We start from the raw sequence: 143,946 nt of genomic DNA on the forward strand, positions 1-143,946 counted from the left end.
GACTGCTAGCTATGAACAGCTGAGACTCAATCATGCTGGCATGACACTCTGTAGGAACCGTGCTCATTGATGTTGGAGAAAGTTGGGATGCTGAGAGCAAAGCGGAATGGAGGTGACTGTCAGAAATCTCCCAGAAGATTGGTAGTCTTGAGTCTACTGGCATCTGGGCCAAGGAGGGCCATCCTACCAGGAGCTTGGGAACCCTGGGAGCCTTGGACTCTGGTTTGGTGTGTGGGGCAGGACATGGAATGAATGAGGGAACGTCTCCAATGACAATCTCACCTCTTAACTTAGAAACATTTGAACCGTTATCGTAGTTTCTTATTTTTCTTCTTTTTTTTTTTTTTTTTTTTTTTGAGACAGAGTCTCACTCTGTTGCCCAAGCTGGAGTGCAGTGGCACAATCTTGGCTCACTGCAACCTCCGCCTCCGTGGTTCAAGCCATTCTCCCGCCTTACCCTCCCGAGTAGCTGGGATTACAGGAGCCCACCACCACACCTGGCTAATTTTTGTATTTTTTGTAGAGACGGGGTTTCACCATGTTGGCCAGGCTGGTCTCGACCTCCTGACCTCAGGTGATCCGCCTGCCTTGGCCTCCCAAAGTGCTGGGATTACAGGTGTGAGCCACCACACCCGGCCCCGTTTCCTCTTAATTTTAGAGTTTCTGGATTTAAAAAAATTCTCCCAAAGGTCACTTGGGAAACGTCCTCTCCACTCATGAATGCATTTGGCACCAGTCAGGGTTTAGAATAACTTGTACTTTCCCTTGTGTGTAATTACAGTTGGCATTCTTTCTTTGACAAAAAAAGAGGAATAAAGGAGTCACGACCAAAACATAGTCGTTTACAAATTACTGTGAGTCCTTCTCTAGTTAAAAGCCAGTTAACACACACCAAGCATTTTATCCACTGAAGATTTGTTGGGGGTCACACATATCTCTGAGTCTCTTTCAAAACCTCTCTCTGCTGCTCGCACGGAAGTCATTGCTCTCCCCACACCCTACCGCTTCCTTTCACAGTCCAGCAGGTTTGTTTTCTGCTTCCAAAACCATTGCCATTCCTTGTCCAGCCTTCTAGGGGACAAGCTGGCTTCCTGTGTCCGAATGGGGAAGACAGTTTCTGTTCCTACTGTTCATCAGGAACCAGTCAGGTCGCAGACACAGACAGTCTCAGGACAGGAGAGGCAAACAATGTCACCAAAATGCCAAGACAGCCCTTGAAATACAGCCAGAGGAACCAAGCTGCACTTAAAAGAATTCCAGCTCTGACTGGAGGGTGTGCCTGAGGCAGATGAGGGGGACCCCTCAGCTGTGCAAGGTGCCAGTTCCAGGAGCTCTTGCTGGCTGCCAGCTGCTTTCTAAGGAAGGTGGACCCTGTGCCTTCCTCCTCCACCATCCACCCTGTTTTCTAAATTTCTTTCTCTCTCTCTCTGTCTTTCCCCCCACCTCTCTCTCTCCCCCTACCTCTCTCTCTCCCTTTCTCAGACAGGGTCTTGCTCTGTTGCCCAGGCTGGAGTTCAGTGGTGAGATCACGGCTCACTGCAGCCTCGACCTCCTAGGCCCGAGGGATCCTCCCACCTCAGCCTCCCAAGTAGCTGGTACCACAGGCACAGGCCACTATGTCCAGCTAAATTTTTTTGTTGTTTGTTTCTTAGAGAGACGGGGGTCTCCCTATGTTGCCTGGCTGGTCTTGAACTCCTGGGCTCAAGCAATCTTCCTGCCTTAGCCTCCTGAGTAGCTGAGACTAGAGGCATGCACCAACACACCCAGCTAATTTTTTACTTTTTGTAGAGACAGGGTCTCCCTTTGTTGCCCAGACTGGTCTCAAACTCCTGGGCTCAAGCACTCCTCCCACCTCAGCCTCCCAAAGTGCTGGGATTATGAGTGTAAGCCACTGCACGTGACTTGTTTTTTCAAAGCACTGGGATAACAGAGGAAAGCTGTCAGCAACCTGAGGAGTCATCTTGTCTACTCAGTTGTTGAGTGCAATGACATGAGAAGCAAAAGATCCTCGAGCTTTTTTTTTTTTTTTTTTTGAGACAGAGTTTTGCTCTTGTTGCCCAGGCTGAAGTGCAATGGTGCGATCTTGGCTCACTGCAACCTCCGCCTCCCAGGTTCAAGTGATTCTCCTGCCTCAGCCTCCCTAGTGGGTGGGACTACAGGCACCCGCCACTACGCCCAGCTAATTTTTTGTATTTTTAGTAAAGACGGGGTTTCACTATGTTGGCCAGGCTGGTCTCAAACTCCTGACCTCAGGCAATCCACCTACCTCAGCCTCCCCAAGTGCTGGGATTACAGGTGTGACCCCCCCGCACCTGGCTCGACCCTTGAGCTTTGTATCCACTCCATAGGCCCTCCATACACAACTTCCCAGACCTCTTCAGCTCCCACCTTCCAACATTGTTCTTTCCACATCCGTGAGAAGCTGAGAAGCAGAGAGAAGCAGACCTCAGATGTGGGAAGCACAGTGTGTGCTGAAAGCGTCTGCAGCTGCAGGTCGCTCAGCGGTGGTCCCCCAGGAGGACGTCTGCTATATAAGGTGGTCCCACTTTCCCAATAAGAATCTCCAAAGAGCTCTCGGTGTAGTTTTTGTTTGCATTTCTTTTACTAGTGAGGCTGACTATCTTTCATGTACTAAAAGTCATATGCATTTCATTTTCTGTGAACTGTTAATCATGTTTGTTCACTTTTCCTGTCATATTAGTTTATTGATCCTTATGGATTTCTATGAGATATTATGTCTTCAGGAAATGAATCTCTTGCTGGAAAATGAAGTGCAAGTATTTTCGCACTTTGACATTTGCTTTTTGACTTTGATCACAGCAGGTTTGTCAAGCATACTGTTTTCATTTTATGGTGAAACGTATCCATCTTTTCCTTTATGGCTTCTGGAACTTGAGTGATAATTAGGTAACTTTTGTCTTTTTAAATGTATGTTTCCAACAAAGAAAGAAAGAAAGAATATCTTAGAAAATAAGACAACTGATTAGGGCTGAACACGGTGCCCTGGGTAGGCTAATAAGAGAAAAGTTGCAAATTAATATTCTTCAAATATTTATTTAAATTTATTTAAATTTATTTAGGCTGGGTGCAGTGGCCTCAAACCCCTGACCTCAAGTGATCTGCCCGCCTCGGCCTCCCAAAGTGCTGGGATTATAGGCGTGAGCCACTGCTCCTCGCCTTGAACTGCATTTCTTAACTTTTTTTTTTTTTTTGAGAAGGAGTCTCACTCTGTCTTGGCCTGCCAAAGTGCTGGGATTACAGGCGTGAGCCACCGCGCCTGGCCTCTCAACTTTTAAAAAAGAATTTTTTTTTTTTTTTAAATTTTTATTTTTTTTAGTATTTATTGATCATTCTTGGGTGTTTCTCGGAGAGGGGGATTTGGCAGGGTCATAGGACAATAGTGGAGGGAAGGTCAGCAGATAAACATGTGAACAAGGGTCTCTGGTTTTCCTAGACAGAGGACCCTGCGGCCTTCGGCAGTGTTTGTGTCCCTGGGTACTTGAGATTAGGGAGTGGTGATGACTCTTAACGAGCATGCTGCCTTCAAGCATCTGTTTAACAAAGCACATCTTGCACCGCCCTTAATCCATTTAACCCTGAGTGGACACAGCACATGTTTCAGAGAGCACCGGGTTGGGGGTAAGGTTATAGATTAACAGCATCCCTAGGCAGAAGAATTTTTCTTAGTACAGAACAAAATGGAGTCTCCCATGTCTACTTCTTTCTACACAGACACAGTAACAATCTGATCTCTCTTTCTTTTCCCCACATTTCCCCCTTTTCTATTCGACAAAACTGTCATCGTCATCATGGCCCGTTCTCAATGAGCTGTTGGGTACACCTCCCAGACGGGGTGGCGGCCGGGCAGAGGGGCTCCTCACTTCCCAGACGGGGCGGCCTGGCAGAGGCGCCCCCCACCTCCCTCCCGGACAGGGCGGCTGGTGGGCGGAGGGGCTCCTCACTTCCCAGACGGGGCGGCCGGGCAGAGACGCTCCTCACCTCCCAGATGGGGTGGCGGTGGGGCAGAGACACTCCTCAGTTCCCAGACGGGGTCGCGGCCGGGCAGAGGCGCTCCTCACATCCCAGAGGGGGCGGCAGGGCAGAGGCGCTTCCCACATCTCAGACGATGGGCGGCCAGGCAGAGACGCTCCTCACTTCCCAGACGGGGTGGCGGCCGGGCAGAGGCTGCAGTCTCGGCACTTTGGGAGGCCAAGGCAGGCGGCTGGGAAGTGGAGGTTGTAGCGAGCCGAGATCACGCCACTGCACTGCAGCAGGGGCAACATTGAGCACCGAGTGAGCGAGACTCCGTCTGCAATCCTGGCACCTCGGGAGGCCGAGGCAGGCAGATCACTCGCGGTCAGGAGCTGGAGACCAGCCCGGCCAACACGGCGAAACCCCGTCTCCACCAAAAAATGCAAAAACCAGTCAGGTGTGGCGGCGCGCGCCTGCAATCCCAGGCACTCTGCAGGCTGAGGCAGGAGAATCAGGCAGGGAGGTTGCAGTGAGCCGAGATGGCGGCAGTACAGTCCAGCCTCCGCTTTCACAACTTTGGTGGCATCAGAGGAAGACCGGGGACAGGGAGAGGGAGACGAGGGAGAGGGAGAGGGAGAGGGAGATGGGAGAGGGAGAGGGAGACGGGGGAGGGAGAGGGAGACGGGGGAGGGAGAGGGAGACGGGGGAGGGAGAGGGAGACGGGGGAGGGAGAGGGAGACGGGGGAGGGAGAGGGAGAGGGAGACGAGGCAGAGGGAGACGAGGGAGATCCTAAAAAAGAATTCTTCTAAGGAGCCCTTTTAGACATTTTCCCCTCCTAATTGTCCTTCTCCTCCCCACTATGTATAAAACTTTAATACCACAAATATACTGTCTATCTGTTTATGTTTATACATAAAGCTGTTTATAGGACCTCTTGGAGGATGACAAACCATTGTAATATCTAGGACTTTTTCACACCCTACCGGGAGCCCATTCTCTCCTCCTTGGAGTCACATCGCTCCCATTGACCACTCACGGTATAGGATGACTGTGCTAGTTTCCTAGGCTTATTGTAACCAATTACACCACAAACTTGGTGGCTTAAAACAACAGAAACTTATTCTCTCATAGTTCTGGAGTCCAGAAGGTCAAAATTAAGGTGTCTGCAGGGCTGTGCTACCTCCGGAGGCCCTAAAAGGGAACCCTTCCTGACCTCTTCCGGCTCCTAGTGGCTCCTGGCATGGCTTGTGGCAGCTGAACTCTGATCTCTGCCTCCATCTTCACAAAGCATTTTCCTCTGCTCTGTGTCTTCTCCTTTTCTGTGTGTCAAATCTCCCTCCACCTTTCCCATATAAGGACACCTGTTGGCCGGGCATGGTGGCTCACACCTGTAATCCCAGCATTTTGGGAGGCCGAGGCGGGTGGATCACGAGGTCAGGAGTTCAAGACCAGCCTGGCCAAGATGGTGAAACCCTGTCTCTACAAAAAATACAAAAATTAGACTGGCGTGGTGGCAGGTGCTTGTAATCCCAGCTACTCCAGAGGCTGAGGCAGAGAATTGCTTGAACCCAGGAGGTGGAGGTTGCAGTGAGCCGAGATCGCACCACCGCACTCCAGCCTGGGCGACAGAGTGAGACTCCCTCTCAAAATAAATAAATAAATAAATAAATAAATAAATAAATAATAAAATTTAAAAAATAAGGACACCTGTCACTGGATTTTGGGCCCACACTGATAATCTAGAATATCTCAGCTGGTGATCTTTAACTTTTTCCAAATAAGGCTACACACACAGGTGCCAGTGCCTAAGACATCTCTTTATGGAAGCCATCATTTAGTCACGATGATGACGAAAATATTTCTAGAGGCAGGGGGTGCATCACTTGCCTACAGAGGAACGTCACATTCATTCTTCAGCGACATCAGCCAGAAAGCTGTGTACACGTCACAACTCACACTGCTGGCCTAGTGTACTTTTTAACATTTTGTGATGTTTCTAGTAGTTACAGTGATTTTATTCCAGGAAATCTGGGGAGCACCTGTCCCTCAGATTTTGCCTACCCCAGAAAAGACGTCTGAAAAACTTCGAAAAACCCAGAAAGTTTTATCGCCTAAACTTTGCCTCAGATGTAGCCCTTTTGTGCCCTCTAGTGGAAATTACGGTAACTGCAGTCATACTTTTCCGAGGAACCGGTAGTCGCAGATTTAAAAAGATTAGTGAGACATAAGTTGCGTTTCAACCCAAAAAAGGAGCTTGGACCGTCTATACTATGATCCAATCCAATGTACTGTGCATCTTTGAGAGAAGCAATGCTAAACAGAGCAAAAGGAAACTGCCTGAGTTGTGAATTCGGTTCTTCTCTGCCCTGCACTTCCTTTTTACAGAAACAAAAGAAGTGGAGGCTGCTTGGGGGAGGAAGACAGAATGATGACAGCTGTGTATCTCCTCCAGCCATAAAATCCTAAGAAGGGGGTGCAGCGCTTTCCTTAAAGAGATATTAAAACGTCTTGGTTTTCAGTTTTTAATCGTACTTTGGCCAGAGTATCACTACTTGGTAACACTTTCATTTATTTATTATTATTTTTTTTTTGAGACAGAGTCTCGCTCTCTCACCCAGGCTGGAGTGCAGTGGCGCGATCTTGTTTCACCACAACCTCCGCCTCCTGCAAGCAGTTCTCTGCCTCAGCCTCCCGAGTAGCTGGGATTACAGGTGCACGCCATTACACCCGGCTATTTATTTTTATTTTTATTTTTATTTTTATTTTTAGTAGAGATGGGGTTTCACCATGTTGGCCAGGCTGGTCTTGAACTCTTGACCTCATGATTCACCCGCCTTGGCCTCCCAAAGTGTTGGGATTACAGGCATGAGCCACCTTGCCCAGCCGGTAACACTTTTAAGAAAATCTAAGCAAATCCTCCAACTATATTTCTTGCAATTTCTCATCATTATGATCTCATGACAGTGTCAACCTACTGGAGGAAGAAAGACATGCGTGGAAAGGCCATGCCCCGTGTAAGAATATTCACGCCCAACAGCATCTCCAGGTAGCATTCGTGGAAGAGTTAGCCCCCAGCTCCGTCACAGTGCCCCTCCTTCCTGGCACAAGGCCTTCGCCTTAATAAGCATTCAGGCGGTGTTGAGTGGAATTGCCACACTGTATCAAGGAGGGCGGGGGCTGCCTTGGTTTCTTTTCAGCGGTGGCTTAAGTACTCAGTGTTTCCTGCTTTTTGGTTGGCAAAGGGCTTTGTCACTTCAGTGGATTGCCTTCAATGTAGAGCCCTCCTGACCCAATTTCTGGAGCACCGCCACCCCACTGCGGGGTAGAAGTTGTCATCCCTGGGTCCCCCATGGGCCATGAAAGCACCTGCCAGACATACTCACTTTCTTTTCCCTCCTTGAAGCTGTTTTTCTAGGAGGGATTTCTCCTGCTTTCTTGGGAACAGGGAGAATTGATTGGGTAACTAGTTCAGAGAAATCTTACATGAAGTAGCTAGTTAAGTACACAGTGCCACATAAGTCGTTCAAGTACATTTGTATTTAGGCAGGTTTTCACAAGAGATGACTCTGGGTCTTCACTATCTTTCAGAATGTTATTTCTACTGGAAAGTCCATCTGCTCATTCAAATTCAAATATATATATATATATATATATATATATATAGCCAGCCGTGGTGGCTCATGCCTGTAATCCCAGCACTTTGGGAGGCCAAGGTGGGCGGATCACCTGAGGTCAGGAGTTTGAGACCAGCCTGGCCAACATGGAGAAACCCCGTCTCTACTAAAAATACAAAAATTAGCTGGGCATGGTGGTGGGTGCCTGTAATCCCAGTCACTCAAGAGGCTGAGGTAGGAGAATCGCTTGAACCTGGGAGGTGGAGGTTGCAGTGAGCTGAGATCCCACTGCTGCACTCCAGCCTGGGTGACAGAGTGAGACTCCATTTTATATAAATATAAATAAATAAATAAACAAACAAATATATATATAGATGGAGTCTCCCTCCGTGGCCGTCGCCCAGGCTGGAGTGCAGCGGCATCATCTTGGCTCACTGCAACCTCCGCATCCCGGCTTCAAGCGATTCTCATGCCTCAGTCTCCCTAGTGGCTGGGATTACAGGTATGCACCATCATGTCTGGCTAATTTGTAATTCAACTATTAATCAGTCCTAAGTGTTGGACATTGTGCCAAGCTCTGGGCACACACCACACTGGTGGGTGAGATGGACTGGTGCCTGTCCTTTTGAGATTTAACAATAGGGATATGAAGATTAATTAAATACCATAATCAATAAGTGCTATAAAGGGAAAACACGGGGGATGTATAACAGATGGTCTTGATTTAATGGGGGGGCAGTCAGGCAAGTCTGAGCAGAGACTTGGAGGAGAGTGAGCTTGGGCAGAGGGCAGAGGGAGGGAAAAAAGGCACAGCATAGTGTTGAGGCCCCAGCAGTGAGGAGAATTGAAATAGGTATGATGAATACTGCTCACGCACACACTCCCCCGTTAGTTCCATTAATCTCCATTAGCTCAGCTATTTCAGGTAAATGGATGTGGGAGGTCTCATTCTAAATTTGTAGACAAACTGAGTTGGTAGCAGTTAAATGAGAAGCTCTTACAAATTCCAACCAGGGAAGTAGCGTTAGTCTTGCCAAGCGCCTGAAGGCCACTGTTTAGGGAGTCCTTGAAGGTAGTGCTGATACCCGATTCACTGTGTCACCCTGTATTACACTTGATAGCAATTGATAGCATAAGTTATACACAGAGATGTGATCTAGAAGCAAGTCAAACGCTGATGTTTTCCGTAACTATTTACTAACTATAAAGTTTGCTGATACCATGGAGAAGAATGAATTTGTGATTGTGGCAGCCTCATCTGAAGAGGGCCACCATCCACTCCTTCCCTCCTTGGATGCCCAAGTCACTCCTCCACTGGGAGGTGGATCCTGTTTCTCCAACCAGCAACCCTTGAATCTGGGCTGGCCCAAGTGACCTGTGGACCAATAGGATGCAGTGGAATGATGGTTGAGTGTTTTTGTTGTTGTTGTTGTTGTTGTTGTTGTTGTTGTTTTTTGAGATAGAGTCTTGCTCTGTTGCCCAGGCTGGAGTGCAGTGGTGCAAGCTGGGCTCACTGCAAGCTCTGCCTCCTGGGTTCATGCCATTCTCCTGCCTCATCCTCCCGAGTAGCTGGGACTACAGGTGTCCACCACCACGCCTGGCTAATTTTTTGTATTTTTAGTTGAGGTGGGGTTTCACCATGTTAGCCTGGATGGTCTCGATCTCCTGACCTCATGATCTGCCTGCCTCGGCCTCCCAAAGTGCTGGGATTACAGGCATGACCCACCACACCTGGCCAATGGTTGAGATTTCTAAGTCTAGTCCTAAGAAGCCCCTGAGCACCATCTTGGCTCTTGGAGTGCTCACTCTGAGGCAGTTTTGTCTGCCCCGAGATCCCCACACGTGGAGAGGGTGATGCTGGCCAGCCCAGCCTGGGCACCAGGCATGTGTGTGAAGGAGCCATGTTGGATGTTCAGCTCCAGGTGTATGTCAAACGAAAAAAGGCTGCGGTCCCAGCCACATGGCTCCTCAAACCAGTCAAGCCATCTCACCTCACACTAGACATGGTGGAGCAGAGACAAGCCAATCCCGATGTGCTCTAGCTGTTTTTTTATGTCTTTACAACTGTAAAGCAGCAGATGTCTGCAAACACTGCTTTAGCAGCACATGCTAAGCATAGAACAGCACTTGTGAGCATGGACTAGGATGACGCACACTTGGGAGAAACGTTGCTCATTTTGTTGTTACTCTTTCCTGTTCCTTCATGGGCACTGCGTTTATAACTCCACTGTAAACCTTACCAAGCTGTATTAAGGGGACAGCATAACATAACAGTTTACAACTTGGGTGCTTTTAGCCAAGACAATTTTTTTTAAATTTTGAGACAGAGTCTCACTCTGTCCCCCAGGCTGGGGTGCAGTGGCATAATCTCGGCTCACTGAAACCTCCGTCTTCCAGGTTCAAGCAATTCTCCTGCCTCAGCCTCCCGAGTATCTGGGATTACAGGCATGCACCACCACACCCAACTAATTTTTGTATTATTAATAGAGACGGGGTTTCACCATGTTGGCCAGGCTGGTCTCAAACTCCTGACCTCAGGTGATCCACCTGCCTTGGCCTCCCAAAGTGCTGGGATTACAGGTGTGAGTCGCCATGCCCTGCCCAGTTCTTTATTTGAATTCGAGTTTTATGACTAACACTAGCTGAGTGACCTTGAGCAAGTTGCTTAGCTTGTCCAAGCCTGTTGCCTCATCTGTTAAATGAGAATGACATGACTAGTACTGACATCCTGGAGTACTGAAGATTAAATTCAATAATGGATGTAAAACACTTAGCATCTGTCACATATTGTGTTCAGTCAATGGTGAAGATGACCCGCAGAGGAAAACAGCCTCTTTCATTTCAGTCTTTCATTCATACTCATCTTTAAATTCATTTTACACTTCAGGGTCTGGAAGATAGTAGGTGATTAATAAAGGCTGTTGAATGAATGCCCACATGAAACCTTATGTTATAAACTTTATTTTAAATTTTGAGACAGGGTCTCACTCTGTCACCCAGTTTGGAATGCAGTAGTATGATCTTGGCTCACTGCAATTTCCACCTCCCAGGCCCAAGTGATCTTCCCACCCCAGCCTCCCAACCTTCCAGGTAGCTGAGACCACAGGCGTACGCCACCATGCCCAGCTAATTTTTTTTTTTTTTTTTTTTTTTTTTTTTGTAGAGACGGGGTTTCACCATGTTGCCTAGGCTGGTCTCAAACTCCTGACCTCAAGCGATCTGCCTGCCTCGGCCTCCCAATGTGTTGGGATTACAGGCATGAGCCACTGCGCCCGACCCCTTATGTATAAACTTTAATATTGACCTCTTTAACATAAACTTTACTTATAAATTGTTTGGAGTCAACCATTTTAGGACAGTGGAATGTTGTCATTTCCACCAGGAAGCCTTGTAAAGGGTCTGGTGTCAGTGGAATAAAAAGTCAATTTGGTTTCTTTTGGCACTTAAGACCTCCCACAGCTGGACAGGACCTTAAGGACCATCCCCAGTACCCAGTCTCTTGATGCCTATGAGAACCCTGTACAGCGAATGACTTGTCTGGGGTCACCCAACCACTGTGAAGACTCGACTGCAGTCCAGAACTTTCTCGCTATGGCGTCCTTCCCGTTTTCCTTCGCATAGGGCCATTCAGTGGGGCTAGGACTGACTATCACTAATCTGTTTGGGAGGGGATTGGGCAACTCAGAAGAACTCATGCGAGGATCAAACGGTTGGTTGTGTCTGGATCTTTTTTTTTTTTTTTTGAGACGGAGTCTTGCTGTGTTACCCAGGCTGGAGTGCAGTGGCACGATCTCAGCTCACTGCAACCTCCACCTCCTGGGTTCAAGCCATTCTCCTGCCTCAGCCTCCGAAGTAGCTCAGATTACAGGCGCGCACCACCATGCCCAGCTAATTTTTGTATTTTTAGTAGAGAAGGGGTTTCACCATGTTGGCGAGGCTAGTCTCGAACTCCTGACCTCGTGATCCGCCCGCCTCGGCCTCCCAAACTGCTGGGATTACAGGCGTGAGCCACTGCACCCAGCCATGGACCTTTCCCTTATGCATCTGTCTGATTTGTCATAATGGCCTGCCCTGAAATGGTGACTCACAATTACAAAGCCCCTTTAAGTAGTGGCAATAGGTCAGATGACATGGAGTTTCATTTCTCTGTAAATTGGGGTTTCATCTCTGTTCATGGGTTTCTCCTCTATTTAACTGCTCGAAGGCACAAATGTGCTCTCTTAACTTAATGTACTGTGTTGAGACTCAATAGATTCTTTGGTTTAGCTAATGTGAGAACACAAAACATCAGTCTAGTTATGAGGCTTTAATTACTTTTAAGTCTCAAATGAGTGATGAAATACAGATACCAATTACACAAACTTAAGGCTTCAATTACTTTTTCCTCCTTTTGAAATAAAGGCAGTTCTTTACAGGCCCAGTGTGGGTGCTTTCACCTACAGCACATACTTCAGCTACGGTCCAAAGAAGGCTAAAGGGAAAATACCGTGCTCTTCTCAGCTCTCGCGGTCCTGGAAGTAAATTTCCATGCACTGAAAGAAGTAAGATGGGCTGGGTACAGTGGCTCACACCTGTAATCCCAGCACTTTGGGAGGTTGAGGTGGGAGGATCGCTTGAGACCAGGAGTTTGAGACCAGCCTGGGAAACATAGGGAGACCCTGTTTCTACAAAAAATAAAAAAATAGCTGTCCGTGGTGGCACACACTAGTACTCCCAGCTATGCAGGAGGCTGGGGTGGGAGAATTTCTTGAGCCCAGGAGTTTTGAGGCTGCAGTGGGCTCTAACTAAGCCACTGCACTCAGCCTGGACAACAGAGTGAGACCCTGTCTCAAAAAAAAAAAAAAAAAATTTAAGATGTTAACCACAGAACATTGTCCAAATGATAGGTCAAAGAAAATACATGTACAGGTTAGAACAATTCAAGTAAATTCTTCATTAGTACTTAAGGGAAACAAAATCAGCTGGAAGGCTCCCCAACCCCTCACTACCATGCACTCACACACGCACGCACAGCCAGCGTTAGTCTCTACTCATTTCAGATTGCATTTAGAACAAAAAAAGTTCAATTAATCAAATTTTCCTAAGAAAAGCATCTACGAGCATGGCCACAGATGAAGGGTGAGGAAATGCAGGTGTGCAAACTCTGAAACCCACAGCTGGGCTTTCACATCCTGAAATAAATCTGTTTCCAAGAACAGAGATTTCTGTTGCCCACGTTTGAATCTTGAATCGTGTAAAACTCAATGACATATTCATTTTCGAAGTTAGAATCCTTACTTGGGATACCTGAATCTCTTATCTCCCAAGACTTATGAGACATTCTTTCCAAGTCCGAGAGGTGAATTAACGAGGTTATACTGGGCGGTAGAGAGGAGGCAGTGGGAAACCGGATTGAGCAGCAACAAATTATTTATATGAACATTCCAAATTCAGTTAACTAACCACATTCCACTCAACTTACATGAGAAAAAATTGTGTGGTTTTTAGAAATGGGATTTAATATACAATTCAGCATTAACATTGTTATGTTTAAAAGAAATTAACCCAGATAAAAAGAATTTGGCCTCTAGGGAAAATCAGAGTTCTACTCAAAATATAATACTACCAATAAACTACTAGCATAGTGAATTTTCAGGATCTAATTAAAAGCTTGTTCAATTTGATGGCGAAGTAGTGACGTAAGTGACATGAGAAGGAACGTACAAAGCCCATTACACAGCAGTACCTCCTTTTGAACTGATTAACGCTCACTTTTTCTTATTCGTAAAAAAATACCCAAAAAGTAAAAACTTTCCTTTTTATTTTTCGTAGTTTCTACTACAGAAATTCTGATTTTTTTTACTTGCATCTAATTTGTGTATCTGCTGTAACTTAATCTAAGCATACTTCCAAGCTGGTATAACCAACCTAAACTAGCATCATAAAGGAAGTTAGGAAAGAGGCTGTAGCTCATCAAGTTGCAGCCAATGAAGATGGAGGACATTCTAATGACTTGCCAGAAAGAGGCTAAGTGGTGAACAGGCAGGCATTGCCCCAGGTTGGATGGTCACCTGCTGGTGTTAAGGCTCTGACATCCGACTTCCCCCACAACTTTTAGGTCAGTCAAGGTCATCTGGGGTCACTGACTGTGCTCCCACAAGTACAATTTGAGATCTTGAGATCTGACATCTCAGTTGCCACAGTTTGCATCATGTAGGCTTTTTATCCAAGATCCAATGCTTCTGAGCTGGAACATTTTACCTCAGTTACCTCTTTGAGTTGCCTGCTGGGAAGCTGGGGGCCAAATTTGTAGCCCACTTCCAATTGCACTTTGTGTACATGTTCACTCTTGATTTAATATTTTTTCATTTCTCCTTTACTCAGAGCATATTTAGTCTAAATGTTACTGTGTGGTACGTGTCTCTGCAAGTCCTCTTAAAAAATTCCTGGGACAAGGCAATGCATAAACAAACTTTAGATAAATAATATTATAATCAGGCTAAAGTGAATCACGCTTACTACATATCAAGGCTGCTTCAAGACAAAGATATCAGAGATTTAAAAGATAACATTTCTTAGCAAATTCATGTTCTCCCTAGGGCAATATTGGACTTGTAAAAATCTGAATTTCAGGAGTTTAAAATGAAAGATAAATTCAAATTGCCACAAGTGAATGTTTTCAGAAGCTTCTGAATTTCCAAAAAACATTAAAAAATTGAATCATTCAGCTTAAAAAAAGTCTGTCTGGAAAGGTGCTTGGTTGTGGTATATTACAGCATACAGGATAACCAGAGGTGGAATCTTTATTTCACAAGTTTCAAGATACAGTACAAAACGATTCTGTACATCTCTCTATTAACAGGATTTGTTTACACAATTATATTACACTTCACCAACCTTTATACTGCATTTCATTAAATACAAAATACATTTACAAAAAGAGTCTACCATGGTGTTCCTTCACAATGCCAGCTTAAGGTCTTTTAAAACTTCCTCTTCTACATATTTATAGTGGTTACATCTTGATTATATCAACATTATGAGTTTTATGAGTTTATTTTCTAATCAAAGAGAATAGTGTCAGCCTGTTTCTCAAACCAAATAGGAAAAACAGCATGTGAGATGATTCCCTGCACATAACCAAGGAATCCTTTTCATGCACACAACATTGGACTTTTACTTGTGCAGTCACTTTAACATACAAATCATCTTTCCTTGGGATCGTTTTAAATTTTCTTGAAATACCAAGTGGGTGGAGAGCTTCTTTTCAATGAATACCACACATTTAAAATCCAGATCGTGCCTCAGGCATTCAGGAGTGTTATATTTTAATTTATATTTGAGAGTGATGACTGATGAAAAATATTTGCATGAAAATAGAAATTTTCTTTTGTTCTGATCATTTCTTACATACTTCTAGTCATAATAATGTGTAATACATATATATATTATGAGATTCACTTTCAAAACAAATATCAGCTGTCACTGAAATATAGCCCTGCTTGTCTTGGCAGGTAAAGGGGCTGTTTTCATGACACATCTTGTTTTGAAATGTGCATGTGAAATGTTAGTCCGAACCTCTGTAAAGGAAGTTTTTGCGTATGTAGTTAGACATTAATACACATGCTATACACATAAAGAATTGTGTTTTTCATTTATAGGCCTGCATGCATACTTCCAAAACACTGGTTTGAAGAATGAACATGAGGATAAAAGAAGGGAGAGAAAGACAAAGCAAAATAAAAAAAAATTCCTATATATATATTAATAAAATACTTAAGTTTCCTGGAGGCATCAACGGCTCTTTAAATAAATCATCAGATCATCACCAGATCACTGGCAGGGGTTTCCAAAACTTCCCAACAGTACAGAGACAGAATGGCTTAGTGGTAAGACTCTCACATGTAAGGTAAAAATTAACCTAATATGCAAAAAAGTAACAAATCCTTAGTATCAAGATTAATAATTTATAAATTCATCTGAGTTAAGTGCTAAACAATACATTTTGAAAAGAAGTCATCTTTGATTTACTTTTTCTTTGCCATTGACTGCTAATCAAAAATAAGCCTTACCTAGAAAACAGAAACTGAAACTTCAAACACAGAGACAGAAAAAAAAAAAAAAACCCACCAATGCTACCTCTGTAAAATAAAACTAGAAGCAAAATGAATAGTTTCAAGACAGTCGGCTAACCAACAAACCAAATGCACAAGAGAATACTAAACAGGGTTTTACTGTCATCAAGTTCGAAGGCAGGAAGACAGACTAGAAAAGGTCTTAGGAGAGATGGGCTACCATGGACAAATGAAGCCACACTCTATCTGTTAAATCTAAATTCTAACATTAAAACTCCTGAATCCTGGAGTTAGTTTAATGTCACTGACATTAACTAGCTTTAGTTATTGTCATTTTATTCAAATGGATGCCATTTGATTAGGTAAGTATTGAGCATTATTTTAGGAGAAAAACCAAACCCAACTCCTATTTGCTTAGGTACCATGTCCCATGAACAAAAAAGAAGAAGAGAGCAAAGTATTTTTGAGACAGTCTTTAAGTGAAGCCATAAGAACTAAGTTATTTGAAAGACACCATTCACAAACTGCTGGCAGCAAGTGACCCAGGGTAAAATGAAGTAGAAACAAGCCAAGAAAAGGAAATTCAGAACATTAACAATAGAAAAAGGCAAGTGGTAAACTAATAAGAAGTGTGTTTTTATATGAACAACAAGACTGCACTTTCCCATCCAGCCTTAGGTGGCACACACTGTTTTAAGAAATGTTTTCTCAAAGCACGTACTCAATGGAGGGAAGGAAAGTTAGATATAAAAATCTTGCTAAAGGAAAAATGAGGGTGGATGGCAGAAGAAAAAAGTGAAAGTTGGTAGTCATCTTGGGTGGTTTTTCAACTTTTAAATAAATTATAACAGTTCCTTCTAAAGGAAGTGTGGCTGCTACCGTGGATTACACTTATTTTGAAGCGGGGAGAAGGGACAGTGGTGGAGACACCAAAGTACTGTACCAACTGCACTCAAATCTCTACATGTAAGAGACCAAACAAGTCTCACTATTTACAAGAGTTGCCTAAAGCAACATTACACTTAGGGGGGGTAAGTTTCCTACCTTTCACAGATACGCTTTCATACATATGGCTCTCTTGGTGACTAACTCTTCGAATTTGGAAGCAATTATCTGGGAGGAAAGTTTTGCTTACCAGGTTTCCCATAATTCTCTAAACACAAAAAGGTATACAACTTCATATATAAAAGCCTTCATGTTCATTATAGACTAGTTAAATCTAGTTCTAACTACTACCCCAACTTCAAAAATCAAAGCAGTACAACTCTACAAGCAATAAACTTTTCAAGTTTTCTGGCAGATGAGGGATTCTGGGAAAAAAGCATGAAGGTTAGTATAAACATACTGACATCAGTAGGCATAGAAAACCTGCTCAGATACGAATGCAGTCTCAGACAAGATACAGGCTGGTGAACACCACCATCTGACAATAAAATGAAATACAAATTCAGTTTAAGCTTTAATTATTTCACGTGTGTAATTATGTGAAACTCTTCAGTTTTTTTCCCATACTATTTAACCAGACAATCCTGAAGCATAGTAGCCTTGATTTTCCTAATGTTAACAGTGAGAAAATGGTGACTATGATAGCTAAGCAGTGGCTGGCTTTCTATTATAATATAAAACTATCAGAAATAAAAAGATACCTGAATAGTATAGAACAGTACAAACAGGTTTTGGCTTTCATCAACCACTGAGTTTAATCCATCTTTGATTCTCTGAGTTTTAGTATTATAATAGTAGTCACTGTAAGCCATACCCTGGCAATGATATTTCATATTTAAAGAATTCAGGAAGGTGATGTGTTCTTTGTGCAAAAAGAAATGCAAAGTAAAATAAATCCTGGGAACAAATGCTTCAACTTTAGGAAAAGTATGTCTGTGTCTGTGATCGTAGTACCCCAACCAGAGTTCGTTTTGTTTTCTAATTTCTCCCACTTAGTCCATCCTCTGGCTTCTGGATCAAGGCTCTGTATATTCAAAACAAACAAGCAAATTACAGAGTAGGTGGGGCAAACTCGCGTTAGTGCAAGGAGTCAGTTCACAAGGTTTTGCATAAGTATATTCCATTCCAAAGAAGTAAAGCTCACAAAAAACTCCTTAACAAGGCCTTTCATTCTTTGAAGGAGAGGAGTATGGTATACCGTGTGACAATCACCAATAAGAAACCTCCCAACCCTCCCTTTTAAAATAACAAATATGCTGAATATGTCTAATTGCATGTGGACTGGTAAGAGTTTCTCAGTTATCGCAGTTCCAAAACATTTTCAAGATAGCTTTTTTTTTTTTTAACTTAAAAGGCAAGTTCTATTTTCAGACTTTCGAACACGTTTAAACTTGCAACTGGGTTTTCCTTTTTACACTGATCAGTTTTTAGTGTCGATGCACAATACCTTAAAGATGGTTGACATTAAGAACTTATGCACACTGAAATAATGACCAAAAGGATCCAAGAAAGATAGCTGGATACAGTAGACATTACTCTGAGTGTCTCACATATGTTTCCAGAAAAGAAAAAAAAAAGCCACTGAAAGTTGTTATTCCATATGGCACTGAAACAAACATTCAGCTCAGTTTAGGTAAGAGTTACTTATCCCTGAAAATAAAGGCATCAGATTCTAAGCAGCTTTAGGAATTCAATGCTTCCTTGTGCCGTGCCTCTTCTGGGAGGTGACCACTGATCCAAGGTCCTAAATCAAATGCAAGTGTTCCCAGCAGATAACTTCCTTCGCTGTCACTGATCAAGGCTGGACCCAGTGCCTATTACTGTGGTGGCTGCTGCTCTGGTGGCCCCTCCTGCTGGGGTGGAGCTGGCCGTGGCCCTGGAGGCCTGGGTGCAGGCATGTCTTGGTGCTGCCTTTGCCTGTAAGCTATGACTGTTCCCAACAGCAGCGCAATGATGGTCATGAGGTAAAGGTCCCACTCAGGTCCCAAAAGCTGGTCCATATCAAGTTGGGTGAACATATCTCGAATCTTAATGAAAATAATATAGAAACCATTATTATCACTAAAATGTCAGGCAAGGAACTGGGAAAGTTACATCACCAGAAGTAAGTACAGAAATTAAAATAATTTGTTTTAAAAACGTTTTGCAATGTGTGTGTGTGTGTGTGTGTGTGTGTGTGTGTTTAAAGCGGTTTTAAAAGCCTTCAACTGAAGCTCAAAATAATGTGTCTGAGGAATTAAGCTACTAATTTATAATAGCTGACACTTAATATAAAATGTCTGACAGTGTTCTTTCCACCAGTAATCCAATACGCTAATTTTAATCATTTTTCACAGAAAATATTTGGAAAACAAAACAAAACAAAACAACACTGGGGCCAGGCGCGGGGGCTCAGGCCTTGTAATCCCAGCACTTTGGGAGGCCGAGGTGAGTGTATCACTTGAGGCCAGGAGTTCAAGACCAGCCTGGCCAACACGGTGAAATCCCATCTCTACTAAAAATACAAAAATTAACCAGGCATGGTGGCGGGTGCATGTAATCCCAGCTATTCTGGAGGCTGAGGCACAAGAATTGCCTGAACCCAGGAGGTGGAGGTTGCGGTGAGCCGAGACTGTGCCACTGCACTCCAGCCTGGGCGACAGAGCAAGACTCTGTCTCAGGAAAGAAAAAAGAAAAAAACAGTGGTGAGCCAAGGGGAGAAATTAGTATCTTGGCACAGCGAACCTACTGGCAGTGACAGCACACCAGCTGGAAAGCTCTGTTCCATGACAGTGGGGCCATTTCACAATTCCCATGTAATTGAAAATAGCAGGAATTCAAACATTTAATAGCTGAATGAATAATGCTTCTCAATTAGGATTTAACTAAAACACAAAATATTTAACATCTGAATTGAAACCTGAAAGTTATGTTCTTAGCCTATAATATTTTAATTGTTTTAGTATCACTGATACTTTCTGACTTTTATTATACTTACCCATTAAGAAAGTAAACATGGGGTATAATTTTATATAAAATTACATTTGAAAGATCTCTATAACACGTTTGTAGGTACAGGTGCTAAATTTTTCTGGAAAAAAAATGACAAGAAACCACTAATTGTGTTCTCTGGGGAAGAATCTGGGATGGGAGATTTGTGTTCTTCTGTACTGTTTGACTTTCTTATGATCGATACTTATTAGTCTTATACTCTCTTTTTCTTTTTAGTTGGAATAACTAGGTGGTAGGATTATGGGGCGTTTTTACTGTCTTCTTTATACTTCTGTATTAAAAAAAACAGCAAAGATACAATATACCCAGTACAGCATATTATAAGATGAAGTCCTAGACTATAACCAACAGTTAGTAATAAAAATTGTGAGAGATAAAGGTCTGAAATGGTACTGAAAGAGAAAGAGGAGGCTGCCACACGATCAGCTTTTAATTAAAGGAACAAAGATTGTTTCAATTGGCAGCGGTTACAGCACACCTGACTCATGCTACCATGCAATTATAGCAACTGACATTACACATGTGGAAGCGACTGGGAGGCCAGAGTCCCACAAGACCAGTGCTCTGGAACCCTATCTGTGGAGGACTTCAGCTGCATGGACTAGACAAGTCCATTTCTTTTCACTGATGCTGGAGCAGCATGGACTACATTTATACCTGTGACACACATGAGGGAAAGCCCATTCTTGAATCTAAAACTGAAAGACATTAACAAAAGGGTGAAACATCATCCTTTTCTGGTCCTGAAGAAACTTTCCTTGTCCTGAATAAGCCTATGTTAGAAACAAGGGCTCTGAACATCTTAGGGCTTTCAGAGTGAAATGCTCTACCAGTTAATCCATTCTAGGAACTATAGTACTGGAAACAAAATATAAAGCTGGCAGAACCCAAGAGTACCTACATACCAGTATTGCCAACTAAAGTTGGTAATTTTGAAGAAAATGGGTAACCCACTTCCTATATAGGTTCTTCCATTAGCCTATTTAAATAATTCACGCTATTTTTAGAGAAGAAAATTTGGGTGGTGTTTTCAACTTAATGCTTCACTATCGGAAGAATCTGAAGTACAACAACCTGGGGAGGTTCTCAGATTCTTCTTTTTTTTTTCCTTTTCTTTTTAAGGGACTGGTTTGAGTCATCTGATTTAATGTTTACTGAATTAAATACTGTTTCAAACTGCCATGAGTTAGTCTCAGTTTTCCCTAAACCAGAAAACATCTGCCTCCATGAAAAATGCTTTAGCGTCAGGAAGTGTCAAACGCTACCTAAAAACTGCAGTAGCTGCTTTATGCCTGCATTTATCCCTCCCCTGATAAGGTCCTCGGGTACCTGAGCTGAGGAGAAGGGAACACACCCGATACCTGCAGGACCACTCTTCCCTGTGCTTCTCAACTTTTGAAAAACAAACCTCCAGGACAGACCTTCCATCATTTATATTTTAATGAAAAGAGGTACGGACCACTTACGTTTGTTTCCCGTATGTACTGCAAGAAATAGACGACGCCCAATTTGCAGAGGGCTAGGAAGACTGGAACTTGTGCATCTGGGCTGGCTTCAGCTGCCATGTCATAAAAACGTTTCGCAAGGTGAATATCCTATAATACAGGTAAGAAACAAAAATGCATTTCTTGTCAAAATAAGTAAAAATATTTAGTGAACATATTAGACGAATTTATTTTACCTTTGAGGTTTTCATTTTAAAATGAGTTTCCCTCACCTAAACAAAAATGCCAAGCTTTACTTGGGTAAAATTCGTTTAATTATCTAACTGCTTAATATTGAAAAACTTAATTAAAAAACTCATTTTCCCCCAACATAACATCTAATTTGCTGTGTAGATATGCTGCATACAGCCATATATCTATGCATTAACACTGTTAACCTAGAGATTTCCAAGGGCGACTTCTGAAACTCACACTAATTTTTTGCTACTTAAAACTTCAATCAGTATTAGCAACGTCTGGTTTCAGTTCTGGACAGTGATCTTCAAAGTGGGGTAGAAACACTCAAGATTTTACAACAGATGACAGGCACGGTGGCTCATTCTTTTTTATTTTTTTTTTGAGACAGAGTCTTGCTGTCACCCAGGCTGGAGTGCAGTGGCGCGATCTCGGCTCACTGCAGGCTCCGCCCCCCAGGGTTCACGCCATTCTCCTGCCTCAGCTTCCCGAGTAGCTGGGACTACAGGTGCCTGCCACCTCGCCCGGCTAATTTTTTGTATTTTTAGTAGAGACGGGGTTTCACCGTGTTCGCCAGGATGGTCTCGATCTCCTGACCTCGTAATCCGCCCGCCTCAGCCTCCCAAAGTGGGCTCATTCTTATAATCCCAACACTTTGGGAGAGCGAGGCAGGAGGATCACTTGAGGCCAGGAGTTCAAGACCAACCTGGGCAACATAAACTGTCTCTACAAAAAATAAGCCAAATTAGCTGGGTGTGGTGGCGCCTGCCTGTAGTCCCAGCTACTTGGGAGGCTGAGTGGGAGGACTGCTTGAACCCAGGAGGCAGAGGTTGCAGTGAGCTGAGATGGTGCCACTGAACTCTAGCCTGGGTGACAGAGTGAGACCCTGTTTCCAAAAAAAGAAACAGATTTTACAAGAGGTACTTGCATGGACATGTTAAGGGACTCGATTCTGCAGTTCTGCAGCTTCCATATGTGCTTTTTCCTGAAAGGGATCTGCTGAGAATAGGCCTGTATGCACAGCAACGTTTCTCTGCTTCGCTTTGCTAAAGGAAGGCACAGCCCTTATCTACCCCACTCTTTCCTCCAGTGCATTGTCTTGGGGTGTAAAAACCTCAGGGGCTACCACCGGAAGAGATCTACCCCACTCTTTCCTCAAGTGCATTGCCCTGGGGTGTAGAAACCTCAGGGGCTACCACCGGAAGAGATACCTTGAAATACTGGTTCTGGAGAAGGCTCCTTTATTGACTAATTATAAACCCTTATTAGGGCATCTTGTGTTTCCCTGTGTTAGATATATTTCTGTAAAGGGTGAAACCAGGCATTCTTAATTTTGGCCCAGGCTGGAGTGTTCTGAATTCAGATATGTAATAGAATGGGATGGTGGGAATTTTCACTTAAAAATCTCACTTCTACTCCCTATTATCAAAGAATACCAAACTCTTAAGAAAGAATTCCATGAGATATGAGGAAGAAAGGTTAAAGACCAAAAATGACTCCCCCTCCAAACATATTTAAATACAAGCAGTTATTTTCAGCTATTCCTTATTCTTGTCCTTAGGGTGTGTCATTATTTAAAAAGAAGAGCATCTTCAAATAATGCTAACAGTATGGTTAGTGTCTGAGTTTTTAGAAAAATATAACTCAAATGGTTTTTTCGACTGCTATATTTTTCAAGATCATGGATCAAACTTCATGTGATTCATACATTGGATGATTCACTAGGGTAATTAAATAGATTCACTAGTATGTAATTAAAACTTATCAAATAATATGATGATTTTTTCCAATTATAGTCAATCCTCATATTTAATATTTTCCTAACTATATTAAATGGGGGATTGTTTTTAGTAGCATGAATATTTTAAACCTCAAAAGAAAAAAAGTAGAAAAGGTGATCACGATGTCTTATAAAAAAAGTAATGGGACCGCGTGCAGTGGCTCACGCCTGTAATCCCAGCACTTTGGGAGACCGAGGCAGGTGGCTCATGAGGTCAGGAGTTCAAGACCAGCCTGGCCAAGATGGTGAAACCCCGTCTCTACTAAAAATACAAAAATTAGCCGGGCGTGGTGGCAGGCGCCTGTAATCCCAGCTACTCGGGAGGCTGAGGCAGGAGAATCGCTTGAACCCAGAGGGCGGAGGTTGCAGAGAGCCAAGATTGTGCCACTGCACTCCAGCCTGGGCAACAGAGTGAGACTCCATCTCACCGAAAAAAAAAAAAAGTAATGGAGTTACTGATTTTCATACATGATTATTTATTTTCATAAATGATTATTTATTCTCAAAAGCTAAACAAAAGTTCCCTCCCCCTACTCTTATCAAAGGAGTACTATGCCTTTTATCATATTCTTTATTCACAAGAATTTCTATTATTAGCTATACAGTGTATTACAAATTAAATTAGAACACATTTTCTTGTTTTATAAGCTATTATAAAAACAGATTAGTTATATCATTTTAATTTTGACTACAGTCAGTAAATTATTACTAGATGTACTCCATGAAAGCCATAACTTACATGTGATCTTTATATTAGTCATGTTAAACTTCACTTGAATTAAAAATAAAGTCAGCTGGGTGCAGGGGCTCATACCTGCAATCCCAGCACTTTTGGAGGCCAAGGCGCTTAAGTCCCCAGGGGTTTGAGACAAGCCTAAGCAACATAGTGGTACCCCATCTCCATTTAAAAAAAACGACAAAAATCCGTCAGCCTTTCTGATAGAAGCTAAGTCTAATTTGGGACACTGGATGACTGGTTTGACAATAAAGAGAAGCTTCAGTTACTACATTAAGTGGCAGAGATCTTCCAGAAGTTGAATGTACTGAGTTTGCTGCTCCTGAGCCTTGACTGAACTATATTTAAGTATCTAATATTAGTAATATTCTAAGTATTAAGGTAAGTTTAAAATATAAATATTTACATACTGAAATTAAAAGAAAATGTCCAAATGTGAACAAAGCAGCAGCATTTTGTCAAGAAAATACCGCATTAGCAAAAATGAACAACTTTCCCTCAATCCTTAGGTCAACAAAGGGCCTCTAAGTGACACAGGAAGGAGTATAATTAACAGCCTATTTCATAAGTCTTGGTAAAGCCTTTTGTACTCTTCCTAGAAAATAAGAAAAGTGAAAGGTCCCAGTGTCAGGGAATGCATGCTTTCACAAGTCTCTGGTTTCCAATTCTTTGCTTTCAACACAACTGAAGAGGGACCTATCAAGTAGTCAGGAGATTGATCATTAAAAATAATTTCTAATGACAAGTCACTCTGATTTTTGGCATCTAACTCTTAAGGTAGTTTGAAGAATTAAGTGACCATGCTATAGTGAAATTCTTCCCATTTTCACATACATGACATTCTAGTCATACATTTAAAAAAATGAAAAACAGAATTAATGTGAAATCTCAATTTTTAACAAATACTCCATTTATCTCATTAAAAGATGCATTTTCAATTAATAATACAAAAAGCAAAGTTTTATCAAAATGTATTTTGTAGATTTGATCAACAATGCATTAACTGACCAACTGTGACTAGTAATATCTCATGAATTTTTCTTAACACTTAGATCACTGGTAATAAAATTCAAAATGAATTTATACACTTGTTTGTTTCAGGTAAGTATGATACAGTAATCAATAAAAGACCTAAGCATTAAAAACAATACATTAGTATTACATTCTACAGAAGTCGTGGTAGAAAACATAAATTTAGGGAAACAGGAAAAGACCTAGCTTTCAATTAAAAAACTTGCTTGTATATTTCTAAAAAATTAATAATGGTAAGTGGGTATTAAATTATTGTTATTTAGATTCTATTGGATATTTTAAGGGTAATTAATTTTATTTAAAAATGTTAATGCTTAAAATAGCTGGAACTTAGACCCTTTGAAACTTAAGAAAAAATTTAAATGCCAACTTAAAAATGTACAAGGGGGTCTGTAGTTTTTCCAAATTCTTTTGAGGGCACACAGGAAAAACCTTAAGTCATGAGTCCAGAGAATGACAGACTTCATTAGGCAAGTGTAAGAATCAGAAATAAATTTATCAGTAGAATACATTTAATTCATTTCAAAATAATTTGAAAAAAATAGAATTTGGCTGACGATGGACAGATAGTTTCTCAAACAAGTAGTTATCAGCAGAGGAAGCACTGCACTTCCATTTTCATGAGTCTGTCTTCAGCTTAATCCCTAAATAAAACAGCGTGGATAGCAGTATCTGTGCGTGCTGGAAGATGAGAGATGGAAGGGCAGTCTTCTGAAATATTACAAATCAGTCCCATAATTTAGTGGCCTGAAATCCAACTGAATGTCAAGGAAAGTCTATTTTCTATACAAATGCAAGTATTTTCCCCAATCACAATTATGTGATTCAAACGTGTTTGGAAGCCACACTCACCTGTTTAATGCCCAGTCCTTTCTCATGCATATATCCCAGATTAAACATAGCTTGTGCACTGTGTTGCTGCTCAGAAGCCAGACGGTAATGAATAAATGCAGTTTCATAATCTACATCGGTGCCAAACCCATAGAAATGGTAGTCTCCGAGCTTAATTCTAGCCACAGTATAGCCTTAAACAAAAGTTAAATGCAGAACTGCCAATAAATAAAGTATGTTTAAAACAGATCAAACTTTTTTCTCCTCCCATTGACATGCTTACATAAAACAAAGAATTTTAATTCATAGTACACAAACTTTGTAACAAATCCTTTCAGCCAAGTTATAAAGTCCAGTAAAAATTTAAACTAGAAGTGTAGCTCTTCTGCAGAAGGCTTTGGAATACAGAGAGGTAAAACCAAGTTGGTGTGTGTGTAGGGGGACAGGTTTAATATCCCTAATTCAAAAAGCTGAAATCTGAAATGCTCCAAAACCTGAAATGACATTCAAAGGTCATGCTCAAAGGAAACGCTCACAGGAGCATTTCAGATTTCAGATTAAGGATGCTCAAACAATACGTATGTGCAAATATGCCAAACACAAACAAAAAAAACAAAAACATCTGAAATCTGAAACACTCTGGTCCTAAGCATTTCAGATAAGGGATACTCAACCTGTACTCCCTTCTTTCACAAACACTCCTATGTAAATGATCAGGCTCTACTTTATAATGTCATTTACATTTTAAAATAGTCCAGCTTGACCATTTAGGTTTGGAGAAGGGAACAGGCAGAGAATGTTGAAAGGAACATGTATAAAAAATAAATATTCAAAAGAAAAAGAAAAGTCTCTTAGGTTTCAGACTAATGTTCTATCATACATTCTATTTAATTCCCATTTCACACAGTATACTGGCCTCAAACTGGAAAACAAAGAGTGAATCATAGCTTGATGGAAATGTGTAGTACAAAGACTTTACAACCCAATTTAGAAACTCTGGCTCTAGAAACTTCTGTTAAGAATAAATACCAATAATATGCAAACAAATTAAGTCACAGTATCTCTGCTTAATTAATTATTTTATTGTTTTGAGAAGGAGTCTCGCTCTGTCGCCCAGGCTGGAGTGCAGTGGCATAATCTTGGCTCACTGTAACCTCTGCCTCCCAGGTTCAAGCGATTCTCCTGCCTCAGCCTCCTGAGTAGCTGGGATTACAGGAGCCTGCCACCATGCCCAGCTAATTTTTTTTGTTTTTTTTTTTTTTAGTAGAGACAGGGTTTTACTATGCTGGCCAGGCTGGTTTCGGTTTCGAACTCCTGACCTCAAGTGATCCTCCTGCCTTGGCTTCCGAAAGTGCTAGGGTTACAGGCGTGAGCCACAGTACTCGGCTTCATGATTTAATGTTCATGGGAGATAAACAACATAGGGAGGTCCCTGGGTGAAACTCTTATCTTAGAATTAATCACTTACCTTGAGAGGCGGCCCTGTTCCAATGTAGCAAAGCTCTGGGATAAGTTTCATTCTCACCTACAATGCTTGCTTCTCCTACAGGAAAAGAAATGAAATACAAATCAGGCATTTAAGAAAAGGCACTAGACTTAATTTTCATTTGCAAAGTAGGAAGGATAGGTGAAGCATAAGTTAAACAAGAATTAGGATATAAAAATTAAAACAAATACTGAAATTAATTACTGAACTAAAATAGTGAGTTCAAAGCAATCACTGGATGCAAGAGGGCACTACTTTGTGAAACATGTTGTATCTATAGAACCAGTCATGAGACTACTGAGTCACTCTTCTACAGTGTTGGGAAAATGGCATTTTTGTATCCACTGTATTTTGAAAAATACATTTATGCAAAGTGCTTAATTTTAAAATGAATGTCAAATCCATTTCTACAGTCAACTCGTTATAAAACTAACTTTGATGGCTAAAGTAAAATATTAATAACTTAAGCCTGTGTGTTCAGTTCCAGTTACAATAATAAAGAATGTTTCCTAGTAGCTTTTCTTTTTGAATACATTAAACAGTTTACTGGTGTGAACTCGTACATTCTAAACCTAAGGCAGGACTAAAATGAACCTTACTCTGATCAAGAATAAAGGCTGCATTGCTTTGTGCCACTTCATAGCCCTGTTCAGCCAGGAGGAGGTACTGGATCACTGCAGCATTGTAATCGCCATCTTTATAGCTGTTATAGGCAGTCATAAGCCTTTCAGACCAACGGCCTCGTTCACATACATTCTTAAACAACTGTGTGAGGTGGGGAAAAAAAATATCAGTAGAAGAAAATAAGAAAGATATACCAGAAAATCACTTATGCACTTTGGTTACACATGACTATTAAGCTTGCTCCTTCAATTTCTGGCAGCTTTCTTGAACAGACATAAAAGTTTGAGATACTTATTTAAAGTTTTCACTTACTCTTTAGAAGTCAACAGGTTTATAAAAAAAAAAAACAGTACACAATTATTGTACTACAAAAATGACCATTTACTCTGCCCGGGCACTGTTGTAATGATTTATGTATATTACCATTCTTAATCTTCCCATGAGATTCATGAGGAACCACCCTAGGAGGTAAGTCCTGTTAAAAGCCCCATTTGACAAGTGAGTAAACTAAAGCACAGAGATTTAGAAACTTTGCTAAGCATTTATCAATGTCACTCTAAAGTGCCAAGTCTAAGAGAGAGCTAAGAGACAATTTCCAATTAGGAGATATTAGCATTCCTTTTTGGAACATTCATTCAACTTCTTTTTCTTTCTTTCTTTTTTTTTTTTTTTTAAGAGATAGGTTCTTTCTATGTTGTCCAGGTTGGTCTCAAACTCCTGGGCTCAAGCCTTCATCCACCTCAACCTCCTAAGTAGCTGGGACTATAGGCACGTGCCATTGTGCTCAGCTTATATATTTTTTTGATGCTGATTATTATCAGATACTGTCTTAGGTGCTAGAGATACTGCAGACACCAGTATCTCCCCTTATACAGTTGATTGTAATAGGGAGACACTGAATAAATAAGTATGGTAATTACACACAGACCCCTCGGTCTTCCCTCAGTATATCAAAGCTAGGTAGGCTGAGTCTAGAACTACAGAAGAAAACATACAAAAAAACCAGAATTGAAAGCGCAGACTTTCCTGCTGGGCAAATCAACTCCCTACACACAAGCTGGTAGGAAAGACCTTACCTCCACTGCAGTGTGACATGATCGCATCACGCCGGTGCCACTGGCATGCATCTGAGCTAGGTTATAGAAAGCCAAGATATGGCCTCCCTGAGAAGCTAAATTAAAATACTTCAAGGCCTGTTTATAATCTCTCTTGACTCCAATGCCATCTGTAAGAAAAAAAAAAATCACACGAGATAATAGACTTAAGATTTAGCTAAGTATCAGAGAAGGCTTATATATGAAGAATAAAACTCTAATGAAAGAATTCTTACTGAGTAAATATGTGAATCTAATACAAGCTAACACACTGATACAGATTAATATAATTTACAATGAAAAACAAGATGTACAAATCATTGAACTGGGAGAACATTTAACCAGCCAGAATTTGATAGCACCCATTTCCACATCATAATGCCATCTAGTAGAAAACAGCTTAATTTAGATCTTGGTGTATCCATCATTAATTCCAGTGTTACTTACTATAGTACATGGAACCAAGCTGTAGCTGCCCATCCACCCAGCCTTGTTCAGCAGCTTTCTGGAAATACTTAAGGGCTAGATCATAATTCTGTAGAAAAAGATGTCATATGATGAGAAAGCTCAAAAGGCAGACATACTCAAAAGTTAAGAGATTTATTTAAAAAAATGAACAAAGCATATAAAAAAATATTCCCAAAGAGCCATTAAAAAGACCACTTTCTAATTCTTATAATAGATAATAATATACATTAAGTCATAGGGGGATTAATATTTAAGGTGGTGAAGAAAAGTAAATAGAGTTTTTGTGAAACAATTTGTATGCTGCTCTCAGAAAGCATAAAAACTAGTAGAACATCAGACCAGGAATTAAGAAACAGTCAATCTTCTCTGCTAACCAATCAACCCTTTTTAAACCTCAATTTTCCTAAAATTAAAGAAAGAAAATTATCTCCTTATTCATTTATTCCGTGTACCTTACCAAACACTATGACTATTATACTTCAAAGGTCATATGTATCCAAGAAGAAAAGTTAAAATAAAGGTTACTACTGAATTTTAGTGTCCTAGAATGACTAGAAGGCCGCAAAATGAGAACACATTACTGTCTTTTGTGTTAGAGAATACCTATAGATATTAAAAACCTAGCTCTTAAACCTAGCTCTTAGTTTCAGCCTCAAATTAAAAGCACATATTACTTGGAAAGATCAAATAGAGAAGGAAACTGCAACGTGAATCCAGGGACATCCAACATGAGGAGGCTGCACAGAAGGATGAGATGCAATGGCCAAGGAAACCCAGACACAGACAGAACACCAGGGAAGCGAGAGGTCAAGTGAGGTAGAACCAAAAAATGTCAATTGGACCGACATTTAGGAGGTTACTGGTGATCTGTACAGAGAGTATAGTTCCATGAAGCAGAAGTTCGATTGCTAAGAACTCAAGAGTGAATGACAGCAGCTTAGTTTGACTCTGAGTGAAGGGCTGGGAGAAGACAGGTGGTAGCTAGAAGGGGTAAAGGGCAGAACAGAAAGCTTTCCTCCTCCTCAATGGAAGGCAGTTATGCATTTTGTCAGGATTGAGTAAAAAAGCAGGCAAGGAGATGTTTAAGTCCTGAGAGATGGTTAGAGGACGTGGGGTAGAGAGCAGAGATGGAAGAACAAGAAACAACTCCATACCTCTGGGAGAAAGTGCCAGACACAGAGCTGTTCTAAGACAGTTGAGATGGTGTCTGTCGGGTATGGGGTGGTAGTGAGACAAACTCAGACAACAGAAAGAGGTTCAGCTTTGCTTACAATGGAACAGCCCCACCTGGGCTGACTGGAAGCTAATTAAGGAACATGTCCCTACCTCTCCAGCTGACTGCTCATTAAAGAGAGAATGTCAGACTGAACACTTACAACTTGAACTCCTCTCCCATAGAGGTAGGCCATTCCAAGCCCACTCTGTCCAACTGGGTTGCCCTGCAAAGCAGAGAAATCAGACAAAAGAGTGAAAAGAATTCATTCAAAAATAGGCAAGAATAAATAACTGCAAAATAAATCATTTATAAGCATATTCAAAAACATGTCTTAGTACTTTTCAATTCAAAACAAAACTTTCTTCTTCTCATCAGACTAAACATAATATTGACTTTTAGACATCTGGGGGCTTTGGGTAATTTGCTGAAAAAGAGTAAATAGTAAATTCATTTAGAATTACATTTTGTTGACTTACTTTATGACCATCTGTACCATGAATTTATGACATAAAGCATGACTAATGTATTTCATCAAAATGAAAGGCAGGTCACATTTTTGCAGTTTTTCACTGGTAACATCCCACTCCAATAAAGAGGGAGGATATCATGGAACACCTTGTAATAATAGCATAATCATGTAATAATAGCAATGCTGCTATCAGGTGACAAAGATATACTTAGGATTATTGGAGTGTCATGGAACAAAGAAAATCACTGTTTTGGGACTAGAAAGAAAAAAATCTAGAATTTGCCTAAACTCAGAGGGACAGAAGACATCTTTAAAAAGATTGTCATAGCATTCCTTTGGGAAGCATTCAAGTGACATCTGGAACTACAGTAACATGTATAATAGTTGACAGAGAGGTAAGTGTACATACTGAAGACATACAAGATTTCAGGTACTCATATGCAGTTTTCTGAGCCAAAGAAAGCCTAAATTATGTACTATGATTATCAAAAGTACCCTATTATGTAAGCTTTTAAATTTCATGTTGTGATACAAATAGGGTAGATTATATAAGTTCAAGTTCCATTACTAAAAATCAGTATTTCCCCGATTAGGAAACTTCTCAGTGAAACTTCACAATTAAAAATCAACAACTTGGTCCCTAAAAAAATTGCCTTTTATCGGGAGGGCTTTGTTTAATTAATACATTCACATGAATCATACTTAATATGCAGTTTCAATAATGTATAGCATGAGTTGGTTATGATTAACCCTTTAATATAACAAATTCATTTATTAAAATATTAGTAATATGGTACACATTTCAGTACACTGAGACAAAGCCTTACCATGTCAGCAGCTTTCTTAAAGTAGTGGAGAGCTGTCTCATTACTCTGAGGTACAATGTCACTTCCTTCCGAATACATCTGGAAAACAGATCCCAATTTCAGTAAGAGCTGTAACCCTCTCTCCAATTACATTTTTCTCCTTTCTCATCTCCTTTGAGTTTTGTCAGATCTCATTAAATCTTTCCAAAAAATTTAGAATTCCCCACAGGATATTTTAGAATTAAAAGCAAAGGCCGGGTACAGTGGCTCATGCCTGTAATCCCAGCACTTTGGGAGGCCAAGGTGGGTGGATCACCCGATGTCAGGAGTTCAAGACCAGCCTGGCCAATATGGCAAAACCCTGTCTCTACTAAAAATACAAAAATTAGCCAGGCGTGGTGGCGTGTGCCTGTAATCCCAGCTACTCAGGAGGCTGAGGCAGCAGAATTGCTTGGGCCCAGGAGGCTGCAGCTGCAGTGAACTGACAGCTTGCTACTTCACTCCAGACTGGGCCACAAAGCAAGACCTCATATCAAAACAAAACAAACAAACAAAAAAAACAAAAGAATTAAAAGCAAACTCTTAAAAGCAAACATTTTAGTAATTATATACTCTGTTGCCATCTCAAATTTATGACTTATTTATAAACATGAATACATAAAATCAGCTCATATATTAGTCTCAGAAGAAATCTTTAAGCCCAACATGAATCATTTTTCTCACTCTATTCCAGGGAAGTCAAATGGTTAGTAAGTTGCTTAGGATCAGATCAGTGATTCAACAAGGAAAGGGGAAGCTGCTTGCGGCATTCATTCTTCTTTCTCCTCTACCACTACTTTCCCCAGGATAAGATCACAAGTGGGTCTTAAGTTCAGGAAACGAAGTAACTAAAAGGTTTACTTGAAGAGGGTTTAAACACTAAACAATTAGAGCATCAGGTATGGAGAATGATAAAGGGCCAAGAGAAAGAAAAACAGAATGGTCAAGACTGTCTTTATTCACATATATGTTAAAGAAACAATAAATGTAAAAAATAGTTTTTAAAGACAATGACAGTAATTCAGAGCAAGAACCAAAAGAGGAGGAATGAAACGTTCTTAAATGCTTAACAAAAACAGAGGGAAATACCAAGTTCTATGCTATGGAACAGCTGGAATATTTAAATGTAGTTACCACACCCCAATTACTAGTATGATCATGAGGCAAATCATGATGAAATTTCCCTATTGTAAAAACCTTTGTGATATATTCCATCTAAACTTCCTTACTTTAGGATTTAGTTATAAGTGAAAATACCCATTGATTTATACTATGTTTCAAAATAATGAAAAAGTTTTGAGATTCTTCCATGACATATGGAATTTATTTATAAAGTTTCTAGACTTAAATGTTCTGTTCCCTTGATTGAGAACACAGCTACAATGAGAAGAGGTGGGTCATGGCTATCACATTTAAGACAATTAAAAACTCTGCAGATAAATTTCAACAAACTCTAATTGCCTCTATTCAGCATGGAAGGAAACAGACAACTGTGAGAGTCTTAGCAAAAAACCGCACAGCATCAAGAATACATTCCTCATTATTGCATACAATACACAAAAAGTAAGAGCTCAGTGAGAGCTAATTTCAATGAAGAATTAACATACTGATGAGCAAACACTATTTTTTTTTTTTTAGATGGAGTCTTGCTCTGTCGCCCAGGCTGGAGTGCAGTGGCGTGGTCTCGACTTACTGTAAGCCTCAGCCTCCCACGTAGCTGGGACTACAGGCGCCCACCACCACACCCGGCTAATTTTTTGTATTTTTAGTACAGATGGGGTTTCACCGTGTTAGCCAGGATGGTCTCCATCTCCTGACCTCCTGATCCACCTGCCTCAGCCTCCCAAAGTGCTGGGATTACAGGCGTGAGCCACCGCGCCTGGCTGCAAACACTATGTTATATTTAAGTTGCCTAAGAAAATGCCTCAGAACAGCACTTTAAGATATAATAGTCTTGCACTAGAAATCTTATTTCCAATTTATTTTTGGTAAATTGTAGATCCTGAACACAATACATGCTAATTATGCAAACACCTCTTGCTATTACATAAAACATTCACAGGATGTACAGTACCTTTCCCAAAAAGGCCATGGCATGTGAATTGCCAGCATTTGCTGCTAAATTGAAGTAGTCAAATGCTCTCTATGAGAAAAGAATTTATTAAAATAATTAGTTTTTAACAGAATCTGCTTTTGACTTTCAGCCAAAATAATTATTTCAGGAACATTTAAAAAATCTTGTTATATTACAGTGCTTTAAAAACAAGAATACCCAGTTGCCAATATTTTGAAAGAGAAATCAGTACATCTAGAAGTTTTATTTTACCAAATAACAGTACCATTTATCATTAAGTCATCTGCATAATTATAGATGCAAAGAAATTTCTTGTGCTGCCTAAACGTAAGGTACAACAAGCCTCCTGTTACTTACAGGCAAAGCGAACATCAGCCTGCTTAAAAGACATTTAAGAGCAGCTTGACTTCTTTGGTCTATTTCTCTAATGATAACCTGGGAGAAAGGAAAAACTAGAAGTCTTTCCAAGACATGGAGCATATTTTCATTGTTGTCTAAAGGAATACATTCCTCTTGTACTGTTTAGAGAAAAATTCTTGACCCTACTTAAAAATCACTTAAGTAAACACACTAGCATCAGCAGAAATTCATCATCACCACTCTCAACTGTATTGCAGCCCATTTTTGTTAAGGACCTTGTACCATTGGTTATTCCTCTTATTTTCCTTGCTGACTTAACTTCTCCCTCTTTTGGAACCAGTTCCCCCTCAATCACATTCTATAATCTCATCATCAAAAAATAAAACTCAGCAGGGCACGGTGGCTCTCACCTGTAATCCCTGCACTTTGGGAGGCCAAGACGGGCGAATCACTTGAGGTCAGGAGTTCGAGACCAGCCTGGCCAATATAGTGAAACTCCGTCTCTACTAAAAATACAAAAATTAGCCTGACATGGTGGCATGCACCTGTATTCCCAGCTACTCAGGAGGCTGACGCAGGACAATTGCTTGAACCCAGGAGGTGGAGGTTGCAGTGAGCCGAGACTGCGCCACTGCACTCCAGCTTGGGTAACAGAGTGAACCCTGTCTCAAAATAAATAAATAAATAAATAAAATAAATAAAAAATAAAACTCAAACCAAAACACACAAGATATGTATCTCCTTTAGACCCCCAATTTCTCTCCAATGATGACTGTTCTGTTAGCTACTTTCCTTCACAGCCAAGCTTCTCGAATAAATTGGTGACATGCACTTCAATTCACTCTGCAATCTAGTCTTAATTGGCTTCCATACACTACATCAAAAAGACAGCTCATCAAGGCCAGTGATGATCTTCATACTGCCAATCTAAATTTCAGCTCACCTCACTCCACCTTTCTCTGCAACATTTGGCAGAGTCCATCATGGCTTCCTTCTCGACAGACTCTTAGCTTGGCTAACAAGATGTCACACTCTCCTGGTTTCCATCCTAAGTCTACCTGTACCACCTAAGTCTCCTTTGCTGGTTATTTTTCTATCAGTTGACTTCTGAACATTAAAGTTCTTCAGGGCTCAGTTTTGGACTCCATTCTCACTTTGCATTCTCTAAGCAATCTCATCTATTCCCATAGATTCACACACCATCGAGATGATGGCAACTCCTAAATTTATATTTTCAGCTTCAATCCAGTCTATTCGACTACCTCTGAACACACTATCCAATGCCTGAACATATCCCTAAAATCTTCTCTTCTTGACCTCAACTTGCTTCTCCTCCAGCAACTCAATTTAAGCAAATGGCAATACCATCTTACTGGTTGCTTAAGATATCAGCTCCCCTTCACTTATATCCCATCCATCCCTAAGGCCTGTTACATTTACCACCAAATACATCTTGAATCCACTACTATCTTCCTTTACCGTAGTTCTAGTCCAAGCCACATTCTCTCTCACCTGAACTTCTCGAATATTCCCCTCCCTGATCTGCCTGATTTTATTCTTGGGGTCTTCTAATTCACTTTCTATACTGCAGCCAAAGCCATTGTTTTCAAATCTGAACATGCTGATCTTTGTAGCTCCTTGAAGTGCTGCAGGGATATGCTGATGTGATCAGGCACTGCTTAATCTCAGTTCTGTTTCATGTACTATGGGCAGACCAGTCATATTCCTGTAGTATGGGCAGACTAGCCATATTCCTTCCTGTCTCTGGGCCTATGCACATACCGTTCTTTTTGGCCTGGAAGGACCTTATCTCCAGGGTCAACTTAAATGTTTTCTACTTCTCTTTACAGAAGTCTTCCCTGGCAAGCGGTACCTCCTACCCATTAACCAATTATTGTATCTTTTAAATCTCCTTTGTAAGAATAACCACAATTTATATTTGGTGTGATCATTTAAAAAATATCTAATACTCCTATTAAAGTTAAAGCTCCAAAAGGTCAAAGACCAAAACTATTTTGTCCAATATTGCATGGTGAATGCCTAGCAGTGAATGGCACATAGTAGGTACTAATATTTGTATTCTTCAGCTTTCTTAGGGGTTGGTTACATCTTGAAAGCTCATTTGTGATGGGTGTTTAAATGACAGAAGTTTGATACTGGTATTGACTTAGCAAGAAATACATTGGGAACATCATTTCCTGCTAAAACTGAGATGCAAAGCCCTAGGAACAGGGTAGTTACCTGATGATTCTGTTCTACTCCACGCCCTCCGTGCAGGTGCAGTTGTCCAAGACCAACCTGAAAATGATCACAAACAAGGCAAAAGTAAGTGGTACCATCTGGCACACAATTAAAATCAGACCAACAAGAAATGATTTGGTCGTAAAATGGCTTCTGTTCATGACTCAAAAAACAAAAAGATTTAGTCTTAACTCCTGAAAATGCTATTCTACTTTAATTAACCTAAAAATTTTGAAAAGTAAAAACGTGTACTTGTAATTGCAAAGTACCATTTGCGGCCAGGTGCGGTGGCTCACGCCTGTAACCTCAACACTTTGGGAGGTCATGGGTGAATCACTTGAGCCCAGGAGTTGAAGAACAACTTGGGCAACATCGCAAAATCCTGTCTCCACAAAAAAATAGAAAAATTAGCCGGGCGTGGTAGCATACGCCTGTAGTCCCTGCTACTTGAGAGGCTGAGGTGGGAGGATCACCTGAGCCTGGAGAGGTCGAGGCTGCAGTGAGCTGTGATTGTGCTGCTGCACTCCAGCCTGGGCGACAGAGAGAGATGTTTTCTCAAAAAAACAAAAAACGGGCTAGGCACGATGGGCTCATGCCTGTAATCCCAGCACTTTTGGAAGCTGAGGTGGGTGGATCATCTAAGGTCAGGAGTTCAAGACCAGCCTGGCTAACATGGTGAAATCCCATCTCTACTAAAAATACAAAAATTAGCTGGGTGTGGTGATGGACATCTGTAATCCCAAATACTTGGTAGGTGAGGCAGGAGAATTGCTTGAACCTGGGAGGCAGAGGTTAAGGTGTGCCGAGATCGTGCCACTGCACTCCATCCTGGGTGACAGAGCAAGACTTTGTCTTAAAAAACAAACAAATGAATAAACAAAACAAAAAACAAAAACACAAAGTATCCTGCTAAAGTGGAAGTGAAATAAAGGCATTTTCACATAAATTAAAACTGAATTTGGGCCGGGCGCGGTGCCTCACGCCTGTAATCCCAGCACTTTGGGAGGCCGAGGCGGGCAGATCACGAGGTCAGGAGATTGAGACCATCCTGGATAACATGGTGAAACCCTGTCTCTACTAAAAATACAAAAAAATTAGCCGGGCATGGTAGCGGGTGCCTGTAGTCCCAGCTACTCGGGAGGCTGAGGCAGGAGAATGGCATGAACCTGGGAGGCGGGGCTTGCAGTGAGCCGAGATTGCACCACTGCACTCCAGCCTGGGCGAGAGCGAGACTCCGTCTCAAAAAACAAAAACAAAAACAAAAAAAAAACTGAATTTGTCCCCAGTGAACCTGCTCTAAAGGAAACACAAATGGGTGCTCTTCAGAAAAAAGGAAACTTACTAGAAGCTGGGAGATACAGTAAGAAATAAAGAGCTGGCTAGGTGTGGTGGCTAATGCCTGTAATCCCAGCCTTTGGGAGGCTGAGGTGGGTGGGATCACTTAGACCAGGAGTTCAAGATCAGCCTGGCCAACATGGTGAAACTCCATCTCCACTAAAAATACAAAAATTAGCTGGGTGTGGTGGTGCATGCCTGCATTCCCAGCTACTTGGGGAGGTTAAGGCACAAGAATCGCTTGAACCCGGGAAGCGGAGGTTGCAGCGAGCTGAGATAGTGGCACTGGGCAACAGAGCAAGGATCTGTCTCAAAAAATAAAAAATAAAAAAATAAATAAAAAGCAATGAAAAGGTAAATTTGAAAATAAATGTAAATTAATATGGACTGTACAAAACAACAGTATCTCATGGTACCAAAATATATAAAATCAAACACACACAGAATACTCTGAGATCTCTGTGCTGTCCTGGAAATGGTAAAAGTGCTCATCGTACCAGACTTTGGTAAGTCAAGGATGCATGTTGTGATCGCTAGATAACCACTACAAGAGTAGCATCATGCTGGCAGAGGGGAAGAGATGCAACAGGAAAAAGCACTCAACCAAAAAAGGGCAAGAAAGGAGAGAAGAGTAAACACAACAAGCAAGATACACAGAAAGCAAGTAAAACAGAAAATTTTAAGTAAACTAAATTTTACAATAATGTAAAAATAAGATGTTTAATTGAACAAGTTTATTATAATTTCTATCAGCTAACATTTAGATCTACGTTTCACTACGTTTTTTTTTCCTTAAGACTCCACTGCTAGTCTTAAAACCAACTGTTCTTAATAAGTATCTAATGCTCATCTGTACATGTCCTAAATTAGAAATAATTGCAAACTTAGTGGAAAAAAATATAAATGTTAAAGTTCTTTTTATTTTAATATCAAAAGAAGCCACGAAACCTGTGTGTGCACACATGGTACTTTGACGGACATTATACAACTTCCATTAAACGAGCTTACTTCTGTTCTTGACCTTGAAGAAATTATGATTTTAGATGAGCCAAAGAAACACGAATGGTAAATAGCTCTGAAGAGCATCTGATATTGCAAATATTCCAGGGACTTCTTGTTTAGAGAAAGTGACAGTTTTCATCATTGGTGACTCCAGTAACAGCCTTCATCATCGGTGTTAATGCTGCTCTGTTCAAGCAGTGATTTTTTTAGGGGCAGTACACGGGAGAGTCACCTGGACAGTTTTAGGAACCCTCAATGCCTAGGCCCCATCCCACACTAACCCAAATGGAATCTCCTGAGAGTGTGAGACTCTTGGTTTTTTTTTTTAAGGGGCTCAGGTGATTCTAATATGTAGTTCATAATTGCTCAGGGCAATGAAAATGTAACTTACAGATATAAGTGCTTGCTCCCGTCCCCCACAGATTAAAATATACAATGCAGTAAAGATATTTGGTGAGATGTTCAAACACGTACCTGTGCTTGTACATCACCTTTTTCAGCTAGGAACTGGTAATATTGAATCAAATCTTCTTCTAGCATTCCACTGTTCATTCCTGGATTTTCCACTTCATCAGGCAGCCGTATTCTCTGTACTACTGAGCCTCCTGTTAGCGAGATATCACTAGCAACTGAAATAGAGGGATAAAACAATAAGGTGGAGGAAAATCAGAAGAATTGTTCCAGAGAGAGAGAAGTACAATTCCAGCTGCCAAACGTTGACGAACACATTGTTAAAGGAAGCTGTTTTTACAGTAGTCTATATAGATCGCAAATCAGTAATCTATTAATAAATTGAACTTTTTTCACAACGTAAATAGAACCTAAAGCAAAATTATATAAAGAAAAAAGTACTTCTGAACCTCAACTAGTTTAAAGATGAGTCCACATAAAAGAGCCATTTATAATACTTCAAATAGAACAATAAAAATAGAAATGTTTAAAGTTAATTCCATTTATTTTTTTTTCCTAAAAGGTAAAAGGGGAAACATAGATACCATGATTGGCAACAAGACGATAGTGAGTCAGGGCAGATTCACAACTCTGGAGGACGCCGATGCCAGCCCAGTATCTGTAACCCTGTAAAACAACTTCACGTGAGGAGGCAGCAGTTTCATGTACTTCAGTGTCATTCTTCGTGGAACAAATAAAGCTAAGCATACCCAGAATTTTGCTGTCATTTGATCCAAGTACACTAACACCTTATTTATGCTAAGTGTTAGGTTTTGAGGTAATGGATTCAGCAACTTCAACAAGAAGGCCATAGCTAAGAGCAAGGAAATAAATAATATAGTTCCTAGAGCAATCAAAATAGATGTCATAAACTTTATTTTTGAAGTGTGTGCATTTTACTCATAAGAGAAAAATTATAAGGGCTTTTGCTTAGAACCAGTTTTAATCTTAGACATAATTTTATTAAAAATGAGTTAATCTTCCAAATTAGCAAAGAAAAAGTAACAAATTAGCAAAATAGGGAAAATGAGACTACTGGAAGCAGGCACAGTGTCACTAGCAATAAATGACCAGAATAAATGGGAAGACAGCCAATCATGAAAAGTAAAAAACAGAAAGTAGAGCTCTCTGGAGTCATTCTGCACAAATAACTCCATGAATTTTAACAATTCTTAGGGCATTGTTGCAAAATATTGTATAATATTTCATGTTGTTTTTCTATAGCCACCATTTACAAAATTTTGAAAAACTAAAGAAAAATTTTTAAAATTATGATAATCTAATGTAAAAAATGATTCTGACAATTCCAACTCAGAGAAAATTTAAAAAGAGCCATTTATCAGATCTCTCTTTTTAGGGGCAATCAGCCAAACTAATCATTTTAAAGAAAAATTGTGGACTCCACCAACTTTCATTTACATGTAGATTCCATGTGTTATATCCATTAACAAGAATTTGAAGGAAGTTCAACTGAATATTTGGTCTTAATACAAGCAAATCTGGATCATGAAAGCTGAAAAAGTTGTGGCCGCTATAAACCACAAATTCTTCTGATGTTAATATTATTAGCCTTCCACTAAAGTCTACTTACCAAAACCATGTGGGCTATTAGATTGCCCCCAAGAGCTCCAAATGTATAATATACAAGAGCCTGTGAAAGAACAAAACATGTTTAACTGAACATAGGCACGCATTTATTCAATTCAAATTGTAATATGCAATAAAGTTTTAATAGTATTACCTTTGCCTGACTTGAATTAACACCAAGTCCAGAGGCATACAGAAAGCCAAGAGCCTGAAATAGATGATAAAAGTAAGAAATCTTGCTTTGGTGAAGGTTTATCCAAGACAGACACAGACAGACACAGTTTTATATACTATGAAAAAATGCAAGAGTCTTTAAATGCTAAAAGATTTGAATTCAAGTATGTACAAACATGGATTAAAGAGCCTTGGAAAAGCATTCAGAGTTTTACACATTACACAATTAAATTAAATGTAGCATTATTTTAAAAAAAATTTTATTTATTTGTGGCTTTTTTTTTTTTTTTTTTTTGAGACAGGGTATCACTCTGTCATCCAGGCTGGAGTGCAATGGCACGATCCTGGCTCACTGCAACCTTCGCCCACTGGGTTCAAGTGGTTCTCCCACCTCAGCCTCCCAAGTAGCTGGGACTATGTAGAGGCGTATGCCACCACGCCCAGCTAGTTTTTGTACTTTTTGGTAGAGACAGGGTTTCACCATGTCAGCCAGGCTGGTCTTGAACTATTGACCTCAAGTGATCCACCCGCCTCAGCCTCCCAAACTGCTGAGATTACAGGGGTAAGCCACTGTACCCGGCCACAATTAAATGTAACTTTATTTTTATTAATTTATTTTTTCCGAGACAGAGTCTTGCTCTGTCGCCTAGGCTGGAGACCAGTGGTACAATCTCGGCTCACTGCAGCCTCTGCCTCCCAGATTCAAGCAATTCTCCTGCCTCAGCCTCCCGAGTAGTTGGGATTACAGGTGCCGCCACCATGCCCAGCTAATTTCCTTTTTGTATTTTTAGTAGAGACGGGGTTTCACCATGTTGGCCAGGCTGGTTGTGAACTCTTGACCTTGTGATCTGCCTGCCTTGGCCTCCCAAAGTACTGGGATTACAGGCATGAGCCACCACGCCCAGCCAAATGTAACTTTAAACAAGACAAAAAGTTTAGCTTGAGGACAATTTAATACTAACTAGAAAGACAAAGCTGAATACATGTAAACATGACTTTATCTTTATGAACAGCCATTATGAAGACAACTCCCGCTATAGGTACATCAGCATATTTCTCTATATATGCAGAAAGGAATACACTATGAAAACAGACAAGATATGAATTACCAAGATAAACTATCTCAGATATAAAAAGGAGGAGCAAGGGGTCAAGCTGAAGAGGTCAAGGGAAAAAGGCTGCTCTACAATGTTAGAGCACACATGATTTTCTAAAAATAAAAACACAAAAATGGAAGAAATAATGCATTGGTGAAGTTCAACCTTTTCAACCCTTTGCCTTCTATGGATCATCCTTGATGATAGGAAAGTATAAGCTAACATGACAAAGGCAGGTGTGGCAGAGACTGGAGTGCTCACTGAAATCATGAGCTCCTCTACGTTTTCCAGCCTCTCCGTAGAATCACATGCCTGGGGTATGGCTGTCAGGGATGTAAGCCTGAAAACACCCTAATGAATCCTGAGGCTCTCTTTTCTCACTTCATCATGGCATGGAAGCCCCGTGTAGCAATCAGTGTAGCTACATAATAGAAACAGCCCATGACCAGGAGTCACTACTCAGAAAAGAGTGATGCCAACAGGAGAGCTACATCAAATCTAGCATGAGCAAGAAATAACTCTCTGTAGTGTTAAGCCACTGTGATTTGCGGGTTTTGTCTGTTGCATCAACTAGAACTAATTTTCATGGAGAGGGTGCTTTGCAACATATAAAGTGCTGTGGCTTTGTAAGGTTCTAATATTAGAGGGAACTGATGCCTTATAAAGTAAAACCGTTCTTCAGAGCAGAATACCTCTGAAAATAAGAATATATATGTTTTTATATAAACTGATTCACGCAAAGAAGAGAAAAACCTTTGAAAACAAAGGGGAACAATTAAGATATAATCTGCTTATAATAAAATACCGAGGAAAGAGCTGCAGAATTGTTAGGTATTCAGTTCTAAGAAAACAACTGTTATGACTCCTGTTATTGTTTATATAGTTTGAAAACAGACTTCCCTTGTGATTAGATATTTCACTTATCTTTAAGCAAGTCTCGCAGCTTGAATAAGCTTGAATTATTGAAGGAATTTTAAATAAATATGATGGCCCCCTAAATCCAGGTGTCAATCTTAGCATTATTAATGGGGAAACAACCAGATATGTTAGCAACTGATGTGATACAATGTAGAATACAGAACATCCCTTGTAATGTAGTCTAGCCAAAAATATTTTACTTGTATTCATCAGCCTTTAGCTGTGACATCCTATTGACAGGAAATACAGGTGATGAAGAAACAAACTAAAAGCCACCATGAAAACAAACTGAGGTAGGATATTCTGCAGAAAAACTGGCCCTATCTCTAATATAGACAAAAAAGGCATTGGGGTATACTAGATAACAACCAAATGTAAGGTAGAGTCCTGGATTGAATACTGGTTTGGACAAAACAGGTATAAAGAAAATTTTTGGGTTCAACATCATATGAACATAGTGTGGGTATTATATGACTTAAAATGTGCTGGGATGAAAAGGTGAAGTTCCAGAACAATAGACAGTGATATCTCATTTTAATAAAAATATCGTGTATATATACACAAAGAGAAAGATCTATTACAGAAAGATATGCATGCACACTAATATATTATTACTCATATTTGGGTGGTACATATGTGATGTGTACTTCTTAGTTTTGTTAGTTTGTATTTCTAGTTTCCTATAATGGACATGTACTGCTTCTGTAATAAAATACTTTTTTAAAAAAACACCAAGATTAACATGAGCTGCAACATCTGAACTTTGGAAAAATGCAATGGTGAGTAATTTCAGATAAAAAGTAATTATCTTCATATTTCATTCTCTACAGATCTAATTTGGAAGAGTACAAATGTAATTGTAGCAAGGCACAACTGCAAAAATGTCTTCCATGACCATAAATGTTCCCAGACTAAGGAAAAAGACTATCCAAGAAGACTGATAAAATGGTCAGCCACAAAATTGGTATTTATCTTCCAGTCTGACTTTTTAAAAGAAGTCAGGACATAGAGAGTAAACTGCTTTTAAAACTAACAAGTGTTACATGCAGAGAGATTCTTCACTGAGAATGTACTTACAGTCTGTCCCTTGGGAGAGCCTTCCTCAGTCAGCTTCTCAAACATCTCTCTCGCTGCCTGGATATTCTGTGGCAAGTAATCACCAAATAAAAGAGCATATGACACTCTCTCCAGGGCTTTGGTATGGTTCATGCTTGCTGCCTTTTGGAGATACCGATATGCTCTTCAAATGTAAACAATTAAAAACCAAATTAGTAATGTTTTGAAACTGCCATTAAGTTTTTTTGATCTACTAAAACGCAACATAAATAATTTCCTTATGTTACAAAACCCCTTTGATAATCTTTTTGAGATGGAGTTTCACTCTTGTTGTCCCGGCTGGAGTGCAATGGCATAATCTCGGTTCATTGCAACCTCCACCTCCCAGGTTCAAGCAATTCTCCTCCCTCAGCCTCCCAAGTAGCTGAGATTACAGGCGTGCGCCACCGTGCCTGGCTAATTTTGTATTTTTAGTAGAGACGGGGTTTCACCATGTTGGTCAGGCTGATCTCGAACTCCTGGTCACCTCAGCCTCCCAAAGTGTTGGGATTACAGGCGTGAGCCACCACGCCTAGCCACCCCCTCTGATAATCTTATTTCTATTCAGTCATATTACTTATACATGTAAAAAACATCCCTTTTTTTAATTTTTTTTTGAGACAAGGTCTTCCTCTGTTGCCCAGGCTGGAGTGCAGTGGTGTGATCACAGCTCACTGCAGCCTCTCTACCTTCCAAGTTCAAGTGATCCTCCTACCTCAGCCTCCCAAGTAGCAGGGACCACAGTGTGCACCATCATGCCTGGCTAATTTTTAAATTTTTTTTAGAGACAGGGTTGCACTATGCTGCCCAGATTGGCTAGCTATTTTGTTTTTCATATAAGGTACCAGTTCTCCCTGTTATCCTAATATCTTGAAATAGTCTAATTATACTAACAGTAATTTTAAAAACTTCTATTAAAAAAAGTTAACCGATTTGCAATAAGAGAATATGATGGTGTCCAGTATACGATCTAATAATAACTGTTGCAATTTTCTTTTTAAATCTTTGCAGACTATAAAAATGTCAGCTGAAATTAAAAGGACATAAGATGTTACGAGATAATCACTTGTTCTGTTTTTTCCAAGCACAAATTCCTAAATTCCAGTCAAAAATTACAAAGCAAAAACAAAAAACGTACTTGACAACAATTCTTTTTGTTTTATGTCATTTTGAATTCTAAATAGTATATGCATGCTTGGTTCTTAGAAACTACTACAACTTGAGTCAATCATTGCCATTTTACTCATTGTTTGTTACTGTAATCAGTATAACAATTTTACCTTAACTAAAGTGTGGTAAAAGCAATGCTACTAATGCCCGTAAGTTATATTACATTTTTTTGTAATGGAACTTAAAAAAATCTTCTGCGTCTCTGGCAGTGCACTTTTTAAAGAATGTAGTTGCTATTTGTCTCAGTAATGGCCTGTCATGGGGGAAAAGTGGACTTAGCAGTGCTACCTACTCTCTTTTTTGGCTTTTCTTATTGCTTCCATTAAGGATTTTCATTCCAGTTTGATACATCATTTCTGCTTCCTGCATCTGCCGTCTCTTAGCAGCCTCTTCTTCAGCTAAAAACAAAACGTCAGATGCATTTAAATGGATTTTAATTCTATCAATTATCAACCATTAGTATTCTTTCTTTTGGGCAGTCATACAAACAAAATGAATGATCTTTCACTATTCCCAAACATGATTCTAAAAACACTTAAGTGTGGCCTTTACATGACACAAGATAAAACTTAAAAAAAATATATATATATATACACACATATATAAAATTCACTGAAATCACTTTTTTATAGAAATACCAATACCAAGCCACTCTTAGAGGGTACTTTTCTGTTGGTAATGCTAACTTTTTAAATATAATTCAACTAAAATTTCAGATTATATGTGATATGGTTTGGATCAGTGTCCCCACCAAATCTCACACTGAATTGTAATCCCTGGTGATTACAATCTCTCTCACCTGTAAGGCCTGGTGAGAGGCGACTAGATCATAGGGGTGGTTTTTCATGAATGGCTTAGCACCATCCCCTTGGTGCTGTTCTTGTGATAGTAAGTTCTCACGAGATCTGGTCATTTGAAAGTATGTGGCACCTTGCTCCTCATCATCTCTCTCGTTCCTGCTCCCACCATATGAGACGGCTGCATCTCATATGGTAAGTTTCCTGAGGCCTCCCAAGAAGCCAAGCAGATGCCAGCATCATGCTTCCTGTACAGCTTGCAGAACTGTGAGCCAATTAAGCCTCCTTTATTAATAAATTTCCCAGTCTCAGGTATTTCCTTACAGCAGTGTGAGAATGGACTAACACAATATGCCAAGGTCAGCTAAAATAAGGTCAAGACATACGAACACAGTAGTCAGAAAAATACTGTTGGGATCAAAGGACACTTTAGCTCTATTGGAAATACTGTATATCTTTACAAGGTGAAAATATTTGATTAACTATATAATACAAGTTAGTAAAAAATTTTTATTAAATATAGAAACTGATTTAATGTTCAAGTTCACCAATTTTTCAAACTGATATAACACTGAAAATCATAGAACTGTTATAGATTTTTCAAAAGTTATTTTGCTACTGTAAGAACTCATCAAAACAAACATTTCATTAGAACCAGTATTTATAGAAACAGAAGCAAATTCTTCTTATAATATAAAAAAATTCTGGTGCATTAACTGGAGTACCCAGTCACGCTGGCCTACATCTAAAGATGGACTATATTTGATGTGCTCTTTTAGGATTGCCCAAATATTCTATAACAGCCATTATTTTTTTAAAAATTGGTATTTAAGGGATTATGTTCAAGATTTTCTGTTGTTTTTTCATAGTTAGGAAGTTTTTCCTGAAAATAGCTTTCCTTAGAGTCAGCATCTCTATAATGACATTTATACTAAAGATGGTTAAATACACTGTATTTGTCAAATGTTACCTTGGTATAGCATATTTCACCTTAAGTATTTTTAAAAAGTTATTTATTTTTCTTCTAATCACTATTAACCTTCTCCATAATGGCCCAGTTTCCTTTACTGCCCCCAAAATGTTTTATGTTTAATAATTTATCAGGCTGCCTGAAGGGTTTAACAAAACAACCTGTGTATACCAATGGAAAACCATCTCTAAATAAAACGTGAGTGTGACTTGAGTGACAGCCTGAAAATAAATACACCAAGTTTCCCACTCTTAAGTCCACTCTTTAAGGCTGTAATGACATCAGCAATGCTGGCCATTTCTGACCAATGTGGAAAAAGGATGGCTAGAAAAAGGCCTTAAAAACATTGCCCTAGACATAAAGCAATGCAGATCTGCCTCCTACTGAGCAATACTTACTTTCACAAAAGCCCCACTTTTCATCTGCTTTGTAGTCATAGGTTGTAGCACACCACAGTCTGCCATCTTCCCTCCCATCTGATGTACATTCATCATACTCCTTATCTAGGAAAAGAAAAGGGAAGTGGCAGGGCTCCCCATGTGCTGTGCCTTCAATGGCGGTCAAAGCTGGAATGACAAGAAATAAAAATCTAAACATGAAACAACACCTCTGGTATTCATGGATTCAATGCCATCAATTTTGGCTGTTGGAATTTGAAGCAAAGATTCATGATGCCTGATTTGTAACTGGGAACATAAAAGGGCTAGCAATGATTTTGATTAGGGAGGACTTGGTTTAGTCAATTTAGTGAGCATGGCTAGCTGACTACATAGCATCTGTGTCTAGGTTAGACTTTCTGAAGTTCCTGATATATAACCTTAGAATATTAAAGGTCTACTGTAAAACTCCTGCCCAAAAAGTAAGCAAAAAATAAGGCAAAATGCAAGTGAATCAATTCTACTGCTCAGCACAGCTCTCCTTGTTTCTGAATGCTGTAAGTCAATTTCTTCAGTAATACAGAGTTACAAAGGGCAAATGCTCCCCCCAAGGCAAAGCTAACCACTCACACACTCCTCTGCAATCCTGTGGCATTTTATTAGAGTACTTATCACATGTATGGAAGTTACTTCTTTACCATACTCTAGTTCCCATTGGACTTTGAGCTTGTTAAGGGTAGAGACTGCATCTGTAATTTATTCTATAAATTATTTATGAGTATCTCTTAGGTGTTGAAAATTATGGTAGGTGCTAGAAATGAGGTGCATCAGAGATCTTTGCTACACACAACTTACTGCCTAGCCAGGAAGAGAGATACTAAGCAAATGTGTGATGGATGCTATGGAAAGGAAAGCCTCCCCTCTCAGGAACTGAGGTTTCAATTGAACCTGAAGGGCGTGCAGGAGTAGCAGTGAATGAAAGGCTCATGGGTGGGGTGGGTAGGAGTACTCAAACAGATTGGTGCTAAGGTGACAAGAATCAAATGAATGGCAAAGTGGACAACAGAAGAGGCTAAAGCAGCATGAGGAAGACAGACTGGGGAAGACCTTACATGTCTTAAGGAGTTTGAACTTTTATCCTGAGAACAATGGAAACTCACTGAAAAGTTTTGCATAGGAGTGACATGCTCACATTTTATTAAAAGAGTGGAAAGTATGTAAAAAGTAAGGCTGGATGCAAGGTGACCAGTTTAAAGGTTGTTAACAGTCATCTGAGAAGCAATGGTAGCCCAGAGAGGGGAATGGAATGGAAGATGTGGATGTACTCAAGTGATTCTAAGGAGGTAGATATGGTACCACTTTCTAGATGTGTGGATAAGAGGAAAGTTGAGTCAAGGAAGATACCCAGGTGCGTTAGGGGTACATAGATGGCTGCCCTTACTAAGATACAGAATTCTAAAGGAGGAGTAGGTTACTGGGTAGGTACTGCTACATTCAAGGTGGCTATTAAAAAAACAAACAAACAAAAAACAAAGAAAAAACCCACACAAAAAAAACAGCAAAAACAAAAAATAAGTGAAAATGTCTTAAACATGTTTCAGTTACAGCTAAAAAAAAAAAAAAAAATTCTCCAGTACACAGATAACACTTGAATTCAAGGGTATGCCTAAGAATGCTGCATGAGAGGTATATGAGAAGACCAGAGGTCCAGGACTAAGCCTAAAACTGTACACAGTAGGTATGAGCCCATGTCAACTTCCACTGGTTGCTTTTACATGGAGAATTTAATTGGGTAGCAGAGCTCGGTCATGAAGGGTATAGATTCCGGGGTCAGAACATTTGATGCAAATCCTACCACTTATTAGCTGTGCACTTTGAGCAAATTATTTAATCTCTTAAGATTACTTAGAGATAACATCCTTATCTCCAAATAGGAATAACAGTCCTTATTGTTTGCAAAGACTGACTGAGATAATACATGTAAAGGACTCATTATGGTGCCTATCACTTTAGGTAATAAGAGTTCAAGAGATGACAGCTGCTATTATTATGGGCATCCCTGCTCTGAAGGCTAGAAAGTATCCCTTCTATCTTTCCAGTGTGAAAAAAGACATATCCTACAATACTAAATTAAAACATACTTTCAATAAGCTATGAAAGACAAAATGAATTTCAAATGGTTTACACCAGGTAAATGTCACTCATCATCCTGGTAATAAGAGGCAAATAACTTTTTTTACCTTTGCTTTGTCTATGTTTTAAAGAAAGGATCTCTAATGCAATGTATAGGCAAGGAATCCTTTAGCAACAACTTCAGAGGAGTCATTCTGACTACAGAATTTGGAAAGGACATCCCTATACACTGCTACTAGATCCAAATCTGCCGCTGCTTTAGAAAGACAGTGTCTGAGAGCCAGGCACGGTGGCTCACGCCTGTAATTCCCAGCACTTTGGGAGGCTGAGGTGGGCAGATCACTTGAACCCAGGAGTTTGAGACCAGCCTGGGCAACATGGTGAAACTCTGTCTCTACTAAAAATTCAAAAAATTAGCTGGGTGTGGCAGTGGATGCCTGTAGTCTCAGCTACTGGGGAGGCTAAGGCAGGAGGATCACTTGAACCTGGGAGGCGGAGGTTGCAGTGAGCCGAGAAAGCGTCTGTAGAACTGCAGTTTGTAAACCTGAATTTCAAATTAAATAGCAAATGATGGTTTAAAAGAATTAACACTTCTATGATAATAGAAATCTTTGTCTTAAAAACAAATAACTTATCATAGGAATTCCAGTTTGCCAAAACTTGTATTTTCTAAATGTTTCAAATATATGAAATAATTCCCTTTCATGTGATGAACTATACCACAGAAAAGAAACTGGAGAGAGTAAAAAAAATTTGACAACAAAAGGTTTTCATCTACTGCTGATTCAGCACTGACATAAGGAGGAAGAATCCTCAGGAGGCACTTGCTTCATCAATTTAGTCAAAACTGCAACCTGTCAAAATAATTCATTAGTGAAGAAAATTTGTTTCTCTCAGCTACCTTCTCCAAGGGAAATCACAATATGGAAAGTGTTACTACCTTTTAAACTTGTTCTAAAATCTTCCAAAAGTTACTGATTGGAACTCTCTAGTTTCAAATCGATTATCTCAAACAGAAACTCCTCACAATAGTCTTAATTTCAGTTAATTTTCTTTCTATGGAGAAATCCTGCAATAATTTCAAAGCCATCCTTTTAAAAACCTCCACCAGAAGAGTATCAATTTTAAAAACAAGGTAATCACTGCTCTGGTATAATGAAGCTGACAGGTTATGCAATTTAAATTAGCGATAACCAGTATCAAATCTGACACCGTGAAAGGGAAAAATGGGTTCTCAGTTCTGCAGCTTCATGTAAAAATTCACATTTTCTAGGTAATGAATCATATTTTGGCTCTACAATTAATGACACAGTATCCCAATCTATTTAGACCTCAAGAGGAAGATATTTATAGTACAGAACTTATTGTAATAATGAACAGAATGCTTTACACTTCAACTAGTAGAAATCTGCTCTTGCAAAGTCAATTAAAATCAGTCAAGAAAGTAAGAAAAAGTAAAAAGCAAAATAAAACGGAAAATATGCAGCGTCGGCCAGAAGATGGGTAAATAGGCCCTTTCATACTCTTAGCAAGTGTATGGATTAATACAATCTCTTCAAGAGGGGGCATTTGGTAATATCTGTTAAAATGTAAAGGTCCATATCTTCAGATCCAGCTTTTCCACTTCCAGGATGTTTACTTAAAAAAATGCTCCCATAAACACACAAAGAGATTATGTACAAGAGAATACTTGTACAGTATCCTAATTTTAAAAACATAAAACCAAATGAACTCAAAGATCTACTGATAGGAAACTGGGTAAATACACTATGGGGCAGCCATTAAACGAAAACCGGGGCATCGTCAACACGGAAGGAATTAAAGGTCCCTAGAGAGTAGTGAAGCCAGGGAAGAGGATCAAAGGCTGAGTCCTGAGGCAAGCTCATGTTTCAAGATCAGACAAATTCTAAGGAACCAGCAGCCAACTGAAGAAAGTATCTTCAGGGAAAAGAACACTAGTGAGGGGTTAAGATGAGGATCAGGAACCGACCAGGTATTCAGCAATTAGAATGTGACTAGTGGAGAAGAGTAGATTTAGCAGTCTGGAGGAGGCTCAAGCCTTGCTGGAGCTGGATTACAGAACAGGAAGAGAGAAAGGGAAATCAGTGATTATAGAGAACGATTTCAAAGAATTATGCTATAAAGGGGAGTAGAGGAGTGGGATGGTAGCTGGAGGGGGACTAAGGGATACAAGATTTTTGTTTTTAACAGATAAGATATTACAGTATGCTTGAACATTGAAGGAAAGAATCCAAGACAAAAAAGGTAAACATAGCTAGAATGCTGATCTCTCTCTCTCTCTCTCTCTCTCTCTCTCTCTCTCTCTCTCTATATATATATATATAGACAATTAAAGGCTAGGGGAATATAAGCACATCTTTTTCTCACTTTAAATTGTAAAATCAAAACAGAAAACTAAAAGTTAATTTCTTGATCTATACAGATAAACATAATTTAGCTTTGCAAATTTCTCATTTTAAGAACTTTTACAGTTTACATAGGTGATATTTAAATAAGAAAATTATCTATTAGGCTGTCTCTCTGAAACAATCTGGTACTTCCAAACATAGAGTACTAAGTAGCATATGAATCAAATATACCTGTAGTCAAAGATAGCTGAGAAACAATTATTTAATGTTAAAAAGCTACCAACCTCAAGACAACTGTCATAGTGTTCATCAATTTTAGTAAACACCAACATAAAAGCTCAACCAAGCAAACGATTGTCACCAAAAAAAATCTCCCAAGGACTATGAACAAAGCACCAGTACATATGGTTTAAAGGAAACAAAGTACCTGACTTAAAGTAAGTGATATAGGCCAAATGATACAGGCAATATTTTACTGTTGTCTGGGAATATGCTATAGTAATATTTTGGGGAAAATACCAATGGTATGTAATTTGCTACAGACTGCTTTCACCAAAAGTTGAAAACTGCTAAATAAGGTCTAGAAACTATCTTTGTAAATAAACACACGCTATACGAAGAAAGCCACCACTTTACAGATTAAAATGTATTTTTCAGAAGATGTATTCATATGCAGAATGAACAAAACGTTAAGATCAGGGTTCATACAAAGCTCAGCTCTTTCTGTGAGAAGCAACTAATCATTTTAAAATACAAAGAGAAAGCAGCACAATCACTGGCCCATGTGACCAGAATAAAGTGGCAAACTTCATATTAATCAGGTGACAGGCACTGTCAAAAACCATCCAGAGTAAAACTTGCTCAGGAAAGCTGCTGTTTAAGAACAGTGGGTTTCTCTAAACAACGGCTTTAAAGACACGTGAGTTTTCAAAGCTGTGGTGTGGCTGGGATCTACAAGGATGGTCTCCTAAAGGAGTTTCCTTGCACAAATAATTTGCTTGTAAAACCAAATCAAACCAAAGAAACAATAACAAAAAAAGCCTTTTCATGAAAGTCAGGACCTGTTGCAGGCAACTGCCTATTCTTCTATCTTCTGTTTAATATGATTGCTAGGTTAAAGGTCGTTCCTTCCCTGCCATCCCCATTTAAGCAACAATGAAGTAGAAATGCCATTCTGTTGCTCAACAAACTTGCTTCAGAACCCAATTTTAAGCAAGATGTAGTCAGTTTAAACTCAGTTCCTTTTGTGCCATTTGAAATAGATCAAGATGCCAATTACTCTATTTTTCTTTTTTAAGGCTATAAGGATGTGTTTACTGCAGAGACAAACAGTAAGAAAGTATACAAAATTAAAGAAAAATGACAGTTATCTTTACCTATCACTTCAAGTTATTTCTGTCAAGAGGTAATGACAGTTACTGAAAAAAGAAGTTCTGGACCTTTTTCATTTGCAAACTTATTTTTACAAATGGCTTCTTTTCACATAAAGGATTTGTGATGGTTTAATTTTGTGTGTCAACCTGGCTGGGCCATAGTGCCCAGATATTGAGTATATCATTGTTCTGGAAGTTTCTATGAAGGTGATTTTTGGATGAAATTATTTAAATTGGTGGACTTTGAGTAAAGCAGATTATCCTCCATGATGTGGACAGACCTCACCCAATCAGTTGAAGGACTGAGCAGAATGAAGACTGAACCCTATGAGGAAGAAATTCTCCAAGCAAATGGCCTTTGGTTCTGTTTCTCTGGAGAACTGTGACTAATACAGGATCATACTAACTGAACTACTTTTCAATAGGACATTTTTTTGCTTAACATATCATTGACATTCTTGTAGGTGGCAGACAGGGCAGACTGCCTCATTACTGATTCTGAACCACTTCCCCAGGAGAAATAGTTTCAGAATTCTCCTAGTGTCTTCTGAAAATGCTTCTGCTCTTCTGATGCAGGCAACACTTCTTCCTGAGGACCCAGGCCCTGAAGGTGCAGCCACTATCAGATTTGACCACATGGAACAAACATGAGGATGAAGCCAGTCTACTGAGGAGCTGAACAGGAAGAAAGGGAGAGCTGGAGTCTCTGATGGCACAAGTCCTGAACTGCCTATCTGTGAGTTCTAGTTACATGAGCCAAATAAACTTCTGGTTCTGCCATTGTCTGATGGATTTTTTTATTTACAACAAAACCTGTTCCTTTTAAAATGGCTATGGGTATTCTATAATAGGGAATACCACAATGTAATCATTCTCCTTATGATGGCGTTTTAATTATTCATTCATGATCAACAAATGTTTATTGAGATGATATGCAGAAAACAGTTAACACAGCAAGCCTGACTAGTTATCTTTTGAAAGACCGCTTATCATGTGGCCCTCGGCTGCTATCTACAAACTTAGATTTTGGAAGGGTTCCCACTGAGAGGTGAAGCCAGCTGGGCTTCTGGGTCAGGTGGGGACTTGGAGAACTTTTCTGTCTAGCTAAAGGATTGTAAACACACCAATCAGCACTCTGTGTCTAGCTGAAAGTTTGTACATGCACCAATCAGCACTCTGTAAGAACGCACCAATCAGTGCTCTGTGTCTAGCTAAAGGTTTGTAAACGCACCAATCAGCTCTCTGTAAAATGGACCAATCAGCGCTCCGTAAAATGGACCAATTAGCAGGACATGGGCAGGGCCAAATAAGGGAATAAAAGCTGGCCACCTGAGCCAGCAGTGGCAACCCCCTCGGGTCCCCTTCCACACTGTGAAAGCTTTGTTCTTTCGCTCTTCACAATAAATCTTGTTGCTGCTCACTCTTTGGGTCCGCACTACCTTTATGAGCTCTAACACTCACTGCGAAGGTCTGCGGCTTCACTCCTGAAGTCAGTGAGACCACGAACCCACAGGAGGAACAAACAACTCCAGACGCGCCACCTTAAGAACTGTAACACTCACCGCGAGAGTCCGTGGCTTCATTCTTGAAGTCAGCGAGACCAAGAACCCACCAGAAGGAATAAATTCTGGACACATTTTGGCACCCACGAAGGGACAATCAGCAAGCAGTGAGTACCATCAGACCCCTTTCGTTTGCTATTCTGTCCTACTTTTCCTTAGAATTCGGGGGCTAAATACTGGCACCTGTCAGCCAGTTAAAAGCGACTAGCGCGGCCGCCGGACTAAAGACACGGATGTCAGGCTTTCTGGGAAAGAGCTCTCTAACCACCCCCAACTCTTCGGAATTGGGAGCGTTGGTTTGCCTGGAACCAGCTTCCGCTTTCCCTGTACTTCTCGGCTGAGCCAAGGGTGGACAGAGAGGAAAGCCATTCAGCTCCGGGGTCCCGACAAGTTTGTTGACCCTGTGGCCATGAGCGGAACTCTCGAAGTCACGTCGCCCAAGTGAGACTCGCCCATCTATCCTATCTATCCTGACCCTTGCTTCCTGGGTCCTAATGCTTGTCAGACAAACTTCCTCTCGCCTCTCTTCTCTGAGGCTAGTCCTGCTTCTAAAACAACTCCCTGTCTCTGGTGCTTTTCTAGTTTCTCCTATGAGAATGATTTCTAGTATATACTCCAGGACTCTATTCCCTTCTTTAGGCACCTGGGCTCACTAACCAGAAAGACACAATTTTTGCCCAAAGCCCCATCGGGGCGGGGGACTAACTTATCTGTAATTTTAGGATCCCTCCTCAGGGTAGCAGGCCTAACAAAAGCTATTCCTGAAGCTAGGATATGGGGAGCCTCAGAAATGATATCCTTCCTATTCAAGTGAGGACAAAAGGCATCACTCTTCCAACTCTGGAGATCCCTCCCCTCCCTTAGGGTATGGCCCTCCACTTCATTTTCAGGGCATAACATCTTTATAGGACATGGGTAAAATCCCACTACTAACAGGAGAATGCTTAGGACTCTAACAGCTTTTCAAGAATGCGTTGTTAAGGGTCACTAAATCCGATTTTTCTCAGTCCTCTTTGGGGTCTAGGAGGACAGACAAGAGTGCAGGATTTTGAGAATGCGTTGGTAAGGGCCACTAAATCCAATCTTCCTTGGTCCTCTTTGTGGTCTAGGAGGAAAACTAGTGTTTCTGCTGCTTTGTCAGTGAGCGCAACTATTCTGATCCGGAGGGTCCAGGGACCCTTGTGGGTTCTTGGGCAGGGAGAGAAACAAACCAAAACCGCGGGCGGTTCTGTCTTTCAGATGGGAAACAGGCATCAATAGGCTCACCCTTGAAATGCATCCTAAGCCATTGGGACCAATTTGACCCATAAACCCTGAAAAAGAGGCAGCTCATTTTTTTCTGCACTATGGCCTGGCCCCAATATTCTCTCTGATGGGGAAAAATGGTCACCTGAGGGAAGTATCAATTACAATACTATCTTGCAGCTTGACCTTTTCTGTAAGAGGGAAGGCAAATGGAGTGAAATACCTTATGTCCAAGCTTTCTTTTCATTGAAGGAGAATCCACAACTATGCAAAGCTTACAATTTACATCCCACAGGAGGACCTCTTAGCTTACCTCCATATCCTAGCCTCCCTATAGCTCCCCTTCCTATTAATGATAAGCCTCCTCTAATCTCCCCTGCCCAGAAGGAAACAAGCAAAGAAATCTCCAAAGGACCACAAACCCCCACAGGCTATTGGTTATGTCCCCTTCAAGCTGTAGGGGAGGGGAATTTGGCCCAACCTGGGTACATGTCCCCTCCTCCCTCTCTGATTTAAAGCAGATCAAGGCAGACCTGGGGAAGCTTTCAGATGATCCTGATAGGTATACAGATGTCCTACAGGGTCTAGGGCAAACCTTCGATCTCACTTGGAGAGATGTTATGTTATTGTTAGATCAAACCCTGGCCTTTAATGAAAAGAATGCAGCTTTAGCTGCAGCCTGAGAGTTTGGAGACACCTGGTATCTTAGTCAAGTAAATGACAGACTGACAGCTGAAGAAAGGGACAAATTCCCTACCAGTCAGCAAGCCGTCCCCAGTATGGATCCCCACTGGGATCTAGACTCAGATCATGGGGACTGGAGTCATAAACATCTGCTGACCTGTGTTCTAGAAGGACTAAGGAAAATTAGGAAAAAGCCCATGAATTATTCAATGATGTCCACCATAACTCAGGGAAAGGAAGAAAATCCTTCTGCCTTCCTCAAGAGGCCTTAAGAGAACATATTCCCCTGTCACCTGACTCACTTGAGGGTCAATTGATTCTAAAGGGTAAGTTTATTACCCAATCAGCCGCAGATATCAGAAGAAAGCTCCAAAAGTGAGCCCTGGGCCCCGAACAAAATCTGGAGGCATTAATAAACCTGGCAACCTTGGTGTTCTATAATAGGGACCAAGAGGAACAGGCCAAAAAGGAAAAGTGAGATCAGAGAAAGGCTGCAGCCTTAGTCATGGCCCTCCAGACAAACAAACCTTGGTGGTTCAAAGAGGACAGAAAATAGAGGAGGCCAATCACCTGGTGGGGCTTGTTATCAGTGTGGTTTGCAAGGACACTTTAAAAAATTGTCCAGTGAGAAACAAGCTGCCCCCTCGCCCATGTCCACTATGCCGAGGCAATCACTGGAAGGTGCACTGCCCCAGAGGACAAAGGTTCTCTGGACCAGAAGCCCCCAACCAGATGATCCAACAACAGGACTGAGGGTGCCCAGGCCAAGCGCCAGCTCACGTCATCACCCTCACCGAGCCCCGGGTACGTTTAACCATTGAGGGCCAGGAAATTGACTTCCTCCTGGACACTGTGGCCTTCTCAGTGTTAACCTCCTGTCCCAGACAACTGTCCTCAAGGACCGTTACCAACCGAGGAATCCTGGGACAGCCTGTAACCAGGTATTTCTCCCACCTCCTCAGTTGTAATTGGGAGACTTTGCTCTTTTCACATGCCTTTGTTATGCCTGGAAGTCCCAGGACCCTTATTAGGGAGCGATATATTAGCCAAAGCTGGAGCTATTATCTACATGAATATGGGGAACAAGTTACCCATTTGTTGTCCCCTGCTTAAGGAGGGAATCAACCCTGAAGTCTGGGCATTAGAAGGAACAAATTCCGGACACGCCACCATTCTAACTTATAAAAGTGTACGGAGCCCAAACCGTACAAACATGTGGTTTACACGCAATACTACCCATTTTTCTTCTGGGATTCTACAGTTTTGGTACATGCTAGCAGAGGGTGATTACAAACTAGTTTTCAATAAAAACTCCAGGCACTGGGTCTCTAACAAGCCTCCCTGGTAGACAACATTTCACATGCGTTGTTACAATTTGCCGCTGGGGTAATTAAGTGATCCTGCATCAGTTCTGAGGGAGAGGACCCTTGGAAGCTTCTACCTTGTTTCCTCCAGACTTCCCCCCCATGTACCTTGCACCTGTGCTGATTTTGCTTTGTCCCCTTTTGCTGTAATAAATCATAGCTGTGAAGGCAACTATATGTCAAATCCCCCTACCAAATCATTAAACCTGGGGATGGTTTAGGGGTTCCCTGACACAGATGCATTAGAAGTGGGATTTGCTAGAATGACCCTGACTCACTGATATATGGTGAAAGCGTTAAGAAGAGGAAGGCTAAAGGGCAGAATATGATGAATCTCTGGGGCCTGAGTGGTCATGGAGTCATCCACAGTATGAAGCAGTAGCTGAGCTGCTGTTTGTTGAGAGCCATAGAATCTGAAAGTAAAAGATCCAGCTCCAGGAAAGCTGGCTTGCTGGATGCCCCTGACTGCTTTTAGTCCTGCTGGCTAAAATGAGGGAAAAGGCAGTGTATTGCAGGTGAGGCCTGTAGTTTTTGTTCTCTCTTCTAGATGGGAAGAGAAAGGACCCCCAAATTCCCAAGGATGGGCCAAACCAAAAACGTTACAAGTTTGAACTGCTCTCTTTAAAAAGTTAAATCTGGTCTGGAACAAAATTTTAGATAAACCAGAAAACAAACAAAAAAACTGGGGGAGGTAACAATCCAGCAGTTTTTTTTCAGCCTGGCTGCTGCTCTTGCTACAATATCCTCCCCCACCTCCCTTCCTCCACTGCATTCCAGGATCTTCCCTGGCAGCTGTAATGTTAACAGTGCAAACACTGAATTTACTGCTAGGAGGCTGAGTAAACTGCAGTAGGGAGAAAAAAGAAAAAGAAGAATATTTTTAAAATAGCTTTATATTTTGTGGCTATTGCATCTAGATGTATTGTAAAAATTAAAATAAAATGTTAAACACCTGTAATTTTGTAAATACCAGAGGAATAATCCTGATCAGGGGAAGCTGCAAAAAAATGTTTAGTGGGACACAACTTCCTTGCTTTTTGCTGCCAGTGAGAGGACTGGAATTTGAACTCTTTTGAGTTTTGGAAACAGAGTATCTGTAATTGATGGTTTGCTTCCAGGGTTACCATGTGTACCCTCTGGGACTGAACTTCTTCTTCTTTTTTTTTGAGACAGTCTCACTCTGTCACCTAGGCTGGAGTGCTGTGGCATGATCTTGGCTCACTGCAGCCTCTGTCTCCCAGGCTCAAGCGATTCTCATGCCACCATACCTAGCTAATTTTTTATATTCTTACCAGAGATGGGGTTTTGCAATATTGGCCAGGCTGGTCTTGAACTCCTGGCCTCAAGTGATCCACCTGCCTTGGCCTCCCAAAATGCTGGGATTACAGGCATGAGCCACTGCGCCCGGCTTGGGACGGAACTTCTTGTACTCTGACTCTCATGAGACTGACTCAGCCCTGGAAAGCTTTTAGGTCAGCTTCCACTTACTAGGCCACAGTTGTGCTGCAGCTGATTAAAAAAAAAAAAAGTTAATACAGAAACTTAAGACCACGTACAAAAACAAATAATAGGTAAAATGTGTTTTAAAAAAGGTAGGCCGGGTGCGGTGGCTCACTCCTGTAATCCCAGCACTTTGGGAGGCCGAGGTGGGTGGATCACCTGAGGTCAGGAGTTCGAGACCAGCCTGGCCAACCTGGTGAAACCCCATCTCTACTAAAAATATAAAAATTAGCTGGGTGTGGTGGCAGGTGCCTGTAATCCCAGCTGCTTGGGAGACTGAGGCAGGAGAATCGCTTGAACCCAGGAGGCGAAGGTTGCAGTGAGCAGAGATCATGCCACTGCACTCCAACCTGGGGGACAAGAGCGAGACTTCGTCTAAAAAAAAAAAAAAAAAAAAAGGTAAAAAGATTAGAAAGGTTAAAACTTAGGGAGGAAGCCTATTGTTTTTCTAAGATAGACCATTATGATAAATGGGAATTGTTTTAACTGGCTAAGTCCAGGCCTCCTAAAAGGCATACCTAAAATCAATATTGCAGGCTGGTCTCACTACTATCTGGGTCTTATTGGTAACTCTGCTATAAAGATGCCTTGGCCAATGACCTAGGGAGTAGACTGTGCAGAGAAGAGTTAAAAAAACAGACATAAACTTCTCTCTTTGAGAAGGCTGGCTTCCAAGGTTGGCCCTTGGTTAGCATCTGGAAATTTAGATTTCTGGAGAGTTCTCACCATCCTACAGATAAGAGTGGCTCACCCAAACTGTACAATGTTGAACACCTGCTTTCCTTCTGCAAGTTTGGTACATGCCAGGAAGAGACTGCCAACTTAACCAGCCCCCAATAAAAACTCTAGTTCTCTAATAAGCTACCTGGGTGGAAAACATTTCACATGTGTTATCTTAACTTGTTGCTGCTGGATTTAAGCACTCCGTGTGACTCCTCCGGGAGAGGACCCTTGAAAGCTTACATCTGGTTTCCCCTACACTTCATTCCATACTTTTCCTTTGCTGATTTTGCCTTCTAGTCTTCCACTATGACAAATTATAGCTGTGAACACAACTCTACACTGAGTCCTTTGAGTCAGCATAGATTTACTAGGAACACTTCCTACCAAATTACTGCACCTGAGGGTGTGGTCTTGGGGTTCCCCAACACAACTGGGAATAAGTGTGAAATATTCAAGAAATAGCAAGAGGGCAAGTTTGGTGGGAGTCACCTAAAGGGGAGTGGCAGAAGAGTTAGTTAAAGAGACAGGAAGGGCCTGATGTCAGGCCTTGTAAATAGAAGAAGTTTGGATTTTACTTTGAGTAGGACCGGAAGCCAAAGGAGGTTTCTGAGCAGGAAGTAGTCTCAGTCTGGCTGCTGTTAGGGAACTGATAGTGGGGGAAAGAGCAAAAGGAAGAAGGCCAGATAGGAAGCTCTTACATATAGTAAACACTTTGGTTCAGGAACCACTTCAGAAAGGAGAAAACCTACATTTATTTTTAAGAATGAACAGAAATTTGTGACAGTGGATTTGGGCAAAGGAATGAGGAAGGCATCCTAAACAGTGAGGAGAATCTGTACAAAGGCCCAGGGGCATAAACTGTTATGTTGTGTTTGGAGAACAGAAAAGGGTTTTGTATTGCTGAAAAAGGCTGCTTAGGGAAGGGGTACACTGAAGGCTCTGTGAATCATGCTAAGGACTGCATACTTCATCTCTCAGGCAAACAGGGAAGTAATGGAGGCCTGTAAACAGGGGAGTTATGGGGTCAAATTTGAGTTTGAGAAAGATTAATATGGTAGCAACATGATTGAGAGGCTGACAAAGGGCAAAAGTTTCAAAGTAACTGTCACATAACCCAGTTCTAGTGTAGCTGGAACTGTACACAGAGCCATATATATGCAATTTATGTCATATATATGCATAAGTACTTAAGCATTTTCATATATTAAGAATAAATTAAAAACAAATCTAAATCATTATTGAAAAGTGAAAACTGGTACAAATTAATCTAAATGTTTATAAAGTTGTTGATATAACCAGAGAATTATTAGTGATTTTAAAACACTGTATTATTACAAGTCCCTAGCAAAATATATACCAAGAATAAGAAGGACCATAAAGGAATCTTGGGCTGCATTCTGTGGTCCCACAGTTAGTGGTAAGGGCCACTGTTATTTTGAAACTATATATGCATATTTATTATGATAAAACAAAATAACATTAATGTCATTAGGTACTAAGATTTTCAGCACCAGTGAAAGGAGATAACACAAAAGAAGCAAAAACTCTGATAAGGTGGAAAGGGCTCGCAGCAGACCTGTAGTCTGTTCTTTCTTCTCACTGGCCCAAAACAGAGTGAGCAGATACCTCTCTCCAAGCATCATCAAATCACCTTAGAAATATGGTAAAGAGAGACCTCTGGCAAACACACTGAAGGTATTTACTATTGGAAGAGTCCTTGCTTATGAAATGCTTCAGCAGGATGAACTTGATCTGTCTACATTGCTCATTATACAAAAACCTGGGATGTATGTAGGCATGACTCTCTAGAAAATATCACATACACTATGTAATTATCAAAGAAGAAACCAGTGATGTCTCATGTCGGAAACAGCTTTCTTTCGTGGAATTGACACTCTACAGGCATTACTTAGAGGCCTTGAGTGTTGAACTCTGGGCTGGAGCACAGTCTAATTGAGGAAAGAAACGACCCGAGAGCAGCTCTGGCAGTCACAGACTTCTCTACACCCCGCTCACGTCTTATGATAATTTTATCTTTGAAAATATTTGCCAAGCTTGATACTAGGTTAGGATCTCTGATTCTTGTAAGTTCAATTTGTCAATCTGATTTTTGTTATCTTGCCTGTAATATTTAATTTGAACTAGAAGTTATCGGTATGAAAGATACATTTCCTAACCCAATGCACCAAAAAGGCCTATAAGTAATGAAAATTTAGCAATGCAGATCACTGGTGCTTATATTATCTAACCCACCAAAAGCAATCTGGGTTCCTTGGAGAAATAGCTGACTTTCATTTCTGGGTCAAGAAATGTACAAAATAAGTTTAGGACATCCTTGTTCTGCCTGGAAAAAAAAAGTTACGAAAGATCACCAGGATCTAGTCAAAAAGACAAAGGAATGATTACCAATGGCCAAAAAAGGAAAATTCTGAGCAATCAACAAAAAAGAATGATTGCAATGAACAAAAATATGATCATGTGACACATCATAACTTCTTGGCCAATGACAGACTGTGTATACCATGGTGGTCCCATAAGATTATATCGCTGACAAATTCCTATCACCTAGTGATGTCCTAGTCATTACAACACTGTAGCACAATCCATTACTCATGTTTTTGTAGTGAAACTAGTGTGAATAAACCTACTGCACTTCCAGTTGTATAAAAGTATAGTAATACAATTACGTACGGTACATAACACTTGATAGTGATAACAAACAACTATGTTACTGGTCTACATATTTACTATACTTTTCATCCTTACTTTAGCATGTACTCCTACTTATTAAAAAAAAAAGTTAACTGTAAAACAGCATTAGGTGTGTCCTTCAGGAAGTACAGGCATCGTTATCATAGGAGATGACAGTTCCATGCCTGTTAATGGCCCTGAAGACCTTCCAATGGGACAAGATGTGGAGGTGGAAGACAGTGATATTGATGATCCTGACCCTGTGTAGGCGTAGGCTAATGTGTATGTTTGTCTTAGTTTTTAACAAAAACGTTTAAAAAGTTAAAAAAAAATTTAAAAATAGAAAACAGCTTATAGAATAAGGATAATATATAAAGAAAATATTTTTGTATAGCTCTACAATGTGTTTGTATTTTAAGCTAAGTGTTACTACAAAATAGTTGAAAAGCTAAAACATAAAAGTTTATAAACTAAAAAAGTTACCATAAACGAAGGTTAATTTACTATTGAAAAAAAATTTTGAAAATAAATTTAGTGCAGCCTAAGTGTACTTGTTTATAAAAGTTTACAGTGGTGTACAGCAATGTCCCAGGCCTTCACATTCACTCAGCACTAACCACTCACTCACAGACTCACCCACAGCAACTTCCAGTCCTGCAAGTTCCATTCATGGGAAGTGCCCTAGACAAGCGTACCATTTAAAAATCTTTTATACCATATTTTTATGTGCTTTTTCTATGTTTAGATAGGTTTAGATATACACATAATTACCACTGTGTTACAGCTGAGTACGGTATTCAATACAATAACAAGCTGTAGAAGTTTGTAGCCTAGTAGCAATAGGCTATAACATATAGCCGAGGTATAGGCTACACTAGCTAGGTTCGTGTAAGTACACTCTATATTTGCACAACGATAAAATTAACTAGTGATGCATTTCTCAGAATGCATCCCCATTGTTAAGTGACACATGACTGTCCCTCAGTATCACTGGAGGACTGGGTCCAGGACCTGGCCTGGTGGTACCAAAATCCATGAGTGCTCAAGTTGTTTAGATAAAATGACGTAGTACTTGCATATAACCTACGCAATCCTCCTGTTTTACATCATCCCTAGACTACTTCTAATACCTAATATAATGGAAATGCTATGTAAATAGTTACGCTACATTGTTCAGGGAATAATGACAAGAACAAAAAGTGTGGACATGTTCAGTACAGTTGCAACCACCCATTTTTTCCAAATATTTTCAAATATTTGGTTGAATCCATGGATACAGAGGGCTGACATGTATGTAAGAATCCATGAATTCATAATGATGCTTGTGATATTGTGAAAAAAATATTTGATCTTCATCCGTTTCCAGAAACATAGCTCTTAAAATCCCTGAAATCTCTTGAGTGATAAGAATGTCTTCTGTATGATAATGAGAAAATTGGTGGCTGGAGGTTCCTAGAGAGCCTTGGGATAGGACTTGGTTGCCAGGGAAACCAACCATTAGATTAGATTAGAGGGTTAGAATTTACAGTCCCATCCCCCAACCTCAGAAGGGCAGAGGAGCTAAAAGTTGAGCCAATAAATCAACGCGCAATGATTTAATCAATTATGCCTGCATAACAAAGCTTCCATAAAAACCCAAAATAGCTGAGTTCTGGGAGTTTCTGGAAAGCTGAGCACATGGAGATTCCTGGAAGGTGGGTGGCGTGATCAGATCAGAGTGGGCATGGAAGCTCTGCAGTCCTTCTCCCATACCTTGCCCTACACCTCTCTTCCATCTGGCTTTTCGTCTCTATCCTTTGTAATATCCTTTATAATAAATGTAAATTTATATTTACATTTACCCATTTATCATGCTTCCCAGAGTCCTAAGTGCTAGCAAATTAATTGAACCCAAGAAGGGGGTTGTGGGAACCCTGATTTATAGCCAGTCTGTCAGAAGCACAGACAACCCGGGGCTTATGATTGGCATCTCAAGTAGCGGGGACTGGTCTTGTGAGACTGAGCCCTAAACTTGTGAGATCTAATGCTATCTCCAGGTAGTGTCAGAATTGAATTAAATCAGCAGACATCCTGCTGGTCTCTGATGGAGAATCCTCTGCAGAACTGATTGCTTACTTGGTATGTGGGGAAATACCCACAACATATCTGGTGTCAGAAGTGTTAACTCAGTGAGAAAGAGAAAGAAAAACACACCTTGGTTTGGTTTTTACTATATCCTTACAATGCTCAAATACAAAGCAAAACAAAACAAATACAAACAAACAAAAACATACTCATTAGTCTCTTTCAGAGATTGCTTGGGCACCAAATTTTCATTTCACAACAGTGCAAAGGAAATAAGAATTTATCTAGCTTTCTCTGGATGAGACTATATTTCAGGGTAATCAAAGACTTGATGAGAGAAAATTCTTTATAAAAGAATCCCAGGTAACAAATGCAGGAGGAATGGTAGAATTAGAAAGTCACCATTTTGCAACCCCTAATAATTAAAAGATCCAGGCAACAAACATAAATGGTTGCCAAAACCCCTAGGCAAAAGATTAATGAGGAACTTTAGAATGGTGAGATCAGGGTGATACCACCTGACCTCGCTAATTAATCTTAACATCAGTAAAAGTGGAAAAATCAGACACTACATGTCTCTCAATGTAAAGCAACAGAAAGTACACACCACCACCTACCTATGAAATACTCTCAATAAAAAGACAGAACCAAATCTACCCATGTCTCTAGAACTAACTCCCAGTTTATAGAATAAACAGCAGATAATGGAACAAGCTCAATGACATTACAAGTTCATGACCAGCAAGATCCAAAACGTGGGAAACTGTATAGCACAAAGGATACTGCATATTTCTTTAGCAAATAAAATGACACTTAAAAACAAAGGAGGGGCTGGGTGCGGTGGCTCACGCCTGTAATCCCAGCACTGTGGGAGGCCAAGGTGGGCAGATCACTTAAGGTCAGGAGTTCGAGACCAGCCTGGCCAACATGGTGAAACCCCAACTCTACTAAAAATAGAAGAAAATTAGCCAGGCATGGTGGTACGCGCCTGGTATCCCAGCTACTCAGGAGGCTGGGGCAGGAGAATCTCTTGAACCCGGGAGGTGGAGGCTGCAGTAAGCCAAGGTCATGCCATTGCACTCCAGACTGGGCAACAGTGCAAGACTCTGTCTCAAAAAAAAAGAACAACAACAAAAGAGGGAGAACAGCAACAGATTAAGAGAAACCTAGGTCTTAGCTTAGAAATGAATTCAAACAAATAAATTGTAAACAGACACTTGAAGCAACTAGAAAAATTAAACAGTCTGGGTATTAGGTAATAAAGGAGTAATGGCTAATTCTGTGATTTTGCTGAAAAGAACATTCTTACTAGAGAGAGACACAGAGATGTAAAAGCACATGCGGAATTTGCCTTAAAATATTCTAGGAAAGAAAAAAAGGGCAAATGTGTGTAGGGTAGTAAAGATGAAAAGACCAGCAGAATGTTGATGTTTATTGAAGCTGAGTGAGGGTTGGTAAGGGGTGTCATTTTACCCTCTACTTTTATGCATGTTTAAAAATTTCCCAGGCTTGATGTAGTGTCTCATGCCTGTAATCCCAGCACTTTGGGAGGCCAAAGAGGGAGATCACCTGAGTTCAAGGCTGCAGTGAACTATGATCGTGCCACTGCACTCCAGCCTGAGTGACAGAGTGAGACCATGTCTCTAAAAATATAAAAACTAAAAAAAAAAAAAAAAAATCCCTAATTAAAAAATGAAGAATGAATTAAATTATATTTAGTAAAAATTTTAAAATGGTAATACACACTTGGGTGAGGTACAGGGAAAGAGGTATTTTCAGAGGAAGTAAACAGAATCACTTTTCTGAAGAACAATTTAACAATGTGTATCTACTGTCTTTTAAACTTTTACATCCAATTCAGCAAATTTACTTTAAGAATTCTAAGGAAATTTTCACAGATAGGCACAAAGATACATCTAAAATGATCTCCCAGCAAAACATAAACGTTTTGGTTTATGGTACCATATATTTACAAATAAAATTTTTTATAGCCATTAACTATCAAATTGAAAATAAGCTAAATGACATGGAAAAACATTCATGGTAAACTGTTAAGTGCAAAATGCAGGCTGCAACATAGAATACACATTTTGACCCAATTTACTTTTCTTAAAACTACTGATACACCTAAAAAAATCCTGAGAGAATATTCTCCATGATGTGAGCAGCTGTTATTTCTAGTTGATGGGATTCAGGTACTTTTAATTTTTTAAAAATAGTTTTCTATTCATGAGAATGGTATATTTGTAGTAAAAAAAAATTCTATTTTTTTAAAAAGTTCAAATTTGGATCAGTTCCTGAGAGTGGTTAGTAATGGAATAATAAACAGATAAGGCAGTGATCATTGAAATAATAAATGACAGAAGGGCAACAAGACATGGTAGAATGCATACATTAATAATTTTTAAAAGGATTAATATTTAGAAGACTATTGTGAAAAAGGTCAAGTTTTAAATTGAAAAGTAGAGGTTTCAAGATTGTGAAAGTTAGAATAGGATGGAAGTACACACAAGCGTCAGCTGAGGGATAAACACCTAAATCAAATTACCTAGGATGATCGACAAGGTTATTGTAGTAATAATCCTACCACAATCCTGAAAATAACCATAGTGGCATGTTAGACAGTTCTTCCTGAGTTTCTGTTTTGTATGCTACCCTGACATATTATTTTTTTAAATTTCTCAGTGAGAAATGTATTTACATACTTGATTCCAAAAAGAAACGTCAGGATATTAATAAAAAGATAAATGCAATCTCATCTATTGAATTCAGCTTATGTAACTTGGGTCAAATCTGTTAAGTGAATAACTTTGGTATATTAAAATCTAGAAATTCTCTCCAAACTACACTCCATATATTATTTGTGGGTAATAATCAGTGAAGCCAGTCTTCTTCAGCCTCTTTATTCATTAGCTTAAAATTTTCAGTTGTCCCCTAAATAAATCAAAAAGCAAGGAAAATGTCCAGACTACCTGGTTTCCGTACTTTCTTTGGCTCTTCATAGTCCTTGTTTTCTGGATTTGGAGACTCTAGAAAGCTGATATCTTCTGTGACACTTTCCCCCTCTTGGCTCTTGAGGCTGTCTTCCTCTTCTTGAATAGAGGATTCTAATTCAGATTCTTCTGAATCAAGAAATATTTGACCAGCAACTACTCTGCCTGCAGTAGTATGGTCCTTTACTGACTCATCTGATGTCAAAGTAGTCTGAGAATATAAAGTATTTTTAGTTATCAACAATGCCAAGACTTTCCCCAACCCTATTTGACCGTTATTTTTACTAATCCAGATATCACATCTCCTTCAGCTCCTTGAAGTGCCACACTCACTCATCTCTATAGGCTTTGGCATGTGTCCATCACGTGCCTTCCTTCATCACCTAACTTGTAGCCTTTTTGAATTTCAACTTAGATGTTACTTCCCCCAGAAGCCTTCCTTAATTCCCAAAGTCTGGGTTCGGTTTTCCTCCACATGCCCCCAACATACCTTATACTTCTACTTCCTGCTTTTATCTACATTCCCTCAAATCTAAAGATCAGAGCTCATAACTGACTGCAGGGTTGGGCTTGGTTAGTACTTGGAAGGGAGAGCTCAATCAACCAATAAGTGCATTAGCTCACTGGATTTATTTTTGAGAACTGGAAAGTGGAAACAAATGACACAGGTTAAATCTTCAAACTTACACACACACACACACACACACACACACACACACAGAGCACATTCAAGTTGAAATGAAATATTTACTATTCCCTCTTGTAGGTCAGTAATTTTTTCTTCCTCCAGAAAAACTAGAACTAATACTAATACCATCTGTCTTTTTCTGTCCTTTTTAATTCAACTGTTACTCAAAAGTTGCAGACCTCATATCCTTTCTAAGATACATAATTCATCCTTTTAAATCAGGCAGCAAATACTGGCCAATACACATTTTAGTACATACCTTGGAATCTAAGGATTCATCCTGGCTGCCTTCTTCATCTGCAAAGAAATTTTAAGACAATTTAGTAATCTTTCTTGTTGGGAAATTAGTTATTATTAAAAGAAAACATGTGAAAAGTATAGCAAATAATAATCAAACATTGGATAAATAAACATAGAATTATTTTAAAGTTAGCTATATTCAGCAATTGTTCAGAAAAGATCAAGTGAAAGGAAAAAAAAAATGGGTTGGGGGTTTAGTTTCTCTCTTTCTCCAGAAAAGACATTAGCTCCATCTGTTACAAAGGTAGGAAGACCAACAGCCTCCACCAACAAAAACAGGTATTTCTTCACATTCCATCCAATTCTTGTGGGTCTATTTAGTCTATTTCTGAGAATGAGTTACTAAGTTCATAAAAATAAATCTCTAATTTCATACTCCGGGCTTCCACCTATTCTGTTTGTCTGCTCAGGATCTTGAGTTAGAGTAGCCCATTTTAGTGCTCATTAGTATTTGTATTGTTTACTACTATAGTAAGGATGGAAACTAAGAATTATTATTTGATAGCAGAGTTGCAAAACAATTATATTTAGGATTTGTGTTCTACTCTACTCAGAGATAACCAGATGCAGGTAAAAAGCAGCATGGTCCTATCATATATTCACTCAATTGAGAGCTATGTAGTAAGAAATCAATAACTTACATTAAACAATGAAAAACAGCCACCGGTTACACCTTGCTTACACATTCACACAGCCTGCTTTGGTGTTGTCTGATTACATTAATTTTCCTTCTGTTACTTTTTCCATGTTTTCTGACTATTACTTTTCTGGCTGCTTGTTACTCTTCTTCCTGCTCTTACATAAACACATGCAACAACTCAATGTTCAGATGGAAATGCTTGATTTTTGTATTCCTTGCCAGTTTAAAACAGCGAATCTGTCAGATCATCTTTAAGTTTCCCTCTTGCTCTTAAAATTACCTGATTTTATTCAGGAGTGAGTTTCAGTTTTACCTGCTCCATAAGCTGTATGAGAAATTAACCAGTAGACAAAACCCTGTAAGACCATGTCATTTTTTACTAGAAAATTTGCTACTATAGTTGTCATTTATACTTTACTTCATATGGCTATATCCTAAATATCATTTGTAATTTGCAACTCTAAAATATAACAAAAAACCTGTGTTAGAGTTTGTTATCAAAGTACTGAGTTAAGACTAAGAAGTATAACCAACTCAATTATGCACAAAATACAAGACACTACCTCACAATATTTCTTTCGAATATTTGAGGAAACTAGTCCATTAGTGAGGTTTTGCCATATATGAAAGTGCTGTCAAGTCAAAGAAAATTTAAATTACAGCTACTATTCATATTCACCTACTTTTAGATTACCTTCAAAGTATGTTTTACTTCTGGCAGGTGGAGAGAAGGGTATGCCACATATTAGTCCCACAGCGCCCATAACATTAGGCAATGATGTCAGTTAATTAACAATTGTCCTTCATGCTAACTTCTTCACAAGTATTACCCAAAGCCCAATTTCTAACATGTGGTTCAAATTCCATTCTCAGCAAATCTTTAGATAAATTTAAAAAACCCATCTCTATAATATATCAAAGTTGTACTGTAAGTATATGTAATTAATCACAAACTTCAACTAGTTAATATATCAAAACAGATATTAAATGTTTAAACATATATGAAATACCCCCAAATACTGAATGAAACTTTAGATTAGCTGGAACTCTAAATCACTATCACTACATTGCTACATTTAGTACCTCACCACAACAGGTTACATAGGTAGCTAACAGGTGAATCATATGGACACATCTGTAAATACACTTAAAGACATGTACATTTCACACAGCACAAGCTGTTAGGCATTAGAGTAGCAAAACGTGTTTTCAAACTCCAAGAAACATGATTTGTAACATCAGAGTTATTTCATGTGAATTGCATCATGCTTCTCTTTCTCTCCCTCTCTCTTCGCAACCTGGACTATATGCTAATATTACTGGTGAATAAGATAATTCTCAGTTACTAAACTGGGAAAGCCTACTCCAGATGGTAGTCTCAAAGCATAAGCTATTTTCTTTTTCAAACTGATATAAACATTCACACAACACTTTTTAAAGAGTTGTTTATAACCTAGGAACTTCTGATAAGTAGTATTCAGGTAAGGATTAAAGAGACTGAAGTTATGCATAAATAAAAAGCAAACAGTAATGTTTTCATCAGAACACAGATATCAAGCAACAAGAAAAAAATGCAAAAGGATTAAGTTATGCGCTTCTCGCTCATCAGCATCACATCCAAATGGTTCATATTATTTTATTAACTGTACACCTTCCTTTGAAAAGGACCAGTTTTTATTTTTATTGTATTAGCTAACAAAACTGCAAAGTACCAGAGATATGCTTTCAGGGAAAAGTGATCACTACAAAATCATTTTTCCATTCATCACGTAAATTAAACAGACTGATAACCTTTAAACACAGAAAGTCTAAATAGTTTGGTGAAAACAGACCAGATATCCTGTTCTCTGCTTTAGCTCTAAATTGGTACAGATCCTAAGATACTCTCGATTCTAAATTTCTTCAATTCTGAGACCTGGAGAGCTAGGTCTGGAACCTGGCTTCATCACATGTTAATTCTGACACATGGTTCAGTAACAAAAGCTTGCTCAGCCTCTGTTTCTCAATCTGTCAAAAGGGGTAACACCTCTGTCCCGCTGACTCACAATATTTTAAGGAACGACCAAAACAGTGAAATTAAACATCCTCTGCTGTCTGAAAACTACTCTCTGAATTTATAATTATTACCTGAAATACCTGGCAGTGGACCTAACTAAAATGACTAACACTGCTTGGCACAAAGAAAAAAAAAGGTTAAGCCATTTGCCTCTTCTGCCAAAAATAAGAAAGCATGCATTTGTGAGAAAAATTATAACCTTTTCACTATTATCCTGAGAAAATGAAGAAATATCTTTTTAGTGTCCTCCTTTAAATTTATTAATAGAAAAGAGAAAATGTTTCTAATATTAGCCATGTGTCAATGACGAGGATATGTTCTGAAAAGTGTATCACTGGGCGATTTCCTTTTTGTATACTTAAACCTAAATGGGATAGCCTTCTACATACCTGGGCTACATAGTGTAGCCTGTTGTTCCTAAGCTACAAATCTGTACAGCATGTGACTATACAGACTACTGTAGGCAACTGTAACATAACAGTAAGTATTTGTGTACATAAACATAGCTAAACATAGAAAAGCTACAGTGAAAATATGGTGTAAAAGATTACAAAACATATACCTGTCTAGGGCACTTACCATAAATGGAACTTGCAGGATTAAGAGTTGCTGTGGGTGAGTGAGTGAGTGAATGTGAAGCCTAGGATGTTACTATACACTATTGTAAACACTGTACACTTAAACTACACTAAATTTATTTTTTAAAAAGTGTGCTACCATGTTCCAATGGCTACAATGTCACTAGGTGACAGGAATTTTTCAGCTCCATTATATTCTTACAGGGCCACCATCTTACATGGGGTTCATTGTTGACCAAAATGTCATTATGTAGCATGTGACTATATCATATTTTTACATGCTTCTAAAACATGATACTAGCTAACAGCTATCAACAGCAATAGAATCAAGATTCTCTTTGTTGGCTGACCATACTCCACCTGGAGAGATGCGACCTGCCCTGGGTAACCACTAATGTTCAAACACAAAATTATAACCAAAAACTTGATTTTAATACTGGAGTAAAACTTTAAACTTTGAGGCCGAAACCCTGTGAATGAAAATCACAATTGAAAATCCATAGCTTAATTTACACAACTTTATTTAACACAGGGTTGTTTTTTTTTCTTTTTTTTTGAGACAGGGTCTCGCTCTATTGTCCAGGCTGGAGTGCAGTGGCATAATCACAGCTCAGTGCAGCCTCAACCTCCTGGGGCTCACTCCATCCTGCCACCTCAGCCTCCCGAGTAGCTGGAACTACACGTGTGCACCATCACACCTGGAGTTACGTAGAGATGGGGTTTCGCCATGTTGCCCAGGTTGGTCTTGAACTCCTGGGCTCAAGTGATCCTTCCACTTCAGCCTCCCAAAGTGCTGGGATTACAGGTATGAGCTGGGCCCGCACAGGTGTTTTATGATATATGAACTTCATGTGAGCACAGCACTGCCTTTATTACCTTTTAGCATGCACATCTACATTGTTTTAGTTCTGGCTAAGGCTTCTGCCTTTACCATTGAAATGTTGTGGCACAGCTTTAACTATGATGGAAATCAGAGCAGACATTTCTTGAATACAGTCCTCTACCTACATCAATACAACCCAAGGATTTAATATATCAGTGTTAAGTCTTTTATTACAACATCCTGAAAGCCCCAACTGTTGATCTTCAAATATCTTTTCCACTGGCATGGAGCTCTAAGTATATAAAATGCAGTCAAAGACAGACAGCACAATTCCTATGCTTTAATTTTCTTTAAACTCTGCCAATTAAATTCAGAGGGATACACACCGTGCTCTTTCATTACTGTAGTTCTCTTTAGTGTGAAGAATCCCTCATGGAGATTGTTAATCTATGTATACCTGAGCTGTTCCAGACCTAAAACCCAATGTTTAACAAACCCATAAGAGGAATTCTGATGCAGGAGGTCCATGGTCCAGCAGGTACTCTACTCATTAAGCTCAACAGCTTCATTTCATGCTTTTTGATCAAATATTAAATAACTGCTAAAAGTGCTTCGAGAGTTAAGTATAGTCTAAAGATCTGGTCATTAACTCAAACCATCACTACTACTGGAGGGAGGGGAGTGGACCTGAAAGAATGATGTTGGCAGTAAAGTAATTAGCATAGGGTTGGTGCTTTTGAAATGGTATCTCAAACCACATCATGGATAGAATTTAGGTTTAAGCCTCTTATTTTAGAAGCAGAATGACGTTATGGCATTGATTTACAACTAGGACAGGTAATTTGGGGATTCAGATAACCATCTGGGAAATTTTCTGTTAAAAAAAAGCTGACATTTATTAAAAAAAGAAAAAGCTGACATTTATACTCCGTGTTGTCCCCCCAAAACGTCAAGCCACAGAACACCTGTCCTGTTAACTGAAACTGATTAAAATTCCAAAGTTTTACTGTACTAATTTTTATTTATCAACACTTAGAAACACGAAGTTTTCATGAACACTCTCAAAATGGAAATTTTCAAATGTAGGCAGATTAAAACATTAAAAAAGGGGGAAAAAAGCAGAACCAGAATAAACATTAGCTAACTGGAAAATCAATTCAAAAGCACACAAATTTCTGTATCTATATAAAACGCATCTTATAAGAACCAAGATTTTCCCAAACATCATAAAATGACTGTCAACAAACATGGGGCAACTCAGAAACACTGTGACAGGTCACCGCTTTCTCAGGAAGGTTTCAAAAAAGTAAAAAGTGGCTACGATGAGATCAAAAGTCTTCGTTTTTAAACAGACAGACCAGGGACCATCTCAGGTGTTAAGCAAACTACTGTCAACATCCTGGTCTGGATGGATCCTCCTCTGCCCCAAAGTGACAGCTCCAGGTTTGTCAATTATTTAACTTACAATTCCCAAGCCCAGAGTTCTAGACCAGACCCTTCCTCTACCCCAGGGTCGAGGAAGCTCCACTCGGGCTCCTGTATCAGGATTCATTCCTTTGGAGTCAATTCCGCGTTCGTGAGAAGAGTCGCGCAAAGTTTGTTACGTGGGAGAGAGGTGTGGGCAGGGTGACCGCCCCTTCTTTTTCCACCCCACTCCACCTTCCTAAATAGCCCCTTTGGCGCAGGCCAAGCAAAGCCAAAGAGCGAGTGACAGCCCAGTGCGAGATGTGCCCAGGGAGAACGGGGTCCCGAGCCTGGAGTCCCCACGGCCCCGCCGGCTGTAGAGGCTGGGGGGCGGAGGCTCTGGGCCTTCAGCCCGAGGGGGCGGATACTGACCCGAGGACGCCGAGGCCAAGCTCAGCAGCACCGCACACAGCAGCAGCGTCAGCCCTATCCGGACCCGCATCCTCCTCTCGGGGCCGGTGCCAACCCCTAGAGCTGTCGCCTTCGCCTCTGCCACCACGGACTCAGCCACCACCGCCGCCTCGCCGCTGCTCTTCCTGCTCTAGTCTCCTTCCTCCGCCCCTTCCCAGGCTTCCCTGACCCAGCGCGCAGCCAATCCCCGCCCGCCGTCGCGGGCTTCTGGTCCAATCACCATGGTCTCCCCGCCCACCCCCATTGCTCCGCCCCGGGGGTCATTCATTGGCCAATCATTGTACGAAGCTCCCACACCAGCTTTCTCGGTTGGACCACGACTCACGGACATGGCCCCAGCTAATTGGTAGCCCCTGGGTTCAACCGGAATCAGCGCGTGAGTCCAAGACTGGGAGAAAGAGGCTCATCCGAGACTACAATTCCCAGAATGCGCTTCATGTGATTAACTCGGGGGGTGCTCTTGGGAAACGTAGTCCATCGTAGGGCAAGATTTACAAGTGCGGGTGACTGTTGAAGTTAGAATTTAACTAACACCTGGGCTAAATATTAACTCAAGGCTATGGATTCACAAGCCTTTTTAAATTGACCCAAAATAAATATTAAGGAATAATTTTAAGAACTTGTAATGTGTTTAGCATCTTTTCCTGTTTTATTTAAAAAATTTAAATTGGGCATAGTGATAAGAGCACTGAGAAAAATGCCACAGCTAGTTGAATTTGAGGTGTTTTTTAAAACTTAGATAAAACAGTACCGTGAAGTACGGAAACCAGGGTGCAACTCAGTACCTGTCCTCCTTTCTCCGACAAAACAAAAGGAAATAAATCCGCTCGGCACAGATTATCTCAATACAGTATTTATTTTCACTAGGTTCACCAGACAATAATCATAAAGAAAATGTGCCAACAGCTTTGAAAAATTATTTTAAACACTTGTCCTCATCCTTCTCCTCTTGTGAGTTGCATTGTTCTCTTCTTTCCTAACTAAAGTCAGGAGACCAGGTTCACGTGTGTGGAGGTAGAGGTGATAGTGATTGCATCGCAGGCACGGAAATACTCTATGTAATAAGCACGAAATCCAGGCATGTTCCAACTGAGTAGCAGAGCAGTGACTTGGTGTGCCTGCCCTTTCTTTTCTCAAACCGTGTCATTCTGCTTTCCCTGTCATCCACCCACAGTCAGCTCTAAGGCCTAGAACCTAGTCCAGCCAAGTGAAGGACTTTGGAAAAGTCTCTGCTGGCCATGTGTCTTAACACTTCTGGGCATTTGTCTTCCTTCCTTTTTTTTTTTGTTTTTTGTTTTTTGTTTTTTGAGATACAGCCTTTTATTTTCAGGAAGATGGTAAAAAACCAACCACTGTTTCTCATTCACATCGGAGGAGATGAAGGAAAGAATTATCTCCTCCAAAAACTTGTCTTTTCAGCTACATCACCATTTCTGTCACTAACAATGTTCCCTCTGAGTTCCTCTGATTATAAATCATAGAGTAAAATCTGGTATATTTTCCTTTCTTTTTCATCTTATTGATAATCAAGTTCTATCAGTTTAAACTATGTAACTTTTAAATTGTTTTATTTTATTATGTACCTCTGTTCTCTTCCTCACTGAAAACTCCCCTAATGGCTTTCATTTTCTCTCACCTGGATGATGCACCTGAGTTCCAGCCATACTCACTGACATCATTCTCCCTTTAACCTGAATCACATATCATGGCCATATTAATTTTCCTTAAACACTGCTTTCATATGCCTATTGAAAATTTTCAATGGCTACACTTTTCACAGAATAAAAAAAATTAGAACTTATTCTACTCACAAAATAGGAACTGTGCTGACAGTTCTACTCTGTTGGGGAAGTACCAGGGAAGAAACTTCTGCCTTCTACAGAAGAGCCAGTGATTATCTGTTTGATTAAAACTGGGGAAAGTTTGCTGCTTAGTTAAGCCCCAACTTCTTTTTTCAGTTTTGTCTTTACTGAGTACGTCTTATATTTAAGGGTTGTTCTGGGTGCTGCTGCATGGACCAAATAGCCACTTCCGTTTTACTTTCCAGATTTCACATTAACACAATCATGTCTTCCTAAGGGTTCCTCTACCCTTTCTCCAACTGCCCTTGCTTCTTTCACTTAGCCATAACTCTGGCATCCTTCCCAATTTCATTCACATTTCGTCTTGGATCACACTTCTCCAACCAGATCTGTCCTCATTAATCTTCATTTCTCTAAGAATCTATTGAACACTCACAATCTTGCCTTATAAACAGATTGTAAACATGCTGAGGCTGGAGATGATCATGTGATTCTGTGTATAGGTATATAGTGCTGGACTTGCCACCACTAGCACTAGTTAATTATTTATTGGTTGATAGATATGTCTTGCCTGTCTGTTGTGAGATTCAAAATGGAGACACAGGATAAAAGCACTTTCTACATTGTAGGATGTTTTACATATAGTATTGTTTCTTATTGATTGCTTGGTTGAGGCGAAGGAGGGAAATTAGTTTTATACCCTTAATGCGAAAAGGGCTTAGAGCTGCTAGAGCTTTTGCCTTTAGCCAGCAATGAGTAGCTGACGTGCTCTGAGAATTCTCATAGGACCTGACTTCCTGGGGAAGTTCCAAGTCTCCAAAGTGGTTCAGAATATGCTGTGGGAAAGTCAGATTTATTTTATCAGCCTGCTATATTACATGAGATTAATTAGAAAAAAGGTTGTGAATTCTCCATGGCCTATCCAGTCTGTGCATACACTCCTCAAGGTTACCTGCCAGCATTCCCAGTTAAGGTTATGTACTTGTACAAAATGTTAATATTATTTATTAATTCTTAGACTGCTTCAATATTTGCTCAGCTGTCTTTATTCCATCTGTCCATATCAGCATTCTGGGTCATTGTCAGAGATTTCCAAGTTGCAGAAAACCTGTTTGCTCTGCATTGCAGCACAGCATAGCACTCAACAGAGGTAGGTAATAAACACCTTTTAATGCAGATGACACTGATGTAACCTCATGCCATTGAAATGAATCAAGCAATTAACAAATGCTGAGAACCTGAACGTGTTGAGGACATAAATCCAACTTGCTTTTCACTTAAGGATGGTGAGACAACCTCCAGAGACTTTTCCTGAGAATGGGGCAATTGTCACCAACTCTAGTGGGATATATCCTTTCCTGTGCTTTTCTTTGCGTTCCATTTGAATTGGTAATAGGCAAGACTGTCAGCATTTGTATTAAGGTATTTGCCAGGGCAGGATTAGGGAGAAGCAAGAAGCAGAATATTTTTCCCTTCAGGGCTTAGAAAAGAATGTACTTTCTTTCCTATAGATGAGGTAAATTAAAGTTTTCATGCATAAATGAAAATATAAACTCTTGCATTATATAGTGAGATAGAACCTGGCATCTTCTTATTTATATTCTGAGCTCTTGGAGTAAATGAACAATGGACTTATACCTCATCTTATCCCTCCTAACTTCAGGACAGCATATGGCAGGTGATCAAAGTGATCAAATTAATAAGTTTTGGGTGTTCATGCCAGTTTCCATGATTATAATTAAGAGCATTAAGTTTGGATTGCAGATCATAGATTGTGGAGGAGTATGTTTGATCTACCTAATGTTTGAAGCTGATAGAAGATGAAAGGGGGGAGGGAGCCTCAGGCTGTTTACCAAGTTTCATCGTGAGGTGACATTTGCTCTGGACATGTGTGTTCTCTGAGCAGTGTTGACTCATACCAGATAAAGGAAAGGCCAGGATATGTTTTTACCCTAAATAACTGGACAGGCATCCTTGGGTCCAATATTTTCATAAATTTGTTAACTGCTAGTTCCAGGGAGAGACTGGATTATAACTAAATTTAAATAAGAACTCGATGAAGTGAACTTTATAAGGTAGAGATAAACAGCTTAGAGCTCCCATTAAATTCAGTTAACCCTTGAGTAGATAGCAATGTATTTAATTAGTGAATGTTGCATTAGGAACATTATTTTCACAGGTCCTTCCTTCCTTCCACAAATATACAGGAACATTCCTGTAGTTGAGCACATTGGCTTTATTACTCATTGCAGTGTGGAAAAAAAATACACCATAAGGTATCTCCGTAGGAGGGTATTAGAAAGAACCTATCTTAGAATTTGGGCTTTGATTGGGTGATTTGTCAGAGACTAAGGAAGTTGGGTTTGCTCTAGATTGGATGCTGTTAGAAGTGCCCCTGCCTTCTATCGGGGGAACCAGCCCCCAATATTTCAACATAGGTTCTTTTTTATTTTCCCTAAGTGTTGGCTGGTCTGAAAAAGAGAAAGAGTACAAAGAGAGGAATTTTACAGCTGGGCCTCTTGGGGGTGACATCACATATTGGTAGGACCATGATGATGACCCCGAGCTGCAAAACCAGCAAGTTTTTATTAGGGATTTTAAAAGGGGAGGGGGTGTATGAACAGGGAGTAAGTCACAAGGATCACATGCTTCAAAGGGCAATAAAGATCACAAGGCGAAGGCAAAATTAGAATTACTGATGAGGGTCTATGTCCCACTGTGCACGTATTGTCTTGATAAACATCTTAACAGGAAACAGGGTTCGAGAGCAGAAAACCAGTCTGACTAGAATTTACCATGCTGGAATTTCCCACTCCTAGTAAGCCTGAGGGTACTGCAGGAGACCAGGGTGTATTTCAGTCCTTATCTCAACCACATAAGATAGACACTCCCAGAGCAGCCGTTTATAGACCTCCTCCCAGGAATGCATTCTTTCCCAGGGTATCAATTATTAATATTCCTTGCTGGGAAAAGAATTCAGCGATATCTCTCCTACTCACATGTCCGTTTATAGGCTCTCTGCAAGAAGAAAAATATGGCTCTATTCTGCCCAACCCCGCAGGCAGTCAGACCTTATGGTTATCTTCCCTTGTTCCCTGAAAATCACTGTTATTCTGTTCTTTTTCAGGGTGCACTGATTTCATATTGTTCAAACACATGTTTTACAATCAATTTGTACAATAATGGTCCTGAGGTTACAGACATTCTCAGCTTACGAAGATAACGTGATTAAGAGATTAAAGTAAAGACAGACATAAGAAATTGTAAGAGTATTATTAGGGAAGTGATAAATGTCCATGAAATCTTCACAATTTATATTCAGAGATGGCAGTAAAGACAGGCATAAGAAATTATAAAAGTATTAATTTTGGGAACTGATAAATGTCCATGAAATCTTCACAATTTATGTTCTTCTGCCTCGGCTCCAGCTTGTCCCTCTGTTCAGGGTCCCTGGCTTCCTGCAACACCATGATTTGATAGAAATAAATCAATAATTAGCAAGGCATGGTGGTGCACGCCTGTAGTCCCAGCTACTCAGGAGGCTGAGGCATGAGAATCGCTTGAACCCGGGAAGCAGAGGTTGCTGTGAGCCAAGATGGCACCACTACAGTCCAGGCTGGGTGACAGAGTGAGACTCTGTCACAAAACAACAAAAACAACAAAACAGAAAAACAGAAATAAATCTTAAGGAGAGTAGACAAGAATGAGGATAAAGCTGTAAGTAGAAAAGAAGTAGCATTCACTCATTTTGGCCAAGACAGGAGGTGTTTGGTGTTTTGTGGGTGGCACAGGGACCTTGTTTGGGTCTGTGCTTAAAGTTATAAAATGACTTTGACTTGTCTCATTGTATCCTGGTCTCAAGTAACCTGTCTAGAGTTGGTTTTCTGTGGGATTGCTTATGTCTAATCAGAAAATAATATGCCCTAGTTCTGAGTGCCAGGTCAACTCTGCTTGTTAGAGACTGCCCTTTATTTTCTTTCTGAGCACGTGCTGTGTGACACACCTGGTTCTTGATGAGGGCTCGAGCAATGAATAAAAAACAAAAAACCATGGAGTTTACCTTCTAAATAGAGTGAAAAACAGACAAAAATAAATAAGTAAATTATAAAATTAGGAAGTGATAAATGCTATGGAAAAAAAGATAATGCAGGGAAGAAGAATAAGAATCTTGGAGCAAGGGCATTAAAATTTAAAATGAGGAGGTCGGGGCAGGATTTCCTGTAAAGTTTACATTTGAGCAAAGACTTAAGAAGATGACAGAACCAGCCATGAAGATATGGGAGAGAAGAGCTGTCCAGGAATAGGGAGCATGCTGTGTAAAATTTCCAAGGCAAGAGCATGTCTGTTGTTTTCTAAAAACACGAAGGGGTTCTATGGTTGCAGAAGAAGGTGGGAGGGGTGGAGGAGGTAGGAAGCTGTGAGGTCTGAGCAGTGATTGAAGCCAGATGGTCTGAGGATTTTAGGCTGATATAAAGGGGAAGGTGAAATGCTACTTTTGATGACTTTGAAACAGGCTATCTCCAGGTGTGACCTGTGTAATGGCCTGGAGATCCTCTCCTGCATGGGAATGACCAAATTAATTACACAAACTTTTAAATTCATTGTTTGGATATAATGCTGAAATAACCAATGAAAACCATTGTACTCAAAGGTTTATTCAGAGGAAATTCATATGCCGGTTAGAAATGGAGATAGATGGGTGTGGCTGGCAAGATGGCTGAATAGGAACAGCTCTGGTCTGCAGCTCCCAGCGAGATCAATGCAGAAGATGGGTGATTTCTGCATTTCCAATTGAGGTACCTGGCTCATCTCACTGGGACTGGTTAGAGAGTGGGTGCAGCCTAGAGAGGGTAAGCCAAAGCAGACTGGGGTGTCACCTCACCTGGGAAGCGCAAGGGTTGGGGAACTCCTTCCCCTAACCAAGGGAAGCCACGAGGGACTGTGCTGTGAGGAACGGTGCACTCTGGCCCAGATACTATGCTTTTCCCACAGTCTTTGCAACCTGCAGAACAGGAGATTCCCTTGGGTGCCTACACCACCAGGGCCCTGGAGTTCAAGCACTAAACTGGGTGGCCGTTTGGGCAGATACTGAGCTAGCTGCTTACTCTCCTTAAGATTTATTTCTGTTTTTCTGGGTTTTTTTTTGTTGTTGTTTCGTGACAGAGTCTCACTCTGTCACCCAGGCTGGAGTGCAGTGGTGCCATCTCAGCTCACGGAAACCTCTGCTTCCCGGGTTCAAGCAATTCTCATGCCTCAGCCTGCAGGAGTTTTTTTTCATACCCCAGTGGCTCCTGGAACACCAACAAGACAGAACCATTCACATCCCTGGAGAGGGGGCTGAAGCCAAGGAACCAAGTGGTCTAGCTCAGTGGATCCCACCCCCACAGCGCCCAGCAAGCAAAGATCCACTGGCTTTAAATTCTTGCTGCCAGCACAGCAGTCTGAAGTTGACCTGGGATGCTTGAGCTTGGTAGGGGGAGGGGCATCCGCCATTACTGACCCTTGAGTAGGCAGTTTTCCCCTCACAGTGTAAACAAAGCCACAGGGAAATTTGAACTGGATGGAGCCCACTGCAACTCGGCAAAGCCACTGTGGCCAGACTGCCTCTCTAGATTCCTACTCTCCAGGCAGGGCATCTCTGAAGGGAAGGCAGCAGCCCCAGTCACTGGCTTATAGATAAAATTCTCATCTCCCTGGGACAGAGCACCTGGGGGAAGGGGCGGCTGTGGGCGCAGCTTCAGCAGACTTAAGTGTTCCTGCCTGCTGGCTCTGTATAGAGCAGCAGATCTCCCAGCACAGTGCTCGAGCTCTGCTAAGGGACAGACTGACTCCTCAAGTGGGTCCCTGACTCCCTTGCCTCCTGACTAGGAGACACCTCATACAGGAGAGGTCTGGCTGGCATCTGGCCAGTGCCCCTCGGGGACAAAGCTTCCAGAGGAAGGAACAGGCAGCAATCTTTGCTGTTCTGCAGCATCTACTGGTGATACCCAGGAAAACAAGGTCCGGAGTGGACCTCCAGCCAACTCCAGCAGAACTGCAGTAGAGGGGTCTGACTGTTAGAAGGAAAACTAACAAACAGAAAGGAATAGCATCAACATCAACAAAAAGGACGTCCACTCAGAGACCCCATCTGAAGGTCACCAACATCAAAGACCAAAGGTAGATAAATCCATGAAGATGAAGAAAAACCAGCACAAAAAGGCTGAAAATTCCAAAAGCCAGAATGCCTCTTCTCCGCCAAAGGATCACAACTCCTCACCAGCAAGGGAACAAAACTGGATGGAGAATGAGTTTGACGAATTGACAGGTAGGCTTCAGAAGGTGGGTAATAACAAAATCCTCTGAGCTAAAGGAGCATGTTCTAACCCAATGCAAGGAAGCTAAGAACCTTGAAAAAAGGTTAGGGGAATTGCTAACTAGAATGACCAGTTTAGAGAAAAACATAAATGACCTGATGGAACTGAAAAACACAGCATGAGAATTTCGTTAAGCATGCGCAAGTGTCAATAGCCAAATCGATCAAGTGGAAGAAAGGATATCAGAGATTGAAGATCAACTTAATGAAATAAAGTGTGAAGACAAGATTAGAGAAAAAAGAATGAAAAGGAATTAATGAAGCCACCAAGAAATATGGGACTATGTGATGGGAAGAATGGAACCAAGTTGGAAAACACTCTTCATGATATTATCCAGGAGAACTTCCCCAACCTAGCAAGAAAGGCCAACATTCAAATTCAGGAAATACAGAGAAGACCACAAAGTACTCCTTGAGAAGAGCAACCCCAAGACATATAATTGTCAGTTTCACCAAGGTTGAAATGAAGGAAAAAAATGTTAAGGGCAGCCAGAGAAAAAGGTCGGGTTACCCACATAGGGAGGCCCATCAGACTAACAGTGGATCTCTCTGCAGAAACCCTGCAAGCCATAAGAGAGCAGGGGCCAATATTCAACATACTTAATGAAAAAAATTTTCAACTCAGAATTTCATATCCAGCCAAATTGAGTTTCATAAGTGAAGGAGAAATAAAATCCTTTACAGACAAGCAAATGCTGAGAGATTTTGTCACCACCAGGCCTGCCTTACAAGAGCTCCTGAAAGAAGCCTAAATGTGGAAAGGAAAAACCGGTACCAGCCACTGCAAAAGCACAGCAAATTGTAAAGGCCATTGACACTATGAAGAAACTGCATCAACTAACAGGCAAAATAACCACCTAGCATCATAATGACAGGATCAAATTCAAACATAACAATATTAGCATTAAATGTAAATGGGCTAAATGCCTCAATTAAAAGACACAGATTGGCAAATTGGATAAAGGGTCAAGAACCATCCATGTGCTGTATTCAGGAGACCCATCTCACATTCAAAGACACACATAGGCTCAAAATAAAAGGATGGAGGAAGATCTACCAAGCAAGTGGAAAAAAAACCAAATGGGTGCAATCCTAGTCTCTGATAAAACAGACTTTAAACCAACAAAGATCAAAACAGACAAAGAAGGCCATCACATAATGGTAAAGGGATCAATTCAACAAGAAGAGCTAACTATCCTAAATACGTATGCACCCAATACAGGAGGACCCAGATTCATAAAGCAAGTCCTTAGAGACCTACAAAGAGACTTAGACTCCCACACAATAATAATGGGAGATTTTAACACCCCACTGTCAACATTAGACAGATCAACAAGACAGAAAGTTAACAAGGATATCCAGGAATTGAACTCAGCTCTGCACCAAGCAGACCTAATAGACATCTACAGAACTCTCCAACCCGAATCAACAGAATATACATTCTTCTCAGCACCACATCACACTTATTCCAAAATTAACCACATAGTTGGAAGTAAAGCACTCCTCAGTAAATGTAAAAGAACAGAAATTATAACAAACTGTCTCTCAGACCACAGTGCAATCAAACTAGAACTCAGGATTAAGACACTGACTCAAAACTGCTCAACTACATGGAAATTGAACAATCTGTTCCTGGATGACTACTGGGTACATAACGAAATGAAGGCAGAAATAAAGATGTTCGTTGAAACCAATGAGAACAAAGACACAACATACCGGAATCTCTGGGACACATTTAAAGCAGCGTGTAGAGGGAAATTTATAGCACTAAATGCCCACAAGAGAAAGCAGGAAAGATCTAAAATTGACACCCTAACATCACAATTAAAAGAACTAGAAAAGCAAGAGCAAACACATTTAAAAACTAGCAGAAGGCAAGAAATAACTAAGATCAGAGCAGAACTGAAGGAGATAGAGACACAAAAAAGCCTTCAAAAAATCAATGAATCCAGAAGCTGGTTTTTTGAAAAGATCAACAAAATTGATAGCCCTCTAGCAAGACTAATAAAGAAGAAAAGAGAGAAGAATCAAATAGATGCAATAAAAAATGATAAAGGGGATATCACTGCCAATCCCACAGAAATACAAACTACCATCAGAGAATACTATACACACCTCTATGCAAATAAACTATAAAATCTAGAAGAAATGGATAAATTCCTGGACACATACACCCTCCCAAGACTAAAACAGGAAGAAATTGAATCCCTGAATAGACCAATAACAGGTTCTGAAATTGAGGCAATAATTAATAGCTTACCAACCAAAAAAAGTCCAGGACCAGACGGATTCATAACCGAATTCTATCAGAGGTACAAAGAGGAGCTGGTACCATTCCTTCTGAAACTATTCCAATCAATAGAAAAAGAGAGAATCCTCCCTAATTCATTTTATGAGGCCAACATCATCCTGATACCAAAGCCTGGCAGAGACACAACAAAAAAAGAGAATTTTAGGCCAATATCCCTGATGAACATCCATGAGAAAATCCTCGATAAAATACTGGCAAACCAAATCCAGCAGCACATCAAAAAGCTTATCCACCACGATCAAGTGGGCTTCATCCCTCGATGCAAGGCTGGTTCAACATATGCAAATCAATAAACGTAATCCATCATACAAACAGAACCAAAGAAAAAAACCACACGATTATCTCAATAGATGCAGAAAAGGCCTTCGACAAAATTCAACAGCCCTTCATGCTAAAAACTCTCAATAAACTAGGTATTGATGGGACATATCTCAAAATAATAGGAGCTATTTATGACAAACCCACAGACAATATCATACTGAATGGGCAAAAACTGGAAGCATTCCTTTTGAAAACTGGCACAAGACAAGGATGCCCTCTCTCACCACTCCTATTCAACATAGTGTTGGAAGTTCTGTCCAGGGCAATCAGGCAGGAGAAAGAAATAAAGGGTATTCAATTAGGAAAAGAGGAAGTCAAATTGTCCCTGTTTGCAGACGACATGATTGTATATTTAGAAAACCCCATCATCTCAGCCCCAAATCTCCTTAAGCTGATAAGCAACTTCAGCAAAGTTTCAGGATACAAAATCAATGTGCAAAAATCACAAGCATTCCTATACACCAATAACAGACAAACAGAGAGCCAAATCATGAGTGAACTCCCATTCACAATTGCTTCAAAGAGAATAAATACCTAAGAATCCAACTTACAAGGGATGTGAAGGACCTCTTCAAGGAGAACTACAAACCACTGCTCAACGAAATAAAAGAGGACACAAACAAATGGAAGAACATTCCATGCTCATGGGTAGGAAGAATCAATATCATGAAAATGGCCATACTGCCCAAGGTAATTTATAGATTCAATGCCATCTCCATCAAGCTACCAACGACTTTCTTCACAGAATTGGAAAACCTACTTTAAAGTTCATATGGAATCAAAAAAGAGCCTGCATTGCCAAGACAATCCTAAGCCAAAAGAACAAAGCTGGAGGCATCACGCTACCTGACTTGGAACTATACTATGAGCCTACAGTAACCAAAACAGCATTGTACTGGTACAAAGCAGAGATATAAACCAATGGAACAGAATAGAGCCCTCAGAAATAATACCACACATCTACAACCATCTGATCTTTGACAAACCTGACATAAACAAGAAATGGGGAAAGGATTCCCTATTTAATAGATGGTTCTGGGAAAACTGGCTAGCCATGTGTAGAAAGCTGAAACTGGATCCCTTCCTTACACTTTATACAAAAATTAATTCAAGATGGATTAAAGACTTAAATGTTAGACCTAAAACCATTAAAACCCTAGAAGAAAACCTAGGCAATACCATTCAGGACATAGGCATGGGCAAGGATTTCATGACTAAAACACCAAAAGCAATGGCAACAAAAGCCAAAATTGACAAATGGGATCTAATTAAACTAAAGAGCTTCTGCACAGCAAAAGAAACTACCATCAGAGTGAAGAGGCAACCTACAGAATGGGAGAAAATTTTTACAATCTATCCATCTGACAAAGGGCTAATATCCGGAATCTACAAAGAACTCAAACAAATTTACAAGAAAAAAATCAAACAACCCCATCAAAAAGTGGGCAAAGGATATGAACAGATACTTCTCAAAAGAAGACATTTATACAGCCAACAGACACATGATAAAATGCTCATCATCACTGGCTGTCAGAGAAATGCAAATCAAAACCACAATGAGATACCATCTCACACCAGTTAGAATGGCAATCATTAAAAAGTCAGGAAACAACAGGTGCTGGAGAGGATGTGGAGAAATAGGAAGACTTTTACACTGTTGGTGGGACTGTAAACTAGTTCAACCATTGTGGAAGACAGTGTGGTGATTCCTCGGGGATCTAGAACTAGAAATACCATTTGACCCAGCCATCCCATTACTGGGTATATACCCAAAGGAATATAAATCATGCTGCTATAAAGACACATGCACACATATGTTTATTGTGGCACTATTCACAATAGCAAAGACTTGGAACCAACCCAAATGTCCATCAATGAGAGACCGGATTAAGAAAATGTGGCACATATACATCATGGAATACTATGCAGCCATAAAAAAGGATGAGTTCATGTCCTTTGTAGGGACATGGATGAAGCTGGAAACCATCATTCTGAGCAAACTATTGCAAGGACAGAAAACCAAACACCGCATGTTCTCACTCATAGGTGGGAATTGAACAGTGAGAACACTTGGACACAGGGTGGGGAACATCACACACGGGGGCCTGTCGTGGGGTAGGGGGAGGGGGGAGGGGGGAGGGATAGCATTAGGAGATATACTTAATGTAAATGACAAGTTAATGAGTGCAGCACACCAACATGGCACATGTATACATATGTAACAAACCTGCACATTGTGCACATGCACCCTAGAACTTAAAGTATAATTTAAAAAAAAAAGAAATTGAGGCAATAATTTATAGCCCACCAACCAAAAAAAGCCCAGGACCAGACGGATTCACAGCCGAATTCTACCAGAGGTACAAAGAGGAGCTGGCACCATTCCTTCTGAAACTATTCCAAACAATAGAAAAAGACGGACTCCTTCCTAACTCATTTTATGAGGACAGTGTCATCCTGATACCAAAACCTGGCAAAGACACAACAACAACAAAAAGAAAATTTCAGTCCAATATCCCTGATGAACATCCATGCGAAAATCCTCAATAAAATACTGGCAAACCAAATCCAGCAGCACATCAAAAAGCTTATCCACCACGATCAAGTCAGCTTCATCCCTGGGATGCAAGGCTGGTTCAATATATGCAAATCAATAAACATAATCCATCACATAAACAGAACCAATGACAAAATCCACATGATTATCTCAATAGATGCAGAAAAGGCCTTCGATAAAATTCAACACTTCTTCATGCTGAAAACTCTAAATAAACTAGGTATTGATGGAATATAATAAGAGGTATTTATGATAAACCCACAGCCAATATCATACTGAATGGGCAAAAGCTGGAAGCATTCCCTTTGAAACTGGCACAAGACAAGAATGCCCTCTCTTACCACTCCTATTCAACACAGTATTGAAAGTTCTGGCCAGGGCAATCAGGCAAGAGAAAGAAATAAAGGGTATTCAAATAGCAAGAGAGGAAGTCAAATTGTCTCTGTTTACAGATGACATGATTGTATATTTAGAAAACTCCACCGTCTCAGCCCCAAAGATCCTTAAGCTGATAAGCAACTTCAATAGAGTCTCAGGATACAAAATCAATGTGCAAAAATCAGCCGGGTGTGGTGGCTCACGCCTGTAATCCCAGCACTTTGGGAGGCCAAGGTCAGTGGATCTCGAGGTCAGGAGATCAAGACCACCCTGGCTAACACCGTGAAACCCCATCTCTACTAAAAATACAAAAAATTAGCCAGGCCTGATGGTGGGCACCTGTAGTCCCAGCTACTCGGGGAGGCTGAGGCAGGAGAATGGCGTGAACCCAGGAGGCGGAGCTTGCAGTGAGCCGAGATCACAGCACTGCACTCCAACCTGGGCGACAGAGTGAGACTCTGTCTCAAAAAAAAAAAAAAAAAAAAAAAATCAATGTGCAAAAATCACAAGCATTCCTATACACAAATAATAGACAAACAGACAGCAATCACAATTGCTATAAAGAGAATAAGATACCCAGGAATACAACTTACAAGGGATATAAAGGACCTCTTCAAGGAGAACTACAAACCATTGCTCAAGGAAATAAGAGAGGACACAACAAATGGAAAAACATTACATGCTTATGGATAGGAAGTATCAATATTGTGAAAATGGCCATACTGCCCAAAGTAATTTATAACTTATACCTACCATTGACTTTCTTCACAGAATTAGAAAAAACTACTTTAAATTTCATATGGAATCAAAAAAGAGCCTGAATGGCCAAGACAATCCTAAGCAAAAGGAACAAAGCTGGAGGCATCACACTACCTGACTTCAAACTATACTACAAGGCTGCAGTAACCAAAAAGCATGGTGCTGGTACCAAAACAGATATATAGACCAATGGAACAGAACAGAGGCCTCAGAAATAATGCCACACATCTACAACCACCTGATCTTTGACAAACCTGACAAAAACAAACAATGGGGAACGGATTCCCTATTTAATAAATGGTGTTGGGAAAACTGGCTAGCCATATGCAGAAAACTGAAACTGGACCCCTTCCTTACACCTTATACAAAAAGTAAATCAAGATGGATTAAAGACTTAAACATATGACCTAAAACCATAAAAACCCTAGAAGAAAACCCAGGCAATACCATTCAGGACATAGGCATGGGCAAAGACTTCCTGACTAAAACACCGAAAGCAATGGCAACAAAAGCCAAAATTGACAAATGGGATCTAATTAAACTAAAGAGCTTCTGCACAGCAAAAGAAACTACCATCAGAGTGAACAGGCAACCTACAGAATGGGAGAAAATTTTTACAATCTATCCATCTGGCAAAGGGCTAATATCCAGAATCTACAAGGAACTTAAACAAATTTACAAGAAAAAAACAAACAACCCCATCAAAAAGTGGGTGAAGGATATGAACAGACACTTCTTAAAAGAAGACATTTATACAGCCAACAGACACATGAAAAAATGCTCATCATCACTGGCCGTCAGAGAAATGCAAATCAAAACCACAATGAGATACCATCTCACACCAGTTAGAATGACGATCATTAAAAAGTCAGGAAACAACAGATGCTGGAGAGGATGTGGAGAATTAGGAACGCTTTTACACTGTTGGTGGGAGTGTAAATCAGTTCAACCATTGTGGAAGACAGTGTGGTGATTCCTCAAGGATCTAGAACCAGAAATACCATTTGACCCAACCATCCCATTACTGGGTATATACCCAAAGGATTATAAATCATTCTACTATAAACACACATGCACACGTATGTTTATTGTAGCACCATTCACAATAGCAAAGACTTGGAACCAACCCAAATGCCCATCAATGATAGACTGGATAAAGAAAATGTGGCATATATACATCATGGAATACTATGCAACCATAAAAAGCATGAGTTCATGTCCTTTGCAGGGACATGGATGAAGCTGGAAACCATCATTCTCAGCAAACTAATACAGGAACAGAAAACCAAACACCGCATGTTCTCACTCATAAGTGGGAGTTGAACAATAAGAACACTTGGACACAAGGAGGGGAACATCACACACTGGGGTCTGTTGTAGGGTGCAGGGCTAGGGGAGGGATAGCATTAGGAGAAATATCTAATATAGATGACAAGTTGATGGGTGCAGCAAACCACAATGGCACGTGTATAGCTATGTAACAAACCTGCACGTTCTGCACATGTATCCCAGAACTTAAAGTATAATTACATACATATATATATATGTGTATATATGTATACACATATATATATATGTATGTATGTAGTGGAGTTTCTTAAAAAATTAAAAAAGAAATGGAGATAGATAAGTGCAAAATAGCTGTTAAGAAAAAGATCTTCAAACAAGGGAAATAATATTACCGTAAATGCAAATTAATTGAGAGTAAGTTTAGAAAACATTCATGATGCAAAACAAGGCTTTTGGACCATTTCCTATTCTCCCAGCTATGCCATGTTGACATAACATAAATGTTAACCAAAGGGCTGCAGTTGGCAAAATATATGTGATATATAAAGATATATTTTATGTAAATACATGAAAAATATTTTCACAGGCACACACATATGTGATTAAAATAAACAGCCTAACAGTTGAGAGTAGGTTGCAGACATGATGCTTTTCCCCCCAATTATGTTAGTGTACATTTCCTGAAAACAAGCAATTCTCGTACACAACTGCAGGACTGTTGTCAAAGTCAGGCACTTAATGCTGATCCAATACTGTTGTCTAATCTACAGACTTTATTCAGATTGCACCAACTTGCCATAATGATGTCCTTCCTAATAAAAGAAAATCCAAGATCATGAAGTGTGTCCAGTTTGTCACATCTCATTAGTTTTCTTTCACCTGGAACAGTTCTTGAGGGGAGTATGTGTGTGAGAAAGAGAGTGTGTGTCTGTGTATGTTTTCCTGAGTCTCATGACACGGCATTTTGAAAGTGCATAAGCCAGTAATTTTGTAAAATGTGCCAATTTCAGTTTGTGTCATGATTAGATTCAGGTTATGCACTTTTGGTAAGAACACCACAAAAACGATTCTGAATTCTCAGTGCACCGTATCAGGAGGCAAATGCTGTTGGTTAGTCCTTATTCTGGCAATGATTATTTTGATCAATTAGGTATAGAGGTGTTTTCACTGTATTTTACCTTTTGTAATTAATAGGTATCTTGTAGGGGATACTTTAAGACTATGTAACTATCTCATGAGTTATCAAACATTTACCCACCAATTTACCATATATAGTCATGATTCTTGCCTGAATGAAAAATTATTATGATGGCTGCCAAATGGTGATTTTTCTATCATTCCTCTTATGTTTATCATTGGCTTTCTCCTGTAGGCAGAGCTTTCTCTTCTTATTTATTTTTTCATTTAATTAACTAATTTACATTGGTGTGGACTGTTAGATTCTTAATTTATTCAATAGGTTATAATTCTTTACTATCATCAGATTATTTCAGATTTGACCAGTGGGTACCCCTTCAAAGGGACACCTATATCTTTGTGACATATTCCCATCATTCTTTGAGCACATCCTTACATTTTTGTACTATTTACATTTTTTCTACTTTTCCTGACCCAGCCCTGACATCAACCACTTCTCCAAGGAGCCGTGCTCTCCCTTCAGTGGAAAATGGTATCTATATCCGCGGAGTGCTTACTGCTACTGAGGTGTTATTGCCTCTAAAATCTCTTAGCAGATATAACTGAGAAATATATATGTATGCGCTTCTCTTGTGTGTGTGTGGGGGGGTATAGATGTGTGTGAGTGTGTACATATGCATACATACACACACATATACACAGTCACACACATCTGTAGTCATTCCTATATCTATCTCTCTATATTCAAATCTCTGTGTAAATGAATAAATGAGCCACAGAGAAAATAGGAAAAAATACTTGTAGTACATGTATTTTAAAGAGAACATGTTTCTAAGATATATGAAAAACTCAATAAATTATAATGAATATATTATAAATACTACGTAGAATAAAACATGCAAATTGAATATGTATTAAATAATATAAGCAATATAAATATGATATAACCCATATTATAAATATAAGAACTCAATAATAAAAACACACACAAAAAAACAGGAATGATTGAACGGGCACCTCGCCAAGAAAATATGCAGGTAGAAACATGAAAAGATTTTCAGCTTCATTAGTCATTAAGGAAAAGCCAGTTAAGATCATAATGAAATATCACTTACTTCAGCTAGAATGGCTAAAATTTAAAAGCTTCACAATGTGAAATGTTGATGAGGATATGGAGCAATTGAAACTCTTAGATAAAACTGATAGAGCTGTAAAAGTGTACAACTGTGAAAAATTGTTTGGCAGTATATCTTATAAATTTTAACGTATTCCTATCCTATAGCCCAGCATTTTTTATTATTATTTGTTCAAGAGAGATGAAATCATTTACCCACAAAACATCTCATGCAAAAATGTTGACAGAAGCTATATTTGCAATATCAGTTTATAATAATGAAGATCTTGGAACAACTCAATGTCTACCTTCTGGTGAAGAGATAAACTGTGGTACATTCATACAATGAAATACTACTTGGCAATAAAAAGGAAAGAACTAATGACATGTGCAACATCATGGATGAATCTTATGCTGAATGAAACATGAAATATTATGCCAAGTGAAAGAAACCAGACAGAAAAGAGCACATACTTTATGATTCCGCTCATACGGAGCTCAAGAATAGGTGAAGCTGGCTGGGCGCGGTGGCTCACACCTGTAATCCCAGCACATTGGGAGGCCGAGACGGGTGGATCACCTGAGGTCAGGAGTTCAAGACCAGCCTGGCCAACATGGTGAAACCCCGTCTTTACTAAAAGTACAAAAATTAGCCAGACGTGGTGGCGGGCACCTATAATCCCAGCTATTCAGGAGGCTGAGGCAGGAGAATTGCTTGAACCTGGGAGGCAGAGGTTGCAATGAGCTGAGATCGCGCCACTGCACTCCAGCCTGGGAGACAAAAGCGAGACTCTGTCTCAAAAAAAAAAAAAAAAAATACGGAAGTTAATCTGCAGCAATAGAGATTAGAATAGCAGTTGCTTGGGGTAAGAGTGGGCAGGGGAATAATTGACTGGAAAGGGGCAGGAGGGAATTTTTGGGTGATGAAAATCTTCTATAATCTCATTCATGTGTGGGTAACACGAGTATACATATTTGTCAAAACTCATAGAATTGCATCTTCAAGATCCAAGCATTTTATTGTATATGAATTATGCTTTGTGCTAGGCAGAATAATGCCTCCTCCTCAAAGAGGTTCATGTTCTAATCTCAAACTAGTGAATATGTTTCTTTACGTGGCCAAAGGGACTTTGCTGATATGATTGCATTAAGCTTCTTGAGATGGGGAGATTCTCCTGTATTCTCCAGACGGGTTCTAAATGTAATCACAAGTGTTCTTATAAGAGGGAAGCAGGAGGGTCAAAGTCAAAAGGAGAAGATGTGATGATGCAAGCGGAGGTTGGAGTGGTGCCGTTGCTGGAAGGCCGTGAACCAAGGAATGCAGGCAGTTTCTAGAATATGGAAAAGGTAAGGAATGGTTATCCTCTAGAGCCTTCAGAAGGAGCACAGCCCTGACAACTTCCTGATTTTACCTTTGTAAGATTCACTTTTGGACGTCACAAAAATTTTTTTAAATATTTTTTAAGAGGTGAGGTCTTGCTCTGTTGCCCAGGCTGGAGTGCAATGGTGCACACATGGCTCAATGCATCCTTGATCTCTTGGGCTCAAGCCATCCTCCTGCCTCCACCTCCTGAGGAGCTGGACTTTAGGTGCATGCCACCATAGCTGGCTAACTTTTTTCACTTTTTAAAAGAGATGAGCCCTCACTATGTTGTCCAGGCTGGTCTTGAACTTCTGGGCTCAAGTGATCTTCCTACCTCAGCCTCCAAGTAGTTGACACTACAGGTATGAGCCACTGCACCTGACCATTTTTGGACTTCTGATATCCAGAACTATAACGTAGTACATTTGTGTTGTTTTAAGCCACTAAGTTTGTGGTAATTTCTCTTTCTTTCTTTCTTTCCTTTTCCTTTACCTTTTCCTTTTCCTTTCCCTTTCCCTTTTTCTTTTCCTTTTCCTCTTCCTTTCCTTCCTTCTTTCTTTCTTTTTGACAGAGGCTCACTCTGTTGCCCAGGCTGGAGTCCACATCCCAGGTTCAAGCAATTCTTATGCCTCGCCTCTTGGGTATCTAGTATTACAGGTGTGCACCACCAGGGAAGAACCGCTTGTCATGGTCGGCTTCAGGTAGAGGCAGCTCCTGGGGAAAAATGGCCTGAGGCTCCCAGGACTGTGGCTGTTGGTGACAAACACATGGCCACTTCCTACAAAGCATGCTCATGGTGTCAAGAAGGCTGAGCCAGGAATGTTCCAGAATCATTACCCTGCTGTGCCCAAACCAGGCCTCTCTTAGGACTGGCTGAGTTTGCAATGATTGTTCTGTCCCCCAAGACCAGCCTCTACCCTCTCTGGTGAGTCTTAGGGAACCCTGTTCTCCTCTCCGGCTAGGAGGCCTCATCTGAGGCCATTTTGCCCTTCTGTCATGTTTCATTATGTTGAAAAAACAAAACAAGGCCGGGCACGGTGGCTCACGCCTGTAATCCCAGTACTTTGGGAGGCTGAGGCAGGCCGATCACTTTAGGTCAGGGGTTTGAGACCAGCCTGGCCAACATGGTGATACCCCCTTCTCTACTAAAAATACAAAAATTAGCTGGGCATGGTGGTGCATGACTGTAATCTCGGCTACTCTGGAGGCTGAGGCAGGAGAATCGCTTGAACCCAGGAGGCAGAGGTTGCAGTGAGCTGAGATCACGCCACTGGACTCCAGCCTGGGCAATAGAGCGAGACTCTGTCTAAAAAAAAAAGGGGGGGGAAAAAACCAAAACCAAAATACCTTTTAAAATGTTAGAATTGTTTTAGGTTTACAGAAAAGGTGCAAAGCAGTGTGGGGTTTCTGTATATTCCACATTCAGCTTCCTCTTATTGCTAGCATCTTATATTAGTGTGGTGCATTTGTTACAATGAATGAACCAAATGGATCCATTATGATTAACTAAAATCCTCACTTCCCCTTGTTTTTACCTAAAGTGCCTTTTCTGTTACAGAACCCCATCGGGGATACCACATTACCTTTCATCATGTCTCCTTAGGCAACTCTTGGCTGTGACGGTTTCTCAGATGGTCCTTGTTTTTTATGACATTGACAGTCCTGAGAGGTACTGGCAGGGCATTTTGCAGAATGTCCCCTCAATTGGGATTTTTTTTTTTTTTTGAGATGGAGTTTCTCTCTGTTGCCCAGGTTGGAGTGCAGTGGTGCGATCTTGGCTCACTGCAACCTGCACCTCCTGGGTTCAAGTGATCCTCCTGCGTCAGCCTCCCAAGTAGCTGGGACTACAGGTGCCTGCCACCACGCCTGGCTAATTTTTGTATTTTTAGTAGAGACAGGGTTTCACTATGTTGGCCAGGCTGGTCTTGAACTCCTGACCTCAGGTGATCCACCTGCCTCGGCCTCCCACAGTGCTGGGATTACAGGCATGAGCCACTGCACCTGGCCCCTCAATTGGGATTTGTCTGCTGTTTTTCTCATGATTAGACTGGAGTTATAGTTTTTGTGTGGAACACCACAGAGGTGAAGTGCCATTCCTACCACATCGTATCAAGGAAACATACTGCCAACACGGCTTGTCACTGTGGATGTTGACCTTGAGCACCTGGCTGAGGTAGTGTCTGGCAGGCTTCTCCACTGTCAAGTACCTTTTTTCCACCTTTCTGAAATCTAGAAGGAAGTCACTTTATGGAAGCCTGTTCTATCACGTTTGAATCTCAGTGTGGAGTCTGTGTCTCCAGCTGTTGTTGTGTTTTACAGTCATTCCATAATTGATTTATTAATTGTGGTAACAGTCACATGAAAAAATAATGTTTGGACCCATTAACATGTACAAATATTCTTCGAAGCCTATTGCTTTGCAAAGAGACTACACACTTGCATCAAGCTAAATACAAAATAGCAAAAAAGGAACAAAAAAGAAGCTTTCATTAGTGATGCTGAGCATTGTGTCCTCCACCAAGAGACACACCTGGCACACACCTGGCAGGGCCCAGGGCATGAGTACAAATGGAGGCCTATATACCATGGCTCTTACAAATTGAAAGTTATAAATTAAGCAAACAAACTGTTAAATTATGTCCTATCTACCTGCCAAAACAATACACCTTCACAAAAAAATGTACAAAGTTATATAGTCTTATATTACTGAAAATCGGCAAATATCAAAGACAACTGACTGTAATTATTGTTGCACATGCCTGGGTGTTCCCTTGATGTGTTGGGCATGTTTGGGTGAGTCATAAATTAAAGACATATGTAATTTGCAAATTGTACATTTATTCTAAAATTTTTATTTTTCTTGCCTAACGTCAGCAGTATCTCCAATTATGCTGTTTAATCAAGATTTCCACAAAATTTCTGTTCTCTTGATGGTAATGCCAAATTACATAATCTTTCTTGAGTCATTGAAATTATTATATGGTTTTAAAATTCCAACCTGGGAAACCTCTCTGCCGAGGCTGTAATGATTAAAACTGCCAATAAAGTTCTTCAGACATTACTTAAATTAAAAAATGAACCACAAATATTACTAACATGTTCAAACATTGTCATGGGATTTTGTGTGATAAACTATTTTTATCATAGAAAATACTACTACATATTTTAACTCATCTAAATTACTATTTTTATATCACAACTGTAATTGTCTCTTAATGTCTAGATCCATTCAATATTTTTTCTTTTTTTGTTTTTTTGAATAGTCCTGTTGCAATAAGTATTTTCTTCTTTTAAATTATTCAACACTATGGTATTATGAAGATAACTTGAAAATAGCAGTTTGATACTCAATTTGTTAAAATCTCTCTTCAATTAATAATATACTTCGATTTGTGATTTGCCTTTCTGAAATTTCAGAATTATTTATACATGAATCTTTTTTCATTGTCATAAAAACTTTATAATTCCCTTTTTAAAAGTTCTCTCCCCACTGAAGGAGGAAAAGTAAAATGCGTAGCTGCCTTAAATTGTGTAAGCCAATGACTGAGCCTTTGATCTTAGATTGTCTGCTGGATGGAGTTCACCTTGAACCACATGCTATGCTTACCACTCACTAATGTATGTAAGGAATTTTTTAAAGGACTTTGAAAATGAATATATTCTATCAGCTTTAAAACAAAAGTTCTCTCCCCAACACCCCCCTCCACCTTTTTTTTTTTTTTTTTTTGTGGAGACAAGGTCTTACCGTATTGCCCAGTCTGGTCTCAAACTCTTGTTCTCAAGAGTTCTTATGGCTTGGTATCCCAAAGCACTGGAATTACAGGTATGAGCAACCATGCTTGGCCTTCTTTTAAACAACTCTTTATACTTTATCTAAGCATAACCTTTGTTGCATATTTTATGCCAATTTTTTCAATTAAGAAAACAATTTCTAAAAGTAAACTATATATGTGTATATATAGTTTAATGCCTTTAACAAAGTATCAAACTAGATCTGTTTTGTTTTGTTAGTTTTTAAAAGTTAAAATTAAGCAATAGATTATACTAAATAAATGTGGATGGCACAAACTCAAAATTAATTTCATTTTTGGTGATTATTCACTCATTTGGGAATGTTATTTTGCCACACTCTCCTAGTGGATCCTAATTGTTCTAACATGTGGTCCAAATTCCCATTATGTGTCAAATGATGGTGTAGGGTCCAATTTCATATGTGTTTCATCATGCTAGTTCATTTTTGGGCTGACCCAGGAGATACTGAATTTTATCTCTGAATTGTTCCAAAGAATAGTGTTGCCATGGGTGCAGATGAGCTCATTTCTCCCAGTAATAAATTCCAACTCTGTGCATATGTAGCACAAAGAAATGCTTCTGGATTTTTGGTAAACATTCTGGCTTAATCACCTTATTCTTTGCCGACCATGTTAGTGAGATTAGGTAAGCCATGAAGTTTGCCCTCATCAATCTCTTAAATCAATGCCTAAAATTGAAAATTATTTTCTCAGCTTTTCAGTAAAGTCTAAACCTATTTTCACAACTGATGTCAACCAGTGGAATACTGTTGCGTTTTGACTTGTTTCCTTTTCTGGTAGTTCAACAACACATATAGTGAATATTACTTCATCAACATTTTGACCCTGTTACAACCTAGTTGAACTGAATAATAGTATCTTTAATTTTATTTATTTATTTATTTATTTATTTAGACAGGGACTCCCTTTGTCCGCCAGGCTGGAGCGCAGTGTTGTGATCACAGCTCACTGCAGCCTGGACCTCCCTGGCTCAGATGATTCTCCCATCTCAGCCTCCTGAGTAGCTGGGACCACAGGCATGCACCACCACACCTGGCTAATTTTGGTATTTTTTGTAGAGAGAAGGTTTCACCATATTGCCCAGGCTGGTCTCAAACTCCTGGGCTCAAGAGATCACCTGCCTCAGCCTCCCAAAGTTCTGTTATTACAGGCATGCGCCATTGTGCCCAGCCAATAGTATCTTTTTAAAAATTACATATGTTTTTTTCCTCACCTTATTACTCATTAAATTAAGAGCTTCATTTTGAATTTTCTAACCTTGAGAGTGATCATTTGCTTCATTATATTTTTGTTCATTTTAGCATCAAAATGTGAAACAATTTCTACTAAACCTAGATATTGTGCTTTTACTGACACAGAAAGCATCATTATGCATAGCAAATTTTGGGTACGTAGTGTCATCCTTTTCAGAACATCAGAGTAAGGTTCTGAGGTGGCATTTCCTTATCTTTATTGAATATGATCAATTATTCTTTATTCATCCTTTTGTTTCAGAAATTGCATTGTACTTTTTCTATGTGCAAATAACATTTTGTGACATGTAATTACATCTTCATTTGGTGAAGAATATGAGGTTGTAGGCATTTCATATGACCTGTGCAGACTGTGAATTGATAAGAATAATTTGCTAATTTTAATTTTTTAATCGCAATTAAGTCTTCATTAAATAGAGAATACGTAATATCTTGGTCAGGACTTTTCTGTGGGGCATACTTGCCAGACATTTGCTCATTTCCCTTGTTTCCAGTTTTAAAATACGTATGCAATCTGCCTCTTTGAGGAACTTCTACTTATTTTCTGGTTAGCTCATTTTCTTTCTGAGTTCCACTTTTGTATATTTTATTTCTAACATGATCTCAATGATCCAAAGCATTAAACAATAAAACTCAAAGTGTATGTAATTTAGACACACTTTTATTTAAAATGTAAGTGGAAGTAAATTTGAAAATAAAAAATTGTAATAAAATATATATATTTTAGAAAATTATATTTCTTTGGAAATATCAAAAATTATATGCTAAAATTAAAGGAGGGTATACCTTTTAATTAATAAAAACATTTTAAATAAAAAAGATTAAAATGAAGTTAAAATATTTCTACTTAATTTTTTGAAAATTTAATTAAATCACATTAAATATTTTTATAAAACTACAGTGATTTACAATTCCAAGATTCATTGTCTCTCCAGTTACCAATGTAAAGAGTCAATGTCAAGCTTTATACTTGTTGTGTCTAGACCTATTTCTATTAAGAGTAATATGAATTGTTTAATATTGCAAAATATTTTATTGCCATTATGCAACTGCTGTGAACATCATGGAAGTTGTGAGAATCTCTAGAACTGTAACTTGGAGTATTAAGTGAATAAAAAAATGGATGTTTGGCACTACTGGGAAATGATAGTATATTTTGAGAAAATCCATTACATTTCTGTTCTCTAAGAGAAATAAATCAATTTGTGTTGTCTCTTACTGAAGCAGTGTCTACCTCTGACATTGGCATCAGAGCAATTCTATTAGTCCATTCTCACACTGCTATAAATATGTGAGGCTGGGTAATTTATAGAGGAAAGAGATTTAATTGGCTTACAGTTCCACAGTCTGTACAGGAAGCATGATGCTGGCCTCTCCTCAGCTTCTGGGGGGCCTCAGGAAACTTACAATCATGGCAGAAGGCCAAGAGGAAGCATGCACATCTTACATGGCTGGAGGAGGAAGAGAGTGAGGGGAAGTGCTACACACTTTTAAGCAGCTGGATCCCGAGAGAACTCTATCATGAGAACAGCACTAGGGGGATGGTGCTAAACATGAGAAACCGCTGCCAGGATCCGGTAACCTCCCACCAGGCCCCACCTCCAGCACTGGGAATTACATTTCAACATGAGATTTGGGTAGAGACACAGATCCAAACCATATCAGCAATACAAAGCCTTTCAAGACTTCTAGACACAATTGCCTTCTGTTTCAAGGTCTTTGGAAAGAAATGTAGAATCCTTTCCCAACCCTGGCTGGTGTTGGTTATGAGTTAGGTTTAGGTTGCAGGTCACACCGAGCCAGAGTGCATTTGTGGCACTTGCAGAAGTGCATGTCCCCTAAAATATAGAGTCTAGGGTGGATCCCCTTTTGCTGAGGTCAGGGCAATCAGTACTGACACCTTGCATCACAGCAGTGTGGATCAAAGAAGATATTGAGGGTTATAAAAGTTATTTCTTTTTTGTGTTAAAAAAAGACTTGTTAAATACAAACATGGGCTGAAACTCTTATAAATTAATAGCCAACACCCAACAAACCAAACCAGATACCAAAAAAACTAGCAGAAAACCCTAACCCCCAAAACACTGTGTAAAGTTTTCTCAAGTGAAGGATAAGCGTATTCTTTTGCCAGATCAGTTGTTTTTTACAGCTCAACATCCACATGTAGCCCAAAAAAGTGTATCCAAAAATGAAAAAGAGCTTGTGCATACTATCAACAAGTGTGGTCTCCCTGTTGTACTTCATGGCGCTTATCCCAACTTGTAGTTAATTTTAAATTTATGTATCATATGTTTAGTGTTTGTTTTTCTTGTTGGAATGTGAGGAAGATAATGAAGCCTACCTTTTTCTTCCTTCTTTGAGTTCAGAATCCATTAAGAAATAAGACAGTTTGGGAGGCTGAGGCGGGCAGATTGTTTGAGGCCAGGAGTTCCAGACCAGCCTGGGCAACGTGATGAAACCCTGTGTCTACTAAAAATACAAAAATTAGCCAGGCATGGTGGTGCATGCCTGTAATCCCAGCTACTGGGGAGGCTGAGGCATGAGAATCACTTGAACCCAGGAGGCAGAGGTTGCAATGAGCCGAGATCACACCCCTGCATTCCAGCCTGGGCGACAGAGCAAGACTGTCTCAAAAAAAAAAAAAAAAGAAAAGAAAAAAGAAAATAAGACAGACATCAGACACATAAAAGTATCAGCCTAATTACTGATAACTTCACTTGCTGCTGGTTTTTATAACTCATTCAAAGGGGGATGGAGTTTTTGCAAATTTAATTATAACCTTGCTGGATACACAAAACACAATCACCCATTCCCGAGTTCTTTTAGGAGATATCTTAAACATTTCCAGAGATTAAAAAAAAAACTATTTAAAATTTCTTTTAATTAAAAAAAATTATCATATGGCTCGCTGGGAGTAGAATTGCAAAAGAATGAAGCCACGCTACACAAAAACAGGACCGTGCTGGGTGATGCATAGAGTGTGTACACAGGGCCCGAACATGTTTGAACACAGAAAGTAGTGACTCTTCTCTGCATGCATGCCGGGTCATTCTTTCTCAGCATGTTCAGCCAAGGGTGATGGAGATGGATATGTAAGGAGGACACCTAAGATTCCAGAGTTCCTGACTCTGCAGGCATCGTAGAGTCTTCAGCATAAAACAAGAGACCTCAATTTTCATTCCTTTTGAAAGGATGGCTTGAGAGAGTTCAGTTAGGTCGTGTGAAGTTGCCAGGGGCCTCATACTGGGAGAGAGATAAGAAACGAGTGAATAAATAAATGGAAGTAGCTCAGAAAGAACGTTCAGACAGAGTAGAAACATATATTCATCAAAAGTAAGTAAACAAAACCAGATTAATGCTTAGAATGAGATTGTGGATTGGGGAGGATTAGTCCCTCCCAGGAGGCCATGAGCCAGAGGTGAGCCTGCCTGCAGTGGTCGTGCAGGGGAAGCTACAGATAGGAGGTGTAGGAAGATGTGATAGGGCTTACAGATAAGAGTCAAAAAATAAAATAAAATAAATAAAATAAAATAAAATAAAAATGCTCTGTCTTCTAAATAAATTGATTCAGAAGTCTGGATATCCTGCAGCACGCCTGATGGGTTGCTGCTAGTGGAACAGACTAAGAACTTGTTGCCTTCAAACGTGAGCTGAGTAAAAAGCCATCGCTAAGAGGAATGTACACAGAAACTTACCAGGTACACCTGAAGGTGAGGCTGCCTTGCAGAAGACCATTTCACCTGTTTGAACTTTGAGAAACATTGGTTCAGATCTAACACTATGTAGAGTTTTGAGTGAATGGTTAGCAGCGTTTTCTTTAAAAGGGGACGTTTCTACCCACAAACTAAATGACCCAAATAAGGCAGATACTATGGGGCTCAGCCAAGTAAACCATTCTGTCCGCACTGGTATCCCAGCCATGTCTTATTTATTTACCTAGCTTTACTTTAGATTTTTATCTTACTACAATTATAGTAGGAGATCTAATAAATCCAGCAATAGGAACAGAGAGACCTTAAATATGTAGATAGCAGCCGAGTAATTTTTTTTTTTTTTTTTGAGACGGAGTTTCGCTCTTGTCACCCAGGCTGCAATGTAATGGCATGATCTTGACTCACTGCAACCTCTGTCTCCCAGGTTCAAGGGACGATCTCCTGAGTAGCTGGGATTACAGTCGCCCACCACCATACCCAGCTAATTTTTGTATTTTTAGTAGAGGCAGGCTTTTGCTGTGTTGGCCAGGCTGGTCTCGAATTCCTGACCTCAGGTGATCTACCCACCTCGGCCTCCCAAAGTGCTAGGATTACAGGTGTGAGCCACCGTGCCCAGCCAGCCAAGCAAATCTTATATGTCCTGTGCAATTTTATGGGGGCAAAGTAGGCTGGAAGGTGGAAATGTCCTTGCAAATCTGCACCTTCTGAAGAATTTGATTTTTGAAGACTAAGGGGTAACAAGGCTGGCTGTTTACTTTCACTCTTCAAAGTGAAAATTTAGCCTTGGATCCATCCTTTGAGATCATCTAATCTCACCTTCTCCTTTCAGAAAGGGTAACAGACCCATCAAGGGCCAATGCTTTGTTAAAGATTCTAACACCCCACTAGCAGTCAACCAGGATTCCCTGTATTCCCAAAATCGTAACTCAAAGGCATCCTCTGATTAGACTGGAATATTGAGGACCAAAAGAATCAGTATCTTCTGGTATGTGTGACATCTGGGCAGTAGGGGCTCCTGAGGCTGCCCTCAAGTCCTTCAACAAGTTTGTCCTCATGCATAGACCTTGTGGGACTCTCCCATTCCCCTGCCACCCACAGGGAAGACTTTGGAGGAGTGATGAGCCCTGCTGGAATGTGCTTCCAGCCACCACCACCCACATGCTGGGGTCCTGGCTTCCTGATGTGGCCCGTTGTCTTGGAGAACACAGAGGGTTTTGTGCTATTTTCTTTCCTTAGTGATTCAGGAAGAGAATTTACACACAGCTCAGTGACACTGGGGGAAAGTGAGGATTCACCTTTAGAGATCTGAACGTCAGATTTGAAATGTTCTGCAATTGATCAGCTGGGTCCGCGAGATTGATCTTCCTGCCAGTCCCCTTCTCACGCCTCTTTTCAGGCAGGAATGTCCTCTTTATGGTTTAACTCACCCCCAGAGACCTCCTCGTTCCCTCTCTACTATACTTTGGAGGATTTTCAGCCTCAGGAAAGCTCTCTTGCCTCCTGTGACCCCCCTCAGATAAGAGAGAAAGAGACTTCCAGGAACTCATCAAAGGGCTGCGAACAGCCAGCAACTTCAGACTACCCAGGAAGAATATAAAGCAAGATGTCAGCTTTCCTTCCGTGTAAAATCCAACCCCAAAGCTATCTTAAGGTAGGGCACACGGCACGATTCAACAGATCTTTGTTGACTGAATGAATGAATTTGCAGTCACAAAGACTGAGATTTCAGAACATGGCGAGGTCTGTTTAACATTGATTGTCTGATTTCAGAGAAAAGGAAACAGAGAGGCAAATTTCCTCTAATTTCAATTAGAATATTTTGGAGATGACAGCATTCTTAGTGATTATTCTGTTTCCTTGTTGTTTTCTACAAATAGGAATTTAATGACCTGAATTTCTCATTCTCCGAACTTTGGTTTAATAATGTATATTCAAGTATTTTTATTTTTGACTTGAATAGAATACCTATTGGAAAGATACCCAAACTGCTCTTTCCTCAAATTTCCCATTCCTCGCTCATGCTTCCTAAATACTTGCCTGTGGAGTAGCTCATTAAGCTGGGAACCAGGTGGTGACTTTGGGGTCTTTATGCTTTAATCCTAGGTCTTGCTGTGGGCTCATGATGTCCAAAGTGGGGCCCCTTGACAGTTACAAAACTGCCTGAGGTTCAGATTTACAAATAACGGACAATCCTGCCAAAGCTGCTTTGATGAGTACAATTAAAAAACAACACAGACATTTAAAAAAAGCTATTTTATGCCACTATTAAGTAATTTAGATAATCTAGGATGTTAATAATTAAGATCCATGCCCCAAAACACCATACAGCAAATTCTTACAGATTTGTGGTTCAGTTCCAGCTCTTAGAGAAGCAAAGGAAAAACCAGTACAGTGGGTATGAGGCTTTAGACACATCATTCAAACTATTCAAGCCTCACCACAGCTTAAATAGTGTTCAGCACACAGTAGGTCTTTCATGCATTCTTATTGGATGATGAGTGCACGTATCTGTAAATAGAGAGTGTACTTAAATTCTTTTAAAAAATAAGGCTGGGTGCAGTGGCTCATGCCTGTAATCCCAGTGCTTTGGAGTCTGAGGGTTGGAAATTGCTTGAGGCCAGGAGTTTGAGACCAGCCTGGGCCACACAGTGAGAACCCTGTCGCTACCAAAATTTATATGTGTGTGTGTGTGTGTGTGTGTGTGTGTGTGTGTGTAATATACATACATATATGTATATATAAAAACAGATATATATATATACACACATGTTTGTATATAAATTAAAAATAAAGAATGAGCTAAAGAATACAGCAGAACAAGGCCAGGCGTGGTGGCTTACACCTGTAATCCCAGCACTTTGGGAAGCCGAGGAGGGCGGATCACGAGGTCAGGAGATCGAGACCATCCTGGCTAACACGATGAAACCCTGTCTCTGCTAAAAATACAAAAAAATTAGCCAGGCGTGGTGGCGGGCGCCTGTAGTCCCAGCTACTTGGGAGGCTGAGGCAGGAGAATGGCGTGAACCTGGGAGGCGGGGCTTGCAGTGAGCAGAGATTGCACCACTGCACTCTGGCCTGGGCAACAGAATGAGACTCTGTCTCAAAAAAAAAAAAAAAAAAAAGAATATAGCAGAACAAGTGTTTTTTTTTGTTGTTTTGTTTTTAACTTTTAAGTTCAGGGGTACAAGTGCAGATTTGTTACACAGGGAAACTTGTGACATGGGGGTTTATTGTGCAGATTATTTCATCACCTAGGTATTAAGCCTATTATCCATTAGTTGTTTTTCTTGATCCCCTCCTTCCTCCCACCCTCTACCCGCCACAAGACCCCAGTATGTGTCATTTGCCTCTATGTGTCTATGTGTTCTCATCATTAGCTCCCACTTATAAGTGAGAACAAATGGTATTTGGTTTTCTGTTCCTGTGTTAGTTTGCTAAGGATAAGGGCCTCTAGCTCCATCCATGTCCCTGCAAAGGAAGTGATCTTGTTATTTTTTCATGGCTCTGTAGTATTCCATGGTGTATATCTACCGTATTTTCTTTATCCAGTCTATCACTGGTGGGAATTTAGGTTGATTCCACGTCTTTGCTATTGCGAATGGTGCTGCAATGAACATATGCTTGCATGTGTCTTCATAACAGAATGATTTATATTCCTTTGGTTATATACCCAGTAATGGGATTGCTGGGTAGAAGAACAAGTCTAAACTTCTCCCTGGTTAAGCATAATGAAATTATACATGTACATGGCAGGCACCCAACACATGATAGGTACTGATATAGACTTGCTGCATTTTTAACTGCTGCTGTAAAACCATAAATGCTGGTATTGTCATTCATCCATTCAGTAAATATTTAGTGAGTATCCAGTATCCACCATGCGCAAGGCACTGCAGATATAGCTATCAACAAATTATTTATACAATATAGTGAAAAGCATATGGGCTTTGGCATCAGACACACCAGCTCTCTTACTTAACTAGCTCTAGTGTGAACTTGCTGTGCTAACTTCTCTGAGCTTCAGTTTTCATATCTGTAACATGGGGATAATAGCATCATCTTTGAAAGTAGGGTTGTTATGAGGATTACACGAAATTAGTAATGTCTGAGAAGTTTACAGAATCATAGAATATGGTCTAATTTATCATTAGTGGTAGTAGTCTACTTCCAGAAGTTTTTCTGTTGAAATGTTGCAGCTGCTATAGCATTTCACCACGAGAGGGTGGCATGACCACACTATTTGAAACTTGTCTGTCGTATGCAGATGGCTCTCAGCATTGAACACAGCATTAGCCTCATTTTCTGAGTTTAGCACAACATTTAGAGGTCTGAACAGCTTAGTCTAATATTTTTAAAGTGTCAGGTTTTAACCTCTAGGCTTCTATTCAACTGGGTATCTATGGAACGATTAATTAAGTATTCTACATTCCAGATGTTGAAAATATTTTTCAAATTAGGACTCAGCAGGATCTGAAATTTTGAGTGTTAAAAATTAGGCCAAGTTATCTGAAAGCATTAGGTTGTCTTTGGGTATATCCAGAATTTCATGCAGAGCTGGCCAAGCTGTTAAACTCAGGCCTCCCAGCAGTAATTTGAAGTTCGTTTAAATTCAATTTACTCTGTACAAGCCGTTATAGTAGCTAGAGGATACAAAGCTGGAGTCTTTGATTCAACAGATATTTACAGAGAACCCACGATGTACCATAGTTTCAGCAAGGGGTTAAAAAAAAGAGACCAAAGTTAAGATGTGGTCACTGTCATTAAGAAATCTGTGAGATTTATCAAGCTCCTAAGTGGAAAGTAACAAGCAAGAAGAGAGCAGCTCAATGGGCTGAGACGATAGAGCAGGGTCTGCTGGGTCTTGCACCAGGGGCTGGCTTGCAGCTATCTGTAGGCCTCTTTGTTGAAGAGGCGCAACTCCCTGCCTCACCCATGACTGATGGACTGGACTCTGCCTATATGATGTCCCAGTGGGGAATATTTGTATCAGTGCTTCTAAACATTCATGCCACGACACACAGGTATATTGCTAAGAACCATAATGAGGATGTCAGAGGCAATTTTCTTTTTTCTTTTCTTTGAGACAGAGTACCCCTCTGTCACCCAGGCTAGAGTGCAGGGGCACAATCTCAGCTCACTGCAACCTCCGCCTCCCCGGTTTAAGCGATTCTCCTGCCTCAGCCTCCTGAGTAGCTGGGGTGGCACATGCCACCACACCCAGCTAATTTTTGTATTTTTAGTAGAGATGGGGTTCTGCCATGTCAGCCAGGCTGGTCTCGAACTCCTAACCTCAAGTGATCTGCCCGCCTTGGCCTCCCAGAGTGCTGGGATTACAGGCTTGAGCCACCGTGCCCGGCTGTAATTCTCTTTTACTGTGAATCTCAGCCAAGAAACCAGGGAGCAAAACCTGTAGCTTGCTTTATCCTCCAATGAGTCCTTCTAATTTTATTTTGTCCCCTCAATCTGTTAGGAGGCCAGAGACGTCATCTTAGTCAATTCATTTCTCTTGTTCTGGAACAGGTCATGTGGCAGGGGCAGGGGGTGATGTAAAGGCATCGGTGAGTGTGTGGAGCTGTTAAGCCCTTGACATCACCGGGCCACGTGGGCATTTGTTGAGATGTCCGTTACTCATCTGGTTCTTGGTTATCAGTTTATTCAGGTTGCCTAGGAGACATCCTTTCTCTCCCTGATAAGTTTCAGATTCATTGGCTCACTCTATCTCCTGGATGCTTTGGGGGCACAGGAATTGTTCTGTCCCACTGGAATTCAGCAAATTCTCTGAGGCCACCCATGGCTCTGTCCAGCGGTCCCAGAAACAGCAGGCAACAATGTCCTCTCTGCATCTTGCTGCCTCCCAGGGATCTTCCCCAAGAATGGGGACATTTTCCTGCTCTCAGATGCCTCACACCCACCTGGGGACTTTAGTACCACCCTGGGGTTTGCCCAAGGTGCCCCTTCCCCACACAGTCCCCAACTTCTACCATGCCATTGCTTCCCCTTAGGTTCCCTATCTCAAGCTTCTAAAATCTAGGAACGGGAGGGACCCTGGCTCTTGTATTCGTGATTTGTCTCTAAAACCTGTACGCCAAATTCTCTTTGTGGCACTTACATTTCCTGTCTTTTTGAAAAAACAAAATCCAGAATGAATCTCAAAGGTTGTGTGATTTTCTCCTCGCTGCCTCCTTTCTCCCTACAAAGCAAGTACAGGCGAATCCAGCAGCTTGGGGTTGGGCAAGAGGAGAAGGGTAGAAAGGTGAAAGCAAATATAGGGGAAAATATTGGTTAATATTTCAAATATATTATCCTGCCATACCAATAATAAAGTACCAGCATTTGTGGATAATTTATCTTTTTTTATAAGTTGAAGTGGTTTCAAGGTTATCCCTATAATAACTTCCATCCTATTGTTGCTCTGAATTTCAGCTCAATCATTTCTTCCTCAGGGAAGGAAGGGTCTCCAGACCTACCCCATCTATGCTTTCATAGCACCATTTATCTCCCTCTTACAATACTTAATCTTGTTTTGTAAAAGTTGTCGTGAAATACACATAACAAAATGTACTATCTTAACCATTTTTAAGTGTACAGTTCAGTGGCATTAAGTACATTCACATTGTTGTGATACCGTCACCATCATCTATCCACGGAAATCTCTTCATCTTACAAAACTGAAATTAAATTAATGTAATTTGTGTGGTTTTTTGGATTAACATCTGTCTGCTCCCATGGGCTACAAGTTCCATAAGGGCTTAGACTGTCCTGTTTTGTTCTTCACTGTATGTTACTGTCACACTCAGAAAACACTGGTTGAGCGGGCACTCTGTGGTATGCACTGCATCAGACACTAACACTTACTTTTCATATATGCATTCTTGAGTGGGAAAGAAAGGAAGGAGGTACAATTGTTGTGTCAGAAATTGCTCAAACCTTGGGTGTACATGAAAGTGTGTTGTATAATTCAACAGCATATAGACAAGTATGAGACTTTAGGCTAACATGACTAAAACGGCATGCCTTCCCCAAAATATAATGAAATAAGGAAATAGGAAAAGAAACACAAAAAACACCATAAGCAGTAATCAAACGAAGAAATATAAAATAGTACAATTAACTTTAAAGAAAAAAAACCTGGCCATTATGAAAAGACTCAGAAGATGCTGGAACAGAGTAGAACCCTAGTAATGCCTGAATTCTCCAGACTGGAGAGGCAATAACATTCAAGAATTCTCACTGCTAGCCCCAAATTTGAAGAGAAGCAGATGGAACAAAGTGACCTTATTTTCTCCTTCTGACTGAGGAATCATGGAAATGATACTGGAAGAAAGGAATGAGTGAGGATAGCTCTATAGCTACACATGGGACTGGAGAAATCTACCGAAGCCCAAGGTCACTGAGCAATGGGAAGGAGACGCTTTCATCTCCATCGCCATTAGGTAGGGTGATCCTTTGTACAGCACAGATAGCAAAATAATGGAAGAGAGAGCAGGATTAACTTTTCCAACCAAATCTGCCCTGCCTACCATCTCAAGGGTAAGGGCCCAGTTGGGTCGTCCGCAGAAAACTTAAACTGGTCTCAGACACGGTGAGAGGAGAGCCAAGAAGTCATCCCACTCTGTCAGACCACATAGAAAGTCCGCACAGGGCTGGTGAACATGAGCAAAATGCAAATAAACAGCATAGCAGGAATGCAAACCCACTACAGTAAAAGAAACAACAAGTAAAACCCCAAGTCAAAGCAAGCAGGCTAGATGTATATTGCACAGATTGTGTCTAGAAGAAAACATAAGGGACAGAAGAAGTTCTTTGCAATCACTTTATGTTTTAGAGCAACTTGGCTTTATAATAAAACAAATATAATAAGTCAAGAACTCAAAGATAATAAAACAACAGAATAAAATCAAGGAGTTATGGAAGCACTATGGAATTAGAAGAATTAAACACTATCACTCTCAAACTCATAATTGCTAACTGCAAAGAGCACAATTTAAACATTGCCGAAATTTGAATTATTAACATAGAAGAAAGGCTTGAGGCCGAGCGTGGTGGCTCACGCCTGTAATCCCAGCACTTTGGGAGGTCAAGGCGGGTGGATCACCTGAGGTCAGGAGTTCGAGACCAGCCTGACCAACATGGTGAAACCCCGTCTGTACTAAAAATACAAAAATTAGCCGGGTGTGGTGGCTCATGCCTGTAATCCCAGCTACTCGGGAGGCTGAGGCAGGAGAATCACTTGAACCCAGGAGGCGGAGGTTGCAGTGAGCCAAGACCGTGCCACTGCACTCCAGCCTGGGTGACAGAGTAAGAATCCATCTCAAAAAAAAGAAAAAAAGAAAAACGAAAGGCTTGAGACATTCTAAATAAATTAAATGGAAAAGACAAAAGATAAAGCAATTAAATTGAAGCTAATGGGTGTAAAAGACAAAAAAATTCTACATAAAAACATTGGATGTCTCCAAAGAAGTATTCAAGGAAATAACAGTAACTTTTCTCTGAATTGAAAACAAAACTGAGTCTGCAAATCCATCCCTTGGACACTGTTGGTGGAAATGCACAGTGGTGCAGCTATGAGGAAAGATAGTAAAGGGGTTCCTCAAAAAGTTAAAAATGGAATTACCATATGAATCTGCAATCCCACTTCCAGGTATTTATTCAAAAGAACTGAAATAAGGATCTTGAAGAGATACTAGCGTTCCCATATTCATTGCAGCACTATTCGCAATAACCAAGTTGTGGAAATAAGCTAAATGTTCATCAAGAGATGAATGGATAAAGAAAACACAATAATATAAATACAAACATGAGGAAGAATAGGAGGGAATAGGAAAAAAATTGGAGGATCTGAAAGTTTTCATCTCTCATAGCAAATTGCAAGGAGTGAAGAAAAAATCGTCCCCCCTAAAATAGGTAGCTTTAAACTCCAATCTTCTCATGTTTTTAGTAAACTCATTTCTTAACCTCAGAGATATCTTTTTAAAAATATAGCTTTAAAAAGTGAAAAAAACTTTTATTTGAAGTTCAAAAATTACTTCGATTTCACCGCAGTTTCTTTTACTTCTGTAAAATCAAGTAAATTTAAAATTAATTCTTTTTAATGAAAAGTATGTATATACAAATAAGCCCATTTTTATAAATGGATTTTCCCTCCTCCCTCTCTCTACTTATCAGTTCTTTTTTTCTGTATTTTTGCATAGAAAGATATATGTGATCATTTTAACCTTATATGAACAATAGTTATTCCTGGATGTAGAATTTGGATTTTAAAAAAAATTACATTTGGCTTTGTGATTTTCTGCAGTCTTTATATTTTTTAGAATAGGCATGTATCATTTTTACCAAAACAGGTGATTTTTAAATGTAAAAACCAAAGAAAAGACTAGAAATCAATATGCAAGATATGAATAGTAGTCAGCTTTGGGCAGGGGATAATTGGATGATAATTAGATTTTTTTTTCTTTGTACTTTTCTGTATTTTTTAAATTTTCAAAAAATTAATAGAGGAAAAAACCCAAAAGGATAAGTTGAAAATATCTGCTTTACACCAACTGAATCGAAATCATGCTGGTCTCATTTACGGGCTGCCTAAGAAATTCAAGGACAGGTTGATAGAATGACTGGCTGGCCAGAATGGGTTGTAGGGTCTGTAATAATGAGCTTCAGAATGACAGGCTAGGGTGGCACATGGCCACTCTTGGGTGGTCGAGAAGAAAAGTGACAGTGTCTGAGTACTGAGAGAATCACAGAAATCGCAAAAGAACAGTCAGATCTATTCATCATTGCATGTACTCAAATATGCCATGACTCATTTTTTCCCTTGAAGCATAACACCTAGTAAAGTCTGAACACTCATAGGTGTTAGTTTTTTCATCGACCTTTTAATGGAATCTTATTCTACTTATTAGGCACTCGATAAAGATGGAAATATGTTAATGAAAACTAATGAAACAATTTTAAAACTAAAAACGACAGCAGATTTTGCTAAATTAATAGGAAATGGATATGATTCTCAAGAAACAATAGGTAAAACATAAAACTAGCATGGCTGAAAAGTGGTTGTACAATAGTGATGCTCTAACCATGCAGGCCTGATCCTTCTCTTGGTGCGCTGAGACAGGCAAGCATGGCAAAGCTGAAAGACTGTGGAGTTTCAAGTCAAATTCTTGCCCCCTCCAATTATAGTTTCCTTCTCCATAAGATGAAGATCCTACTGCTAACTTTGCTGATTTGGTTAGGATAACAAGTGCGTTAAAAAACTATCAAGAGTTCAATGGAGGTAACTACTACTGGAGCATGAATGAGGGCAAACCTCTCCTCTTCTCCAGAATGACCACAGACTAGCTGTTACCTAAAATTGTGTGTTTTTTCTTCCTAATTGCTCTCTTTTTTTTTTTTTTTTTTTTTTTTTTTTTTTTTTTAAGACGGAGTCTTGCTCTGTCACTCAGGCTGGAAATGCAGTGGTGTGATCTCAGCTCACTGCAACCTCCTCCTCCAGGTTCAAGTGATTCTCCTGCCTCAGCGTCCCGAGTAGCTGGGATTATAGACACGCAACACACCTGGCTAATTTTTGTATTGTTAGTAGAGACGGGGTTTTGCCATGTTGGCCAGGCTGGTCTTGAACTTCTGACCTCAAGTGATCTGCCCGCCTTGGCCTCCCAAAGTGCTGGGATTACAGGCATGAGCCACAGCACCCGGCCCTAACTACTGTCTTTATGTCCAACTTGACCAATAACCAACCCACACAGCCAGCTCCCTGGGGAATCTGCAAAATTAAACATGGATTAAACCTTATTCAGAGGCAGAGGGGGGACGTTCTGAGCTGACGGCCCTAAATCTATGTAGGAAGTACATGTGCATGAAGCCATGTTCTGAGCTGATGGCCCTGAATCTGTAAGGGAAGAACATGTGTGTGAAGCCTGTGTGTCCGGTGTGTACTGAGAGCTGGAGGGATCACAGAGATCGTTTGGTCCAACATCCTCACTTTATAGAACACGACACCAAAACCCAGAGAGGTGGACTTGCTTAGGCTCGTATTACTAGTAAGTAGCAATCAGCATCCTGACTCAGAATAAGTACTTCTATTTTGGGTAAGCAGGGAAGTTTTAATGGGAGGACTGGCTTATGGAGAAGCACAGAAGTTCAGAAACCAGACTGGGGAGAAAGAGTTGGCCCTGAAAACCCCTGCCATAGCCCACGATTGCAGTAGCGCACACGTCCTTGTGCTGCCTCTCTATATGTGGTGAAATTGTCACTTCCTTGTTGCTAGAAAGACTTGCCATCTTTTCTCCTCTTCTTGGTTCACCTGCTGATGAACACATTGTCCACTTCCAGAAGCATCACTGGGCAACATCTATTCTCTGTGATGTGTGCATGGGGATGGCATGAAAGAGACCTGAATGTGAGCATTCCTGGGTCCCAGAGAAAACCATGACAAGGAGCAAAGCCAGAGCTGGCACTGGGCATCCTCCTGGACACAGAAGGAGGGGCTGAGGGAAAGATGCTGACTGGCAACAGGGGAGTTGGTAGCAGCACAGTCAGGAACTAAGATAGAAATATTCTTTCATCTCTTGCAGCCAGAAGGCAGGAAAAGCTGAAGAGCAGGCTCTGTATTTAATGACAAGATCTGCTGATCTCCGGAGAAGGTAGAATTTTGTGGGTCAGACCTAGAGTAGTTTCTAACAAGACCCTGGGAAGGAGAAAATTGGCAATGAAGTCAGGCCAAGAATAAACATGTAGCTCCACAGATGCTTAGGATCAGGCAGGAGTCGCAGTTACTGCCTCTCCTAACTTCTTAGACATCAGGTCTCTCACCTGAAGTCTGTGGCCTTGGTTGACTGTGCTTCTCTTCCATGGGGACTGAAAGTCTGTGTCTGGAAGCGTGTGCTTCTTTCAAGACGAGCTGTGGGCAGACTCTCTGACAGCACTGGGTTGAGATGTGTGCTTTGCCACATTTTTAATCTTCAATCCCTACTGGCCCCTTCTATCCTCACCTTCTTTTCCTTTCTCCAGGGTCTTCCCATCTGCAGAATTGAGAAAGCACACATTTAGAAATTCCAGGAGTACGGAACAAAAATACTTTATAAAAAGGAGACATGATCTCATAGAAGAGGGATGTTTATTTGCCCCAGCCCGGGAGAAGTTCATTCTGAGAGCATAATTTTAGAGTCGATTGGACAAACATACCTGGGAAGGAGCTGGATAAACTAAATTAGGAATAAAGAATGGCCATTGCCTCGGGCCCCCAAATCTGAAGACACTAGCACAGATTTAGAAACCCACTCTCCAAGTTACTTTTTCCCCTCCACTGGCTAATTTTCTACTTTTGCTATTTATTCATGAACTTTTCTTTATATTTGGAGACAGGGAGGAGAATGTTCTTGGGGATTTGACAGACTTGGGTTAAAACAAGTAGCTACAGACATCAGGTATTAGTAATGACTCTTAGAAAGAGACCGTCCCAGCAGGAGTGGATGTGGGCTTGGGGTTTGGACTTTGCTTTCCTTCATGTCTGTTTTTCCCAGAATCTGCTTTTCCCTTAATTTGCTCTCCATTTGTCCTCTTTCTACGAGGCTGTGGCACGTCCATTGGCCACCTCTGGCTTTCATATGCTGAGCTCAGTCTTCCATAAACAAGGCACCTTCCAACCCCTAGTTCTTGACAAAATAAACCATCGTTAGGCCTGACACATAGTTGGCACTCAGATATTTGTTAGAGAATGAAATGAATAAGTTCCAAGTTTAACACAAATGGAGAAATGGAGGCTCAGAGACCTACTTACTCACTGTCCCAGGGTGCATCCTGGCAAGTGGCAGAGCTTATAGTCTAGTCGAAGTCAAGGAAAAAGCATCTAAAAATACTAGTAAAATTCCAGTGGGCTCAGGGTGTTCTCATGTCATAAGATTAGTACAGGGTGCAATCGTTACAACTTTCCCCAGTGGTGAACTGGGATGGCTACCACTGAAAGAGAATGCACTGGTGGATGCAATAGCTCAGCCTCAGCGGAGGCTTGGGGGAAGTGGTAATTATTGAATTACTACTAAATGAATGCTCTTGTTAGGGGGTATTGATGCACTTGCAAAAGATTGAGGGTGAACAGTGGCCCATTTAAGGCCCTTGACTTATAACAGGCAGAGGTCCTCCTTGGTAGATACAAATATTCTTTCATCTCTTGCAGCCAGAGGGCAGGAAAAGCTGAAGAGCAGTCTCCATATTTAATTACAAGGACTGCTGATCTCCAGAGAGGGTTGAATTCACAACCCAGCAGGTGCACCTCACCAAGTCAAAGCCCCCAGTGGGAGGAAAGAGGACTCTGAGACTCGAATGGGGACATCTGAGTTGGTACGTTCAGAATTTTTTTATCCCCAGAATTCCCTGGACCATCTGGGCTGTGAAAGAGGCTACTTTGCTATGCAGTCATCTGAGGCTTGAAGTGTTAAAAGTCTGAACTAGGATGGTTATAGTAAGACTTGAGAAGTGAAGGGAGTGATGTGGGAGATGATGGGAAGAAATGAGGTTTGTGTTCCAGTGGTCACTAATGCTCCAGTGCTTACTGGGATAAGAGGCAATTTAATACTTTGATGAATATGATATTGTAAGATAAATAAATATAGCTTGTCTACGTAGACAGCAGGTATAGTAACTCTTACATGTCCTCAAGATAGCATGTATTTTTCTTTTCCAATTTCCATTTTCAGTTTTATTTCAAGAAATAATAACAATTCTCACAACAGTGATTAAACTAATAAATAACATTGTGCATTAGTGCATGAGAATGAAGAATGCACATTATTAATAAGTTTATTTATGATACCATCTCTACTCACCCTTTTTTTTCTCCCAACAAAGTGCTTAAGGATCTCAAAAAGCTACCAAACAAATACACCCATACACACGTATATACACAGGAGATAGAGTTATATATGTATATTTCACCACAAGTAAGAAATCTTCCAAATGACAGTTCATAAAGAAAATGGTAATTTTAGAATAAAAATCATTAGAGATGGTGGACATTTATTAAATTTATATACTATCAAAACTTGGTTTTATTAATCTCAAACTCAATTTGAACATTTTCGAAATACAAATAGACAAAAATCTTACTAACATTATTGACTCTCAGGCGGAAAAATACATTCACGTGCCTTTTTTTTCCTGGCAAAGCTATATATATCCCATCAATTTCAAGGGTTTGCAGATGTCTGGATTCCTTGGACCAATACATTTGAAAAAAAAACATTTTGGGGACCAATATTGAGTTTCATTCTTAATTTTGCCAATTAAGTTTGTTTGGAAAAAAAATCACTGGTCTTTTACCACCATTCTTGTTCTTCAAAAGAATGAAGATTTAAAAGTAAAACAGTATGAAAGATATAATCTCACAATAAAAACTTTTAAATTTATTCAGTGAATTAAAAAATTAGCTTCATGAAAAACTCTTGGTTGTCTCATTTATCTCATTCCTCTGGGGATCAACAAAAAATTTTGTCAAGATAGGTATTGATGCTGTACATGAACAGAAGTTTAGGACCCACTAATGTAATGCATTTCTAGAAATTAGATTTAAGAAAGTTTTAATTATTTCCACTAGAGAGATGCAGAAAGCATATCACAGGATGATTTGAAGTCGGTTGCTCTGGGGCAGCTCTTCTCACGTGTTAGCATCAGCATCCCTTACAGAGCATCTTAAAACACAGATTGGTATCCCACCCCAGAGTTTTTTGAGTCAGTGGATTAGGGGGAGGGGGCAGTCAAGAATGTGCATTTCTAACAAGTTCTCATGTGATGCTGATGCTACTGACCTGGAGGTCACCTTTTGAGAACCACTGCTCCATGTTAATAAAAAGGCAATTGCTAAAATGTATTTTTCATTTTCAAGCAATATTATAAGAACTTATCAGACTTCTTATTTCTCAAAATGTAGAGTCACACCTCAATCTCTATTTTATAGAACAGAGAATGCAAATATCTTGCCCAAGTGTTCCCATGGCCTGGGATGCCCTTATTGCCGTGTCTTTTGAGTGAATGCTAACACATCCTTCTAGAGCCTGTTTAAGTCTGATCTCTTTTTTCCTTAACCCCTCAGGTTGAATCTATCTAATCATTCCTTCCCTTTTCTCTTTTCCTTTTCCCTCCCTCCCTTCCTTCCTTCTTTCCTCCCTTCCTTGTATGGATGTTCCTATTAGATTTTGGGCTTGTGGAGAACAGGTGCTGTAGCTCGTTTATTTTTCAATCCTAGCATGTAGCATCAAGCCTGGTGTTACTTTTGTCTGCCTGTTTGGCATATCATGGCAATAGCAATATTAGTGAGTGGAGTAATCGCTACTGGATTTGCTCTCTTAGACAGTTTGGATTATTTAGGTTAAACATTTTGTCTCCCTTGCCCCTTATAATCGGTGTTATTTTTCTGAAATCACACTGATAGCTTCTTAAGCTGCACACTTAAGAAGTATCTACTATAGGGGTACTAGCCAATTAGTCAAATATTGCAGCAAGCATATGGAAGTCCTCAGCTCCCATATTTGTCAATTATTAGCCTAATAGGCTTCCCTGTACATAATCCTATTTACAATATCCCTGGAAAAAACTTGCATACTATTTCTGCCAGCCTTGGGTGACATAAAAATGGGATGCTTTAGATATCCAAATTGAAAATTCTCCAAGTTTTTTTTGAATATCAAAAATACATGGAATAGTAAATATGCTTGGAGTATTTTTCCACATTCCATAGGTAGGAACTGAAAGCTGAAGCCATCTGGTGCACCCAAGTTTTTCAATAGTTCAGTGCCTTTTCTCCTCATTTCTTTACGTGCTATTTTTCTTTTGAAACTAAGGGACAAACATAATGGTATAGCAAAAATATTGACAGGTATGAATACGTGCTAAATGCAGATGATTTTATCTTTGAATTGATGAATCGTTTTTTGCCATTTTCGCCAGATTTTCTTTCTTTAAATTTTATTTTATTTTTATTTTATTTTTTAAAATTATACTTTAAGTTCTAGGGTACATGTGTACAATGTGCAGGTTTGTTACATATGTATACATGTGCCATGTTGGTGCGCTGCACTCATTAACTCGTCATTTACAAGATCCTTGATTGTATGACCCAGGAAAAGGCTGATTGATTGTGGGAAAGTAGGGTTCACTACTTGCATTATATTTATCACAATTTCTGGGCCCATGAAGACAGAGAAGAGGGAGTAAAACATATTTGGGCTATAGACTGGGCTAAGGAGCAGAAAGATATGCAGATAATATCGTGGGATAGAATAGGTAATGAGAATTGAAGTCCTAAAATTTTTAAGTCATTTTCTATAACTGACATAAAACATTTCCCAAAATATCATGTTAATCAAGTGAAATAAAGAGGTAGCATTTTATTAATTTTGGCCAAAAGATGTCATTTTCCATCATACTTAGTGAACAAGAGTTACTCGTTACTTTTTAGACATGTTTATATTGCTCAAACTCTTTCATTTGAGAAACGTAGAGTGTCCTGCCCTCAAACAGAACTACACAATTAATGAACATTTGTTTGAAGTGCTTTGTGACATTTCATTCAAAGGTGTCCACGAGATGCCACATGCTATTAGAAGTAGCAATCCTTGTTTTGTTCATAGACAATTCAATTATAGAAAAGACCCAGAAAGAAGTTGCAAAAGGAATATCATTAAACAACCGGGTAGCTCTCTTCTCATGTATATTTTAGAGAGGGATCAGCTTGTGAGCTTGCAGGTAATTGACTGCAGAATTAGGTTGTCCATTGACCAAGCATTTATGGAGATTGTAAAGGATGAGAAGTAATACATAGCAAGTTCCCTTGTAAAAATCTCTAGGAAGTTCAGGGGGAAGGAAGGGGAGAAGGAAATTTATCTCTAGCCTTATTGGATACTGAGGAACTCTTCTATGTTTAAGAGCAACTCTGGGCCAGGCGTGGTGGCTCATGCCTGTAATCCCAGCACTTTGGGAAGCTGAAATGGGAGGATTACTTGAGTCCAGGGGTTCAAGACCAGCTTGGGCAATATGTCAAGACCCCAATTCTATTAAAAAATACAAAAAAAATTTACCTGGGTGTGGTGGCATGTGCCTGTAGTCCCAGCTACTAGGGAGGGTGAGGTGGGAGGATTGCTTAAGCCCGGGAGGCAGAGGTTGCAGTGAGCTGAGATCACACCACTGCACTCCAGCTTGGGTGACAAAATGAGACCCTGTCTTAGAAAAAAACAAACAAAAAATCCCCCTCCAAACAAAAAAAAAGCCCTATCCCATTATCTCTTTTTATTATTCTGGCCCCAAATAAGTTCACTCTTCTGAGTTTTATAGCATTTTCTGTCTGCCATTTTTCTTACAAATTAATGATACACTGCTTCAGTCATCACAGGGAGAGGTCAGAGTCCCATCTGCTGGTTAGGCTTTGTTTACTCTTGATGAGGGCAACTGTGTGTTAAAAAGTCTCACACACAGGTACTGCCTCCCTCCAGGGGCCTCAGTAACTTAACCATTGTTGGGACAGGTAGCCCGTGACAGGTGCAGTCACCTTGAGTCTCTTCCTTCCTCTTCTCCTGTGGCTGCTCAGTGTGATGTCCCTCGTGCTGTCCCATACAGTCCCTCCAGTTAGAGGGTGAGACAATCCCAAGCTTTGGGTTTGGGTTTAGGAAGATGGAAAAGGCTCATTTGGTGTTCAAGCAGAACACATGTCCACTGACCAGGTTATCAGCCAACTCTTCCCAGGAGTTTAGAGCATAATTACAGGTAATTAAAAATAACACAGTTCTTCAGTTCTGATCTATCATTGTCCCTTTTATGAGAAGCCTTACAGTGTGGAAGGGAGGCCAGCTAAGGCAGGATTTGGGAATTTTTAGGTGTCTTTAGTCAATAGCATCTTAAGCTTCATCAACCCTGCCACTTGAGCTCTTAATTGTGTGTGCGTCTTTTATTCATCTCACAAACATTTATTGAAGGCCCGATCCATTCTTCCACACTAGATTCAACTAGATTGTACATTACCGGAAAGGCAAGGGACTACATCTTTAAACTTCTCTGTAGCTCTCCCCTTTCTCTCTTTATTTTAGAATCTAGCAAAGTACTGTGTACTTTGTAGGCACTCAGTGATTATTTCTAACTAAATGAAACACTGAACAAAGTCCCAGCTTCCTGAGACCTCAGACAAGAAGACAAGTATTGGGTAGATGAGGGAAAACCTAGCAGTTTTCGAGTACTATATGACAGTGCCTTTTGCTAACTACATTATCCAACAGTTCTGCCAGCTAGGGCCCAGGGCCTAGTTCTGGCGATTTTGAAAGGAACTGTTAGTGTCTCCCATGGAGAAAGCTCATGGGTAAGAGCATTCTGGGACCACACCAAATATTGATTCCTGGAATGACAGTCCAAATTGACATGAATGCTCAATTTGAGAGCCAGACATAGATAAAAGATGGAGTACTGGGGACACCAGGGCTACAAAGAGGCTACAATGGGAAGGCCCGAGGAAGAGCTGGATGTGGACCTTGCCAGAAAGAAATAAAGAGAATAAAGAAAGGACAGGTGGTTTGAAACAAACCACCATGTTTTCTAATGCTCCCTGTGAACCAGTGAAAAGAACTGAATTATTATTCTCATCAGAGTCGGAGTCAAGATAAACCCAGGATACTTCTCAGATTGCTAGCATAGAAAGACTGAAGAAATACCAGAAAAGTATATTAAAAATGTAAGTTTAAATTTTAAAAATCTGATTTTTTAAACACACACACGTTTTATTTAAAGAGAATGAAAACAATCTAAACATGAGGCTTTTTAAAATGTGAGGCCCTGGCCAAATGTCCCTCATGTTCACTTGGTGATGGTATCTATCCTCTTAGTACAGATTGGGAAACTGAGGCTTAGGAAGAATAAATGATTTGAAGAAAGTTGAACTAGTAAGGGGTGGAGACAGGATTTAAACCTGGAGCTATTAGATTCTAAACCCCCTGTATTATTCTGTTCTCACACTGTTATGAAGAAATATCTGAGACTGGGTAATTTATAAAGGAAAGAGGTTTTATTGACTCATAGTTCTGCGGGGCTGAAGGAGGCCTCAAGAAACTTACAATCGTGGTGGAAGGGGAAGCAAACATGTCCTTCTTCACATGGGGGCAGGAAGGAGAATGAGTGCCAAGTGAAGGGGGAAGCCCCTTATAAAACCATAAGATCTTGTGAGAACTCACTCAGTATCATGAGAACAGCATGGGTGAAACACCCCCATGATTCAATTATCTCCACCTGGCCCCGCCCTTGACACGTGGGGATTATTACAGTTCAAGGTGAGATTTGGGTGGAGACACAGAGCCAAACCATATCACCTCTCTCCTCCCTTTTTAAAAAACTATACTACATTGTCCAGGCAAGAATAGGATCTGATAGGGATAGGAATGTGACAGGTTGCGAGCAATGGCTCACACCTGTAATCCCAACACTCTGAGAAGACAAGGAGAGAGGATGGCTTGAGCCCAGGAGTTTGATACCAGCCTAGGCAACACAGAGAAACCCCATCTCCACAAAAAAATAAAAAATTAGTCATGCATGGTGGTGCATATCTGTAGTCCCAGCTACTTGGGAGCCTAAGGTGGGAGGATGGCTTGAACCCGGGAGGTGGAGGTTGCAGTGAGCCATGATCACACCACTGCACTCCAGCCTGGGTGACAAAGCAATACACTGTTTCAAAAAAAAAAAAAAAAGGCCATGTTGTAGGTCAGGGCATCCAGAACACACTATGGGATTCTATTGTCAATGGATTTAAAAAAAAAAAAAAAAAAAGATCCTGCTCTAATTAAACAAACAGCATACCATTTGAAAGAGTTTTTCCTTTCCAAGTAATTTGCTTACATCTCAACTGCTTTTGTGTCTACCTATGGTCTGACCCTCGTTTATAGAGCCCAGAGAATGGTGGCCGTTCCCTACCAACACGCTACTGGTTGTGCCTTTTCTGGCAAACCCAATAAAAAATATATTTAGGCTGGGCACAGTGGCTCACGCCTGTAATTCCAGCACTTTGGGAGGCCGAGGTGGGTGGATCACAAGGTCAGGAGATTGAGACCATGCTGGCTAACACGGTGAAACCCCATCTCTACTAAAATTACAAAAAAATTAGCCGGGCATGGTGGTGGCTGCCTGTAGTCCCAGCTACTCGGGAGGCTGAGGCAAGACAGTGGCGTGAACCTGGGAGGTGGAGCTTGCAGTGAGCTGGGATCGCGCCACTGCACTCCGGCCTGGGTGACAGAGAAAGACTCCATCTCAAAAAAAAAAAAAAAAAAAAAAAAAAAAAAAAAAAAATATATATATATATATATATATATATATATATATATATATATATATATATATATAATAGTCTTACAGAGTTTGATTTTGTTGGGTAAAATAACCTGCCACTGCCCCAAAGCAGAACAACATGTTTCAAAGGGCCAAAACAATGTCTTTAATGACTTGGTAATTAAAACAACACTACACAAGAGCAGTTTAAATGTAAGCAAATTACTTGGAAAGGAAAAAAAATGCTCAAACTCTTTCAAATGATACGCTATTTGTTTAATTAGAGCAGAATCTTTTTTTTTTAGCCATTGACAACAGAATCCTAAATGGATTGACAGAAAAAAAGTAGTAATTAAAGACATCTTTTCTGATAATAGCACAGGAAGAAAAATTCAGCATGAATCATGAAGCCAAAGGATACTTGGCATGGATCCTATAAAGAGAGATTGTGAAAATGTTTGGACTGCACTCTTAATTTGGGCCCCTTAAAGCAGAGCTGAGACAAACACTGCACAGGTGACAGAGCAGAAGTATCGCCATCTTGAATAAGCACTGTTATTTTAAAATTCACCTTAATCCCAAACCGCCTAAATCCAAAGGGCATCAGCCTAATGGCTAAGGTCAGCATGAGCATAAACTGCAAATAACATCTCTGACCAGAAACATTCCAAACTCTTCCCTGACCAAAGATGTCAGTCCCAAGATAACCTCCCCTCTGTCAGAGACATTCCAACCCTGCCATAAACTTCTCCCCAACACAGAAACATTCCAAGGTTGTGATAAGCCCCCTCACCCTAAAGCCAATATATACTCTTAGTTTGTAAGAAAAAGCACTCCTGACCGAAATCGGTCAGAAGCCCCTCTCAGGTTTTTTCTCTAAAATAAACCTGTCTTTTCCTATTAAACCTTGTTTCATGTTTCTTTTCTCTTTTTTTAATTCTTACAACAGGGAGTTTATTTGGGAGGTGATCCTGGGAAGCACAAGGGAGGGAGTTGGGGAGGTAAGACAGAATAAAGTCTGTCCATGAGCAACCTGTTGCTGTAGGCAACTGGTGTTCAATTGCACTGGAACCTTCCGAGAGACAATGTAGGACATACCTTAAAATTGTCCTGCTGAGGCACTGCTGAAGATGGGGCATTTATTTATCATCCCTTGAGGGTTACTCTTGGGAGCATTAAATCCTGGGCACTTCCAAACTGTCCTGTGCAATCTCCCATGGTGCTAGAGATGGCTTTCAGGCAGAGAAACAGAGAATGCTCCCTTAAGGTGGAAACTGGGAAGCTCTTAGAATGCCTGTAACTGTCCTTGAAGGCTGCTGGTAAACTCAGAAATGGGCCAAGGGGTCATGGGGCCGTGTACCAACAGCATCTGTTACAGATAGACTTTTATAAGATGTCATCTTTCCAGACCAGCACAGTCTAACAGAAATAACGTAAACTACAAATATAAGCCACACAGGCAATTTTAAATTTTCTAGTAGCTATGTTAAAAAAGTAAAAAGGAACAGGTAAAAATAATTTTAATATTGTGTTTATTTCATTCATTATGCCCAATGCATTATCATTTCAACATGTATTTAATATAAAAAATTATTAATAAGATCTCTTATGTTCTTTTTTCTTTCCTATCTTTGAGATTTGGTATGCATTTTACACTTACAGCACATTTCAATTCAGGCCAGTTACATTTTAAGTGCTTCATGTGGCTCATGGCTACTACATTGAACCACACCATTCTAGATAAATATAAGAAAGACATTCATGTGGGAAAGGGGTATGCAACAAAAGTTTGTGATTTGTTTTTCTGTGATTTTCTTCAAAATATCACTCAAATCATAGTCTTCCAAAATATTTTAGGATTATCCTTTCTTATTTTGAGAACATCATTAAACGATGTCCTTTTATAATTTATGGACTTTTTCAGAAACTTTCTCTGCCCTTTTGATTTCAGACTCTCTTCTTCTGGTTTATGTGGCAAGGACTATCATAATTAATTTTTCCTCTGAACATTGATGGGAGAAGACCCGAAGGGTATCTTGCCATTATCAATTTAGTTTATGGGGCCCATAACTATGGAGGCCTGGGGGAGCGATGGGAAGGCAGGAGCACCATTTGGCCTGGACTCTTAAAGGTTGGTACTGACTAATGAGGTTCTACCTATAGTTACTGCATTTACAAAAAAGTTCATTTGTTATAGATGCATAATATACACATTTAAAGTATGCTACAATTTTTGCAATTTCCCCCATTTTTGCGAATTTCTTTTAAAAAAATCTAAGAATTCTTAAAAGGCCTGTGCCTCTCTTTATAGTTGAGAGGAATAGCAAACGCCTTTCATTTCCAAGCTCTCTTCTTTTGTGTCTATATTAGAGAGCCTATTATTACAACAAAAAATAAAACATGGATTCATTGATTTTCTAGTCCTCCTTGAAGTTAATAGTGGCCATGTGATAGTGTTGGCCAATGAGATATAAGCAAAAATCTTCCGGTGCTTCTTCTTTGTCTTCTTTATTCCTTCCTGGAACTCAGACATGATGGTTGGCATTGTGGCAGCCATCTGGTAACCAGGAGGCAAGCAGCACGGAAATGAAAGCCAACATGCTGAGGATGGTAAAGAAAAAAAAAGATAGAAGAAAATTGTGTATCTAATAGCAACACTGGGCTTCTTTACCAGCCCTAGAAGTACTTTCTGACTTGTTATGTGAGACAAATAATACCTTATATATTTAAGCCACTATTACTTAGATTTTCTTAGAAAAATGAATTCGTATCTGATATAGAGGCACTGCCAAAACCACCACTGATAAAAACTCAGTGTGCATTTGATTTCTTGCTCTTCCCTACAAGTGGCTAATTAAGCAGTCATCCAGAAACACAAAACAAATACACAAAACGCTGTAAATCTGAAGTTCATAATTATCCAGAGAGCTAATTAGATATCTTCTATTTTAGAAAACATATAGACTGATCAGAGCATCTACCTTCGTGTTCCAGCCCCAAAGTCGCGTATTCAAAATGATTGCAATTTCTTCAAATTGTCACTCTTTTCATTTACAGGGGACATAAATATCACTTAAGAGCACTCATCTATCTTTGGGTCCTCAGATCTTACCTTGAGTTTGGCACATGGAAGGCAATCAGCAGATGTTTATCATATAAATACAATGATAATTTATTTATATGGGCAATGTAATGATAATTTATTTATATGGGCAAGTAAAAAATCACTTCCTATGCAGGATTTGTTCATTTTTAGCCTTCTTAAGAAAGCTTCCCCAGACTTTTAATGGGTTACCCCACTTTATGGACAATATTAATGCAGACTGTAACAACCCCAGAGATGTCTCCTGGAAGTTGTCTAAGAGCTTCCCAGAGAGAGAGAGACAGATGGAATGACTGGTTTATCTCAGAATTTCCCCTCCCATGGTAACTGCCCAGCACCTCTAAGAACTGTAAATGAGGAGTTATAAGTATGAAAGGAAAATATCTTTGGCCCCCAAAATCACTAAGGAAAACTCAAGCTGGAAACTGCTTAGGGCAAACCTGCCTCTCATTCTATTCAAAGTCACTTCTCTGCTCAATGAGATAGATGCATATCTGATGTGCCTCCTTTGGAAAGGCTCATCAGAAACTCAAAAGAACGTAACCATTTGTGCATCACCTATGTGTGACCTGGAAGCTCCCTCCCTGCTTCCAAGTCTTCCTGCCTCTGCTTCAAGTTGTCCTGCCTTTCCAGACTGAACCAATGTACTTCTTACATATATCGATTGATGTCTCATGTCTCCCTAAAATGTATAAAACCAAGCTGTGCCCTGACCACCTTGCGCACATGTCATCAGGACTTCCTGAAGCTGTGTCACGGGTGCGTCCTCAACCTTGGCAAAATAAACTATCTAAATTAACTGAGACCTATCTCAGATTATCTGAGTTCTTGTAAGTTTCCAAATTGTCTTTACTTTCTGGGACATAAAAAAAAGAAAAAAAAACCTCAAAATGAGTACTTTTTAAAACCATGTAGAAATCTGTCCCTTTTCCATGTGGGTGAAACTCAAGGCAACTACTATGTAAGGATGAAAGCCTCAGAGTTCAGATTTGATAACCTATACAGGAGGATCAAAACCCAGTCTTAACATTTTCTGACCAAACCCAGCTTCTATAAGTGGTTGTTAAAATAGCTTCTCTTTGGCTCACTGATATTCTGTGATTTCTCTGAGGAAAAGAATCTACAGGATTCTGGCTTTTACCTTTAACATTTTTTTTTTTTCTTGAGACAGGATCTTGCTTTGTTGCCCAGGCTGGAGTGCTGTGACATGGTCACTGCTCACTACAACCCTGACCTCCTGGGCTCAAGCTATCTTCCAGCCTCAGCTTCCAGAGTAGCTGGGACTACATGCATGTACCACCACACCCAGCTAATTTTTGGATTTTTTTTGTAGAGACAAAGTCTCACTATGTTGCCCAGGCTGATATTGAACTCCTGGGCTCAAGTGATCCTCCCAGCCTTGGCCTCCCAAAGTGCTTAGATTATAGACATGAGCCACCGCACCCAGCCAATCTTTACCTCTTGCATGATGGTTGAGCTTTTGCACCTTAACTCTGAGTGGGAACAAATATGCTAGCTGTCTGACCTTGGATAAGTTTCTAAACTTCTTGAGTATCAGTTTCTTCATCTTTAAAATGGGAACTGTAATAATACTGGTTTCATTAGGTTGTTGTGGTAGTTAAGTGAGATAATACATGTATAATGTTTAGCACAGTGCTTTGCATAGACTCAGTCCTTAATCAACGTTAGTCGTTATTAATAAAATTAATATAAAATTGTAAATTATGAATAATTAATAATTATTAATAAAGTACTATTTACAACTGTCTGATTAGAATTTATGCTAGATTAATGTAGATTAATCTAGCAAGTGCTGACTTGTCTTCAGGAGCACATGATCCCCATTTTTTTTAAAAATGGAATTATTATAATGACTTATAAAGAGTTTCTTTGGTTTTCTTGTTTGATTTGCTGGATGGTCTGTTTGGAAACCATATCCAAGAATTGGAGCATTAATTTGAAGAAAGAGGTTCAGAAGTTTCTTTCTGAATTGTCCTTGAAGGTAATGGGAAGTGAATCATTCAAATTCAACTTTCCTTTCCCTGACCCATGCACTTGGATCAGAACAACATACATCATTAGTGTTAGAACATCTTTCTTTTCAAGAATTCTTTGGCTGGGTCTTTACAGCTATGGTGAAGTGCAACTGGGATTTCTAATATCCAGGGAAACCTCATTTCTATCTAGTTCTGACTTTGCTTGGGCCTGAACAGCAGGTGATAGCTTTGCAGTCATGGAAGAACAAAAATTTTCAACATTTTTAGTTGAGAAAGCTTAGCCTTTAATTCAATCAGGGCTTGGAAGAAGGAGGAAGCAATGGGGTTCTTTGTTTTGTTCCAACTAGTTTACCCTGAGTCTGCAGCTGGTTAGAGTTTCTAAGAGGCTGTTAGTTCCAATTAATTTGGTATACACTCCCGTAAGTGTGCTTGATGAATTTAGAGGCAGCAACGAATTTATCTGTGCACCAGCCATAAAATTTCCATTACTTTTGTTAATGAATTTTACATTTGATTTTGAAAGCTTTTTAAAAAGTTGCGCATTTGTTTTTCAGGGCCTTCCCCTCCTCCTTCTACATAATTCGTGTCAAAATAAGAACTTCACTTAGAGAGAGACTGGACATTTCTATGAGGCATTTTGCGTTTGGGGCCAGGGAGACTGCATTTCCCAAATGTCTCTAAATTTTAAAGGCCATCAGGCCCTTCTTGGGCTCCAAAGTAGGTAAAATAGGAAGTCCGAGCTGAAGAGGATGGGTTTCCCAGAAAGTTCAGTTATTAATTGCAGGGGGAAAAGGCAACAATCTATGTAGCAAGTTGTGGTGGGAAAATAGTCTGTTGCAATAAGGTCAGGGTCAGGTCTGAGTTTCCTTTCCTGAGCTCTGTGCCTTTTTTTTTTTTCTCTTTAGCAGAGACATCCCACAAGATGAGAAGCACTGGATGCTCTAAGTCTGACTGTTAGCTAAAATCTGGCCTTAAGATTCTCAAACCCTAGAGAGGAGAGACAGAAGCAGATAAACCTGCAGTTCAAAGCTCGAAGCAATTTTCCTTCAAAAGCAACACTTTTGAAGCAGACTGTTTCTTTGTTCTGGAAATACCATCCAAATATACAGTTTTACTAGGTAAATGTAATCACACCAGAATCAGAAAATGTGTTTGAGAGGCTGTGACTCTAAGGAACTAAACCGTGAATGTTTATGTTGTCAGCTTCTTGCATGTCTGAAGACTCTATTTCATTTAGAGAGATGCTCCTTTTCTGTGTGTTAATTTAGAATGGGCTATGTGTCACTTCTTCTTGTGCAGGTGTGAGGACTGGCAGATGGCAGGAAGGACAGCAAGGCAATAAGAAGGGAGCAGGGCAGGGCTGGGGGAAGCTGACATTGCACATTGTTCTGTAGAAGTGCGAACAGCTCAGACAGACATGGAGCAATCTCCCTGCTGGTGAGTGGGGGTCAAGTCTTATCCTACTGGGTATGATCCATTTGTTTTGGAGGGAGTAGACACTTCTCACATTTCTGTTGCCATTTTTTTCTGTGGGAAACAGCAGGAAATGAACACTTAGAAGGTATATCTTAAACTGGGGCCCCTCTGACCTTTGTTCAACAGGTCTGGTCACGGAGGAGTCTAAACACGAAGCCCACATGCTAAGCATAGGGGGAAGATGGCCTGCCTGAGGACAGAGGCACCTCCCACAGGGGGTTTCTGAGAATGGGCCAGGCTTGGAATCCTTGAGACAGCCGAATCTAGGAGTTGCAAGTTGTTTTCTGCATCCGATATTTTGTTATCTCTGGCCCTTCAATAAAATCATGTTAAAATTGATATGGTTTGTCTGTGACCCCACCCAAATCTCATCTTGAATTCCCATGTGTTGTAGGAGGGACCAAGTGGGAGGTAATTGAATCATGGGGGAAGTCTTTCTGGAGCTGTTCTTGTGATAGTGAATTAGTCTCACAAGATCTGACGGTTTTAAAAATGGGAGCTTTTCTGCACAAGCTCTCTTTGCCTGCTGCCATTCACATAAGATGTGACTTGCTCCTCCTTGCCTTTGGCCATGATTGTGAGGTTTCCCCAGCCATATGGAACTGTGAGTTCTCCATTAAACCTCTGTCCTTTGTAAATTGCCTAGTCTCATGTATGGCTTTATCAGCAGCATGTAAACGGACTAATACAAATATTACAGCCTGGTTTCCAACAAAATTAAGGTAAAATTTGAAGTCACTTTGGTACAGAATAGTAAAAGAAGAGTAGCTGCTCCAGTGAGTGGGAGGAGGCTGCTCATGGATGGAACCTACTCATGGATAGAGCCTGCAGGTGGGTGGCGCCTGTCACTGGGTGGAGCCTGCTGGTGGGTGGGGCCTGCTAATGGGTGGGGCCTGAGGGAGGAGCCAAACTGAGTTTATAAATGCTAAGTAAAGTACATTTTAGAAAATGTAAGGTTTGAACCGACCTTTGGGAGGTAAATATGATTTTAAAAAATGTTAATGAAAGATTGGAGTAAGACAAGGAGGCAGAGAGACCAGGAAGGAGCTTTTACCTGTATGTTGTGGAAAATAAAAGGAAGGGGCAGGTTTGAGAGAGGGAACCAACAGACCACGGGTCAGGCTGTCCTCTGGAAACTGCTCGACTTCCTGTGCCTGAAACAGCAAGTTATCTCTGCCTCATTTTCCCCAGCACAGAATATGACCATTAACAATAAAGCAGGTATCCAGGGCTCCCTCGGTACCAGGCATATTCCGAGTGCTTCTTGTGCCCTATTAGGTAGAAGTTGTTACAGATGGGGAAACTGAGGCAGGAGCTGTAACTTTCCCAAGACTCTTACCACCACACTTACAGTGTCCTGTCATGCTCAAGCTCCTCTTCCCTCCTTACTTGGTATTTTACGTGGAAAAATAAAATAATATTTGTGAATTTATCTCACTTATTTTGGAAGACGAATGTGAAATGAGTTCTTTTTTCTTTTATTATCTTCTAAGCCTCCCCCAAAGTTCGAAATAGAAAATTTGAGCACTCATTGCACAGATGTTCAGCACGACTACCCTATCCCGCATTTTCCCCCTTCTCGACTATAAAGTGATGATACCCTGGTGAAGTTGCTCTTATTTTCTTTCCTTTTTTTTTTTTTTGAGATGGAGCTCCACTCTTGTCCAGGCTGGAGGGCAATGGCGCGATCTCGGCTCATTGCAACCTCCACCTCCTGGGCTCAAGTGATTCTCCTGCCTCAGTCTCCTGAGTAGCTGGGATTACAGGGTCCTGCCACCATGCCTGGCTAATTTTTGTATTTTTAGTATGGATGGGGTTTCACCATTTCATGTTGGCCAGACTGATCTCGAACTCCTGACCTCAGGTGATCCACCAGCCTCAGCCTCCCAAAGTGCTGGGATTACAGGCGCGAGCCACTGTGCCCGGTCAAGGGTTGCTTTTATTTTCAAGAGCAGGGGAAGCATAAGTCAGCTACCTTGGAGTAAGGGGAACCTGTTAACATGACATTTACAAAGCTCATTGACTAATGTTTCCTTAGTTTACCCTAATAACTTGCGAGGTAGGCAGTATTTTGCAGATAGGTGACTGTATTCTCTAGAGAGACTGTGAGTTGTTTAAGATCTGGCCGTGTTAGTGCAGAAGATCAACTTTCTGACTCTCTCTCTCTCTCTCCAGTCCTGTACTCTGACCTATCAAGAGGCTTTGGCTGCCAGTGGAAAATGGTAAGAGCTTCCCTGTCCCCCTCCCCACTGGATTCATGATATTCACAGTATTTTTGCATAACTCTCTGGGTAGTGGTTGAAGATGGTGGGGCTGCTCCATGCTGTTCACTTATAGAGGGCCCCTCTGGAAACCTGTTAAGGTAACACATGGTGTGAAGAAAAAAAGGTCAAAGTTTTTCATGAAATCTGTGTTCACTTGGGCTGCTGAGGAGGGGTGCTAACATTCTCTACTGTCTCACCTAGCAGAACTTTCCTCATCTTTAATTTTGACCCGAGTTTGTGAGACCTTTTGGTTTGGATTTCTGTGCAGGGCTGTATTCCCAGAGGGATCAGACCACATCACCTCATTAGTCATATACACTGATCTTCACAGCAAATCGTGTGCCCACCAAAAGCCAGTGGTTAAGGACCACTTGGGGCCCAGAGCTCTGAAGGGCCAGGTTTATTTCCACATGCTGAATTGTTCCTTGACCTCAATTTTTCCCTCTCACAGCAGGGCACCATGTGGGGAAGAATGCAGACTCCGGAGTCCTGCCAGCAGGACGTGTGAGGAGCTGGGAAATTACTCTACCTCTGAGCTCTCCACAGAACTAGCACACAAGCTCTTTTGGAATAGCTGGGTGTTCACATTAAAGAGGGGGTTGGAGGAAGGGGCAACAGTGCTTGGAGAATAATACTTGTTACACAGCTGTAGCTGAGACCCCTCTGCTTATCATGAAAGCTTCAGGCATTCACTTTCCCTCTTCCTCGTTGTAATTGCTCCGTATCTAAGGCTTCATAGACCTGCAGTTCCTGTGGAGAGTGGGCTCATATTTGAGAGCCAGATCCCTTGACCCAGGTTGTCTGAAAGATGCGCTTCCAAAGGTTAACATTTCATTGAGTGGCTGACAAAGCCTTTCAAAGGATAGCTATGGTCCAATTTTAGGGGGTGCTGTGAAGACCCTGTCTCCTGGTGGGGTCTTTATTCTGGTGTCTGAGATCACAATAGAGGCTGAAGTTTGCCTGAGTGAGTCCGGTGTGGGCTTCTTTGGAATCTTGCATATGAAAAGGTATTGGGTATCTCAAAGGATGAGGGTCTTTCTTACTGCACTCATCTAGGTGGGCAGTTATTTATTTGGGGTACCTGGCTCCCTCTCTACCTCTGTAGATATAAGGTCAGCTTTTGGAGGGCAAGGCTTGCATTATGGACATCTTTATTTATATCTTTGGATTCAGATAAATAGTTTACCTTCAGTAAATGTTTATTGAGTAAAAACAAATGTGTGGTAGATAAGTGCTCTCTAGAAAATGCTAGATAAGACTTTTTTTCTTTTTAAAGCTAGATTGTTATTGTAAAAGTAAAGAAAGTTCATGGTAAAAATTAAGAGTATGAAAAGATAAAAATGAAGTTTCCACTAAGCAGAGATAATTGCAATGAGCAATTTTCTGTGTTTCTTTACAGAAATGTTCAATAAGTCTACATCTCAAGAACATTTTTATTTTCACAAGTGGCATTATACTATAGTTACATTTCTGCAACTAGCCTTTTTGTATAGTTAACTGTATATCTTGAACACCTTTTTATAATAATGCATATAGATTTACCCCAATCTTTATAATAGCTGCAGTCCATTGTATGAATTTTCTACAATTTATTTAATCAATTCTCTATTAATACATATGCAGGATGTTCCTAGATTATTGATTATTACAAAAGACACTGCAATAAATATCTATCCATGTTTATATTTGTGTATCTGTGGGATAAATTGTTTTAAGTGTAAGTTTATGGGATATTACCAGTTGTCTTTCAAAACATGGCACCAATTCATACTCTCACCAATAGTGTATGCAAGCGACCATTTCCTCACATCCTTGGCAATGATGAGGATTAGCAAATGCTTTCATCTTTGTCAATATAATAGGAGAAACAGTAACTCATTTTGGTCACATTTATACTTCTTTAATTTTGAGTGAGTTTCAATCATTCCCCCTTTGGGGACTATTCTATTTTATTTTCTGTGAACCACTTGTTCAGATCCTTTGCTGATTTTCCTATTGAATTGCTTCTCTCTCTATTTTTTTTTTTTTTTTTGAGACAGGGTCTCACTCTGTCACCCAGGCTGGTGTGCAGGGAGATCACAGGTGTGTGTCACCACAACACACCCAGCTTTTTTCTTTTTTCCTTTTTTTTGTAGAGATGGGGTCTCACCATGTTGCCCAGGCTGGTCCTGAACTCCTGGGCTCAAGCAATCCTCCCACCTCAGCCTCCCAAACTGCTGTGATTGCAGGTGTGAGCCACTGCACCTGGCCTGATATGCAAGCCATTGTAGTGCGTTTATGGCATTATTTCTTTGTCATACTTAAAAAACTTGTCAAAGTTTATCATTTACCATTTGACTTTGAATACGACATTACTGTAAATAATTTCAACATTTTATAGACTTAGGTTTACCAATCTTTTTCTTTGTACTTCTAAATTTCATGTCATGTCTAGAAAGGATTTTGTCATTCAAGGTTATAGGCAGAGTTCACTTATTTTTTTCCCAAATATATTTGTGACACTATTATCTATATTTAAATATTTGATCAATAATTTTAACATTTTATATACTTAGATTTACCAATCTTTTCCTTTGTACTTCTAAGTTTTGTGTCATGTCTAGGAAGGATTTTGTCATTCAAGATAATAGACAGAGTTCACTTAATTTTTTTTTCCAAATGCATTTATGACACTATTTATATTTAAATATTTGATCCATCTATAATTTTTTTGGTACGACAAGTAATAAAGGGACAAAGATTAATTTTGTCCAAAAGACTAGCCATTTGCTCCAGCTCCATTTTTCCCTCACTGATCTGAAATGACACTTTATTATATATTAACAAATAAATTTTTGTTTTTCTTGTGAGGTGATACATGGAAGTATTTAAAAGAGACCAGCACGTCCTTTTCCAAATACCACTGTACATATATTTCGCCTACTCCCCAAGTGAGTCCTTTGCAATTTTTCCCAAATATAGAATCAAAGATTAAATTAAAAAAAAAAACCTTTTCTACAAGAAATGGAAAAAGGGAACATTGTGATCTAAGACCATGCTTAATGCTACAACAATTTGGATAGTAAAGAAAGATTTGGGTGAGTTTCGCATTTTGAAAAGATTCCTGGAGAAAGCATGGCTACTGTGTAGGCCCAGATCCCCGGGCTGAGCTGCAGGCCTGCTGGGTTTCTCTTCATTCTAATCCGGTCTTACCCTCAGTCAGTCAAACACAACAGTCTGTTACTTGCACACAACTCCAGGGTCAACATCTGCCTCGTTCCCGGGGGTAGTGCATGAGTCACTGCTTGTGGAGTTTGGCTCAGTGCAGAGGGCTGCCTTCTATCCAGATCTTTTCATTCTAAATGAAAAGGCTTTTGATCCATGTATGCTGCTGTTTACTCTACCATCATTTGTCTGCTTCGAAGCAGAGGATTTGGCTTACTGAGAAGTAATTAAATTAACCCAAAGTGTAAATCCTAAGAAACAAATGAATACTATGTCTCATTCTCAGGAAAGGGACCCCCTACTCAGAAGATATGTGTTTTAGGAGGTGTTTCCTTTCATAACTGTGCTGAAATTTGGATCCCAGAGTTACCCCTGGAAGTGTTAACTAAATACATAATTCTGGGAAGGTCTCCCCTTTGCTCCAAAGAGTCTAGGTCTGCAGATAATAATATAATTATTTACATACCACAAATCCATCATGGAGAACTTAAATTTAATGTATATTGCAGGGGACTTCGACATGGTTCTTTCACTTACAGTTGAGAATAAAAATTAAAAAAAATTCACACTTTGTACCATACCACACACAGATGCATGAGAAAAACCTAAAAGTTTACTCGTAAACCTCAGCTCTATTGTTGAAGCTTTCTAATTTTCTTGTGTTTTTCCAGCCAAAAACGAAGAAATTCCCTAGAGATTTCTCTAGCACTTTTCAACTGATGCTGTCAAAGCACTTTATACCCGCTATCTAATTAAGACTCTGAACACCTCAGTGAGAGAGAGAAGCATCAACACCATAAACCTGACAAATAGAAGCTGGATTCCCTGAAAACCTAACTAAATAAAATAGCTCTGGGTACATGAGGAGAATGCACTGAATCTGAAGCATTGAAAGGTTTGCATTTCACGCGGTTGTAGACTCCTGAGCGTCTTCTAGAGCATTCCCATCATTCCACTAAGAATTCTATGCTGCAAGAATATTTGTAGTGAGTGGTAGAGTTTCAGAGAAATATCTTAGGCTTTAAGAACACCAGAAAAGGAATTGGAAGGCAAAGACATACAGAGGAAGAATTTAGAGAGCATGCTATTGACGTGATATAGTTTCTGGTGGATAACTGGCAACCGGGTCATTGGACAGGCTAGACAAAGTTCAAGAGAGGTATGAGGAGACTCTAGAATCTGTAATACTGTCAGGATTCTTAGTTGCTAGTAGCAGACACCAATTCTAGCAAAATGGAAACTTATTGGTGGGGGTATCAGAATCTTAGATTTAAGAGGAGACTCAAGGACTGGTCTTGGAAAACAGGGAAGAACCAAACAAGCTCCAAAAATCAGGAATGAAAGTAATTTGAAAAACAAGACTAGAGAAAGAACAGTGTAGTTTTTTTCCTGCTGCTACTTTTGCCATCAAGAATGGCCTCCACTATTCTGACATCTTTGTGATACTCACTCATGAGTCTACAGTTTGGAGACAGCATCCAACTGACCTAGCCCAAGTCATTTGTCCACCTTTAGGTTGTGCCCAAGCAGGAAGGAGAGAGGATCTGGCTCTTTCAGCTTTCAGTGTGGTAGTGTCTATAACACAATGGAGTTTTCCTCAAAGTATGCTAGGAAGTGAAGGACCTGGAATGTACATAGCCAGAAAAATTAAAAAAATCACAAGAATCGCCCCTCTCCACTCACTGTTCTCACTTGGAATCCAAGTTCTGAAATTTGAAGTGTGTGATGAGTAATGGATGTGTTTGTGTGTTTCCACATGGAAATTGCTCTGGCTGAGGGGTGACTGGCCTATTTTGTCCTGGTGATGGCAGGAATGCATCATGAAACAGGTCTGTACTTGTGAGATCCTCCTTTTTTTTTGAGATGGAGTCCCACTGTGTCGCCCAGGCTGGAGTGCAGTGGTGTGATCTTGGCTCACTGCAACCTCTGCCTCCCGGGTTTAAGCAATTCTCCTGCCTTAGCCTCACAAGTAGCTGGGATTACAGGCACCTGCCACCATGCCCGGCTAATTTTTGTATTTTTTAGTAGAGACAGGATTTTGCCATATTGGCCAGGTTGGTCTTGAACACCTGACCCCAGGTGATCCACCCACCTCGGCCTCCCAAAGTGCTGGGATTACAGGCGTGAGCCACCGCGCTTTTCACTGCCTTCCACCTTCCTCCGTTGGCTATTTCTAAATGTCCACCTTGGCAGGGCACTCAAGCTGGGCAAATTGCATATAGATGCCCTTCTGTTTTCTTTTGGTAAGGACAATAGGGCCCTTGGGCAGGGAACAGAACTGGACAGATACGGCTTTATTATTTGCACTGGCATAAACATTGATTAATCCGAAAACTTCCCTTCAGTTTGCAAGCACTCCACCACCCTGTCATTCCTGAGCCTAGAATGCCTACCTGTCACTCCTTCTAAATTCCTATGGCCTATATATATTATCTATCAGACAATTGAGGATGTTGCTTTACATTACTGCTTTGTGGATGTTAGTCTAATTCATTTCTTCTTTCCCATATTTGAAGAGCTCCTGAAACATAATCTTTGAAAAACTGATTTTCAAAGTGACGTGTTTAGATGAAGTCCAGGCCCGTCAGTCAGTCATACAGATGTTTCTCTGCCACACTTCTGAATATATGTCAACACTGGTTGATCAACTCCACAGTGGGTTTCAGTGATCATTCATTTTGTATCTTTGGTGCTCTGTACTATTGTCAGTCTGAAAATGGAATTTCCTAACTCTGTTTTCATCGTCCACCACGCAGTTCTTTTTTTTTTTTTGGAGACAGAGTTTCACTCTTGTCACCCAGGCTAGAGTGCAATGGTGCAATCTCAGCTCACTGCAACCTCTGCCTCCTGGGTTCAAACAATTCTCCTGCCTCAGCCATCCCAGTAGCTGGGATTACAGACATCTGCCACTACACCTGGCTAATTTTTATATTTTTAGTAGAGACGGGGTTTCATCATGTTGGCCAGACTGGTCTTGAACTCCTGACCCCAGATGATCCACCCACCTCGGCCTCCCAAAGTGCTGGGATTACAGGCATGAGCCACCACACCCGGCCCACTCAGTTCTTTTGATCCTAAATTTGTATTTGTGTAATTGCTTATGCTGGTTCAGGTGTTTCTGATTGATGTATTTTTTAAGTCTATTGATGTCAGTGTCACATAGCTAAGATTATAAGAGCTCACAAAATAAGGACCCAGACCCTTTATTCAGTGTCCAACATGGAGGACAAATGACTTCTGGTGAGGGTAGTATTAGAGATGGTGACGATGATCTGCAGACACAGAAAGCCTGTAACTCTAGACTGATCAGAATTAAATAGCTTGTAATGCCTCACAGAGAAATGCAGACCATATACCTGGTCACCTGTCCAAAACCAGTCTTCCAGTATCTGTCACCCCCTTCCTGAATACTATATTTCACACTAGCAAAATCTCTAGGCATTGGGAATACAGTTTCCTGTTCCATGCTGGGCTCTGTCTAAAGGCTACCATTTGCTTCTATTGACTGAGAGTTTTTGCAGTAGGTTAAAGGATTTCTGTATTTGAGGCCTATTGAGTACTTTCTGTGTGGGCAAGACAGGTGCAAATGTTCAGCTATTAACCTAGATACTTCTTGTGCTGCTGAAATATTTTGTCTTAGATAGGGTGTCAGCCAGGGTTAGCCAAAGCATTATAGTGGCAGGAAGGACATATCCATCACCTTAAATACTCCACACTATGTCCACTTTGCATCTATTAACCTACTGATACAGAAAGACCGGTGGAATAGGATGTGTAGCAGAGGTGCTGAATATTTAAAGAATCCCATCCCCATGACACTGATCAAGGCGTGAAGCTAGATATTGAGGTGGGAAGGCCACATTAAAGTTGTACCTGCTTTTGCAATGACAAATACAAGCTCCTTTCCTTGGATTTACATTGTACTAATTTTAAAGAACTTCAGTTGGCAGGTACAATATTCAATACTAAATCCGGGTTCCCATGTCTAGGAGATTCAAACATGATATAAGAATCCCAAGACCCTGGTTCCATCTCAGGCACTTAGACTTTGCCTGTGACCTTGGCAGAATCATTCAGATTGCCATAAGCAATCTGTTTTACATCTTGGTAAATGGAGAGAATAATACCATACATTTAGCCTTGTGATGCTGCTGTGAAGATGCACCAGGCATTGCTTACAAAGTACTTCCCTGCTTAGAGAAAGCATTAGCGAGAGGCTGAGTGCTTTGGATCAGAGCTGCACTGCACTCTAAAAAGATTTTTTCCCCATCTTTACCTTGCTATTGTGTAGTTCAGGAATGAGAAAAACACTGGTGTAGACAGGCAGAAGCCAGGCATTTTATGAGCAAAGGCATCGTAATTACTTCCTGCATCTGGGAGCCAAAGATGAAGCTGCAGGGAAGTGTTGCTGTGGAGGAGCTCTTCCACGCTTGGCCTGGCTTCCTCAGTATCCCCAGGCTCTGTTGCCCCTGCCACTACTCCCTTCCCCTTGTCTCCAACTCACATTCCATTTGGATTATTTATGTGTCTTCACCAATGTTAGGTGAAAAACAAAAATGAAGCAAATAAAGTTTTTTGTTTGTATAGGCAGGACTGAATTTTTTTTTTTCAAAAGGACTTCTAAACAAGGAATGACAATATACAAAGAAACCTAGAAGTAAGCAAGAATAGATTTCTGATTCAAATCTTATGGTTCACAGAGGTGAGTGGGAGACTTTGCTTCCAGGGAAGTTCAGTGATGGTGGTTACCACAAATAAAGCATTGATAACGGTGCCTGGCATAGAACAGGCTCTTGATAAAGGCTGCTGCTGCTGCTGCTGCTGCTATTACTGATTCCTTTCCTTCACTCTATAACAGGGTGCTGCCACTCTGGACCTTCTTGTTTTCTGAGGTTTGGGATTTCTCTTTTATTTCCTATTTGTTGGGAGCCAGGCTCTCTGGCATTGTCCCTTAGAAGAGCGGTAGAGTTTTAAGTGTCACAGAGGTAGCTGTGCTGCATAAGGCAATCCAATTTAACGAATATTCTTTAAGGGCCGGCTAGGGAATAAAAAGGATGAATTTAAGATCTAATCTCTATCCCCAAGGAGCTTCCTTACTGATGGGGGAGTCAGACAAGTACAATATAGCCTACTACAAAATAATTTGTGATTTTAGAAAATAAAACAGAGCTTTTATGCTTGGCCACATGGAGAACAGTGAGGGTGTGGCTCCTCAGAATTAGCATCCAATCCAAGCCCTTCTGACTACAAGACTCTGCTCTGTCTCCTTCCATCCCACTGCAGAAAAGAGTTTACTGCCCTCCTTTAATAGGGAGTTTTTCTTTTTCTTTTTCTTTTTTTCTTTTTTTTTGAGATGGAGTCTCGCTCTGTTGCCCAGGCTGGAGTGCAGTGGCGCGATCTTGGCTCACTTCAAGCTCCACCTCCTGGGTTCACGCCATTCTCCTGCCTCAGCCTCCCGAGTAGCTGGGACTACAGGTGCCTGCCACCACGCCTGGCTAATTTTCGTATTTTTAGTAGAGACGGGGTTTCACTGTGTTAGCCAGGATGGTCTCGATCTCCTGACCTTGTGATCTGCCTGCCTCGGCCTCCCAAAGTGCTGGGATTACAGGCGTGAGCCACCGCACCCGGCCAATAGGGAGTTTTTCTAAGAGGAATGCTAATCTCCTAAGCATTAAAGGTATAAAAAAGTGAGCTTCAGGTAAATGATCTGTGCTAATCCCAACTTTCACTTACAAAGAACAAAGGAAGTGTTGCCTCAATGGGAAATCCTTGGGGTGTTGCAGAAACAAGACAAAACAATGTTTTCAGCAGCTCAGGCACCATGAAAAGGGAGGGTATGATGAATGGGCAGTCATTTAATTGACCCTCAAGTGTTCCAGTTACCAGGGAAAATAGAAATCTGTCCTTAGTTTATTCTAAAATGGGAAGGCTCAGAAATGAAAGACCTTGTGCTAAAGCCTTGATAGGGTGGAGGCTGGTGGTCTTTATGCTTCAGTATTTCTATTAATGCCCCAGGCAGCAAAGCCAGGATGATGGAATGATTCACGGTTTTGTCAAATGCTCTTGTCATTTGAAATGTCACATAAAGTAACTCTAGTAGCTATCATAACTACTGTGATGTTAGCAGTTTATAGAGAGTGGGGGCTGTGAATTTCCATTTCTTATTATACTTTCTGTATTAATGATGTGTTGTGCATTAATACATGATGTGTTGTGTATTAATGATGTGTCAATAGTTCCCTATTAACTTCAATGGGAACTGGCATTAGGTTCAAGAGGCTGAAGAAGAGACCTGGAGCCAGAGAATGAGACATAGGGCTTATTGGGAACTTACATACGGGAATGGTACAGAGGTGTTGGGCTGGGCAGGAGAACTGTAACGACTTGTAAAAAGTATGCAGTTTATACAGCATGTTCGCTTAGCAGCCTCCCCCTAGCAACCTCCATGTGGCAACCCTCATTCAACCCACAATAAAGGGCCTCGATCCCTGCTGCAGTCCACATTCCATGGGACGGGCCAGGGTCCAGATGTTCCTCATAGATAAGGAATGAGTCTCCAGGTTGGCCACTTCTGGATTTTTTTAGCTTAGAACTTCAAACACACATTCTTCGTCTTAAGTTACTGCTCTCAGGTGCATCTACCATTCATGATGCCTTTTATTTTTTGTATTCTTGATGCTTTGACCCCTGAGGCCTTGCTGACCCTGGGGGGACTGCCCCTTCCAGGACTAGCCACTTTCTAGACATAGTAAACAATTTGACCTTGAGCATCTGGAGCAACCCTTTTACATGCAAACCGACGAATCCAGAGCCCACACTTCCAACCACCTCCTCTGTTGCGCCTTCAACACTCGGTGTCACAATCCCCTGCCCTAATCACTGCAGGGGCCAGATACCAGACAGCTAGGGACAGCCCCTATGCCAGAAGCCACTGAAATTATTCAAATTAGCCAATCCTAAATCGTTTACCCGGTCTTACCTGTGCCTTGCAGCAGAAACCACAATAACTTGTGCTTCTCTGTGTGTTCTCCTCTCGTCTTGGGATCTGTGAGTATGACAAACTATCTCTTCAATGGCAGTCGTGTCCTGATCTGTTGGTTTTGCTATACCTAAATAATAATCACACCTATATTTTAAAACAGTTTCCCTTTTCTAAAGTAGAATCCAAATGAGACAATATCTGAAAAGATCTCAAGGGATAAGTATGGATGTGGATGTGGCCAAACAGGATTGAATGCATTGAGCTAGGTGAAAAAGTCATTTAAACAACCTGGTTTATTTTTAAAATCATTTTTTTAAAAACCTGATAGTGTAGGATATTACATACAAGTGGAAAATGTTCAGACCCCACATGTCCATAGAACTCTGACCCACAACTTCTGCAATTGGCCCAGAATGATCAGGACTTGGTCAGCTTGACTGTCAGCTTCCCGAATTTTCAGTCCTACCTTCAACTCGGAACCAACCAGAGAAAGCCAAATATGCTCCCCAAAACAATCAGTCACACAGAATACCCCTCTTCTAGTCAACAGCCTTCAGCTTCTCTGTGCCAGCACCTCCAGTGAAGGCATACCTAAGCTTTCCCTTTCTTTCACTATAAAGTTTTCCTACTTCTTATTTAGAGTCTCTACCAAACACAAGTGAAGTTGGCTGTCTCCATTGCTATCAAAAGCTCTGAATAACCTCTGTGTTTGTTCTTAGCTTGTTAGGCTTTATTTTCACTCATGCTTTAATGCTTCAACATGAAATAGTGCTTCAACCACTATTTCTTTTTTTTTTGTTTTTAATGCTGTCCTGCCCTGATTTGCCCTGTACCAAAGCAATCTTCCTCAGCTCCTTGCCTCTCTTCATATAGGCAGAGCTACCCTCTCCTACCCCTTGTAGCCCTGGTCATTATTTTGGATTTTCTGCTGGAGCCTATTTCATGTTGCCTAGGCTATATGACTTTATTTTACTTCATATTTAGTGATAATATATTACCACAGCAATGCTTTACTCATGGCTTACACCATACCCTTATACTTTCTGTGTTTGTTTTATTTTTAATTTTTTTAAATTTTACTTTAACTTCTGGGATACCTGTGCAGAACGTGCAGGTTTGTTACATAGGTATACGTGTGCTGTGGTGGTTTGTGGCACTTATCAACCCGTCATCTAGGTTTTTAGCCCTGTGTGCATTAGGTATTTGTCCTAATGTTTTCCCTCCCCTTGCCCCCCACCCCGCGACAGGCCCCGGTGTGTGATGTTCCCCTCCCTGTGTCCATGTGTTCTCATTGTTTAACTCCCACTTATGAGTGAGAACATGTGAATGG

The 143,946-nt window shown here is 40.3% G+C and overlaps 1 protein-coding gene across 5 annotated transcripts, besides 7 other annotated features; it reads right to left on the bottom strand.

Moving 5' to 3' along the window:
- Positions 11,958–12,017: an enhancer, noted in NCBI's record as "active region_8829". NCBI's record gives its function as "activates an Ori minimal core promoter by ATAC-STARR-seq in GM12878 lymphoblastoid cells {active_cell/tissue: GM12878}" and the evidence as "EXISTENCE:reporter gene assay evidence [ECO:0000049][PMID:35858748]".
- On the bottom strand, positions 12,979–75,285 carry SEL1L (SEL1L adaptor subunit of SYVN1 ubiquitin ligase). 5 transcript variants are annotated; one of them, XM_005267988.4, is made up of 21 exons: positions 75,107–75,285; positions 69,133–69,170; positions 68,165–68,396; positions 47,506–47,610; positions 45,633–45,738; positions 44,153–44,315; positions 41,041–41,094; positions 40,891–40,950; positions 39,845–39,926; positions 39,324–39,478; positions 36,513–36,569; positions 33,912–33,980; positions 31,820–31,897; positions 30,684–30,746; positions 29,287–29,374; positions 28,822–28,970; positions 27,721–27,886; positions 27,104–27,178; positions 25,657–25,829; positions 21,044–21,172; positions 12,979–18,613 (listed from the first exon to the last, which is right to left on the bottom strand). In XM_005267988.4, the coding sequence occupies exons 1-21, from the start codon at positions 75,174–75,176 to the stop codon at positions 18,404–18,406; spliced, it is 2,322 nt and encodes a 773-aa protein (XP_005268045.1). In that variant the 5' UTR covers positions 75,177–75,285; the 3' UTR covers positions 12,979–18,403. The 5 variants fall into 5 exon arrangements, with proteins under 5 accessions (XP_005268045.1, NP_005056.3, XP_047287632.1 ...); NM_005065.6 differs by having other exon boundaries at positions 47,506–47,673; XM_047431676.1 differs by lacking the exon at positions 33,912–33,980.
- Positions 47,464–47,664: a silencer, noted in NCBI's record as "peak2221 fragment used in MPRA reporter construct". NCBI's record gives its function as "represses an SCP1 promoter by STARR-seq MPRAs in K562 erythroleukemia cells {active_cell/tissue: K562}" and the evidence as "EXISTENCE:reporter gene assay evidence [ECO:0000049][PMID:32103011]".
- Positions 75,073–75,572: an enhancer, noted in NCBI's record as "H3K27ac hESC enhancer chr14:81999985-82000484 (GRCh37/hg19 assembly coordinates)". NCBI's record gives its function as "activates a minimal SCP1, AML or CMV promoter by ChIP-STARR-seq in primed H9 embryonic stem cells {active_cell/tissue: H9 hESC(primed)}" and the evidence as "EXISTENCE:reporter gene assay evidence [ECO:0000049][PMID:30033119]".
- Positions 75,289–75,408: a silencer, noted in NCBI's record as "silent region_5987". NCBI's record gives its function as "represses an Ori minimal core promoter by ATAC-STARR-seq in GM12878 lymphoblastoid cells {active_cell/tissue: GM12878}" and the evidence as "EXISTENCE:reporter gene assay evidence [ECO:0000049][PMID:35858748]".
- Positions 79,359–80,031: an enhancer, noted in NCBI's record as "NANOG hESC enhancer chr14:82004271-82004943 (GRCh37/hg19 assembly coordinates)". NCBI's record gives its function as "activates a minimal SCP1, AML or CMV promoter by ChIP-STARR-seq in naive H9 embryonic stem cells {active_cell/tissue: H9 hESC(naive)}" and the evidence as "EXISTENCE:reporter gene assay evidence [ECO:0000049][PMID:30033119]".
- Positions 91,537–91,616: an enhancer, noted in NCBI's record as "active region_8830". NCBI's record gives its function as "activates an Ori minimal core promoter by ATAC-STARR-seq in GM12878 lymphoblastoid cells {active_cell/tissue: GM12878}" and the evidence as "EXISTENCE:reporter gene assay evidence [ECO:0000049][PMID:35858748]".
- Positions 102,728–103,271: an enhancer, noted in NCBI's record as "OCT4-NANOG-H3K4me1 hESC enhancer chr14:82027640-82028183 (GRCh37/hg19 assembly coordinates)". NCBI's record gives its function as "activates a minimal SCP1, AML or CMV promoter by ChIP-STARR-seq in naive and primed H9 embryonic stem cells {active_cell/tissue: H9 hESC(naive and primed)}" and the evidence as "EXISTENCE:reporter gene assay evidence [ECO:0000049][PMID:30033119]".

This window comes from Homo sapiens, chromosome 14 (genome assembly GCF_000001405.40).
Source record: "Homo sapiens chromosome 14, GRCh38.p14 Primary Assembly".
NCBI classification, from domain to species: Eukaryota; Metazoa; Chordata; class Mammalia; order Primates; family Hominidae; genus Homo; species Homo sapiens.

What these genes read in the sequence shown, in the direction of transcription:
- SEL1L (NM_005065.6), bottom strand. Translation starts at nt 75,176, where the DNA reads ATGCGGGTCCGGATAGGGCTGACGCTGCTGCTGTGTGCGGTGCTGCTG. An exon ending in GAGTAGAACAGAATCATCAG is followed by an intron (nt 33,981 to 36,512) that starts GTAACTACCCTG and finishes CTTTTCTCATAG; the next exon opens with AGAGCATTTGACTACTTCAA. An exon ending in CCATGGCCTTTTTGGGAAAG is followed by an intron (nt 31,898 to 33,911) that starts GTACTGTACATC and finishes TCTGTTTTCCAG; the next exon opens with ATGTATTCGGAAGGAAGTGA.